This window comes from Pteronotus mesoamericanus, unplaced genomic scaffold (assembly GCF_021234165.1).
Source record: "Pteronotus mesoamericanus isolate MK-2021 breed Mesoamerican mustached bat unplaced genomic scaffold, CSHL_Meso_final contig_25, whole genome shotgun sequence".
NCBI lineage: Eukaryota > Metazoa > Chordata > Mammalia > Chiroptera > Mormoopidae > Pteronotus > Pteronotus mesoamericanus.
The window spans coordinates 14,900,366-15,044,544 of NW_026555105.1; the positions used below are offsets into that span (position 1 = coordinate 14,900,366).

General features: G+C 47.1%; 3 protein-coding genes and 1 pseudogene across 3 annotated transcripts in view; 1 reads left to right on the forward strand and 3 right to left on the reverse strand.

The window, feature by feature from the left end:
* Positions 1-6,148: 6,148 nt before the first annotated feature.
* FAM83D (family with sequence similarity 83 member D) lies at positions 6,149-26,996 on the reverse strand. Its single transcript, XM_054573756.1, has 4 exons — positions 26,511-26,996; positions 13,551-13,718; positions 9,554-9,678; positions 6,149-7,482 (listed from the first exon to the last, which is right to left on the reverse strand). The coding sequence occupies exons 1-4, from the start codon at positions 26,985-26,987 to the stop codon at positions 6,510-6,512; spliced, it is 1,743 nt and encodes a 580-aa protein (XP_054429731.1). The 5' UTR covers positions 26,988-26,996; the 3' UTR covers positions 6,149-6,509.
* Positions 26,997-32,351: 5,355 nt separating this feature from the next.
* Positions 32,352-118,389, reverse strand: PPP1R16B (protein phosphatase 1 regulatory subunit 16B). Its single transcript, XM_054573757.1, has 11 exons — positions 118,312-118,389; positions 91,119-91,469; positions 47,996-48,066; positions 43,969-44,114; positions 41,903-42,006; positions 40,211-40,335; positions 38,838-38,963; positions 38,219-38,294; positions 37,363-37,492; positions 37,102-37,270; positions 32,352-33,879 (listed from the first exon to the last, which is right to left on the reverse strand). Exons 2-11 carry the CDS (start codon positions 91,366-91,368, stop codon positions 33,370-33,372), a joined length of 1,707 nt encoding a protein of 568 aa, XP_054429732.1. The 5' UTR covers positions 91,369-91,469; positions 118,312-118,389; the 3' UTR covers positions 32,352-33,369.
* LOC129070913 (E3 ubiquitin-protein ligase TRIM4-like) lies at positions 96,824-99,277 on the forward strand (annotated as a pseudogene).
* An 18,844-nt stretch (positions 118,390-137,233) lies between the features above and the next one.
* Positions 137,234-144,179, reverse strand: part of ACTR5 (actin related protein 5) — a 16,389-nt gene continuing 9,443 nt past the window's right edge. The window contains exons 6-9 of the mRNA XM_054573408.1: positions 140,838-140,954; positions 139,983-140,122; positions 138,809-138,941; positions 137,234-137,960 (exon numbers count right to left, since the gene is read on the reverse strand). Coding sequence (XP_054429383.1) covers positions 137,703-137,960; positions 138,809-138,941; positions 139,983-140,122; positions 140,838-140,954 — 648 coding nt within the window. The 3' untranslated portion in view covers positions 137,234-137,702. The remainder of the gene's footprint in view (positions 137,961-138,808; positions 138,942-139,982; positions 140,123-140,837; positions 140,955-144,179) is intronic.

Consider the following 144,179-nt stretch of genomic DNA (forward strand, 5'->3'; position numbering starts at 1 on the left):
AGGTGGAGGCGAGAGTGAGTAGTAAATAAAATGCTCAGTAAACAGTAGTGTGTATTACTGTCAGTGAAGAAAACAATGGTAAACGCTGTGGAAGGAAGTCTTCAGGCGCCTTGACAGTAATGGTGAAAAACGGGGATAAAAATGGTTTGTACTAAGAGGCTTAGAAATGGGTAGACCCATTAGGCTAGGACACTAACCCAGTGTTTCCTACAAGTTGACTGCCCAAATGATTCAAATGCTTGTTAACATACAAGTACTAGTCCCTAGTCCATTTTTGAGTCAGAATCTCTGGGGGCGAGACCTGAGAACTTGCATTCTAAGAAGTCCCACAAATGATTCTTTTAATCAAACTGGAGAACGATTTCATTCATCCAAAGGAGAGGCTGGTAAGCTTAAGTAGAGGAACTATTTTATGGGTTGGCAACTAGTTGGGAGGAAGTGAGAGGCTTCAGGATCTATGCATTTTTAGAGCTGTTAAGAAAATGATGCACTCTTTCAGAGAAATGCCATAGTCGTGGAAAGATCAAAGGCTGGAGACAAGTAGACATGGTTTGGAATCTTTCTTTGCCACTTCCTACCTCCAGGCTGTCATCTAATATTTTTAAGAGTTGTATTAAATGAGATAATGTGTAAAGTTCCTAACACAGCGTAAGGCCTAGCAGGCATTCCATCCATGTTAGCTCTCCTTAAATCAAATAGACCAAATTCACCAGGAGTGAAAAAACCTAAAGTTAACATGCATACATTTATTTTCCAGTATCTTCTTTACTTCCATAATAATGAAAATAGGATTCAACACTTGATAATCCCTCTGCCTAGAATGCTCTGTCCATCCTTTAAAATATCCTCTTAACGGTCCGCTCTAAGAAGACTTCTCTAAACTATCTGGCTTAAGCATTCCGCTCTCTGTAGACCCAGAACCTGTGTGCTCAATTTATCGATGTGTGGTAAAGTTTACTTAGTTGAACTATAGTTAATCTCCACTATTACACTGCAAGCTTCTGAGGTCAAGAACCATGTCACGTTCATCTCTAGCCCAGTAACATAACAAAAGTGCCTAATGAGTAACGTATATGTGAACACCACACTTTATACTCTTTGCAAGTTCTTCCTAACATAGATTCTTCCTTGTCTTATTTTTGTCTTATTTCTCTAAAGGACCAAGTACAGAAAACAGAGTTCATACATGAATACAAGAAAAAAAGCAATAGATGCCACTTTTTACTCTGTATTTTATAAATTACTCATATGATTTATATAAAGAAATCTTCCTATTTACAAAAAAGACAGTAAAGCTGGAGGAGACTGTAGTCAATATCTGGTCTGGAAGAGCACTTGAAGTCTTGCTCCCCAGCAAATGTCGTCAGTTTGGCTCAAATAAAATCTTATTTTAAAATTTTTTAAAAAAAAAACACCTAGCTCTGGCTGGTGTGGCTCAGTGGATTGAGTGCCAGCCTGCGAACAAAAAGGTCGCCAGTTCCATTCCCAGTCAGGGCACATGCCTGGGTTGCGGGCCAGTTCCCTGGTGGGGGCAGCGCATGAGAGGCAACCACACATTCCTGTTCCTCTCCCTCCTGTCTAAAAATAAATAAAGTCTTTAAAAACAAACAAACAAACATCTAAATACTTTGTTTTATAGAATAAACCCTGAGGGCCATGGAGGTTAGTTAAAAGGACTTGGTCAGACTCAATGAGCTAATTTTGCATCAGAACTGAAACTAGAACTCAGGCTTTCTAATGCCCTGGATGGTTTTCTTTTCTTTTGTTTTTCAACTGCATGGACCATTTAAAACCATCAGAGCTTAACTCTTCTAGATAATAATTAGTTTATCTGTCCCAGAAAGTTCTCAAAGTCCATTTGTTCCTAATGGGTTGTTTTGCTTACAGGTGTCTATTGAAGAAATAACCTAAGTAATAACCTAGATGTTGATATTTTGGTTTTACTGTCAAAAACCGAGAATAGTCTCAGTAGACTATCTTATCCTCCCTAATTAACTATGTTCAGAAAGAATGGTCTAAAATAACAATTCTAAAATTAAAACCATTATGTCCTGAGATAGCATCCAGAATTGATTTAGTTCATTGCCAACAATTCCATCAAAGTTTAATCATTTTGTTACATAAGGATATATTTTGCAACTTATGAATGATAATAGGTTTCCCAGAAAGATGCTCCTCAAAATCACATTTCATGAGTACATGACAGAAGTTTTTCTGTGCCTATGGTAACTGGTACTTTCTGCTTTGAACTGTTTCCAGTCCTACCATCTTGGCCCTGTTCAGGAGGCAGATTTAGGAGTTTTTGTCTTTGTGCCAGTAAATGCTTTTATGTAACAAGTGATATTCTCACTTAAGCAAAAATGGCTCACATAAAGTCCAAGACTAGTTCTGACTTGAGGCACAGCTGCATTTGTGATCTTACCTTTCTATCCTCTAGTGACCCAGGTGTCATATGTCAACTGGATTACCATGTCAGCTTAGCCACCACATCATCTCAACATCAAGGCTTTTCCCAGAAATCATGGCAAATACATCTGGCCATGTATCTACCCCTGAATCAGTCACAAGGACCAATGGCTTACGCCTAGGTCACACTCCACCACAAGACAGGTGTGGTCCGCTTCACCAGAACCACGTGGACTAACAGCTGGGAACTAACAGAGGGACTCTGAGGGGGAAAGTATCGGAGTGTAAATGGATGCATCAAGTCAAAATAACGTATGTCCACTATACCATCCTTGTAGTCATGTGCTAGAACTCTTGGCTCCTAAGAAAAATCCTGACTTCCCTGGGGTCTACTTCATCAAGCCACATCCGAGAGCCACGTCCTAGCCTGAAAAGAGGTGGTCCTTTGTAGAAGTGCTTTTGCTGAATTGTACTATACTGGGATTTTCCACTGAGTCTAAGGTGCAGCCCGCTGAAAGCTTGTAACGTACATAAACCTGTCTGGTTTGTTGGCTTGCACACAAAGAATCAAGTTCACACATGTTAGCATAAGAGTTTACTTAGCACCAAGGATTTGGGTACAGAGGTGTGGAGAGATCCACTAGGAAGGAGACACAGCTACCAGGGGAGTCCGCCATGTTGGCCCGAGGAACGTGCGCAGCTGTGGAGCAGGATGAGTTGGGGAGGGCCTCCTGAGGTCAGTCTGGAGCTTTCTAGATGGGAAGACAGCCGCTTCATTGTTCAAACTGGGACACTTGGGAATGAAAGGGCGTGTTCACAGGCTTGAATTGCAACTCTGCCAGGCAAACTGTGGCATATTTCCCCAGTGTGTGGCACCAGTGAAACTAGTGTAATAATGCTCATCTGAACATATTCGACCTAAGGCACATGTTCCACACTCACACATGTGAGTACGTCCAAGTCAGTTTGTACAGCTACTCTTGGGGAGTTTAGTGTCTGGGCACACCCAGGATATCTGTCATTGTGTTTATTATCAGGATGCTTAACTACCATTTTGATAAGAGGATACCCGTGAGAAATTCTTACCCGGTTTTTAGTACTGAAGATTGTTCTTCCTGTACCTGGATTTACCTTAATTTTAGGCACATTGTGAATGGTGGACCCAACCAGGTTTCTCTTTCTACCCTGGCCACTGAGAACATAAATGTGTGGCCTACACAAAGTGTTCTGGTCACTGTGCCACACACCTGTAACCTCATTCCTGACTCATACTTCACCCTTGGATTTTCGTCATGTAAATTGTCATTTACATAATCTTGTATCTTTAAGTCCTGTAAGTAAAAAATAGATCTCCAGCCCAACTACCTACAAAAGTGGGGAGGCCATCTCTTCAGTTCCCTCCTTAAGTCTTTCAAGAGAATGTTGACCCTGCAGTCTGATTGGGTTGACCTTGAAATTGTACGGATGTCTAATTCAAACAAATAATCAGGGGGGGAAACAACTGAGACAACTGCATTTGAATACTATTTGATGATATTGAGGCATTTTTATCAAAGTTGTTTAGGTATGAGCATGGTAGTGTGGTTACATTTATTTTAAGTAAGCTTTTATCTTTTAGATATATACTGAAATATTTACAACCTTGTCAGCAATGGCCAAGTCCAACATTAGATAAATATAATTCTCTCCCAAGGAGTGGCAACAAATATTTTTGAATCCAATAGTTTCCCACACCCACCACCCCCTTCCCCTGGGAGTGAGACCAGTTATCAACATTTTAAACAAGGACCCTGCTAACTCTGGTGCATATGGTTCTCAGATCTCACCTTGAGAAGCTGCCCTGCAGGGATACTCTCCAGGCAAGTGCCAGAAAAGCTCTGCTTACTCTGAGAGATCCGGCCGTCTTCTTAGGATTCCATACACCTTCTGTTCTTATTTCTAATCACTTGTAACACTTTCAGAGAATGGATGAGAGTCCTGTACACAAAAGGAGGACTCTGTGGTCAGGTAAGCTTGTGATAGGCCTGCCCTCCTCTATGAAAGTCAACGCGCTCATTGCCTCATCCAAAAGTCTGAGCAGTCCTGCACTAAAGAATCCTATTTAAATTTATTTGAGCCACCATTTCCCAAAGTGAACATAGAACCTTTTTTATGACTGCCTATGAATAGTTCCATAGAAGACAAAGAGGTGAAATTCAGGCCCACCCACATTTGTTTATGAGGTTAAAATGTATGTTTTCAATTCACCATTGCATTAACTGCCATTTCTCAAGGCATGTCTCGAATGCCTCCACACTCGCTGGGAAGGCACAGCAGCATAACAGAGTACTGAACTTAGAATCTGAAAACCTGTGTTTGTGCCACCATTTACCAGCCATGTAACCTTGAATATGCTACTTAACCTCAGCTTCGGTTTCTTCACCTTAAAATTGGGAATAACGGCTGTCCAACCACTACAGTGTGGCGAGGCTCAAAGTTAACACGTAGGAAATGATCTAAATCTATAAATGGTTTCAAATAAAGTTATGTTTATCCGAGGCTTAGGCCACACATTTGTTCACAACCAGATGGGAACCAGTTGCTTGGTCTGCTTCACAGCCCAGGTTATAAAATGAACCCAGCAAATAACCTGGTGACCATAAGGGAGTCCTGGAGCACGCATGAAAACCTGCAGGTGCGTTCATGCTCAGCACGTCTATGTGGCAGACAACATTCTCCCCTATTATAGACCTCTTTTGCTCTACCAGATCAGGAGAAGGAGGGAGCCATTATTGAACCTCCTCCTTTTGTCTGTCCATGCAGATGAGACCAGACAAAAACAGGATTCCACAGCTGTACCAACCCTGATTAGCAGGGCGTAGAAACCAGTTGCATTGCCTGTCAGTGGACTAGGAATGTGGGATAAATAAATGTCAGTGTCCTCTTTACCCCTACTCCAGGACATTAGATTGCTAAATCACTATCAATACACCCATGTGATGAAATTAAGCCCATGGGGTCACTAGAGTTAATATCAGGGATGAACCTTTGCCTTTGGCAGAGAAGCACAGAACCAAAGAACCAATGTCACTGTCTAAATAGCTAGACCCTTTTCTTTGAAAAAATAACAAGCTAAAGGCACACAAAGATTTTGGAAAGTGTCCACATTCAAACTACAGAGATAGTAACATCAATATTCATATTGCTGAGAAAGGGGTAACCCTGAGACTGCTGCTTTTTTTTTTAAGATTTTATTTATTTACTTTTAGAGAGAGAAAGGGAGGGAGAAACAGACGAAGAGAAACATCGATGTGAGAGAGAGAAATCAATCGATTCCTTCTCACACGTGTCCTGACTGGGGACAGATTGTGCAACCCACAACCCAGGCACATGCCCGGGTCGGGAGTTGAATCGGCCACCTTTCACTTTGCGGGATGGTGCCCAACCAACTGAGCCACACCGGTCAGGGGACACTTGCTTTTTTATGTGCTCTAACTTTTAAGTAAATATTTTCTCTTTCACAATTTGGATCATCTACTTTTTCTCCACACAATGTTTTAAAAGTTACATAAATAGCTATTAGGTGCATTATTTGTGACGCACCCCCAGAGTTATAAAGGAAAATGCCTGAAAGCAAAAAAGAAAAACAAAAAAGGTACTCAAGGAATCACCAAATAAAAATTGTTTATATTTAGTTAATTCTAAGAACACAGAAATCCTAAAGAAGAGACAATTAAGAAACATTTTACTCTAAACAGGATTTTAATCATAAAAATTAGTGATTCAAAGCAGTGAAACAGAATACACAAATCCAGAAAAATGCAAAACATATTTCATCTCTCTTACCTGAGAACCCCTAAACAGTCTCTTTAAGAGATAGTAATATTAAAATTGTGCAAAGAAACTGTACCCATAGTGTTTAAACCATAAAACCAACAGCTGGTTTATACATGGAAAAAATAATATTAAAAGCATGGAAAATAATGAACAGTTTATAGAATTCAAAGAAAATCATAGTGACTACAGGTCGGGTGGAAGAACTGGGGACAGGAGACATTTGGTGAGGCTCAGACGCCGCCTGCCGCGAGCCTGGATGGACAGAGGCGGCTCCAGATGCCAGGCAGTCACTGACAGGAGGGGTAGAGTGCACTATCTCTAATAGCCAGCAAATTAACTGGTGCTCTGGTAAAATTTCCAGAATTAAAGCCAAGATAGTTTTCAGTAAGAACCGTTCTCCTTGAGAGCATAGCCAGCATGTGGTGGAGCCGGGACCTGATGCCAGAAAAGTGAAACTGCCGCTCTTTATTCAAGTTTCTAAACGAGTCAAAGTGGGGGGTGCCCCAGTACTTGTAATGGCCTGGAAGGACGAGGTCGGTGGCTCTGATGGAAGTCTGGGAGCCGATGGAGCTTGCCACAGAGCCTTGGGAAGACAGCGAGGAGTAAGACTTCAAACTGGAAGATCTCGAGACAGACATCTTTGATACAGGGGACCCCTCTTTAGACTGGGTTCCCTGAGGAAAGAGAACATTCTCGTCCACGTCAGTCTGGGTGGTGGCCGACATGAACCGGATCATGGTTTGGGAGCTTGCTGACCGGGTGGCCACAGTGGTTTGGGTCCCAGCACTGGTTATGGCAGTGCTGGTTTGTGTTCCCGAGTCACTCACGCTCACTACTGGCCTCTCCTCTCCCGGCTCCGTCTGAGTGGCGGCATCGGTCACCTTCCCACCCTCTGGTTCATCCTTGTGGCTGTTAAAGTAGTCTTCCTCATCGATGGTGGAGGACTCAGAGTCATGGCGCCTCGCCTCTGCCCTGGTCTTGGCGGACACCCCACACTCCAGCTCGGCCTTCCTGGGGGTGCTTGAGAGCCTGGCCAGCCGCTGCCGCAGCAGGTTGCCCAGCGTGAGCTCCTTGGATAGTGGTTGCCGGTCAATTAGGTGGTCAAACTTGCCGCTGATCCGGAAGCCAGACAGGAGTTTGGAGCTGATGGGCTTTGATTGTGCATATAGGATTCGGAACTCCAGGTCAAAGTGTTCGACCACTTGGCCGGACAGAATGACCAAGTTACTGCTATTTAATTTGCCATCTGTCCATGTAAAACTTAAGGATTAAAAAGAAACAAAGAGAAACTAAGAATAAGCAATTTTAACATACTTACTGTCAATCTGAGTAATAAAGCCCAGATATCCTGCTACATAAGAGTCATAACTCTAATGACAGCATACCTATCATGCAGTGTGAATTCAACCAGCCTTCACATAGACATATGACACATATAGGTTAACATAAAAGTAAAAAGGCCAACTGTTTAACTAACACACTAAAACCTACACATTCTCAGCCTCAGCTTTTGAAAACTAGAATGGGTTTCTAAAATATTCAGGCCAGCGCCCTCATTTTCGAAGTGAGGAAACGCTTGTGATTTCACAGCAGGAAGCTATGGTGGACGCTAGACCAGGTCCAGTGCTTAAGAATGGCCAGCGCAGCACTGTTGTAGGAAGCACATTTAGAGCTAATTAGGCCATGCGTCCCAGCCTGTCTGGCATCCCTCCTCCTTCCTCTGGTGACAGAACCCATGCCCACCCTAGACGAGAAGGCCTTTGTTTACATATCCTCTCCAATCACAAGATGGTTGGGCTTGTGACCTGGCTGGCCAGCCTTCCCTATCCCCTTGGATACAGGGAGCTACCCAGGGTGGGCATGTGACCCACCTCGGGCTGAGTAATTTTTCAAGGATTGATACCAGCACTGACAGAAATCAAGCCTCTCTCTTTGGGAGACAGCTACTAAAGGCCACCTAAGAAACCCTGGATCTTTGCCTTCAGTTGGAGAGCATGACTGAGAATAAAGACCAACTAGAGAAAACAGAATCGGGAGACGGTGTTCTGATAAATATTTGGCCTCTAGGTCAAGAAGAGCTGAAAACCTTTCTAAGTCACTTGAGTCAGTAAGTTCCATCTGCACAGTCTGAGTTAGCTTTCTGCCTCCCAATCACCCCGCTGATAGAGAAGGGAGATCCTTTTGAAAACCCTCAACAAGATTACATAAATAAGACATCTATCTAACATCAGGATTATAAAATGTCCCCAGCAAATGAGAGCTAACATCCTCCTCATCCTCAATGGTGGCACATTTCATTTATAGAGAGTACTTTTTATATTTTATATTTTAGAATAGCCAAAAACCAGTTGAGCTAAGTTTGGCTAATACAGAGAAACCCTTCTTTGGGTGGAAATCTAGTTTCCTCCCGCTATTTAAAAACTTCTTATGGAATAAGTCTCCGGGAAGGGTGCACATTTCCCCCCCAGTGCTGACGGTACTGCTAGCGAAGGCATCGAGGCTTACTTCGTCTTACTGCCTCATCACCCACAAATCTTTCCACGTCCACCTATACCCAGGGCTGACACATAATGATCACTCAGGAACGTGCGTTTCTTCAAAAATGAGTTTTTCATTTTTTAAACTCTGCAGACACACCTCATACACCCCATCAGACAATCTAACGCAGAGGTGGCCAAACATCGGAGCCACAGGAGAGAAAAATGGCATGTCTTCACTTCTGGAGATTAGAGTTAACCACTCATTACCTCTACCATCTATTCAACTTCCCTGTACTCTCCCTTAAGCTGCCATTGCCAAAGCGAGACTTCAAAGGTAGGGCCGGAACGTGGATCTGTGCCTTCTAGACTAAAGGACTAGATTACAAGGCTAGAAGCGAGGCGAAGGATTGCTGTAAGCTGACAGCTTCGGCTCTGCCCTCTACTCTGATACCCATGCCTGAGACTGCCCTTACCTTCAACTGGGCAGAAACAAGGGGTTCAAAGTGCCCGAGGAACGAGACTTGGGACTGTTCATGTCACTGTTAACCCCCAATTCATCCACTGTGAGCCTGGCTGAAGCTTGCATCTAGGGCTCACTCACTGTGGGGTCTCTAGGCAAATTTTAACCTCTGCACTTAGTTTTGTGGGCCAGGGCAGGGGAGGTGACCCCCACCGCAACTACCTCCTATAGGAGGAGGCTTTGATTAACCTGCTCACACACAGATGCACACATCTCAGAATGTCAGGCTATAAAGCCTTGCACTGAGAGGGGGGAAAAAGCTTTTGCCTCCATAGAGCATGCACCTTCTACAAAGTTTAGGTTACTAAGCACGGATGGGTGAGAAACTCACCTGTAGGAGCCTGTAGCCACTCGAACACCATCAATCAATGTGAACTTTTCATGAACCTTCCCAACAATTTTAGTTCCTGATCTCGCGTAGTAGATATTTCCTGTAATAGTCCGCACTGTCATCAGCTGTTGGCAGGAGAGGGGGGGGAAAAAGAAGTAACAGTCTAGTGAGCAGGCGATTAAGACTAGAGGGCTCAGTTTACAATTCCCAGAGAGACAAATTTATTGGCTGATGAGTGGTTCGCAGTCACCATTCAGTAACAACGCACCCAGCGTGCCAGCCAGGGGACTCTCAGCACTCAAGCAATGCTGCTTCACATTCTGTCCAGCTTCTCATATGCCCGTTTCTTATATTTCTTTTTGAGACCCTTAGTTCCTATGTACATGTGCTGTAAAAGAAGACTCACTTTTTGGCGATACTACACAACAGAATCTGAGAAGTGATTTTGGAAACAAAACATGGGGGATTAAACTATCAAAGGAAACAGGCTCAGAATAAACAACATCTTAACAAAGGCTTAAAGAAGCTACATTGATATTTCTCCTACTTTTTTTGTTCAGTAGGATCACCAATGAATAATAACACCTCCCACACCATAATGGATCTGGAGAACATAGGACGAGCCTTCTCTAACACAGAACTTGAAGCAGGAAACACTCGTCTCGCATATGTCTTAATCAGCAATGTCATATTTCCCACAAGTATGTATTTACCAGAAAGGTACTGCTAACACATTGGGGCTATATGCATGTGTACGTATAATCATCTTTGTAAAATGACACACGTAAATGTATACACAATGGTATGCAAAATACTAAGACAATCTGCATTCTTTGGAGATCAGTAGCTAAATATCTTTAGAAATCTTATACATTCAAATTAAATATTTAAGATTTTTGTTTGACTCTCTCATTCATTCCACAAAGAAAGTCCCTACTATGTACCAGGGTTTGAAACAAAAGAGACATAAGGCATATTTTTGCTATAAGGCATGCTCTTGACCTTCAAGGACTAGATAGGAGAGAGAAAAGTAATAAATGATTAAAAACTATAGCAAGACTAACATCCTCCAGAGAAGTGAAAATCTACATCCACACAAAAACCTGTACACAAATTTTCATTGTATCTTTATTCATAATAGTAAAAGAATGAAAACTATCCTAATGCCTTTTACTGGGTGAATGGCTAAACAAGCTATGATACAACCATACCATGATACTGCTCAGCAGTTAAAAGGAAAAAACTATTGATACACACAACAGTCTGGATGGATCCCAAGGGCTTTATGCAGAGGGAAAAAAGCCAATCTCAAAAGGTCACATCCTACACGGTTCCATTTATATAACAGTCTCTGACAAAATTACAGAGATGGGGGAGGGCACCGAGAGGGGAGTGGATGTGACTATAAACGTGTAGCACAAGGGTGATCTCGGTGGTACTGAATAGCTCTGTACCTTGATGGCGGTGGTAGTTACGCATGTGTACACGTGATAAAATGGCACATGAACTACAGACACACATTATACCTGGTCAATGTCCAGCTTTTGCTATTGTGCTGTAAGTTACAGATGTAACCATAGGGGAAAACTGGATAAAGGATCCATGGAAACCCCTTTGAATTATCTTTGCAATTTCTATGAATCTATAATTACTTCAAAAATAAAAACAAAAGGCACAACAGAAAAAAGTATGGCACAGTAACATTACTTCAGTGGCATTCTTACCAAAATGCACAATCTGAATTTAATCATGAGGAAACATCATACAAACCCAAATTCTATAGAAAACCAGCTAGAATTCTTCCAATTGACAAGACCCTAAAAGACAAAGAAGAAAGAATGGTTCTGGATGAGAGGAAGCTAAGGGGACACAATAGCTATGCCAGCTCTGGTCCTGGATTGACCCCTGGACAAGAAAAAGGGCTTTCACGGATGATCAGTGAAATGTATGCGATGTTTAGCTCAGATAATATAGTATTATATCAAGCTTCTTTCTTGATTTTCAAATTTGTACCGTGGTTTGTAAGGTGATAACATTTAGAGAATGTGGGCAAAGAGTTTTCATGAATTCCTTATATTGCTTATATTGTTTTTGTAACTCCTTTGTAAATCATAAATTACTTTAAAATGGAAATTAAGTTCAATTTGAAAAAGATATTAACTTCCACAAAGGAACACATGGAGCTGGCAGGGAAGGGCTCACTGGAGGAGGTGATGATTCCTAAGCAGAGCTTCAAAGGGTCAACATACAATAATGAGCATTAAAAAAATATCACTACGAGCAGATTTAGGCACGGTTTTGTGCATCTTACTCTTTGGCACTTATCTGACTGTTGTACATGCCTCCGTGGCTGTGGCCGAAGCGTTTCCAAGGCCTGCGCACAAATGTATGGCCAAGTTCCTACAGACAGGACAGCAGACACCTGAACCGGCCACAGAGCCAGGGCCTGGGGGAGGAAGTCGGCCCCCACCCGGTGAGGGCGCCTGTGCTCCCGCACAGACATGCCGGGGTGGGAAGCAGACAGGGAAGATTGCGCTTCCCCAGGGAGGAGTTAAGACACGATGAAAACCGGCGAGGCCAGAGGCGCAAGCCTCCCTTCAGCCCCTGCTGCAGAGGATCTGGACACCCATTCAGGCACCACCCAGCAGTGGGCAACTGAGCTGTCAGACAGTACTCCTGGGTTTCTGCTGAGTTAGATGAATGAATCACAGCCAATCTCTTGATCAAAGTTGTGGCTAGAACTGTTCTGTGATTTTCCTGCTGCTAACACACCGCTTTAATTACAGAAAGGGTGCCTTGAAATTAAACAAGGACGCCTTCAATTTCTTCACCTGGCTCTAGGTGAGCAGTCACGGGCTAACATGAGGCTAGAGGACAGCAAGCTTTTCCATGCCTGACTCGCATGCTCCTTGGGTCCACCTGATCTCAGTTTTTATCTGACCGTTGGGTCACATGGCTGCTTCATTTCCCTGGCTCTCCACGGTCCAATCCTACCTACATTGTGATTTGCTTTGTAGCACCAGCGACAACTTAGAAACTACCTAATTAAACCCAAGCCTCGGGGTTTCCTCTTTAGGGGAAACAACCAACAAGAACGCTGTGGGAGAAGTTAAATAGCTAAAATTTTGCAAAACCAAATTGCTTAATAACAAGGCAGTAACTTTATGCCCCCATGCAGTAACCTATAGTATTAAAGCCCAAATTCTTTGCTTATTTTGCTGACTGCTTTATTTCCAGTACCTAGAAGAGCTCATAGTAGGCGCTCACAGTTGATGAGCTAAATTGATCAGTTAAATTCTGAAACTCACATGTTGCTTAATTTTTTTAAAAAATGGCATAAGTATGACTATTTTTCTTGCTTCTCAGCACTAAAGAGACCAAGCTAGCTAAGTTGTACAACCTTTAAATTGTATTACATTTAAATACTTAAGTTCAAATTACTTTCATGCTCAGAGCAAAGGACATAAAAAAGTCTAATTTTATAACAATGAGACATGAGAGGCACCATGTGGCAGCGATGGCAGATGGGGAGTCAAACCCCGGTCCCAGTACTTTTCAGTGGGTCTCCGGGTCACCTCTTCCTGAACTAAAACATAGGTAGAATGCCACTTACTCAAACGGGCTTCTGTAAGGATTAAGTTGCGTAACATTTGTCAAGAGCCTCGGACAGCACCAAGGGAAGGGCAGGAGCTCCATAAATAGCAGTCATTAGGATTAAAATTGCAGCCTACCAGCGCTACAGTCAGAAGCAGCTGCTTCCAAGGCAGCCTCTGGACATCAACAGTCAGGCCCCTTGTTAGGAGGCAGCATGATGTGAGGGAGGGGCCAGGGTTTGAATCCCGACTCTGTCGTTTCTTTTCTGTGAGACTTCATGCACATAAGTCACTCTGCTCGCAGCCTCCGTTGCCTCCCTTGTAATGGGGATATCACTACCACCTGCCACGTAGATAGGTCCCAGTCTTGACCGTGGTGAAACCAGAAACAGTGTAACACCCACCTTTTCCTGCTCAGGATGAACTTTCAGATCCATGCACATATCCAAAAACTGAGAGAGCAGCGCCTGGTCCAGAAGGATGTATACAGCAACTCCATGTTTCCGACATATTTCCTGCAGGTCTCTGAAGATATCGATGTCTGTGAATACATCCATCACCACCGCGATCACCTGCAGGCCAGGGCGAGGCAGAGGGAGAGCAAGCCGTCAGCTCACAACAGCAGCACCTTACCGCTCCTTGTCCAGCCTCCGGACCCCATTTCAGAGCTGGGAAAGGATTCCCATCCTAGGGTATCATCCTTCCTCCGGCTGTAGTATCGATCCTCCCCTCACCATGAACTTCTCTCTGGCTCTGAAGACACTCAGGCCACTGCATGCTACAAACCTGGGCTTGGCCCAGCTAACCCTCCCAGCCGCCTCCTAGCCACACGCCTCTGCACTGGCAAACGCCTCAGAAGCACACAGCGGTCCACCGCGCCCTGCCCTCCCAGGGATCTATTCCACTCAGCTTCTCGCCTGTTACTAAGCCCCTGTCCACAGGCTCGGCTCAGACGAGCAAGCTGTCTAGGCTCTGTGGCTAACACACCGTTATCTTAGGCCTGTCGCTTCCACACTGGCTTCCATCTCCTATGTCTACAAAAGAAGTACATAAAACCTTAGACTCTCTCTGAGGCCCCTTCTGGGTATAACATTCTCTAAGTCGTAATTTTGATTATTGTCTGATTTTGGATCATAAGCTCTGATTTTTGTTACAATCAAGGGATCCCCCCCCCCCCGCCACTGCCCGCCCCACCAACTCAGGGCTTGAAACTGATCAAACGTGACAAGCAGGTCCTCCCACTTCTGCCTCTAGTACTAGTTAGGACCCAAACCTACGGCTCCCATAGCACCAGCCTCCCCTCTACGAAACGTGGTCTCTATAGTTCTTTAGTATCTATCTGTCCACACTACAAGCCCACAAGAACAGGAATACGGAAATATGCACATATCCTGAGGATTGTGTCCTGAAGCTTGTCCAGTCCTTTCTTCTCCCTCAAAACACGTCTCCAATCCTGGCTGGCATGGCTCATTTGGTTGGAGCATCATCCCATGGACCAAAATACTGCAAGTTTGATTCCTGGTCAGGACACATACCCCGGTTGTGGGTTCAATCCCCGGTCGGGGTGTGTACGAGAAAGCAGCCAATTGATGTTTCTTTCTCTCTTCCCCCTACCCCCGCTCCCCCACCAAAAAGCAATAAAAAAAAATGTCCTTGGGTAAGGATTAAAAGAAACCAAAAAATATGGCTACATTCCTGCCTCCTAATCCATTTTCCACACTTGGCATTAGACTACAGTTAACGGCTGTCCCACCCATGTGTTTTTGCGAAAATTACAGCAATTTCAAATGTCTGTTTCCTTAGCTGCAAAATACGTTTGTAGTGAGAAGTAAATGACTATGTTACCTGAAGTGCAAGGTACAAAAGATCCCTTAACTATCTGTTTATTGACTCGGTTTACTAGTCCAGAGTTTGATCCAGACAGTTTACCATGGCGGCACCACCAGCCCCCAGCTTTCCTTGCTGAAGAGAGGCCGCTCCAGCCACAAAGCCTCTAATCATGCTCTTTGCAGGTTTAAACGGTGGCCCTCAGCTAACTCCTGGCAGGGCCTTGAGGATGTCAAAACATCCAGGCTTAGAAACAAGTCCCTGCAACCCGAGTGAGAAGTGGGGGTGTTAGCTAGGGAAAGTGTGCCCTTCTGAAGCCAAGATTTAGGGTACAGTCTGCAGCTGTAAGGGTTGCTCTTTCCTCCTAACCTCAACAGTAAAACTCGTCTTTTAGAATCACGTTAACTTTTTTTTAACATTAAGGTAACTTATTTACAGGTGTCATGTTAATGGGAACAGAGGCATTTGAATGGGACTGATTCTACCTCTGACCCAAGAGAACTCAGGACGGGTACCTAACGATCATTATCCCTTAAGTATGTGGTGGCGGGGCGGGGGGCGGGGGCACAGGGGGTGCATTGCAGGGAAGTTAAAGAAGAAAGGCAGGGACAGAGAGGCAATCTTGCTCTTTCTCCAACACCCCAGAGTCTCATCTACCAGGAGGAGGGACTTTGAAATGCCTGCTCCTGGGAAGTCATTGCTATGAGAGGCTGGGAAGGTCCCTGGCTGCCTCTTCCTTGCCCTCCCCTCCCCCATCTTGAAGAAACCCCAGCGTTGAGCTGTTCCTGATAAAGGGTACCATGAAACCCACTGGACATAGCAATTGAAAAACTGAAAAGGGTTCTTTATGAATCGGTGGCATCTTTAGAAGTTTATATCCTCCGATGGGTTTTTATACGTCCTGTGTTGAGCTGTTATCTGTCCCATTCACACAGTGGTTAAAAGGCAGAAAGGCCTGGGCACACACATCCCAGCTCTGTGGTTTACTAGTTGTGTGGCCCCGGGCAAACTGCTTACCGCCTCTGAGCCTCCACTTCCTCCTCTGGAAGACACAGACACTCCTAGCAGCTCCTAGCGGCTCTGTCACAGGCCTGTTATGAGGATTAAATGAGTCGAAGCCTGGAAAGGGCTCAGGCTTGAAACTGGTGTTCACGTATGCGGCCAGCACCCCTTCCGAGTCTACCGTGGGCTGAACCCTTGTACTAGGCAGAAAGGTGACTGTAAAGAATTTGACCCAGACCCGACTTTTCTGCAAAGAGAGGACATGGGATGCAGGGAAGTAAAATGATACGTATTGTATGAGGCAATTAAACAAGGGGGCACTATGGGGAAGAGGGGGCAGCAGAGCATCTGCCTGCAGTGGTGGGTGCACTACAGGCACTCATTGTTTACCAGAGCAGAGCACAGAGGAGTCCTGGAGGAGAGGGCATTTGAGCTGAATCACAAAAAAGGCAAGATCTGGACAGGAGAGGAGTGAAGGGAAGGGCATGCTGGCAGGGAGCCATGTGATGGCAGAGGAAGGGGTAGGGAATGACGGGGAATGCACCAGTTTGGCTGGCACGTGGAGTATGCACGAAAGGGAGCAATAGGACGTGAGTGGCAGGCGGGTGAGCAAGATCAGAGAGGCCTTGGGTGCCAACCAAGGAATCAGTATCACACAGGCAGTGGAGGGAAGGAGTAATGAATTCAAAGTGAAGACCCCAACAGGACAGAAGAAGCTGATGCTGAGAGAGAGGCAGGGGTAGGCTGGAGTCCTGGCCCCACCTCCTCCAACACAGGTCCGTGTACCCAAGTGCCCGCAACACAGTGGCACTGAGATACTCCTTCGGTTCAGCAAGCATGTAGGAGGACTGAAGAGTGAAAGAAGAAAAATCAGTGATAGAGACTTTGTCCATGGAAGCAATGAGGGTTAAAGAGGGGGGTAAGGGGTAAGGGGTCATGGGAGAACTGAGCAATGGACTGCATGGGCTGGAGAGGAAAGAAGGGGGAAGGAACGGTGGGAAGAGGCAGAGGAAGATTCAGGTTTACAAAAACAGGAAACAGAAAAAAAGAGGCTTGGGAGAAGCTTCGAAACTGATTTTGAGGTGGCAGTAGGACTCTTCATAAAGGGGTTCTACATGCACAGGTTTAAGAATGAGAGTACAGCACCCTGGCCAGTGTGGCTCAGTGGGTTGAGTGTTGTAACCGCAAAGCCAAAGGTCGCTGGTTCGGTTCCCAGTCAGGACACATGCCTGGGCTGTATGCCTCATCCCTGGCTGGGGTGCCTGTGAGAGGCCACCGATTGATGTTTCTCTCCCTCTCTCCCTCGCTTCCCCTCTCTCTAAAACAACATTTTTTCATTTGGATTAGAGAGGGCTAGAGAACTGCTAGAGGCAGAGGCTCAGGAGCAAGGCCATTAGTATAAATCACCTGCCAAATGGAATTCAGATTCACCACTCCATAAAAACAATTGTACAAACAACAGCTTTGTTAGGCAGTACGTATCTAATTTGCTATTGGTTTCACTGTTTGGTTTTAAAGTTTCAACCTTTCCTACGTGTACTGAAAATAACTGGATTTGAACACGGGTCCCCAGCATGCGCAGGGTGTTTACAGGATGGATGGAGGCATTTCTTACCGGCTCCCCCTGTACCCAGCATCCCCCCCTCTCTTACTGGAGCAAGCCCCTTAGGCTTCTGCAGAAGGAACAGCCCTATCCATGGGAGCAATCAGTAGGAAATTCTTCCTCCCAGACCCAAGCCCTCTCCCCTAGACCCTCCTCCTCAGCCCCACCAGCCCCCATGCAACCAAGCTCTGCAAAGCTGAACTAGACCTAGGGCTTCTCAAACCTCTGAAGTAAGCTGAGCAATAACCTAGATTCACACACTAACTAGCCAGCCAAGTGCCTGCTTCCCAAGGCTGGACACATCGCCTAGGTGTTGGTGTTCACGCCGCAGGCTATGGCTCCCAGAAGCACACCTGGACTTGAAAGAGGCACAGAAACCAGTCACTGCTCCCTCCCTGAGCAATAACGTGCGATGGACAAAGGAGAGACACATCAGGAAGGCGAGCACCCCGTGGCCAGCAGGTGCCCGCACGGTCACGGGGGCACTGCCCTGTCCCGGCCAGGGCTGCACAGCGCCTGCCCACTTTCTTTCTGCTAGAAAGCTCTGTAAGTGGTGACTTTCGAGATTCTATTCCAGTGTCATCAACACCCATCTGAAATTCAGTGCAACTCAGTCATAATTCCTGGTACCTGAACCAGGAATCCCCAACACCCCCAAGGCTGTGGACCAGCTCTGGTCGGTGGCCTGTTAGGAACCTGGCCGCACAGCAGGAGGTAGGCATCAGGCAAATGAGTTGGCGACCCTTCGCTGGCACGACCACCTGAGCTCCGCCTCCTGTGTCCGCCCCCCACCACCGCACCCAGTCCACGGAAAAACTGTCTTCCACGAAACCAGTCCTTGTGACAAAAAGGCTGGGGGCCACTGCCCTCCAATGTTCCTCCACTTCTCCGGCCACTTCTGGAGCAGCCACACCTGTGTGTCAAGTCCCATGTCATCATTGCAGGTGACAAAATCCAAGCCTTACCCCACACTACCAACTCTCCTTTGCTGATTTATACCAAAGGGTTCAGCGGTCCACGTAGTTACAGAGGAGCCACCTCGGTGGTATTCTTGGTCTTTAGGAAGGGTACAAAGCTTGTTTATGCTACTTTTCACATAGAAGTGGAATCTTTTCTAAGTATCTTCTCACATAAAAGCTCTAAAGAGATAGCTTGAGATTTCAAAACCCCATTCGTTCTTATCCCCAGTTTACAGGTAAGAAAACACAGTTTGGAGTGGTTAGGTAGCTCGTACAAAGTGACAGGCACACTTGGGCAAATGCAGAGTTGGAATTTCGACCCAGGTCTATGTGACTCCAGGGCCATGCAGGAAAGTGTTAAACTAAGTATCACTTCACACTAGTCTAGTAATGTTCACTCTTCAAATGCCTGAGAGCTTGAACTAAATTCTGAAAGGATCAGTAGAGTATTTCATAAAGCACATGGGGTCAAGCCCACCACAGAGGATGATTACAAATGACACGCAATAATAATTCAGAGTGAACACGGAGGAAGCCTGGGACTCCCTAGGACGGCGGGCACCTTTCCTCTGCGAGGGGTACCGCTAATGCAGAATGGACTAGACCAGGGTATCTCCAGAAACAAAGATGTTCTGTGAACAAGCTATTATACCAAGACATGGATCCTGGCTCTTCCACTTTCAAGCACCACGTATGCTCTAGCAAGTTGCTTAAGTTCTGATAGCTTTTATAATGTGCAAATAACATTGCCTTTATCTTGTAGTGTCTGGGGGCTCAGTCAGTGAGAGAATCCATGTACACATTTGATAGCCTCTGGCATGAAGAAAGCCTTCGTAGGGCAGCTGGTCATATTTAGTCCCAATTCTGCTGCTGTTCCTGGGCAAGTCATTCCATCCAAGCTCAGTGTCCTCAAACAGGGCCCCTTCCAGCTCTGGAGTCTGATTCATGCGCCCTCGGTGGGCTGGTCTGGGCCCTGACCTACCACGTGAGCAGCCCCGAGGGGCCCCTCAGTCAGTCACTCCTGCTCGCATTCTGGTTCTTCCTCTGCGTGAAGCAGGATGTTCGTGTCAATCAGCCCTTCCTACTGATTCCCTCAGTTTCCCTCCCTTTCACCCATGGTAACAGAGCAAGGACACGTGTACAACATGCCTACAATTCTACCACAGTTCTGCGTACATCCAAAGATGTGTCAACCTGCCCAGTGGTCAACAGAGCCCGTCTGTTGAAGCCTCATGCTGACCACGTGACACCCAAAGTTGATTTCCTTCAACTCCTTAAGGCCCTTACTACTTCTTCTGAAGACTCCGTTGCTAAAAAAAGCTAAAGATATATTTTCTCCCAATTTTTTACATCTTTAATAGAACAGAAATTCTCTCTTTGGAATTTCTTTAAAAATCTTTAAACTTTCTTGAGATCATCTTCAGGGTTTAAAAACAAAACAAGGAAGAAAGTATTATTTCCACAGCAAAACCTAAATTTGCTTGTGTGTGTTCTCTCTAGATTCCATAGGCTGTTATTACACAATTAACAATTGAAGTATTATATTATAAAGTGCTGGTAGAACACTAGCTGGTGTGGCTCAGCGGATTGAGCGCGGACCTGCGAGCCAAAGGGTCACCTGTTCGATTCCCAGTCGGAGCACATGCCTGGGTTGCAGGCCGAGTTCCCAGTTGGGGGCACACAAGGGGTGACCACACATTGGTGTTTCTCTCCCTCCCTTCCCCTCTCTCTAAAAATAAAGAAATAAAATGTTTATTGCTGGTGGAGCCTCCATCTGAGGAGCGGCACAGCGCCTCTCCAGGAAGGCAGGGGTCGGGGGAGCCGGTTTTTCTCTGGCCCATAGAGGGACTGACCACACACACAGCTGCATTTCCTTTGTGCTGTTCCAGCCTAAAGCATGCAGGTGGGCTAGGCTTTTAGAAAGGGAAGGAAAAGCATCAAGAGGTGGGTTTTTTTGGGGGGGGGGCGTTAATAGTGGGAAAGGCAGGGGTTCTCCAGCCTATCATTCTATTTTTATTTTATAATTATGGAAAACATTTGCCCAGTTCCAAAATCCAATCTACAAGACAAGGTACATTCAGAGACCCCAGATTGCATCCTTGCTCCCTCCTTCCTTTTTCTTCTTCCCCTTTCTCCCTCCTCATTAAGATAATAATTTTAATTAGTTTTTGGTTCATTCTTCCATTTTTTAAAAAGATTTTATTTGTTTCGGAGAGAAGGGAAGTGAGGAGAAAAGAGGGAGAGAAACATCGATCAGTTGCCTCTCGTAGGTGCCTCGAACCAGGCACCAAACCCCCAACCCAGGCACGTGACCCGACCAGAATCAAACTGGCAACCCCTCTGTGGAACAATGTCCAACTGAGCCACACCAGTCAGGGTTATTCTTCCATTTTAAAAAATATAAATAAATATGGGTATGTATGTATGAACATAGTTATTTAATATAAGTAAATATATGTATCGTGTTCATACATGTGTAGATGTGTCCATACACATTGTTCTAGATTAGTGGTGCCCAGCAGAACCTGCTGATACCATAGATGTTCTATATCCATGATGTCCAACATGATAGCCACTAGCCACGAGTAACCATTAAATTCTTGGAATAGGGCTAATGCTATAGAGGAACGGAATTTTTAATTTTATTTCTTTTTAATGCATATAAATTTAAATTACCACGTGGTTAATGGCTACTGCACTGGTCACCGCAGTTCTAGACCCTTCATACCAGAAAACAGAGTTAGTCCTCCTTCCTGTTCAGAGCTGCAAGGTACTCCATGGTGTAGAAGAGTTGGTTTACTCACCAATCCTCTCCTGAAGTGTGTTTGAGCTCCTCCAGTCTTTTGCTATGAAACTAGTGCCACAAAAAATAACCTATTGGATATGTGTATTCATATTTTTGCCACCAAATTCCAGTCCAGAGGTTCTATTCTTGTGCATCAGGATGTTTAAAAAGCCAGTATATACCCACTACTTCTTCTTCCTGAGAACAATTATTCTATATTCATAAAGGAGTCACAAAATAATCCCACAGGTACTCGGTCAGATGGACGCAAGGTGAAAAAACAGAGAAATGAGCAGGCAGAAAACAGGATGGTGGTTGCCAGGGGCTGGGAAGAGGATGGAACAGGGACTTCAATAGGTACGGAAAAACAATAATGTGAACGCACTTAAGGTAAACTTTTTTTTTTTAAGGATTTTGTTTATTTACTTTTAGAGAGGGGGGAGGAAAGGAGAAAAACAGGGAGAGAAACATCAGTGTATGAAAGATACACAGATCGGCTGGCTCTCATTCACCCCAACTGGGGTCCCGGCCTGCAGCCCAGACATGTGCCCTGACTGGGAATCAAACGGGCAACCTCGTGGTTCACAGGCCAGCGCTCAGTCCACTGAGCCACACAAGCCAAGGCCTTAATGTAACTTTAAAAAATGGTAAATTTGTTATGATGTTTACCACAATTAAAAAGAAGAAATGCTGCTCAGCGCCCTATGCTGCTGCTCAGCGCCCGATGATTTTGTCCCAAGGGGCTGTCCTGTGCCCTAAGGCGAGAAGTGGTGAGGCTGAGAAGCCTGCCCTGGGTTGATACAAGCACCCAGAACACAAACTGATCACACCACACAGGTTCTATTGTAACTCAGAGGACAGCTGAGCAACGCCAGGAGAGCCTTAATTCAGATACGTCCACGTGCACACCTGGGGCCTCCCACAGATCCCTCAGCTGCCACTCCTCCCCGCAGGACTCCTGGTCAGTGCAATGACAGCTTCTACTAACGCTCAGATTACCGAATGGATGCCTAAAGGTGAGATCACAGCAAAAGAGCCTCTTTGGAACAAAAGCACACAGGGAACAGACAGCCAGTAAAATAATGACTTGAGGGAGTGAGGAACCTCCTGGTGGGATGAGCTTTGCCCATGAACTTGCACGTGGAAAGCAGGCACAGCCCCAAAGCCAAGCAGAAGCACGTGGCCAAAGGAAGGCAGGAGGCACTTCCAGCAAGGTCTCCGCTCCCACTTGCCTTGTGGGGGCCAGACTGGCACGAACAATGATTCACATGGCAACAGAGACAAAGAACCTAATGATTCATCAACAAACACAACTGTATAGGAATAGATTCTGGAGTAGGTGTGTAAGGGGAAAATCCTATGTAGTTCAAAATTACACTAAAAACTCCTTAGGTAGCAACCACCTCGGCTCTCAGAAAGTCCGAAGCGGTCCACATCTCCTCCAGCTTTGGTGAAACTCGACTGAGCATGAGGCCAGCAGTGAGCTCGCATGCAGAAGCCATGCTGTAAATAAATTGGGTGCTTTTTAAGCAGCATTCCTCACTCAGTATGGCAGAATGCCCACAATTTAAAAGGCACACAGGAACTGAGCCAACAGAGGGGCTGACAAGATACACTGCTCCAGTCACACCTACTATGGGACAAGTACTTGCTGCGTAGAAAGGCAGACAGAATCACCCGAACTATTTCATTATCTTTCTTGCTACTTCTCCCCATTCTCCCTCCAAGTGCATATAGCTGAATGAACAAAGGTGCCTATGGTAGGTCTTCACAGTATCTCCTGAGCACCTGTTCTGTGCCAGGTGCCCTAGGAGCCTAAACAGCTCAAAATGCAGCATGAGTCCTGGGTGAGGACAAAACCTATCCCAGAGCCGTCCATTCAGGCTACAAAGCCAGGACTAGACACTGCCATTTACTAAGTGACCTTGCTTTCTTGTGCCTGCACCCTGACCACTTCAGTCTTCTTCCTAAAAAGGACAGATTTGGTACTGTCATTGCCATTTTCTTATTCATAGGATATGTCATGTGGAAATTAAAAGTCCAAATCTTAAGAAACCGTGAAAAATCTCCAGCCTCCGAAAACTGCCAACATAGCAACCCTCCCTCACGGCAGGGAGACCACATGGAGCGCTAACTAAGGGCATGGGCTCAGGAGCCTGGCTGACTTGGGCTTGAGCCCAGCTCTGTCCCACATGGGCAGGTTACTTAACTTCTCTGAGCCTGTTCTGTTCTTAATTCTGGCTTCCTCCTAGGCCTGGGAGGGTTAAGTAAGAGAATCCAGGAAAAGAGCTTAGCACAGAAACTGACTCACTAACAGCGCTCGATCATACCCAGCAGGCGCTTGAGCAATCACACCATCACAGCACAGACATCGAGTGGCTTCTCATCTCATCCTCAAACCGCCTGAGACCTGCATCCTCACAGTCCTCAACCGTTGCAGGTACTGGGCCTCAAAGGATACAGCACGCAGTACACAGAAGCACTGGACCGGCTACCGCATTAGCTCTCCATTACCTGTCTCCCCCATAAGTCTCTGTCCATCTGAGAACAAAAATGGCTTCTTATCTCCACATGGCCTGAGGCAGTGCGGTGGCTGACGGTGGTGAACAAATGCTGTGCCTCAGTTTGAGTCCTGGCTCCGTCATTTACCGGCGGGGTGACCTCGGAGCAACTAAACTTTTCTCTGCTTCAATTCCATTAGCTGCCAAGTGGGATTACATGGAATAGTGCCTGGCAGAGAAAACATTGTTTTTTGTTTGCTTTTTAAATAAAAGAGATGATGTGAGACATCATTAGCAAGTCTCAAATCCAGCTCATCTCCCTAGTCCTACCCCCGGCCTTATTCTCCTTCTGTATTCTAATTTGGTAGCATCACTACCTACCCAAGCTAAAGAATGTCTATCCTCAAATCTTCCTACACCGTTCCACTCCTTGGCCTTGCCTATTCTCCTGCTCCCTCCCTCACTACCCTTCCAGGCCATCTAATGACCGAGTTCTTCAATTCCATCTAAAATTCTTTCCGTCCCCCACCCCCTGCCCCAGCATTGCCTTAGCAAAGACCCTCCTTTAACACACAGATCCCTACGGCCCCCTCCTTACAACCATCCTGGACACCTGTCTCATCCCTCTCTAACCCACCCTCCCACAGCTCAGGAACACCCATCTGATCATGTTCCTCTCCTTCCTCTAAACCTTCAAGGGCTCCCGCTGCTCCTTCAAGTAGTATGCAAAGTTCGGGACAGTCTGGCCCACGTTCCCCTCTGCCTCTTCTCTTACCACTAATCCTCAGAGACTCCGCTCCAGCCCTGAGAAATTTGGTTGCCTCCCAAACATGCCAGGCCCTTTCACACTTCTGAGCCAGCCTCTGTCCTCTGGCCGGGCTAGCCGCACCCATCCTCCTGAATGCAGCCACCCATCTTTTTTACTTCAGCCCCTCCCTTAGTGCCTGAAGCAACCTCCTCACTGCTTCCCACCAGCAGACTGTCAGCTCTCAAGTGCAGGCAAGGACCATGCTTTCCACCTGCGGTCCCAGCTCCCCGCACGGTGTCTGATACACAGTAGGCAATGAATGAGCAGGTATTAAGCATAAGGCAGAGATGCTAAAAATACTTATTGGATATAAAGGTGGTAATGTACCACCATTACAGTTAAAATCACCCAGGTTCCAAATACAGAACCTCAAAGACATGAGCGTGAGGCTGGACTAGGACAAAGAAGGGGACAGGAGGCTCTACTGCTTCCAGAATAGAATAAGGGGAGTCTGCACACCAGCCTCAAGTCCCTTCCAGAGTCAACCTAAAAGTTTATAGAGCTTGTCCTCTGGCATTAGCTCCAGTGCCCCTTCACTACCACTGAAAATTAGGGCTGGGCAGGAGGCTCGGGCAATCCCTCTTTCATGGAGACCCCACTCATTACTTTTCTCACTTTCCAAGTGCCCACATTCTCACTCTGGAGGTTCGTTTGGAAATGCACACCTACCCCACAATCGAGCCTTCTTTTTAGTCTGTCTTTGAAGCCACAAGTGTCTACAGCATCAAAAGAACCCTCAGCACAGCAGAAAACTGTGCTGGGCTGAAAACTGGCAAGTGGAGCCCACGTCTACTCCTCCTAAAGCAAGGCACTAGCCTATTGTATCCCCTACCTGCTACAAGCCCATCACCAGGCAAATAACAGCCAGCATGAGAAGCACTTGGGGGCTATTCCTGGACTTGGCTATTTCAAGTAGACTTGATATAACCCAGTCATACTCAAATACAATCCCTAACTACTCTTACTTACTGCTACCTCATGGCACAGACAGCCGGGAAGCGGAGCACCGCTGCCAGTCAGCAGGCAAGGCAGCAGCTGAGCATGGCTCTGGACTAAGGTGTCTACCCCCGCACTGTGTCTGCGCCATCCACCTTGTATGCTGCATTCTTCATCCCTGACCCCCAAGTACCCAGCACCCTGCTGCAATCTCATCCTGGCTGGCATCAAGACAAGACCTCCCATTGCACCCCAATACCATGTCACACTAAGAGACAACCGCACCAAAACCCACTGTGAAGAGTCCACCTAGAGCAGGGGATTTGCATTTGAGGAAACGGCTGCAAACTGGGGCACTACCCAGTTTGTGGAAAAACAACCCCCTGCCCCACCCATTCACCAAAGAATCAACTTTCCCCTCACTCTGTGTATGTACTGCCACTCTTGCATGTATTTTGCTTCGGACGATGTAAGACACGTGGAGGTGACTAGCAATAATAGATTCCCAATGCCCCAAAATTGTCTCTGGGGAGAATCTTTCAGGAACTTTCCCCTAGGAAATGAGCTTAAGCTGCTACTAGGAAGCCCCTGAAAGTGGGACCTAGCGTTGGCTCACAGCCAGGAAAACGGACAGTCTGGTTTAACTAAAATTTGAAACTGCAAGTATTTCTGGTCCCTTTTCCCACAGGCTATGCATGTTAGGGGTTGGAACTCCGATACAATTCGCATTCTCGGCGACCGAGATTCCTCCCACTCCTCCCACTCTCCACAAGCAGGGGCCAGGACATCAGGAACCCTAGGTGTGACACGCAGGGTGGGGCACATCGGGGACCATGGGGCCACAGTTCTGCGCTCCCAAAAGGCCTGTTCCCCATTCTTGAAGAGAGTCTCCCGTCCGATCAGGGACCCAGGCGTCCCGAGAGGCCGGGGCCGGGCCGCTCACCTCTCGCGCCGAGCGGAGCTGCTGGCGAAGCGCGTCCTTGCAGCCATAGGGGCCGCCAGCGCCCGCGCCGCGGGGCTGGAAGTGCGCCTCGACCCGTGTGGCACCGCGGTAGGCGCCCTGGTAGAAGGCCGGCCAGCCAAGCTCCAGTAGCGGCGGCTCCAGATCCGACTGCTCGGGGAAGTAGGTGCCGGACGAGCAGTCATGCGACGAGCCGAAGGAGTCCTCTGCCTCTGCTACCGCGCCCTCCTCGCGGGGCCGCTCGGCCGTACGCAGAATGGTGCGCACCTCGTCGGAGTTCAGAAAGTGGCCCAAGCGCTCGCGTCTCAGGAAGGCGGCGAAAGCGTCCGCGCCGCCCGCCACCAGCTCCTCGAGCGCTAGGCGCTGCGCTTCGCTGTACAGCTCGGCTGGGTTGGGCGGCCCGCATGGCGACAAGCAGGCAGCGGGCAGTTCGTCCAGCCCTTCCGTCAATAAAGCCATGGCGGTGTCCAAGCCCTACCAGGCTAGGAAGAATGCCTACCAGCAGGTCGCTTTATAGGCCCTTTGAATCAAACAGGCCCGCGCCATTGGCCACACCGCCCCGCCCCGGCTCTCTCATTGGCTGTTTTTCTCTAACGGTAGGGCTCAAACGCGGTGCATGCCTCTACGGCCCGCCCCTTGGCGCGCATTGGCCGGCCCGCGGCCCGGCCCCGCCCCGCGTGTTAGCACCGGCTGCGGCTTAGGTTCAGCCGTAGCTCCCGTTCCCGGGTTGCTCGTGGAATTTAAATCTGACGACTCTGTCCTGTTCCGACGTAGTCCTGCTCTAGCCCTGCGGGGCACTGATCTCTTCACAGTCAGCTAAAGGGGGTACGGCACAGGGTGGCGGTGCAGGCTGCGGAGTCCGAACTGAAGCCCGAGTCCAGCTCCGCCAGCATAGAGCGCCCCCTGCCGGCCCGCCCTCCTAGACCGGCGAAGGTCAGACCTAGACGCTGGGATTTAATCATTCATTCATTCCTTCAAAAATACCGGACCATCAGAACAGCCACTGCTTTGACTATACCCACAGGTAGCTTTCTCTTCTCTCGCTTCATCGTGTTTTTGCCTGGCAAAATCCCAACCCACTCTCTACCTACTTTGCCCCTCCCGCCCCCCCCCCGCCCCCGCAACCTGGGTACCCATTCAGTTCTGGGGGGGGGCGGGGAAACACAACCTGGCTGACTGGTTGTTCCTTGAATCGCCCGCTAGCCTACATTGCCCTGATTCATTCTACCCTTTCTTCTCTCTTATTCTTAGTTTGCTTCCTATTTCACTGAGTAAATAGAAGCAATCAGAGAAGACTTCCACATGCTCTCTCCACATCTGAATATCTATCCTCATCTCTGCCTCCATACTGGGTCTTCGGTTACTATTGATCAACTGTCCCTTCCATTTGGGCCCTAGCTGCCAGCCCCTGTACTACTAACCTGGGCTTCTTCAGAAATTCTCCCGGATCATCCATTCCCCTTATTTGCTGGTTCATTCCTATCAGCATTCAAACATGCTGAAATAGTTTTCATCCTAACTCTCTCTTGACCCTACATCCCTCTAGGCCTTCCTCATTTCTCTGTTCACTTGGATAGCATAAACCTCAAATGAGTTGTGTATACTTGCTATTTCCGGTTTTCCTACCATTCTCTCTTGAACCCTGTCCAATCAAGCTTATACCTTCTTTACCAAAACCTTGTCAAGGTCATCATGAGCTCCTCAATGCTAGATCCAATAGTTAATTTTCAGGCTTCATTTTCTGCATGTAAACGAGGAAGCATATGTACAACTGTAAAGTGCTTCCTAAATTTGAGGGGTTGGCATTATTAATTAGAAACCAATAAACTTTGTAAGTGGATGAATGTCCGCTGCTGCAATGATACCTCTTTTTTTCCATCCTCTCCCCAACCCCAGCCTGTTTATGAAGCTTTTCAGGCACAAGTGTGGGGCCTTCCATGTGCCCCGGCTCTGGCATCCAGTGTCCAGAATGGTCCAAGAAAGCACTCTTTCCATCTTCCTCTAAGATGCCAACAAATGTCAGCAAATGACAAAGACAAGGACCAAGGTCTGGGGCTACGCGTCCATGTAGCTTGTCAATGCCTCTATTGCCTGAGGGAAAAGTGAGAATACCCAGGGTCTCACCTGCCATGTTTTTGTAATAATGCGAAGTAGTATATAGTATTTTACCTCCTTACTATAAGCTATATGAGGCAAAGGATCAGGGTGGGATGAGGGGAAGAGGAAAGGACAGGTCAGGGCACTCCAAGAACAGAACAGAGTAGAGGGGCAGCCCTTTTACATAGAGTGTGTCATCAGACAAACCTTTGAAAGTATAAAATACATATTTATGGGCTATTATAGGACCCTCTGTTAATTTCAAAGGGAACATTGACAAAATGACGGTCATTCCCAACCATCCTGCTTTTCTTGAATTAACCAGGTTTCACCATCTCCCGATCTAGAAATACATCTGCTCCGTGTCTGAGACCTCAGACCTCCCTCTGCGTTAGGTCCTCCTGGGAGAATCTGCTGTGAGGGGGAGCAGGGATTCTCCACCTTCTACCCCAGGCATCACCTCTTTGTGAATTCATCTCAGCACCATTCAAGAGAGCTCACAGCAATGACCACAGCCACATCAAGAGGTGTTATTAAAAGGAATTTAATAATCTTAATTAAAAACTCAACAGCGAATTCCGTCACAGGCCTTGGCAGCTGGAAGCAACTCCAGGGTCATGCCCCTTTGGGACGTGGCTGGGCCGCGGTCTTGGACACAGGCCCACCACTGCTGCGTGGCAAAGAGCGACCTGAAAGTTATTTCAATACAATATCAAAGATCCGCGAGGATGTTTTTTTAAAAAAAGTTTTAAATATATTAGACTCTCTTGATTGCCATTTTTACACAAAGCTGCTGATACAGTATACAGAGTTTTAACTTTTTTTCACATAAAATACATTTTTCTGAAGTGTTCTCTGTACATCGGTGGCTTCTGGTCTGGTGAATTATTGCGGAGGGCTGGGGGTCTGCAGACCTTTCCTGGGTGCGCAGAGCCAGGCCCCGCACTATGGCACTTGCATGCCCATGGGAAGCAGGTCCACTGGCCAACTGGCCAGCAAGAGGCTCCTATGAAGGAGAGGGCTATCACTTCTGGCGAAAGGATCATTTCTGTGGAGTTATTCACTGACCACATGACCCTTTGCTCTTATGTGCCCTGGGGGAGGGGAGGCTGTCCCCAGGCTACAATATCAAGAGTTAAATACAGTCCTTCTGAGCATCTTGTCAGGGGCGCCTCCTGGAAAGTGCCCCGGTATCCTGCTCTGGGAAAGCAGGTGGAAGAGAGAGCTCAAGATCAAAAGGTATCTGATACCAATAGCTCAAATGGTCTTACATTACTACAAAGTCAGGAAACTGTGGCCGGATAGGACTGGGGACAGATGCTTGTTAACTTTCTAGGGTCATTTAAATTGATCAAACAGTGCAGAGCAGTTTCACTGATGTTGTGTATTTGATGGAGAACTATATCCTAAAGTCTTCAGTACGCCTGGGTTTAGATTCATTCAGCTTCCTTGAACCACTGTCCAGAAACTCACTATCTGGTGATAGCCACCAATTTTCAATTGTCTGGGGCATAAGGTGGGAGCAAGGGCCAGAGCTCACAGTGAGCCATGTGGCACCTGCTTTGGAAGTAGCCTCCTTCAGTCTGCCAGGAACTGCCACCAGATCTGGGGCTTGGCAGGAGCTGGGCATCTGGTCAACCTTACCAGCATTCTCCCAGCCCCTCGATTCACACCTGCCAGGAAGAGAGGCAGATTCATGAGGGAAGGCTTTGATGTTAAGGGAGAAGCTCTTTTTCCTCCCATTATCCTTTGGTGGGGAAGAAAGACTACATAATAGCAAAAATGAGCGAGAGACAATGAGTTTAAAAACCTGAGATGCATTTGGCAGCAATTCCAGACTCCTTATTCTTCTGGGCACTGACTTCAAACTGCTGTTATATAGTGCCTCAAAGATGCTGGCCTGAAGGCAGCTAGGAATTTAGAGTTCCCTAGAGACTCAGGATGGTGTCAGCCTGGAACCCAAGATCCAGCATCTGCATTTAATGGCAAATGTCATCTAGGGGTGGCCATCACAGCTGTTTCCTGGCTAAAGGGATTCCTCCTCTAGGGAGTCTAGGAGCTCAAAAGCACAGGGATGCTGGACCAGTATGCAGTCACCTATCTCAGACAAATTGAATGGGCTGCTGCTGACACCCATGCTCCTCAGGGGATGAAAACCACAAAGGGTGATCTCCTCACTCTATTTTGATCCTCCTTTATCCCCAGAACCTAACATAGTGCCTGGTATGTCACAGCTACTTAGTAAACTACAGGAGTGAATAAATGGATGACCTTGGCCCCAGCTTGTCCATCAACACTCAACAGACCTGCAGGAGAAGTACCCCAGGTACTAGAAGCCCTAAGAGGGAATGGTTTGTCCCTGACTGAAAATAGGAGCTTGTGCTCAAGAGTCTTCAGTTCCCAGCCTCCCCGGTGGAGAGGAATGGCCCAGGAAGCGAGGCGGGGGGAGGGGATGGCCAGAGGGCTCAGAGTGGGCAGTAAGTGCGTTCTGTCTCTGGGCCTGAGCAAACAGATCCAAAAACCTGCCCAGCTCTCTCCTGAGGAGTACATGGCTTCCCTGGGAGCCCCCAGCTTGCAGCTTAAGTTGGCTCAGGAGGAATTTCAGGGTTAGTCTGATCTGAACACTGTTTTAAAGCCAAAGGTATGTGTGTTTTAGGTCATCCCTGCCCTGCTCCAGCCATAGGCTGGGATGATGAAGAGCCCACCCTAGACCCCAGGGATGCAGAGGCGTCACACACACCTCTGCATTCTCCTGCCTTGCCCTGCCCTGCCCCCCCAGACAGGAACTGTCCTGCAGTTGGGGTGGGGGTGGCCTGGTGCTGTGACCCTCCCTGCACCCAAGAGCCACCAGGGGCACAGGGACTCTCCTGAGGCCCGTGCTCTCCTGCCCAGCTGCCCCACTCCTGGTGAGGCGTCAGCCAGGACCCCTGGGAGCCAGCTCCCTGTCTGGGTTCTGGGGCTGGGGGTGCGGGGGGCCACCGTGGGGGCTGGGACTGACACACAGCAGACCCACTACTAAGGCTGTGACACAAGGGGATCTTCTCCAGCCACCCCTGGCCCAGGTGGCCCCCAGGGAGAATTTTTCATAGGCTCAGAAAGAAGAGGATTAAAGGGAACCCAGATTTTTCCCCCTAGTCACAGAATCTGGATCTAGGGGACCCCTTCAGAGCTCTAAGGAGGTAGTTTTAGGACAAATAAAAGGCTCACAGAGCAGGGAACAAACCTGCTCATTAGTTACACCGATGAGTTTGGCTGAGCCAGTGGACAGCACCCAACTCATGGGCGACAGTTTCAATGGGGCTCTTGAGAGAATGCAGTGGAGAGGCTGCCCCTCGGGTGAATTGAATGGGTGGTCACACAGCCGGCTCCTGGCATGGGCAAGGCTGTGGGGATCAGGCCTGTGTCCGGCCTCCCCAGCACTGGGGAGATTGGGGCTATGAAACTAGGGCTCACCCAACTCCGGTCCCGCCACCACTCTCCTGAATGCAGTTTAGGGTGCTGGCCACGGGCACCTTGGATTTGCCGCCTGGGGTGTCACCACTCTAGCTGGAGCAGACAGGGAGCCCCTGGGCCAGGCAGGGTTTCACGAGGGCCAACTGGCAACTTGTTTCACTGAGCATTCCAGAAAAAGCAAAGCCGGGCCTGGGTCCTGAGCATTCACTCTGGGAGTGTGTGTGCGCGAGCGGAGGCGGGGGGGGGGGGGGGGGTGGCCGGCAGCCCCTCCCTGCTCACTCCGATGGCGCAGTCCGAGGAAGGACGGCTGAGGAATGACCAACATGAATTCACTCCTCTCCTTGGAAAAGCCCTTCCAAGTCAAGCTCCCCAAGCTCATTTTTTCAGCACAAGTCAGTAAAACCCAGGGAGCACAGCATTATCGGTGAAAACAGTCACATTCAGTTCCCTCCCGCCTAGAGTTGTATAGCCTTGAATTATTCCTGTTTCAAATGCACTTTTGGAAACACGAACTTTTCCCCCCACCTCCACTTTTTGATGCTTCCATCTAAGAACAGAATGTGATCTGGATCATCCCAGGAATGGAATAGCTTGGTTTCCCACCTCAGCCCCTGGGTAGTTACACAGCTGGCTCCTGGCCTGGGCAAGGCTGTGGGGAGCAGGCTGTGTCCATTTCATCTACCCTTGCGGGTTCAAGGCTCCCTCTGAACACAGAGAGGACTGCCTGCTCGTGTGAGATGTAAATGGTGGCCCAGACCTTGAAAGGACTCTGGGTAGGACTCTGGGTCTCAGCTTAGCAGGCCCCCTCCCCCACTAAAGCCACACTGGCAGTGGTGACGAACGCTCTCAGTCTTAACCTCGGTCCTCTTGGGAATAGCCCACAAATTCTCTGTCCCACCTGCTTCCCATGAGCCCAGCTGTCACTTGTACACAGGTTGACGAAATGTGTGTGTGCGCGTGTGTGTTATGTGACATGCTAGTACTGGTCCAGAGACGATTTTACCAACCACAGAACTGGAACGCAGCCCTCCCTCCCAAAATCAGACAGCAGGGTGAGTCAGGAAGCCGCGAGGGGCCTTGTTTCTGATGGCAGACAATGCAGCAGGAAGCACTGGTGACGCTGTGGGCGGCTGGCTGAGAGGTGGGCTCGGCGCTCCCCTGGAAAGCCCAGCCCATCTCCCTGCCAGCTGCCCTCTGAAGCTTCCCCAGCCAGCGCTGCTGGGCTGGCCTGGATTCCAGGGATCCTCCACCCCCACCCCACAGTGCATCTCTCTCCTCTGTCACATGGAGACTAGGAGATGCGGCAACAGCCATGGACCTTCTCTTCCATCTCCTCTATGGGGGCCTTGAACTTCAAGAGCGGGGGATCTCCGCTGGTGACTGTGTAATACACCGAGGTCCCATTGCTGCTGTATGGTGAAGTTCTGCCTCCGATCAAGGGGGCCTTGCCTTCGCTGCTGCTCTCGCCCGTCCTGGCCATGCTGCTGCCCAGGTGGGTGCTCAGGAAAGGGTGGCTGAGCAGCTTGGCTGCAGCCCGATGCCGCTTCAGCTCCAGAAGCGTCTGGGGGCTCTGTTCCTTGTAGCCACTCCAGGGCGGGGTGGCGTCGACCATAGCGGGGTTGCCATAGACCATGTTGTAGTCGGGCACCTCATGCACTTTCCAGACATCCCCATTGGACAGCGCATACTGGTAGGCGCTGACCGGAGCCCGGAGGCCATTCTCGACAGGCACGTCCATTTCGCTTCGTGGGATCTTGGTAGGAAACTCAGAGAGCAGCACGGGCTTCTCCAGCCGGGGGTTCTGAGGGTGAAAGGACAACATTACCAGCTGGCTGGAGGATCCCAACCCACTCCTCACTTGCGCCTCTGCTTAGGGCATCATTACTGTCCTCCATCCATGTTCCCTGACTGGGTAAAAGGACCTCCACTTTGCCTTGGGGAAGTCACCAATCAATGTGTTTTCCTAGGCTGGCCAAGCCCCATCCTCGCTCGAAGGGCTGGACCAGGACCCCAGGCCTGGCCAGGCAACACACTCACTACGGGAGCTGGTTCAGAGGTGGTTTCTTGACCAAAACTGCTTTGATGAAACTCAACCCTGGGACTTTTGTTAGAATGATTGGGAAAGAGAAGTTCTGTTTTTACAGGAATTGTGGGTGGTGACAATGATATAAGTTGGGGGCTGGGGAGACACCATGTCAAAGGGCCTGCTTGGCAGTGAGGCTGCCATGAAGGAAGAGTAAGGGAGAGAGAGAGAATGCATCCTGGTGATGTGTTTTGAGTCCCTGGATCCTGCTGGGCCCACATTTTCCAGCTACATGAGCCAATAAATTCCTCTTTTGGGTAATTTCAGTTGAGTATTTGGTCACGTGCAATCTTTCCTCTGTATCGCCACTCTAAACATTCTTACCCAAAGGCCCTTTACACCCAGAAACCCTTGGATAACTAGAGTTGCCTAGAAACTCTAAATGAAAAAGTTGATACATTTGACAATAACAAAAAATGTAAAGCCTAGCCCCCAAATCACCATATACAAGGTCAAAAGATGCATGACAAAACTGGTATAATATTTGCAACATATATGACAGAAAAAGCACTAACTTCCCAAATAAATAAAGAGCCCTTAAAAGTCCATTTTAAAAAGCCCAAAAGAAAAAACTGACAAAGGACACTAATATACAGCTCACAGGAAAATATAACATGTAAACATAGGAAAAATATTCAACCTTACAAATAATTAATGACGTAAAAATTAAAACAAAATTTAAATCTATCATACTGATGAGTGTTTTTTTAAATTAATTTTTAGAGAGAGAGAAACATTGATTTATTGTTCCACTTATTGGTCGATTCTTGTATGTGCCCTGACCAGGTATTGAACCCTCAATCTTGGTGCATTGGAACAGGTAGTCTAACCAACTGAGCTACCCAGCCACGGCCACTGACCGGTGTTTTCAATGTTTGTTATTACCAGTGCTGGCAAAGGAGTGGGAAAATAGCTAGGCATGTAAGCTGCCACAATCTCTTCGTTTTTAAAGGAGAATGAATACTTTGCACCAGCAGGCCCATCCCCACCACTTGGTGCCACAGATACACTCCCCAGGGGAAGAGCCTCAAAGTCATCATTAAGTAGGTGGGAAATTACGCCACATTCTTATACTGGGATATTCTGCAGCTAAGCAGGAAGGCAGCCTCTCTAGGCTGCCTTGGGGATTCCAGGGATCCCCAAGAAATATATAAATCAGAAAGAAAAATAAATAAAGCACAGCTGGAGGCATCTGAAATGTGATTTGGTTTCTGTCTCTATAACTCTTTTCTCTGCAACCCCCACGCTTGGCGACTAGACAGAACAAAGCCTCTGGGGTGCCCTCTCCATCCCAGCCAGCAGCTTTGATGGGGGTTCCCTTCCATCGGCATCATCACTCCTGCCAGTGAGACAAAAGCCACATGTGACCTCCCTGTTCACTGGGGAGGCAGGATCCCATCGAGATGTGTCGGCACCCTGGGCAGCTGATTGCTTTGCATCCCGCCAAAGCGATACTCTCTGGAAATGCTTTCAACTGCTCACTGTGTGCTGGTGGAACCGGAAGGCAGACCACTGCTGGTACAGTCAGCCTCTCCCTTCTCGTCCCCAGCACGTCTGCTCTGGCCTCCAACTTTTGCCCCACTCAGTAGACACAGCCAGGCATGGACCTCAGTGCGTCAGTACTGAGTGGAATAGGGTCTCCCCTAATTCACATCCACCCCACATCTCTGAACATGACCTTATTTGAATATAGGGTCTTGCTCTGCTGGTGTGGCTCAGTGGATGAGGGCCGGCCTGCGAACCAAAGGGCCGTTCATTGGATTCCAAGTCAGAGCACATGCCTTGGTCGTGGGCCAGGTCCCCAGTAGAGGGCACACAGGAGGCAACCACACATTGATGTTTCTCTCCCTCTCATTCTCCCCGCATTCCCCTCTCTCTAAAAAATAAATAAATAAAATCTTTAAAGGAAGGAAGGAAGGAAAGAGAAAGAAAGAAAGAAAGAAAGAAAGAAAGAAAGAAAGAAAGAAAGAAAGAAAGAAAGAAAGAGAAAGAAAGAAAGAAAGAAAGAAAGAAAGAAAGAAAGAAAGAAAGAAAGAAAGAAAGAAAAGAAGAAAGAAAGAATGATCTTTGCAGATGTAGTTAGATTAAGATGAAGTCGTACTGGGCTAGGCTGGGCCCCAATCCAATGACTGGTGTCTTTCTAATATGGGAAAACAGAGACACAGACACAGGCTCGAGCAAGAAGGCCATGTGAAGACTGAGGCAGAGTCATGCTGGCAAAAGCCAAGGAATGTCTGAGCCACCAGAAGCTGGGAGAGACTCATGGAGCAGATTCCCCTTCAGGGTTCCCCGAAGGAACCAACCCCCTTGATGCCTTGCTTTTAGACTTCTGGCCTGGAGAACTGTGAGAGAATCAATTTCTGCTGTTTTAAGCTCCCGGTTTGCAGTAGTCTGTTAGAGCAGGCCTCGGCCACCAGCAGAGAGAGCACCCTCTTGGGAAAGCAGTGTCAAGCCCAGCGCCAATGGCTGCTGCTGGGGCAGCTGCTTAGAGGTCCTACCAGCACCCTACTCAGCTTTTCAAAACATGTCTTCTAATCAAAGGTGTTCTGGAAACACAATTCTCAACATTTTGTTATCTCTCCCCATCACATCCTGGGACATTTAGTGTCCTTAGCTCCCGGGGTGGCTACCCTACTGAACCTCTTTTCTGGGAAGCCCAGAATTAGATCTAATGCATCACAAGCAGGCACACGGTGGCCACTCACCCCTTGTTGATTATGAGACCCTCCTGGGTGCCCAAGCTCCCAGCTCCGACTCACACACACCCCAGGCTCCCCTCATCAACCACAGTAGCCACCACCATCGGACTGGGTCCAGCTGGTTGAAGAGCTCTGCCCAGCTAACCTCCTTCTGGAGGCTCTCAGATGAAGAGGCCAGATCAGGCTGGGGCCCTGTCCCCCTCCCAAGGCAGTGGCTGACACTGGTCATGAGGACACTCACGGGGTCCTTATTCTCCTGGTCTGTCCTGGTCTCCCTGATGTCCCCGTTGTAGGTTGAGGTCCGCTGATCCTCAGCCGTGCTCCGCTGCTGCCACAGGATGGCCTCGCCCTCGTACTCCTTCCTGTACAAGTTGGTCCTGTCCGACAGGCTGGCTCGACGCACCACCTTCCTGAAGGAAGAGGGAGGGTGCTGGAGGCTGCATCCGGGCACCACCGGCAGGAGCACGCATGGGGACCCCTGGCTGCCCGGCCCCTGACTCACCCACGGCTGCCTGTGCTGGATGTTCTCCGGCTCAAGGATGATTTGTGCCTCAGCTGTGACTTCATGATGACATCATGCTTGTGTTTTAGCTCCAGCAGCAGGACCTTGAACTCCTCTTCTTCACACAGGTCTGAAAGGACAGAGGAGTCTATCGTGGGAAGCAGCGCAGGCACCAGTGGCCCCCCAAGAGCTGAGGAGCTGCCCTCCCAGCCAACTGAAAACTCCCAGCATCCTTTGGGGCATGCAGAGAGAGAAGAAAACAATGCCACCCTTATTTCCTGGGCTACAACTGAATTCTTAGAGGAGACTAAAAACAGGAAACCCAGGTTTCATGCATAGCCACAACACCTAAGGTCCCCAGCTATAACTGAAGAAGTCATATACCTTTGATAGTTTCCAGAACGACTCACCAACTTACCACTGACATAAGAAGTATCAACAGAAACAAGCAGGCCCCGTGTAGTCCAAGAAAGACATTATGCAAAGATGCTGAAATCATATCCCCACCCACTCAACCCACCTAATTCTTTCTTTCATCTATGTACCTCTTCAGCGACTCAGTCATCCATCCGTAGGTTCATCCTCTACCCACCCTCTTATCCCTCCAGCCATCCATATTTAATACTCTGTCCACACATTCATCCACTTATCCATACATTATCCATCCATCCATCTTGTCCATCATCTATCTGTTCACTTATCCATTAATCTATAGTCCATTAATTTATTCATTCCTCCATCTATCCATCTACACGCCAATTCCGCATCTATCCAACCATGTATTCATCCATTTATCCCTCTACCTATCAAAAATTGATGAGATCCTATCATGTACGAGGTGTTGTGCTGGACTTACCTATTGGCATTTCATCCATGGATGTCCTAGCACTGAGACTGGCCCCATGGGACACCAATAGCTCTGCCATTTGCATCTGAAACACAAGAAGAAGCCCACGTTTCCACTGCCCCAAGGCTCCGAAAGCCTAAGAGGTAGCGAGAGCTTCCAAGGCCTCTTAACACGTGACCCAAAGGATGGCGGGGAAAAGTTGATTCCCTGGGAAGGCTTTGAACCCTGGGGCCAGGAATCCTGGGATGCAATGGGCGGACACATCCTCCAGCAAGCCCAGACCAAGGGACAGAGGTAAAGGAGTCAGTTTTAACTCTAGAGCTGTCTTGTGTCTGTGGAAGGGCTGCAAAAGCTGCAATCAGGCTATTATATCTGGGAAACAAAGGGAGAAACTACACAAAGCAGAAATGCTGGAAGTTTTCTAATTTGGCAAATTTAATTATTATCCTGTTAAAATACAACTTGTCAAATGTTTTTGCAAACTCCCTAGGTCTTTTCATATCACATTTACTAGCTGTAGTCAACACCTTGAGGGGGGTCTTGTGTTCTTTTGAACCAACTGCCAGACCAAAGGACAGCAGGTTGGTCCTAGGCTGGCCTTTCCCACAGCCCTGTGGGTGGAAACTACCTGTCCCCAGAAGGCAGCCGCGTGCAGGGGCTCCCAGCCATCCCAGTCCTTCACATCCACGCGCACTCCGTGGTCCAGGAGGAGCTCAGCTGCTCGTAGGTATCCATTGGCTCCAGCTATGTGCAGCTGAAGGAGAGGAAAGAAGTGAGCATCCCCTAGGGGGCGCCAGTTCCACATTTGGAGGTGGGATAGCGCGCTCCCTAACCCCAGTCTCAGATCGTTCTGGGGCCAGTAGAATGGAACAGAATAAGGTGCAGATACCAGCCACATTGCAGAGAATGATTACATAGGCAATACAGACCGAGAAGTTAAAGCAAAGAGGTGAGCTCTTCTCCCCTGTGGTTGGTCTTAGAGCTCCTGTGGTTTGGGCAACAGCATTTAGAGTCCCTATATACACTGAGCCTTGTGGAAGAGGCTTCAGGGGTCCAATAGAGTGGTTTTAAAATACGTCTACAAATTCTTTGACACATCTCCACTTAAAGGATGGCGTTTAATTCCTCTCCCCTTGCATGTGGACCAGATTGAATAATTCATTTTTAACAAACAGGATATTGCGAAGGGGCAGTGTGTGATTTCTGAGGCTGGGTCATAAAAGGCATTGCTGTTTTGACCTTATGCTTTTTTGGATCAATCACTCTAGAGCAGGCAGACATCTTGTGAGGACCCTCAAGTAGCCCTAAAGAGAGGTAGGTCCCAAGGAGGTGAGAAACTGAGGCCTCCTGAGCCCTAATTTGCCCACCACCTTGGAAGTGGATCTTCCAACCTCAGTCAAGCCTTCAGATGACAGCAGCCCTGGCTGACATCTTCACTGCAACCTCATAAAAGACCCCAAGTCACAGCCTCCCAGCTAAACTGTTCCCAATTCCCTGACACACAGAAACTATGTGAGATGATAAATATTTCTTTCTTTTGAAGATGCTGAGTTTTGAGGTAGTTTGTTATGTAGCAATAGTAACCAATACATCTGATAAGGGAAAGCCTTGTGCTAAGGCCCCAGTTCTTCCACCTGGCACCATTCAAGGCCTCTGATGGTAGATAACACCTTGCAGACCTCAGTTGCCCCATTTATTCAATCTTCCAGAAGAAGCATTAAGTACTTAGCACATGATGAACGCTCAGGAAGTGATTAATATTCTTAGAAGGCCTTTAGTGATCACAAAGTGCACCATGGGAATGAATGAAGGACCGAGAAGGAAATGAGGTAGAGAGAAACCAACTGCCCAGCCAAGGTGGGAGACAGAGGTAAGAGTCCAAGGAAGCCAGCAGAAGACCTACTGGGAGGAGACAGGAGCCACCACTGGAGAGGCGTGGCCTCCACCATGTGCTGGCCCCCTTCCACTCTGGCTGGTCTTAGCGCTGGCCCATGTCCTCACCAGCGTGGCACCCTGGGCATCGATCCAGTCCAGGTCCTGGCCCGCGGCGATCATGCAGTGGATGTCCGCAATCATCTGCTGCTCGGGAGCCGCCCGCATCTCGTTGATTTTCTCTTGAGTGATGCCTGCAGGGGGGAGAGGGGTTTTGTCAGCACCCCAGGCCAGGTTTCAAGTGGGGAGGGAGGGGGCACAGATAGGGGAGGGCAGGGCTCCTTCTCCCCAGGGTCTGCCGGTCAAGGGAGTGGACAGACACGCCCACAGATCATTGGGTTCCAGGCCCAATGAACACCAACACCACGTGCTGGCCCACAGAACAAAGGCCGCTCTTGCCTGGCACTCAGGAGGCACTGTAATGATATCAGTTACTCTTACACATGCTGTTCTTCTACCTGAAAATCCCTACCATCCACATACCACCTCAAATCGCTCAAATGGCTGGCTCTGCCGTCTCATCCTCTAGGGCTGGCATGGCTCGCCTACCTCCCCAGCAGCCCTCTCCTGACCGCCCTCTTGGACCAGCGTCTCTTTGTTAGTATTCTTCATCTGGTGCACAATTGTGTTTATAGCACCTGGCACAAGGCTGAATGAATTTTTGGTACGAGGAATGACTGAATTAATGAATATACAGGGATGGGCAAATGCAAGTTTACAGTTGCTCTCAGGGAAAAGAATACATTAATAAATAATAATGTCAGAATAAACTCTATGTTTTACATACTCACAATTGTAAACCTACTTTTGCCTCCCCCTCCCCATATAACTTTCAAATGGAGAGCTGAATAAATTGAGGTGGTGGGCCCAAGAAAGACGCTTGAAGCCCACAGTAGAATTAGCTGTGCCTGTGACCCTCTCGCCAACAGAAACTAGGTATTTTCCTATCATATTATCTTACTGTTTCATGAATAGTTTGTATATAACACAATTAAAACTGTTTTGGTAGTTTTATTTTAATATAGTTGGTTTCCTTTATAATCCTATGATTCTGATAACCGTATTTAAAAAATATTGTTCTGAGAGGCAGCCCATAGTTTCACAAGATTGGCATAAAAGTTGTTAAAGGCCTTTGCAGAAGGTGAATAGTTAAAGTCTGGGTGCGGGGAATGGACAGCAAATTAGTGGCTTTTGCTGTGATCTGGGGAGAAACACGGGGCAGGGCCCAGGGCTGCAATGGGGAGTCTGGTTTTGGGATTTCTTTCTGAGGAGGAGCTGCAGTCAGTACCTAGGTGAGGAGGGCAGGGTGCAGGTCTCTCTGATTGCTGCATTTGTTTCCTTTCTGAAGCTCATTTGTGACTGAGAACAGCCCACATCTTGTTTATCCCGGCCCCTGGCAGCCAGCATGGTGCCTGGCAGGCACCTGCCAATGTTTCTGACTTTTTATTATTTTCCCAAATGGGAATGTATCTTTATTCTGAATGTTTATTGAATTGTCACAGCTGATGAAGAGGAGACAAGGCTGGCTGAGGCCGCCTGCATGTGTGTGTGACACAGAGAACAATACCTCCCTCCTGCACAGCATGTGTCCTCATCTTGTTAGTCACATGACAATAATAATAGGAACCCATCCCATTTCCTGTGCACTGAGCAGGAGGCAGGCAGGTATGTAGCTTACTAATATGTTCTCCTGCATTGATTTAAGAGCTGCAACTGCAATGCTGCCCCGAGCCCACTTTATGGCATGTGCCGCGCACTTACCCTGGTATGCCATGCACGTCTCGATGACATCCAGAGTGGGCTCATCCTCACAGAGATCATACGGCATATTCCCATCGGAGTTGACAGCAAGCAAGTCAGCTCCACTGCAGAGAAAGAGCAGGGTGAGGGATGGGTAGGTGTTGCTAGGGTTGGTCTGTCTCTGCCCTCCAAGTCTCTCATCCACAACCCCGTTGTGTACCCAGAACCCAAAATGCCACCAAAGCGTACCCTAGCAGGGACAGTGATTTCAGGATTCTTGGACTCTCAAGGACCTCAAAGAGCCAAAAACAAAAACAAAAAACAAAACAAAACCTTGAAAAAGAACAAATATGGAGAACTGACACTTCCCAATTTCAAAACTTACTACAAAGCTACAGTAATCAGAACAGTATGGCACTGACATAAAGGCCTATAGGCCAAAGGAATAGAACACAGAGCCCAGAAAGAATAGAGAGCCCATCACACACATGATGTAAGAATTTTGACAAGGAAAGTCTTTTCAATAAATGGTGCTGGAAAACTGGATGGTGCAAAAGAATGAAGTTGGACCCTAACACCATATAGAAAAATCAACTCAAAAGTGAATCAAAATCTTAATATAAGACATGAAACGATAAAACTCTTAGAAACATAGGGCAAAAGTTTCATGACATTGGATTTGGCAATAATTTCTTGGATATAACACAGGCGACAAAAGAAAAAAATAGATTAAATGGACTCCATGAAAATTTTAAAATGTTGTGTCTCAAAAGACACTATCAACAGAGTAAGAAGACAACCCACAGAATGGGAGGAAATATTTGCAAAATATATATATGATAAGGGATTAATATCCAGAATATATAGAGAAATAAAATTCAACAACAAAAAAGCCAAACAACCCAATTCGAAAATCAGCAAAGGACTCTACATTTCTCAAAAGAGACACAAATGGTCAATTAGCACATGAAAAGACGCTCAACATCACTAATCATTAGGGAAATGCAAATGAAAATTACAATAAGATACAAACTCACACCCATTAGGATGGCTATGATCAAAAAACAGAAAGCAGTGTTAGTGAGGATGTGAAGAAACTGGAATTCTTGTGCCCTTTTGGGGGGAATATAGAATGGTACAGTGACTGTATGAAACAGAATGGCAATTCCTAAAAAATCAAAAATAGAAATACCTATGATCTAGCAATTCTATTTCTGGGTATATACTCAAAAGAATTGAAAGCAGGGTCTTGAGACATGTTCAAAGCAGCATTATTCACCATAGCTAAAAACATAGAAACCACCCAAGCATCCATTGGCAGATGAACGGATAAGAAAAATGTGGTATATACATATTCAATGAAATACTATTCAGCCTTAAAAAGGAAAGAAATCCTGACATATGCTGCTAAACAAAGAACCTTGAGGACATTATGCTAAGTGAAATAAAATCAGTCACAGAAAGACAAATCCTATGTAATTTCACTTAGATGAGGCACCTAAAGTAGTCAAAACCGTAGAGACAGAAAGTACCATGGTGGTTGCCAGGGGAGAGGGGAGGGGTGAATGGAGAGTTATTGTTAATGGGAACAGAGTTTCAGTTTGGGAAGAGTTCTAGAAATAGATGGTGGTGATGGTTGCATAAGAATGGAAATGTACTTAGTATCACTGAACTGTACACTTAAAAATGGTTAAGATGATCAATTTTGTGTCAGGTTTACTTTAATGCAGGAAAAGTTGGTGGGGCGGGGGGAAGAGAATGAAGGGAGAGACTGAGTGAAGAGTACAGAGCGAGACCAAGAGTGAAGGGAAACAGAGATGGAGAGAAAAAGTTAAAGGCACACAGAGATGGAGAGAGGAGAAGGGAATTGAGGAAAGACAAGGAGAGAGAGAAAGACAAAAAGAGAAAGAGGCAGAGATGGAGAAAGGATGCAGGGAGAAAGAGAAAATGACAGGCACCAAGAGTCCGAGAAAGGGAGGGAAAGAGGGGAAAAAAGAGGAAGAAGAAAAGAGAGGGGAAAATAAGAGAACTTGGAAAAAAATGAAGGCAGAGAGGAGGCTGTTCTTGGGGAAGAGAGGGGTACGTACTACTGAACGAGGATTTTCACCAGGTTGATGTGGCCGCAGGTGGCCGCGGCATGCAGGGGCGTCCACAGCTCGTTGTCCTTGGCATTCACGTTCGCACCGTGGGAAAGGAGCAGCTTGACAATTTCCTCAAAGTTGTCGATGCAGCACTGTGAAGGGGACACAGGCAGGGTCAGCTCCAGGCAAGTCCCGGGGCCCAAATGGGGACACACCGAGTTCCCCTGGGGAGGCCACAAGAAGGACAGTAGAGCCTGAGATTGAATCCAGCTCCGTATTTATATGCTGTGTGATCTTGGGCAAGTCTCTTAACCTTTCTGAGCCTTCTTCCTTGTACAGGATAAAAATACTGATTTTGTAAAATCAGCTATAAAATGCTTTGAAAGCATTGCTGGAATTAGACAAAGTTTTGAATGAGGCTTTAAAACTTTTTCTTTTTAATTCCAGAAGGCTTACTTCCAATGAAATTGTATGGAGAACGCTAACTTAGATAACCAACAGATTTAAGTAGGGCAGCTCAGCGGAAGCAGGGGGACGGGGAAAGCTGGGGAATTACGGGGTTCCCCTTCCCAGGAATGGCCTCCGAAATGTAGCCCTAGATTGATCACAGTTTAGAACTTCTGACTGAGGAATTTCTGACTCAGGAGTTCAGTTCTTGGGGAAACCGCTAGTTACCAAACCTCCCCCTCAAGACCCCAGCTCTATGCGAAGGCTGCAAGTAGGAGTGGGGGCTGGAGTCCTGAGACAGTCCTTGCAAGGGGGCAGCCACGTCGGTGCCCCTGCTGGTCCACACGTGGGTCAGCTGCAGAGAGAGGGAAGGCCAGGAACCTGCAGCCCCTAGGTAGAATCAGGGGTCCAACAGCCACTGGAGCCCCTAACTCCAGGGACAGAGAATGAAAGATTCCAAGGGGACAGAGAGGCCGCAAGCCAGGGCGATGGGCAGGGAGAGGCGAGGACAGAGGACAGAGGAGGAGAGGTCAGGGGCACAGTGCTCAGCACTGCCCGTCCAGGCAAGGGCCTGGCCCTCAGGGCAGTGGGAGACGGTGTAGAGTTATATTTGGAAGTACAGCACAGCCAGACTTGTTTTGTAAAATCCTTCCTCTGGTTGCATGTGGAGAACAGATTGCAAGTGCAGCTTCTTTGGGATGAAAAGAGACTGGTTAGGAGCGATGTTGAAATCACCCAGTTAAGAGATGATGGTGGCCTGGCTTCCAGAAGGAACGGTAGGCACGCGGAGAAGCGGTTGGATGCCAGCAGAATGAGAGGGGCGCTTGTGGGCGCCCATGGCCCCAGGTGGGTGCGGGGATGAGGAAGGGGGTGGGGCCGCGCCACAGTCCCAGTGCCCACTTCCCCCACTGTCCCCCACCCCCGCCCCGTGGAGCCAGGGCTCAGCACCAGAACACGTGGGAAAGGAAAAGTCTTTGGCACAGATGGTGCCAGAGACCCAGGTTCTCTTTCTGCGCCAGCAGTCTGGGACTGGCTGTGTCTGAGGGCATCTCCCCCGACAGTGGGGTACAGGTGGCCCAATGAGGTGGGGGCGCTGCGTCAGGTTGCGCGGAGAAGCATGCAGCAGCGAGGCGCGGCCCACAGAGGGCGCCAGAGGGGCCCGAGTGAAGCAGAAGGGAAAGGCTGGAGCCCCAGGCTGTCAAGGGAGATGAGTCAGGGCAGCCCCGGTCCCTAGGAGGGTCAAGGAGTAGGAGGGCCAGAGATCTCATCCTTAGGGGCTGCAGAAAACATGAGGATGGGGAGAGGGAGCCTCGGGTTGAAGTGGGGGAAGGATGGTGCACCCAGAACTGCAGTCTTGTGATAGGCTGCGTCTGGGAGGCCCAGTCTCAGCAAGGGCTGGGCTGGGGGCTGGGGCAGGGGTGCGGCGTGGCGGGGTGAATGGCCGAGAGGGCAGGCCGTCCCTCCTGCAGGGAAATGGCGCCTGGGAGTTGGATGGCTCCTCCGCCCCTTCACTTCCCATGCCCAATCTGCCACCGGGTGTGGATCCCATCTCATTAATCCGCGCTGCCCTGGCTGGGGCCTGATCACTTCTTGCCACCTCCCTACCACTCCCCTTCCACACATCCTCTGGGACAGAGTTTCCTCCTTAATCAGACAGGTTGCTCTCAGTTGCCAAGTGAAGGCTCCCCTGTTGCCAAGTGAAGCAAATGCACCCTCCTTCGCAGGCACAGGAAGCTCTTCTTAATGTGCTCCTTAGTTGCCCTAGAGCAGTAGTGACAATAACAATGGCACCAGTAACGGACAGCCCCGGCAACAGCAGTAATAATAACATGCCACCTCATCCATCAGAAGAGCTGATGCTTCCTGAGGAGTTACTAGGGCCGTGCACCTTGCTAACCCTTGGCCCTGCCTTGCCTCGTTTCATCCTTGGAACAACATTTCAAGGGCTCGAGAGCCACGCTTGCTGCTGACTACCAGACTGGGCATTGCAGATGCACAGAACATTCCATCACGGAGCTGCACAGTGCTGTGCCTGAGCCTCAGTTTCCTGAGCTGTAACATGGGGTAATATTTCAGAGGGTGGTTGTAAGAATCAGCCCACACTTCACATAAGCGCAGTGCCTTTACAGAAGATGAACATGTAACAGATTTTAATAATATCTAGTATTTATCCAGTATCAGAAGATGCTCGCAGGGTTTTTATGTGAATTAATTTAATCCTCCTAACAACCCAGTGAGATAGGGAGTTATGATTCCTCTTCTACAGATGAGGAAAGTGAGGCACAGAGAGCTTCAGCAACTTGCCCAAGGTCACACAGCTGGAATTTGTGGACACCTGAAGGGACAGGAGAAGAGGCCGAGAGGACAGACACACAAGGAGCCAGTGAGCTGAAGGCTGAAATTGGGGACTTGCCCTTGGGGCCTATGGGCTGGGCAGTGACCAAGTACCTCTTCACCCCTTCCTGCCCTCTTGGGAGATGGAGTGGTTCTCACTGACCCAGGCTTCCAGCAGCCTGGCCTCCCACCTGCTCAGACACCTGGGCCGGGGCACAGAAGGGCTTCTGTGCGTTCATTCATTGGGTCAGCGTGCACATATCGAGCACCTACTGCATGCCTGCATGGGGAAAGATGCTGGGATATACCAATGAGCAAGAGACATGGGCCCTGCCCTTGTGCGGCTCAGAGTCTGGACGGGAGGACCAATATCAGACGATCACACTAATGGCTAAAATGACAAATAAAAGGGGTGCCCAGGAGAAAAGGACATGTGTGTAACAGCATAGCTCTCGGTTCTTGTTGCTGACTCTGGATAACCAGTGCACATGGGAGAGTGTGGTAGGGATCAGCAGTGTGTGCAAGGAACCAAAAAGCCGTTTGGCTGGAGCTCAGGGAACCAGGAAGCACGGAGGGCCCGTCAGGGGCCAGGCCTCACAGGGCCTAGTGGGAAGACACCAGAGCGCTTTGAGTAACACCAGAAGATTTTTGGCTTGAGCATTCCTGTGGTCGCTGCATGGAGAAGGAATCATGGCAGAGCCACCTAAGTGCTGGGGACCAGTTAGGAGGCCAATGCAGCATCCAGGCAAGAGGGGACAGCGAGCCAGGGGGGTCGAACCCATCCCACTTCCCTAGAAAAGGTTATCTGTTGTGATAGCACGTGGCTCATGGCTTGAGTTCATGACTGTGTGACCTTAAATGGCTCCCGTAACCCTTCTGCCAATCACCTTTGTCAGCAGGATGGATGGATGCCGTGGTGGGTGCGAACAAATGTGCTTCGTAAACTGTCAAGCTCCAAACAAACTTGCTTTGTTTGCCAAACCCCCTGCTGGGCGGCGAGGAGGCAGTGGACAAAGGCTCCCTGTCCTCAGAGGCTGTGTGTACGCCGTGTGAGCGTGCACGGGGGCTCTGTGGGTGTGTTTGTAACAGACACACACGTCTCCGAAGCAAACAAGAGCCTTTCAGATGGGGCAGCTGTGGCTCCCCTTCCCTCCACCCTCCCTGAGGGTTCTGGACAGGAAAAAGCAGGAAGATGGGGTACCTGCCCAGGTGGGGAGCATGGAGCCAGGGACTCCGGTCTGCCCGGCCTTACCTGGTGTAGGGCTGTGAGTCCATCCTCGTTGCACAAGTCAGGGCTGACCTTATTCTTCAGAAAGTAGCGTACTGCAACAGAGCGGATAGGAGTGAGCAGCTCGTCACACAACAGGTGCGCAGGTATGCCGGGTGGGGGGTCCAGGTAAGACCCACGCTCCCCAGGTCCTGACACTAAGGATGTCATGTGTTCATACTGCTTGGGGCCATTACACACGGACATAGGCCCATCACCGACTGCTAGAGCCCTTCTATGGCTCCCCATTGCTCTAGGAGCAAAGTCAAAACCCTTGCTGTGGGTTTATCCCTGCTTGCTGGCCCCGATCTTGCGTAATTCCAGTGGGCACCACTCACACCGTGGTCTGTAAGACTGGCACGCCTGGAGCAGGGCAGTGCACAGCCTGCTCAGCTGTGCACAGTGCTCCTACCTACCTATATACCTCTCCAGTCTCATTTCTTAAGCTCCAAACACCTTTTCCACAGTGGTCTTTTGTCAGCTACAGGATTGCCACACTTCCTCTGGCCTCTGAGCTTTTGCTTAGCCTGTTCCCACTGTCTGGAAGACTCAATCATCAATTGATTCACCCACCCATCTACCATCCACCCATCCACCCTCATCCATGCACCCATTTTTAGCACATGTGGCACCCATGCACTCACACACCCACACAGCTGCCTTGCTCCTCACGCTTTTGTTCTCAGCTCAGATTCCGCAGGTAGGGCACTCCCCCCGGTTAGGTAGACCCACCACTCCTGTGAGTCTCAGCAATAGCCTTATCACAACTGCAATCACATACCTGTTTGGGTAATTATGGGCTTTGGTTCTGTCTGCCATAGGACACTAAGCCCCAAGAGGGCAGGGTAGGGACAGTAGGTACTGCCCTTTCCTGAAGGCCTGGCACACAGCAAGTCCTCAACAACCCTTTTGGAACCCTGACCTAATCAGCTGCCCCCTCGCTCAGCCCAAGGACACAGTCTCTCCCTCTCTGAGCCAAGCAAGCCACCCTCTGGTGCTGACCCCAGATGGCTCATGTCTGTGGTGAGCAGTGCGGCCTGTGGGTCCCTCCTGCAGAGCCATGGGTGCCCTGGTAGCTGGTCCCAGCCTAAGCGCCATGAGAGATTATGGCAAAACCACTGATCACCAAGGCCCAGCCTGTCCGTGGGCCCATGAGGGTGCCCTGAGCCCGGCCGTGGCCTAGAGGGAGCAGGGGTGGCCGTTATGTTCCTATCCAGGAAGGTTCTATTCACATGAAGCAAGGATTCAAATCCCATGGGGCTGGGTGGTAGACCAGGTTCCCTGTCTGTACAGGAGACACTCTTTGAGGCAGAAATTAAGCTTCAGCTACCAAAAGCAGCCTGTGTGCACAGTAATTATTGGGGTGTCCTCCATGCTGTGTGGGAGACCAAGATATGTAATTACTCCAACGCCAGGCCGTTATTTTCAGCCCAAGAGGTGGAACAACTCACTCTATCTCTAAGGGGCCCTTACTACTCATGAGCCAAGGTCCCCACAGTGATACTACTTCTGCTCTGGCTCGGAGCCTGCCTCTGGACACAGCTTCCTGGAGCAAAGACCCCACCCCCCAGGCCACAACCAGGCTCTCCTGCCTCTGGGGTTTAGCAAGAACAACGATTCTTCTTTCAACAGTGTCTTCTCACTGAGCACTTCCTATGTACCCAGGTCAACGCAGAGCCTCTCTCTGCCATGGACTCTCGCCTGTAATTATTCCCCAACTGGAGAAGAGGAGACAGAGGGTCAGGAAAGTGTAGCTCATAGTCACACGTGGCCAAGGGGAGGAAATCAAACCCTCTGATTTCAAAACCCAGGCTGATGAGCACAGAGTGGCTCCACTCTGCCCGAGGCCACAAATAGGAGCAAGAATCGCTGGCGCCCCGCTGAGTGGCCAGACCTGTGCTGAGAGCTGGCGCAGGGACGGAGGTGACCGGAGAATGCATAGCAATTTCCCCTTCTTCTTAAGCATCAGAGGCCTTCGGGTCTCAGGCTAAGCCTCTACTTGCAGATAGAAGGGTTCAGAGAGCCAGAAACAAGGAAGAAGAAACCTTGCCTTGGGAGGGACAGGGCACAGTCAGAACTTTCAGGGCCATTTTAAGTATGAACCTGCTCCCTGCCTAAAACCCTCTCGTGGCTCCATGTTGCTCTTAGAATGAAGTTCAGAATCCTCCAGTGGCCATCATGGGGGTCGTCAATCTATGGCCCATGGGCCAAACCTGGCAGGCAGCCTGTTCTTGTAAATTAAGTTTTACTGGAACTCGTCTGCACGCATCCATTTACATGTTACCTATGACTGCTATCGCCCCCCAACAGCAGGGCTGCGTAGCTACAGTAGAGACCTGGGACCCACGTGGCCTAAAATATTTACTACTTGGCTCTTACAGACCAGGTTCGCAGACCCTGGTCTTCTAGGTCCTGCACAGCTCAGCCCTGCCTAAAGGGCTGCCACCCTGCAGAACTCCGGGGGAATGATGCCATTGTCGTGTGAACGGCTGGCTCTGGAGCTGTGCGTGCCCAGCCTGCTCAGCCATGCCCAGCAGTCCTGTCTCCCTGCCCCTCCGGGCTCACCTCTTGCTCTCTGAGCACCTTACACAGTGGAGAAAGCTGGCTTGCTAGGGTCTCAGGGGTCGACTGAGTCTCAGGGAGCACCAAGAGAGGGCATGCTCTCCCCTCTAGCCAGACTCAGTGACCACTTCGTCTACACTCAGGTCTGCTCCCTGCCCCCAAGTTTGTCCACCAGTTTGCCAGAGTGACCCATCTGTCCCCTGACCCCGCACACTTGTTTAGCTGTGGCTTCAGGCAAGTTCCTCCTCCTCCCTGTGCCTCGGTGTCCTCATCTGTAAAATGGGGTCACAACAGCGCCTCCTTTGTGGGGTTGCTATGAGGATTAGGGAAAACAACACCTGAGAGCTACTCCTCTCATTTCTTCTAGAAATAAACATAAAACACAACCACTGAGCTCCTGCCTGGTCCTGCTGTGCGCTGGGAGCTGGGAATATAACCACTGACATCTTGCATTTCTCAAGAGCTCTGCACGTGATCATAAAAGACAGATGCCATCTCTCTCCAGGGGGCTCTGAGCAGCTGCTGATTCGAGGACCGCAGGGAGGCCACAGTTAAGGTCTCCATGCAGGCAAGACCGCACGGTGATGGCAAAGACGTGGCTGCCGCCCTCCCCCTGTGTATTCCCGCTCCTGGTGCCAACCCCACCGCTCTGCCCACACCTCCCTGGCAATCTGGCTGGAATCCGGGCCAGGCAGGGCCATCTGCTCCCCTCTATCTCCAGCTGTAGCGAGTGAGCCTGAACAGGCCCATCTCGGCAGGAAGCTGATGGTGGCTGCCTTATTGGGCAGAAATCACCACTGACAACCTTGTGTTTTCTTTGCTACCCGACCCACTCTGCCCCCAGAGCAGACTTACCGACCTGGAGCTGGTCAGCGCAACCACAGGTGCGGTTCCTGCCCCCGCCTTGGGACACAGGGAACTGGGGACAGCCAGACAGAGGTGTCTGCCCCTGAAGGTGGACCTTGGGCAACCGGCATCTGCCGGGGCACTCGGGCGCTGAGTGGCTGTCACCTGTCCACGTGACCTACACAGTCGTGTCTGTGGGATACCCAGTCACCAAGATCTCCTCCCCCCTCCCATCTCGCTTCCCTTCCCATCCAGCTCCCAGCAATGTGGCCTCCAACGCACTGCAAGTCCCTGCCCCTGCTCACCTCCCACCTCGTCCCATCATCCCACCTCTCTCCCCAGTTACTCACTGATTCAGTTACGATGGCTTCTTTCATTTCCCAAAACAAAACAAGAACTGAGCTCCCCAAGGCCTTCTCTCTCTCTCCTCTCTCTCTCTCTCTCACACACACACACATTTTCTTCCCATTCTTAAGCCAACAATTTTCTCTTCATCCTTCAGATTCCAGCCAAAATGTCACCTCCTCTAAGAGGCCTTCCAGGATCACCTCAATCTTAATCAAGTCACCCCAGTTATTTTATCCCAAAGTACCCTGCATTTCTGCATTTTTGCATCATAGCACTGACTACCATAATTTGAAATGACAGGGTGATTACTTAGTAGTATATAAGAATTATATAGGTGTTTAGTTTTGGGGGTCTCCACAAGGGCAGGGACATGTCCATCTCATTGACTGCTGTCGCCAGTGCCTGCCATGAATCCCAGTCCATAGCAGAGATGCAAACAAACAAACAAACAAACAAACCCTATTGTGGTAAGGGCACCTGAAATTTACTCTTAGCAAATTTCTAGTACTCAATAATCATTATTATTAACTAACAGTCATCACACTGTACCTTAGATCTCTATACTTACTCATCCTGCATATTCACAACTTTGTACCCTTTGACCAACATCTCAAAAAAAGTAACTGTATGAGGCAAAGGATGTGTTCATTAGTCTGACTGTACAAATCATTTCGCTATGTATACAAACATCATGCTGTACAGCTTAAATATCTACATCTTATTAAAAAATAAACATTTGAAAACATTTTTAAAGAAGTATCTATTGTGTGAATGAACAAAGGAAGGAAGAGATAAAGGGAAGAATGGTCCATGGCCCACAGGGCCACTTGCTCCTGGGGCCATGGGACAGTGGGGACATGTCCTCCTCTTGGGGACATGTGTGTAGACCTGCGGATATGGGGCACTACAAAGAGTGTGGCTCAAGGACTGAAAAGCAACTAGAATGGATTTTGCACAGAAATGAAGTAGCAAAGAGCCCTCCCTGAGCCTTCCCTGTCCATGCAACCGGACCGGGCAGCTGACCGAGGGAGCCCTTCCGCCCCACTCCCAGGCCCTGCCGTGTTCCTCCTGCCCAGGGTCCTGGTCCTCACTTCCGCTGCCCTGTGTCCTCATTGTCCTTTCCACTGCCCAGCACTAACTGTGTGCCAGGCACAGTGTTAAGCGTTTTACATCCGTCAAATCCATTAGTCCTCCTGCTCTAGTTATGAGGGTTAATGACTTGCTATTATTAATTAACTGCCTGCTCTTCTTGTCCCAATTGAGGAAAAACGGAGGCTCATGTTTGACCATGTGAATGTCTTGTCCAGGGGTGAGTGGCTGAGAATGGCAAAGCTGGGATTCAAACCCAGGCCTGGCTGCCTCCAAAGGCTGACCACTTGACCAATGTGTTAATATCGTGCCAAACAATTTTAGCAAAGGAAGGAACGTGGGCAGCAAAGCGAAGTGCAGGATGAGATGCAAATGTCAGTGTGAAGAGAGCCACATAGGCGGCAAAAAACTAAAAGAAAGATCAAGAACATCACCCACAGTTCAGTGTTCTAGAACATGACAGGATCACAAAGACAACAATCGTTAATGGTCATTGCAACAACCTTGCCGGTGTCGTTTGTAGATGGGGATGCTGAGGTCAACACTCAGCCTGAGGTCCTATCGCAACTGAGAGGCAGCTCCGGGGCTGCCTCCAGAGCCTGAGCTCCGACGCTTCTTTGTGCGTCTTCCTGCTGCCTCTCCATTCTAATCAGATTGCATCCCACCCCAGATTCCAAGAACTCCGGTGGCCTGCCGCCAGCTGCCACACCCACCCACCAGGCTCCGCCTCCTCCGAGGAAAAGCCTGACCCCATTTCCTTCCCTTCCTCAGGCCCCAGGTCTGCGTTGCACAGCGTTTCATGGGGTCCAGCACCTGCAGCCTGGTCAGACCAGCTCTCTAGCCGTCCTTCGTGTGCTCTCCGGTTTCAGGAGGCCCAGCCTGCTGCTTGGACAATACCAGAAGGACCAACGCTCTCAAAACCTGCCCCTTTAGTCTCCTCTCAAGTCAAGGTTGTCCTGAGTCCTCAAATGCACTGCACTTCAAAATCACCCCACTGGGCAATTTCAAATTTTCCACCCACCACTGCTCCTCCCTGGAACAGAAATAGTCAGAAATAGCTGCTTCCAGGGAAGCTTAGCTGCCTGGGGCTGGGGGTGGGAACTCAGTCAAGTCTAATGGTGGCTTCTGCAGTGGCTGGTGCAGGCCAAGCAGTTCATCCCAGGATCCCAGGCGATGACTCACCCGTGGTGGAGGGTAGGCAAGGAAGACCTCAGCTTCCCTCAAAGTCACATGCCCAGACCAGGGAGATGGGCCTTGCTCCTCCCCAGAGTGCCTCTCCAGGGCCCATTCGAGAAGAAGAGGGGTCAGAGCCTAACGAGTGTTAGCAAAGACGTGGGGACACTGGAACCCTCATGCACTGCTGGTGGGAATGTAAAGTGGCACAGCTGCTTTGGAAAACAGTCTGGTGGTTCCTACAAAAATAACTGTGGAAGACCGTATGTATTATCCAGCAACTCCATTCCTAGGTATATACCCAAAAAGGACGAACACATATGCCCACACAAAAACTTGTAAATGTTAATAGCAGCATTATTCATAATATCCCCAAAGTGGAAACAAGCCAAATGTCCACCAATGAATGAATGAATCAACAAAATGTGTTATATTCATACAGTGGAATATTATTCAGCCATGAAAAGGAATGAAGCACAGGCTACAATATAAATGAACCTTAAAAACATTATGCCAATGGGGGAAAAATGGGGACAACAGCAACTGAACAACAATAAAAAAAATTTTTTTAAACATTATGCTAAGTGAAAGAAGCCACACATAAAAGGTCACATATTGTATGATTTCATTGATATGAAATGTCAAGAATAGATAAATCCATAAAGATAGAAAGTAGATTAGTGGTTGTCAAGAGCTGAGGGGAGGGGAATGGGAGAAACTGATAGTGTGTATAGGGTTTCCTTTGGGATTGACAAAAATTTTCTGGAATTAGATAGTAGTAATGGTTATACAACGCTGGGACTACACTGAAGACCACAAATTGTACTCTTTAAAAGGGTGAATTCTTTGATATGTGAATTGTATCTTAAGTTTAAAAGAAGAGGCAGGGGCTCCAAGATGAGCCTTGAGCACCTTGCTGGGAACTCATTCTTCTGCCAGCTTGGAAGTCTGTAAGGTCCGTGCAGCATCCATCTCATTCATTACTGTACACACAGTGCACAGGAAGTAGCCAGTACACAGTAGGTGCTCAATTGCTACTTAATGGAAGAGGAGGGAAGGAGGAAGACCACTGGCCACTTGGTCCCTTCGGGACCCTACATGATCTGGCCTCTGTTCCCCTGTCCTGCCATTATCCCTCTTAATCACCATGGACACTTTCGGGACTACCCATGTGTCACCTTCTCTCTTGTATCTCCAAATCTTGTTACATGCTGTCCTCTCTGCCTGTCCTTCTCTGCCTTCACTTCACTTGATTAATTCTTACCTAGCCTCTAGGACTTAGGTTAAATGTTATTCCCTCAGAGAAGCCTCCCCCAACACACCCAAGCTGGGCCAGGCACCCTCGTGCACATTCTGTTCCCTCCCTGAGATCATTCAACCCTGTACTGTGGTTGTGTCCCCACACTGTGGTTGTGTATGGATTTGTCTGTGTCTTTACTAGGCTGTAGGCTCTGGAGGGGTGGGAGACTTTTCAGCTACTGTGACATAGTTCAGGTTCCTGGTCAATAGCTGATGACTATATGAGCAAGTAGAGCCTGCCAGGCCTCCACCCAAGCCTGAGGACTGGCCAGGGCAACCTTTCTCAGGCTGTTCTAAGCTCTGTCCTCTGGCCAGCAGTGGTCCCAGACTGGGCCACTGACTTTCCCATCTCAGAGAGAATCTTCATCCCTTGCCTTATACACAGAAGCCAGTTTCCTTCTTACCATCTCCAATACCCTCAGGACGTGAGGATGAGATGGCCAAGGGAACACCAGGCATGTGGCTATAATCTTCTCCTCTCTGGAACTTCCACGCCCACGACACGTGGCTGTGCTGAAACAGGAGTCATTGACAGAGACTCACATCAGCTACCCAGATGCCTCTGCATTGTGTAGCTTAAATCTAGTATTAGGTACGTGCAGGAAAAGTGATTGCAGACCCTTTAGAATGCAAGCTCTCTATGGGCAAATCTTGTCTGTGTTCTTATTTAGGGAATCCAGCACTGAGAGTTAGAGCTCAACAGATATTTACTGAAAGAATGAACAAATAAAATAATTTTTCTCCTAAGAAAACAAAAATAAACATACCAGGGACATATAATAAAATAGGTATGAGATCTACATGAGAAAAATTACAAAACTCTGAGGGATGACATCATAGAAAAGTTTAAAAATGGAGGGATATTCCACGTTCATGGATAAGAAGACTCAACATTGTCAAGATGTCAGTTCTTCCCGACTTGAGGTATAGATCCCATGCAATCCCAATCAAAATCTCAGCAAGTTATTTTGTGAATATTGACAAACTGATGCTAAGGTTTCTATGAAGAGGTGAAAGACCCAGAATAGCCGACACAAAATTGAAGGAAAAGAACAAAGTCAGAGCACTGATGTTACCTGACTTCAAGACTTACTATCAAGTTACAGTCCTCAAGCCAGTGTGATATTGGCGAAAAAATAGACACATAGATCAATGGAACAGAATGGAGACCCCAGAAATAAACCTGCATAAATAAATATAGTCAACTCTCATCCATTGCCGGTAGGAATGCAAATGTTACAGCCACTTTTGGTGGCTCCTTACAAAACTAAACATAATTTTTTTATCATATAATCCAGCAACTGTACTCCTTGGTATTTAATCAAAGGAATTGAAAATTGTGTTCACACAAAAACCTGCACATGGATGTTTATAGCAGCTTTATTCATAATCATCAAAACCTGGAAGTAACCAAGATGTCCTTCAGTAGGTGAATGGAAGAACCATGGCACATCCAGACGATGAAATGCTATTCAATGCTAAAAAGAAAGGAGCTCTAAAGCTATGAAGAGACATGGGAGAAACTTAAATGCACATTAAGTGAAGGAAGCCAATGTGAAAAGACTACACAATGCATGATTCCAACTCTATGATATTCTGGAAAAGATACAGCTATGGAGACAGTAAATCACTGGTTGCCAAGAGTTGGGGAGGAGGGAACCAATGAATAGGTGGAGCACAGAGAATTTTAGGGCAGGGAAAATGCTCTGTATGATACCCTAATGATGGATCCATATCATCATACATTTGTCCAAGCCTATAGAATGTACAACACCAAGTGAACTGCAGTGTAAACTATGGACTTTGGGTGATTATGATGTGTCAACGTAGGTGGATAACTAGTAACAAATATCCCACTCTAGTGGGGGTTGTTGAAAACGGGGCAGGCTGTGCATATGGGAGACAAGGGGCTGTAGAGAAAACCTCAGTATCTTCCCTCAATTTTACTGTGAACCTACAGCTGTTCTGGAAAAAATAAAATCTAAACAAATACCCAAACAGAAAGAAACCAGGGAAGCCTATGTACAAAGGAAGCTTCAGATAGCCTTCCAGAGAACGGTGCAGTCTTCCCGAAACATGGGCATGATGAGGAGTCACTTCCTAATGTGGGAGCAAACACTGACGCACTCAATTTTCTCAAGGGGAGGGAGAACTGCATTTAACTTATCTAATGTGGAGAAGATGTGAGTCTGTCAGGTTTCTCCACCAAAGCTGCAAAGACAGTGTCTGTGTGCACTTCGCCCTCTCCCTCTGCTCCCCTCCCATTCTGTCAGGCTACCCCCACCAGGGGTGTCTTGCCTCTTCCCCCTCACCCTGCCCCCGGCACCCCCGCTTTGACCAGCAGCACTTTATCTCAGGGTCTGAAGGCAACGGTGCTGTTTGTCCAGAAATATGGCCCTCGAACGTCACCATTCCTTTTTGAATACTTCAGACCTCAGCTCTGCCAGGTCCCTGTTCTCCGCTAATTCTGCTTCCAGAATTCTCCCAGCCCTGTCCCTGCAGCTTCTGCAGGGACCCAGGAACCTGATCTCCCTTCTGCCCCACGGAGCCTGGCCGCCTGGGAACTCTCCCAGGTATCCGCGCTTATCCCCGTTCTTCTCTCCCCCCAAGCGCCCTGCACCCCTCTTCCCCAATTCCTGTGTTCCCCTAACCCCGTCTGTCTCACTTCATTTCTCTCGTTCTTTTTTTTTTTTTTTTTTTTTAAATAGCCCAGTTAGTTCAGGTCTTTGGGCGAACAACAGATAAAAATATTCCCAGCCCTCCAGGTAGGAGCCACATACACATCAACATGAAAATGGCTTCACAGCCATCGTCGCCATAGCTAACATCCACTGAGTGTTCTCCAAGTGTCGCGTCTCATCCCAAGTAACCCCCACAACAACCCTGTGACTTAGCTGCGATTACCAACCCATTCCACAGGGAACTTCTACAGTGGACTCAAGCTCGCTTAGCTACTAAGTGCTGAGACTCAGTTCTAGTCAGGCGGATTCTGGGCACAACCAGTATTTTAGGCATGATTAGTGACAAGAGATTCTCGCTCTAGTATAGCCAAGAATAAAATCTATTCTTATCACTATTTAAGCAGAGAAAACAAGTTGCCTGCAGGGTGGAAAATTCCTCCAGCTCTCACCTGCCCACTCTAAACTTCCCGTCTTGTTCCCCTGGTCCCGCTCTGCTGTTTCATAACCACCTCCCTCTCTCCCTTGCCTATCTGCCTAGTTCTCAATCTTCTCCGAAGACGCTGTGACTTGCTTCTCTCCCTCAACACTGTGCTACCTGGGACGAGGCAAATCCCACTCAGGGCTCTGCTTATCTAACCAAGGAAGTCAAACAAGATCTGTGAAAATTTTAAAGGTAATTATCCAAGAAATTGAAATCAGGATTTCTATCTTCTCTATCAATGGAAAAGGTAAGAGCAGATAAGCATAGAATTCATTAAAGTCACAAAATTTTAAAAAATAACAGAAACACCAATGTTGCAAAGCATGAAGTAAGATGACCAAAAACCAAACCTCTACTATAACAAAACATAACATCATGTATCCTCTCCTATAAGGCAGTAAAACTTTGGTTGCCAAAAGGCAAAAAAATTCAATTGTGTGCTGCTTACAAGAGATATATCCCAACAAAATAACAAGAGAGACAAAAAACAAAGGAATGCTCAGATAAAAAACAGGCAAATGCAAACACACGTGCGCATGCGCACACACACACAAACGAAGGTGGCAACATTATTAATAAGATGCAGAATGGAATTCAGGGAAGAAAGAGGAGATAATCAACATTAAGTTGATTTTTTAAAGATACTTCAAAATGAAATCATAAACAGAAAGCAGAGCTGTGGATACTTGGGGCTAGCAGTAAGCCCTTACCGGTCAGGAAATCTTACAAATTGCATCATCAGTAAAGCAAAATTCAGGAAAACAAAAAATGTCAGTATATAAGTCAGAACCACAAGTTTTCCTAGTAATATTTAGCTCGTGTACAATAAAAAAACAAGATCAGAGGGGAGACAAAGATTTATGGATAAGGATGTTCACAGCAGCATAGTTTATATACATTGTTTATCATCAAGGAATGCCAGAAGCAGGCCAAATGTCTAAACAATGGGGGACTGATTAGGGAAATGATGGAACATTCAAATAATGGAACATTCTGCAGATGGTATCTGAGGGGTTGTTAATGACACGGGGAAATGCTTGCTAGATAATGTAGAATGGAAAAAACAAGAGATCAAAACTATACGTTCAATGCACTCTCAACTGGAAAGAAAACATTCATTCCACACATACACACACTTTTCATTGGAAAAAATTAAGATATTAATTGTGGTTATCAGTGATTTTTATTTTATAGTTGCCAGAATTTTCCAAACATTTAAAAGTACGCATGTATTACTTTTAGAATCGCAATTCGCCAACTTCACTAAAAAACAAAAACCCTCCGCAGAATGGTAGTTCACACCCAAGAGGGTGAAAACTGTATGTCTGCTGAGATCCTAGTCAGAAGCGAGTGCTCAAGCCAGCTGAAACCACAAAGGAAATGCTGAGGCTGTGACTTCTATGATGGGCAGGTGGTTAAAAAACAGCAATAACCCCTTTGTTTGTATCGTGTAAGGGCTGGCAAACTATACAGTCCAATGGCCAAGTCTTGCAATTTTGAACTGCTTCCAAGGATGGTGTCTCTATATATTTTTTAATGGTTGGGGGAAGAAATCAGAAGAGAGTTAACATTTTATCCTGGCCAGGTGGCTCAGTTGGTTGGAGCATTGTCCCAAACACCAAAAGGTTAAGGGTTTGATTCCTGGTCATTTCTATCCCCAGTTGGGGTGCATATGGAAGGCAACCAATCCATGTTTCTCTCTTGCATTGATGCTTCTCTCTCTCAAATCAAAATCAATAAACACATCCTCAGGTGAGGATTAGAAAAAATAAAAGCATAATATTTCATGACACCTGAAAATTATATGAAAGCCAACTACCAGTGTCCATAAATGGAGTTTAATTGGAACACACACTCATTTGTTCCCATATTGCTCGTGGCTGCTTTCCTGTCATTACAGAGGCTGTATGGCCCCTACGGCCTACAGTTATTTCTTATCTGGCCCTTTATAGCAGCAGCTTGCGGATTCTGGCGCAGCACTTAGTGGCTAACAAAATATGTTAGAATCCACCATCATTTCACCCTCACAAAAAAAGTCTAAAGGTCTCAGGTAGCAGAGGAAGCAATACATGTATGTTCAAGGTGGACACTGAGGTTGTGGCCAGTAGGGGCAGGAGCAGATCAGACTCAATTTCTTCACCTGCTGAAGAAATTGAAGGGGACACACCCCCATCCCGAGAGCCTGCTATGCCTCCCTTTTCTCACCACCGTCCCCCGTCCCCCATCCCCACCCCAACTCAGCCACCTCTCCTTCCAAAAGCAGTCACATTTCCTGTCAAGAGCTCAACCTTCTGCAACCTGAATAGTGGAGGCTACAGCTGCACATAGGATGGTATTTTTATCTAGCTCCTGTTTCCTGTTTATTGGCTGGGGGGTAGTATTTGCTGGTATTTGGTTTTGTGATTTCTGATACAGACACGGCTTCCTTGTTGCATTAGAACAGAGACAATAATCTCAAAGCGTAGGTTGTCTGCCACCAGGTCACCTTCCCCAGGGCCCCTGTCCTTTGCAGCCTCCCCTCCTGCTGAACCACTTTGTGTGACATCAAGATACCCATGTTCTGCCTGCTCAGAAACAGAAACCACGGAGGCTGGGTGGGCAGAGAGGAAACGGAGCATTTCTTCTGCACGAAATGGAAAAATCCACTGGCTGGGCTGGGAGGGGGAGCAAGTTGCAGGCTTTGCAGAGCTTCTGGAACCCACTGTTCTTAGCAGGGCCTGGCTGGGAGGGACCAAGGAAGCTGCTGGGGACAGAGTTCAGTACAGGACTTGGGAGTCCTTTGCTGGAAACGTCCCCAGCCCTGGGACCTGAGCATCATCTGCCGAGGCTCCCAGCAATAGATGAAAATACACTGTCCTTAACCCTCTTGTCCCCAGGACTCAGCCCGATGTGGGAACAAGAGCAGTTACATCAGCGTCTAACAAGCCGGTGACAGAAAGAGCTCACATTTATGGAGCACTTAACTGCATGCCTAGCACTATGCAGGAATGTCTCAGACTCCCCACAACAGCCCGGAACGACAGGAGGGAGGCAGCCTCTTTGATAGCTCCTACTTTACAAATGGAGATAATGAGGCATGGCGAGTTTGATTAACTTGCCCCAATCTATGCTGGTAAGAGGCTCCAGTAACCCCGCAGCTGCACTCCACGCTTGCTCCGCCACGATGATTTCCATGCACGTCTCAGAGCTGAACCGGAGCCCAGGTGTGAGAGCCAAGGATCCACAGCCTGGAGACTTCCTGTGTCCTGTTCCACCAGCATGCCCAGTGCCAGGCTCTGAGCCAGCGGGATGAGAGGGCTACTCTGACCTTTGCTACAAACATTCCCATCCTGGAGAGAGGCCACCAAAACATACCACTGGGGGACAGGCAATCGACATGGCACCTGGCACGAAAACACAGGTGTGATGGCTAAGAATTCAGACCCCACTATTTCCCAGTGATCTGATCTCATCCCCTCTATCTGAGCCTCAGTTTCCCTTATCTGTAAAAGAGGAGTTAAAACTCCTAAGACTATCTGAGGTAGAGGATAAAAAGCCTCCCCACCACTCCAGTCAGCTGAATTTCCATTAACCAGAGAAATTCTTCGCTGAATCCTACAGCTGACTAAGGGTTTCTGTTTCCACCCACAGTGCTACAGACACATCCGTTATCACCCGGGTCTCTTTCTTGTTCTAGGGGCATTGCCTGGGCTTCTGCGTTGCGTGAGGATGGGACCAGGTCTTGAGGTACCCCCCTGAGTTAAGTGTCCCCCTGACCTGGCTGGAGAGAGGTGAGGGGGAATTGCAATCCCCTGTCCCCAGGAGCCACCTAGAGTTTTCTAAATCACAGACCTGAACGTGCTCCTCTCCTGCTCAAAAGCCTCTCGTGGCTCCCCATTGCCTTCACACTGTTCACAAGCTCACTCAGTGGTCCTCACAGTGTGGGCCCAGCAACAAACAGCAGCGTAACCTGGGAGCTGGTTGGAAACGCAAGTCCTATGGCTCTGCCCTGGACCTATTGAATTGGGAAGTCCGGGGCAGGGCCCAGGAATCTGCAGTTTAACAAGCTCTCCCGGTGATTCTGATGCTCGAGCCTCTACTTCCCTCACCATTCCTTCCTGAGTCTCCTGTGCACCCAACTTCTCCCTCTCCTTTCCCTCCTCCACAAGTACTTGCTAGGCACCAACTCCGGACCCAGTGTGGGCACGCAGCAGTGAACAAGACAGACACCGGCTCTGCCCTCCTAGAGCTTGCAATCTGCCCTCCCCCTCGGTCTGAAATATCCTTCCCTTGTTTCCAGCAGCGAAATCGCTGCCCAGCCCTCACACCCAGGCAGGAGACATCCCATAGACACAAGTTGAACATTAAAGGGGCAAATGGATAGATGACTGAATGCACCACCTCAGTGAAGTCTCCCTTGACCCTGAATTAAATTGCTGTCAGCAGGCAGTGGGTGCCTCACCAGAGCACCTGTCACCCTTCACAGTGGCCTTGAGCCCTGTGGGGCCCTGGAGGCCTTGAAATGTGCATAATCTGGCCTGAGATGTGCTGTGAGTGTACTTTGAAGATTTAGCACCAAAAAAATAAATAAATAACAAAAATGGTTCAATTTTCTATACAAATGACATGTTGCAAGGATATGTTGGGTTAAAGAAAATAGATTATACCAGTTAATTTCACCTGTTTCTTTTCTACTTTAATACAGCTACTACAAAAGTTTGAATTAAGTATGTGGTTTACATTATATTTCTACTGATCAACGCTGAGCTAGTTTGTAAATATTTAGTCACATGACTGGACACAGCTGTGAGCTCTGTGAGGGCATTTCAATCCATCTCCTTCCTTCCTTCCTTCCTCCCTCCCTTCCTTCCTTCCTCCCTTCCTCCCTTCCTCCCTTCCTTTCTTCCTTCCTTTCCTTCTTCCTGAATGTCTTCCCCTCTCCTCTCTCTTTCCCACAAACATTTACCGGATATCTGCTCTCATACACCGCCCCCACCCCCATGGGGCTTGGCCCAGTGTAGGTGTCAATACTGTTTGCTGAATGAACAAACCAACACTCGGAATGCAGGCTGACCCACAGGTGACCGGAGGCCGTTTCCCTCCCATTTAATCCCCCATACCTGTTTGTGTGGGTGTAGCTTTCCCATTTCATTTCAAAAGGAGCCAAATTCCAAAGATGTCCTTATGTAACTCAGGCCTGGGGTCAGTTTTCCTCATGCACACGGGGCTCAGGTGCACACAGGTCCTAGGGCCAGGACTCTGTGCAGGACAGCCTGTTCTCGATGCTCCAGGAAGCTGTCCAGAGCGTGGATCTGGACTTGGAGCTTTAGAGCCAAGTTCTCCAGTGAGGGGAGGGCACCAGGCCAAGCCTTGCGCTGTCCCCGCCTCAATCCCCCACGGACTCAGAGGGTGAGGGCGCACGTGGGTGAGACTCAGGCTTCCAAGCATGCGGGGCCTGGGTGAGGGTCACTGTGGGTATTGCAGGGCTGTGTCCTGGAATATCAGACTCAGCTGCTCCTGGTTGCATCCTCCCCAACCCAGCCCTTCAGTGTGAGAGGCTGCAAGACACTGGGACGAGCCACAGTATCTTGGATGAGCTGCCCCTTGGAGCTAGGAAGGCAGCAAGAAGGCTGGTACGGTGTGTGGCCTTTCTGATCCCAGGCCCATTCAAAGCTAACACAAGGTTGTGTCCTCTATACCACCTCCCATCAGCAGTATCCCTTATCCCTGTCCACTGATTTCACACCCTTCCCAAATTAGCACTGAACCCCTGGAGGCTTTCCCTGCCCCAGGGCCCTTGCTTATGCTGTTATTTCTGCCTGGAATGTTCTCCTCTAGCCCAGCCTCCTCCATCTTTCTGCATGCCTGGCTCCTTCTCATCCTTCAGGTCTCCTCAGGTCACCTTCTCAGAGAGAACTTCCCTGAATACAACATAGACCTTTTGTCCTCTATCAAAGCACCCTGATTGCTCCTTCTTAGCAAGGGATTTGGGGGTAGGGGTGAGGAAGCAAGCTCTCACTTTTACCTTAAAGACTCTTTTTTTTTCCCCAAATCCTCACCCAAGGGCTTCCCCCCCCCACACACACATTACTTTTAGATAAGGGGAAAGGGAGAGAGACATCGATTGGTTGCCTTCTCATATGCGTCCCAACTAGGGCATGCACCCTGACCTGCATCCTGGGTATGTGCCCTGACCAGAACTGAACCTGCAACCTTTTTGTCTACGGGATGACACTCCAACCAACTGACCCACACCAGCCAGGGCTGCCTTAAAGGATCTTATCGTCCCCTTTAATATACTCCATGGGCCAGAACACTATTTTTTAGGCAATCACACCACATACTTCAAATATCCTCACTTATAAGTTGAAGGAAAGAAGCCTCACACACACAAGAAGTCATGCTGTGTGTGATTTCCTAGAACAAGCAAAACTAATTGCATACTTCACACCCACTAGGGTGGCTATAATCAAAAAGCAGACAATAACAGGTGTTGGTGAGGATGTGGAGAAATTAGAACCCTCATACATTGAAAAATGGCACAGCTCCTGCAGAAAACAGTCTGGCAGTTCCCCAAAAAGTTACACACAGAATTACCATATGACCCAGCAGTTCCACTCCTAGGTATATCCCCAAAATAATTGGAAACAGGAGCTCAAACAAATATATGTACACTCGTCTTCATAACACTATAACAGCACGATGCACAACAGCTAAAAAATAGCCAAAGGGTGGAAACAATCCCAGTGTGCACATACGTTTGATCATAAAAAGGAAGGAAGTACTGATCTGTGGAAAACAGGGAGGAACCTTGAAAACATTACGCTAAGTGAAAGAAGCCAGAGTCAAAATATTACATGTTATAGGACTCTATTTACATAAAATGCCAAAAATAGGTAAGCCCATAGAGACAAAAAGCAGATTTGTGGTTGCCAGGGGCTGGAGGAAAGAGTGACAGCTAATGGGTACAGGGTTTCCTTTTAGGGTGATAAAAATCTTGTGGAACTAGACAGAGATGGCGGTTGTACCTAATGCCACCAACTTGTGTATTTTAAAGTGGTTAGTTTTATGTTAAGTGAATTTCACCTCAAAAAAAAAAAACAGAAAACAAAATACTCTAACCCTGTAGTGGTTAAAAAAAACAAGCACCAGAACAGTTCTTGCCTGGGAGGTCACAGAGGGCTGACTGGAAAGGGGCATGAGGGAACTTTCTAGAATGATGGTAATGTTCGACCCGCACTGTCCAATAGAAATATAAGGTGGGCCACATATGTAATTTTAAATTTTCTGGTAGCAAAATTAAAAAAGAAACAGGTGAAATTTTAATAATATATCTTATTTAACCTACTATATCCAAAATATCATCAGTTCAACATGTCATCAATACTTTTAAATTCTATATCTTGACGGTGGCAGTGGTCACATAAATCTACACCTGTGATAAAAATAAAATTGCTTAGCGTTAAATACACACACACACACACACACACACACAAGTGCATGAAAACAGGTAGCATCTCACTAGGGGTTGGTGAATTACTTCGTCAATTTCCTGGTTGTGAAATTATTGTATATTATAGTTTCATCACTGGGGTATACTGGGCTCAGAATAGATGGTATCCATTATTTTTTAATCTACTTTTTATTAGAGCTAAAAAAATTTTAATTTTTTTAATTTTAATTTTTAAATTATGTCAAAATAAAAAGGTATGAACTTCACTCACTGGGGCAGGGCCTCAGACGCCTGAGAAGGGGTGCGGATGGGCGGCCATATATACAGGCTGTGCCAGGCGGACATCCTGGGCTGAGCCTAACCCCACCCGCTCTTGCCTTGGTGGGGGTCACAGGGCTGCACAGGAAGAAGGTAACCACTCACATGGTTAAGACCATGTCCTGAGGAAACACCACAGGGACCCGGCCCAGTCAGGGGCTCAGCACGACCCCAAGGCTCGAACATTAGGGCTGAACACCAACTAAATAAGGATAGGAGATAGCTAACATGTTTTGGAACCTTCCTCTGTGCTTAAAAAAAGGCCTCATTTAGTCCTCAGTACAACCCTTTCAAGTAGGTGTTTTATATTTATTTAACCAAAAGAGAAACTGAGGCACAAAAAAGGTTGAGTGATTTGCCCAAGGTCACCTGGTAAGCAGTGGAGCCGGGACCTGAGCCCAGAGGTCTCGCTCCAGAGCCTCGGGTCTGACCCATGCACTCCCTGAGCCCGGGGCTGGACCGCACAGGAAGCTGGTCCTCTGTGCCTGGTGGATCTTTAACCGTCTCCACCCCCGGGACCACTCCCCGTTGTCCCCGTCAGCACCTAGTTGAATTTTGAGCATTAACATGCTGACGAGGCCAGAGGAGCCATGAGCACAGTGCCCTCTGACCACCACGGCAGGGGGTGAGCCTTAGGGTGAGCCCCAGCCGGTATGTACGTGGGGGTATGTCCCTCTCAGACCAGCCTTGTCCTCTTTCAAGTCCCTGTGAAAAACAGCAGTTTCTCCAACAGCTGATGAACATGTTGATCAACAAAAGGTAGTATATCCATTCAATGACTATTATCCTAACATAAAATACAGCCTACATGGATGAACTTGAACATATTATAGTAAGCAAATGAAGTCAAATGCAAAAGGCCACATATTATATGATTCTATTTACATGAAATGTCCGGAATAGGCTAATCCATACAGACAGGAAGCAGATTTGTGTTTCCCAGAGTCGGGGCAGGGAAGAAACTGGGGAATGACTGCTAATGGGTATTGGGGTTCCTTTGGGGGTGATGAAAATGCGCTGGCACTAGACAGAGGTGATGGTTACACAACATCATGAAGGTACAAAATGCCACTGAACTGTATACTTTAAAATGGTTGATTTTATGGTATGTGAATTTCACTTCAATTTTTTAAAACCCCAGTAGTTTCCAGACTGCAGGATGATTTAACTGCGTAACTTAGGCCCTGATTCCTGACAAACCCAGGTCAGGAGGTCCACCCCTGCCCCAGGCTGCCCCCTGCATGCCGAGCTGTGCCCTCTCTGGGAAAAGAACATGCTTTGCCTCCCACCCTAGATGTCCACAGAGTGAGGGGCAGCAAGCAGCTGTGCCAGGCTCTGCCCGAGAAGCTAGACGCATCAGGAGTAGTGGCGAAACACTGCCAGCACCTGTGGGACATTTGCTAAGTGCAAAGTGCTTTGCACGTCACACTGTTTCATCCTCAGCAGCCCTGGGATACATCCTGCAGAACCCGCAGTTTGCAGAAGAGAGAAAGAGGCTCAGAGAGATCAAGTTCACTGCTGAAGCTCACCTAGCAAGGAAGAGGCAGAACCCGCAGGCACTCCTCTTCCTGCTGCCAACAGAGGCCAGCACAGCCAGATCTGGGAGTTCCTCTGTTCCCAGGGGCCCGCAGCCTGTGTGACCACTCTCCCTCCAAAACCACGAGCAGGACTCAAAACACTCCACTCCCCAGGCTTTCGATACATAAGTGATATGTGCTTCCTTCAAAACAGGGCCCGGCTCTGCAGGGCTGACTGAAGATTGCACCAGAAGTGAGGAGACTGGAGATAAGAATCCAGACACCGCATTTTAGCTGTGTGAACTTTGGGCAAGTGGCAATCTCTCTGAGCCTCAGTGTCCTCAACTGTGAAGTCAAGCCCCCGTCGAGGGCTTCGGTACAGGGTGATGCACACAAAAGATGCAACAATGTGCAGGGCGTGAGGGAGGTGCCCTAGAGAAGCCGGAGGCCTGTGTCATGGCTCCCAGCTGGGACAGGGCAGGGCACAGGCTGAGGAACTCAGGGAGGCAGAGTGTGCTGCGGTGAGCCCTCGGCTTCCCCTCCTTCCTACCTCCTCACGCCCCAGGTCCTAGGGCCGTCTCATCCTTGCCATGTTCGAGCCACGTGTTTCCTGGGGTTTCGACAAGGGTAGGGCTTGTCTCACGCTCCAAATCAGAACCTCAGGCCATCCTGAAATCCAGCCTGGCTAAGGGGACAGAGCCCGAGGGACAGATAGCCCTGTGGGACAGGGGCTGAGGCCACCATCAGGATTTCAGGCCAACCCAGCCCATTTAATGGTGTTTTCCCAGCCAGAAGGAGGCCATGCTAATTAAACAGAATGTGCCTGTCTGCAAACTGATTTCTGCAGCTCCAAGTCTGAGAGGGGCCAGCAGCTCCCAAAGTAGGTCAGAGCTTCTTATCTTCTTCATCTCAGAGTTAGGCTCGATGCTGCTCCATCTAGGTCCACCCCCACCCCACCCCGATGCCAGGGTTTGGGTCACTGACCAAGGTCTTTCCCTTCCACTGCCCAGCCTGCCCCAGTAAGCATTGCACTCCTCTCTGAAGACACTGGTCCCCCGGCTATCCCAGGTAAGAGGTCCAGGTGAGCCTGAAGTCACACCTGGTGGGGGCGGCAAGTGAGGATACATGGCCACACATCGTAGCCTGGTTCAGGGTCAAGGCCTCTGGAGCTGGGGCCTTCATCATTGAGAAAAGAAGGAACCAGCCCAAAACAAGGTCCAAATAGAAGGCCAAAGTGACACCTTGGGAGCTAAAGATTCCCAGCTGGAAGGCCCAGGCTGAGGGCAGAGCTCAGACCATGAAAGCCGTCATCAGCCATGGCCCAGATGTATGCTGGAGATACCCTAGCAGTAGTAAGTTTCTGCTTAGTGGGGGTTTGCTGTGAGCCAGGAAATATGCCCATGCACCCTACATTCATTTCCTTATTTAAACCTGGCAGTCAGTGCCCCCATCTTACAGATGGTGAAACTCAAGGCTCACAGGGACGAAGTGGCTCGCCCAAGTCCACAGCAGAGCCAGGGTTCAGCCCCAAGCCTGGCTGACCCTGAGTCCTTGCTCTCCTCCCTTTGCTAATCCACCTCTTGACTCACGGGGAAATCGCACAGTGCACCCTCAGTGGCCAACGGACACCAGAGCCTTGGATTCTGACAGACTTCAAAGCGAGCGGACGCGGTGAGCTCTGTGGAGACACTCACGTGGTCACATTGCAGGAGCACCCAAGGCCCGTGGGGCTGCGGTGAGGGCGCGTCCAAAGAGAACAACAGAAGGAGGAGTCAGGCCCCCCAGGAGGGCTGAGAGGGCTCTTGAATAGAAGGAAAGCAGCTGAAGCTGGAGGGCAATCTGAGGCCCCCCGGGGGCAAGCGTGCATTTCGCTGAGGGGGATTTGCCAGCTGAGGATACAGTCTGGCTCTCTGTGGACAATCGGGGGACTTTAAGAGGCTGTAGGTGGCAGAGGTGAGAACAAGAGCTAGAGCTGCGAGAGAAGCTGGAGAGTGGGGAAGGGAAACCTGAGGTGTGTAATGGGGCGCTCTGATCAGGGGCTGCTGTTACAATCCTCTCCTCTGTCTCCCCATGAAACCGTCAGTGCGCTCTGCCTGTCATCCCACTGAAAAAGCACAATGGCAAAAAAACAAACAAACCGGGAACAATGAGAGCCGAGTGCCCCTGGCGCTGCTCAGGGGCCATAGCCCACCCGGCCCGGAAGGTGGGCGTGGGGGGTCCCTGGAGGGCTTTTCAGCTGGTGAGGTCCTGTGATCCCTCCCCTCTGTCATGCACGCAGGCTGACCTCTGATTGCTGCTAAAGGGGGCAATTAGGGCACAAGCCAGAATGTTTGAGTGCAGTTCCCAGGTCTGCCACTAACCAGCTGTGTGGCTTTGGGCAAGTTACTTTACCTCTCTGTGCCTCTGTTTCTACAATGGCAGAAGTGAGGTAATAACAGTACCTCTCACTGTATTGTTGTGAGGGTTCAATGGGGGAATATTTAGGAATTACTTTAGGTTTCTGAAACACAGCAAGTGCTATTTTTTCCTCCCCAATTTTTCATTTTTTAAAAAAGATTTTATTTATCTATTTTTAGAGAGAGGAGAAGGGAGGGAGAGAGGGATAGGAACATCTACGTGAGAGAGAAACATCAATCGGGTTGCCTCTCTTACATACCCTGACGGGAGACGGAACCCACAACCCAGGCATGTGCCCTGACCGGGAATTGAACCAGCAACCTTTTGCTTTGTGGGACAATGCTCAACCAACTGAGCCGCTTCAGTCATGGCCCCAACTTTTCATTTTTAAATAGCTTCATTGAGGTATAATTCATATCTCACATAACCCACCTATTCAAAAGGCACGAATCAATGAGCGTTTTTAAAAACTGTTTCTACAGAGTTGTACAGCCATCACCACAATTAATCTTAGGACATTTTGTCACCCCCCCCCCCGCAAATAACCCCCATATGCATTTGCAGCCACCTCCCTTTCCCTACTCCCACCCCAAGTCCTAGGTAACCACTAATTTACTTTCTTTCTCTATAGATTTGCCAATTATGGACATTTCACACGAATGGGATCATACCATATGTGACTTTTCGTGTCTGGCATCTTTCATTTAGCATATTTCCAAGGTTTGTCCATCCACATTGTAGCATGTCAGCACTTCATTCCTTTTTATGGCAGAATATTCCATTGTAGGCATGTGCCACATTTTGTTTATCCATTTGTCAGCTGATGGACATTTGGGTTGTTTCCACTTAGGGGCTAGTATAAATAATGCGGCTATGAACATTCATGCACAAGTATTTGTGTGGACATATGTTTTCATTTCTCTTGGGTAAATGCCTAGGAGTGAATTGCTGCTTCTTTATGAAAGTTTTTGTTAAATAAAACATCCTCCTCTCATCTGGTACCACCCAGCAGAAAAGATGGGAAATAACTTTCTTGAGCAACTTACTCTATGCTAATTACTGTTCTAGGTTTGCTTACATACACAACCTCATTTAATTCTCACAAGTTCATTGAGGTGGCTATTATTGTTACAGCTGTCATCTAAATGTAAAAACCAAGGTACCAACTAGAAAAGCAACTCACCCGGGGTCACACAGCTAATGTGCAGAGGAGTCAGAATGTGAACCTGGAAAGGGCCTGAGTCTTTCCATCATCTATGCTAGAGACAAAGGGGACGGGGGCCAAGGGCCAGGGGCCAGGGGAGGGGGAGGGGAACCAGCGTCCCTCACCCGCACCCAGTGCTGTGGGGCCATGCTTCTGCAGGAAGGTGAACGTGTCAACGGCGCCTCTGGGTCCAGGCAGATGGAAGCCAGCCAAGTTCATGCTTTACAGACGGGAGGGGAAGTAAGAGGTGTATCAGGTCTCTGTGGTCAGAACAGGGTTCTATCAACACCAGGAAGCTGTCTCTGGGAACTTCTCCATTTCCGCAGGTTTTGTATTCTATGCTGCAGCTTGTGAGGACAAGAGAGGCAACTCACATCCAAGAGACGCCTTGCGGGTGTGCCTCTCCGGGGTAGGAGGCTCAGTCCTCAACCGAGAGAGCCCAGAAATGCTCTCTGCTTCCTGACTCAGAGCCAAGGTCATCTCCAAGCCCCAGGGCACGGAAGACAGCCCACTGTATCTGTTGACACGGAATCCAGCTCCTTCCCAGCCACCAGACATTCACGCCCACCGCCTGCACACCCTCTTTTGAACATCAAAACATCTGGGAAGCTGAACTGGGGACAGGCAGGGGGCTGGATGAGCTAAGAAGTAGAGCAGACTCAGGCAGGCTCTGAAGGCTACATGTGATGGAACCTGGAGGAGGGGAAGGGGGATGGGAAGAGGGGCAGGAGACACAAAGAGCTCCCAGACCCTGTGCTCTGACGCTCCACTCTGTGGGTGGGCCCACTGGCCGCTCACACCCTCCGGAGCTGCTTCTCCATCAAACACATCCTCATTACACAAACCCTTGTTTCTTCCTGCCCTGACCCCGCCAGTCCTTCAGGGCCTCTCAGAGTCACCAGCCTCATCCTTTAGATTAACTAGGGAGTTTTCTGGACAAAGGCTCAGGCAGTGATTTTATTTCTGGGTCTCGGGGGCTCCTCACTTTACCTCTAGGTACCAGCTATAGTCTCCCTATACACATATTTCCCCAATAGACAAGGTTTAGTCCTTTCCTTTCCTGTCCTCCAGAAAGTTTTCAAAGATCAGGATTCTCTCCCCAAAAGCGATACGTCCTGAGTCTGCTAGGATCTGGGGACTCCAGAGCCCTTCCAATCATCAGTGAACTCTCCTTCACTGTGTCCAGCCCTCTGGAATAACGCCCTAGCCTTAGGCAGCCTTTGTATCCCCCCTTGGAGGACCCCTGCCGGCTGCTCCAGCACTGCAGAGAACCCCAGAAGCATCAAAGAGGCCACCGCCCTAGCCTGACAACAGCAAGTGCTTACTATGGACTGCATTATGGCCCCCTCAAATTTCTCTGTTGAAGCCCTACCCACCCCCAATGTAATGGCATTTAGAGATGATGCCTTTAGGAGATAATTAGGTTTAGATGAGTCACAAGGGTGGGGTCCTCATGATGGAATTAGTGTTCTTATAAGAAGAGAAACCAGAGAATTGGCTCTTGCTCTCATTTGTTCTCTCTTTCTCTCTCTCTCTCTCTCTGCCTCCCACGTAAGGATATAGCCAGAAGGCAGTCGGGAGGAGAGCTCTCACCAGAAACTGACCATGCTTACACCTTGATCTTTCTTATAGCCTCTAGAACTCTAAGAAAATAAATCCTTGTTGCTTAAGCCACCCAATCTATGGTATTTTTGCTCTGGTAGGCCAAGGTAAGTAAGACAATGCCCTCGTGACCTGGCTGAGGTCCCCAAGCCATGGCCACCAGAAAATACTTCTGGGCTTACTTGACTTGGGGGATTTTGGCCCCCATCAGCTATGCCCTAAATGACACCTGTGTCAATGCAATGACAGTCACTGAGTGCCATGAGTCAGAAGCTGTTTATTAGCCAGAGCACACCAAGACCCGAATACATTTGCCAGAAATGGAGTTTTAAGAAAGCTACAGAGTTATGTGGGCTTTGTGAATATATTTTCAATTGCAAAGACAAAGATGATGTATTTGACACGTCTCCAAAATCTATCTGTATAATAGCCAACCCCCTCCATTACTTAGAGTTTAACCTTAAGTTTCGTCAAGTGTGAAAAACAATTTCATTAACCATGATCCTCCTGGGGTGAGTGGCTTTTCTGGGATCCAGCAGCTTATGAAATAAGGTATCAAGTGATATATGACAACGTGATTGCGTTACTTTCATAAAATAAGAAGAGTCAGGTTCTACAGGACCCAAGTGTTAATTTTTTTTTGAATTGAAAAAAAAATTCCCAAAGCCTGAAATTGTTGCCATATAATGTTTTCCAAGCACCTAGGATCAGAAAATACTTTTGAAAATGTCAGCTGGGCATGACCCTTGACGTGGCATCCGGCCCATGCCTTGCTGAAAAGTACACAAGAGAGAAGGAAAAACTTTGCAAAGACAGAGATTTCTCTTGCTGTTTCATCCTATACAGATGATGGAAATTCACCATGGACTATAAATGTCTCAGTGCAATTGAGGTCTGATTGCCGGTGGAGGGTGCGCCTTGGGAAGCCTGGTTCTAAATTGTGACTTTATCTGACAGACCTCATTGGAAATGGGTTTGAAACACGGCTGCCAGACAGCTGCTCCCACCCACAGTTGGGGGCCGTGGGCACTTGGCTTGTTTCTTGGGCTCCTTCCTCAAGCAGGACACGCTACCTGAGCCCTCACTCCCGGCCCAGACCTCGCTAAATGCTGTTAAACTGTGAATGGGAGGATTGGGCTTATGAAAAAGGGAAAACGCTCCCCAGTAATCCATGACTGTGGCAGAAGGCTTAGAGTTACAGGCTCTGAAGTCAGCCAGTCTAGGCCCTATCTCTTACTCAGGAAAGTTACTAGAACTTTCTAAGCCTCAGTTTATCCACCTGTAAAATAGGGCTAACAATAGTACTTACTTCCTAGAGTTGTCAAAAGGAGGCAATGAGATAATACGTGGCAAGACTTTCAGCATGTTGTCTGGCATGTAAGTGTCCATGAAAACTGATAGAATGATGAAGGTGACGACGGTGCAGTGGGGGACTCAGAAGTGGGTTATGCTAGGACCTCTGGCAGAAACCTCACCCATCCTTTGAGGGACTAAGAAGAAAGAGCCCCTCCCTAAAAAGAAGAAACTCACCCAGCTACATTGCACCTACCCACTGCTACCACAACCTCAGCCTTAATCCCAGAGAGCTGTTTCCCTGCAGAGCTGGTTTACAACAGCCCAGGTTCCAGCTACCTGATACAGACCTAGACTGAGTTTGTTTCACACCAGCAGGACCCAAGAAAGTAACAAATGGACACGATGGGAGCAGAGCAGAATGGCCCCTACTCCAGATCTGGGACTTTTCTGTTGTCTTACTGTAGCAACGCCCACCTTGCGCTTTGCCTTCATTATTCAGTTATTTTTTCACTCCCCAGCTACTCCCTCATGGCCCAGCTACTCCCTCTCTCTCCAGTTACTTCTCCATTACCTTAGCTGCTCATTATCCAACTCCCTGTCACCCGTTTAGATGATCACTTGTCACCCAGCTATTTTGCCACTCCCCAGCTTCTCTCTCACCCTCATACTACCCAGAGGTATTATCTTCTAACTTAACACCAGTTTGGAACAATCAAAGGAGTCTTTGATTTAGTTAGGACAAATCTGTCCACACACACACACACACACATACACACATCTGCAAGAAACAATTTCCCGAACCAAGCAGCTGATGTTTAGAGATGGAAAGTTTCCTGCTAATTATCTCTGAGGCCTGCGGTCTGGGCTACAGGGAGTGGGAAGGCAGAGGCCCCATGGTACAAGGCAGGGAGCACTGCCAGGCAGAGCCAGGAGCCTCTGCCACATGGCGGGCCCGAGTGGGTCAGAGGAATGGCCCGGTAACAGCTCTCCAAGCTCCATGTATGGTGCTCAGACAACAGCCCCCTATCCTCGCCAGGGCCCCGCTCCTAACCATCCCTGCAGTTCAAGATGCTGTCTCCCAAGAGCTTCATTGTGGATCTAATTCAATATAAGGAATCTCATCCCAAGCTTGCCAAAAACAAGTTATTTTCAGCATCCGTGGGCAGCAAATGAAGAAGAAAGTCATGAGCTGGAAGGAATGACTATGTAGAAACCTAGCCCATTCAGAGGAAGGTTGGCCACCATGTCTCCTTGACAAAATGTTAGGTGCCAAGTAACTTGGGAGAAGTTTTGTGAAATAATCTAGGGTGTTGTTTTTTTTTGTTGTTGTTGTTTTAAATAACAAGGGAGCAGATCATATTAACTCTGAAAGGTTAGAGAAAGCAATTTATAGAAGCTAATTAGGGTCCCTCCAAAGAGCTTTTATAATTATAGATGGGTTTTAAACATTCAAATAGCTCAAGCCAAGCACAATGAGTATTTGTGACTACCCTAAGAAATGATAACAAGAAACCAGGAAATCCCAGGCACCTTGAGTTCTACAGTCTCAGTAACAGCCTGAAAGGGCTCTCTCATGCAAGCAGGCTATAAGCGCTGCATTATGTGGGGTGGCCAAAGCATTTCACTTCCCACTGACTAACAGTGAAAACTGCTGTGGAAAAAAAAAAGTTTTAACTCTTTCATACTAAAGTGCAAATGACTACGATCAGAATACTCTTATACAAATGACTGCTAGGAAGCTGATGCTGAGTAAACAAAGACAGAGGAGATGAGGGTAATTATGGCAATGGGGGTGAGCAGGATTAGAAAGGAAAAGGAAGAGATGTTAACCTTCCCTTAGGCCCATTGAAACAGAGGCTAGTGGTAGATGATAGGAACAGCTACTTGCCTATGCTCACTGTCCAGCCTTTATCTCTACGAATCTTCACAGTCACCAACAACCGCCCCCACCAACAGTCATTATTCTCCACACTTCACAGATAAGGAGTCTGGGCACAAAGCGATTAAGTAACTCACCTAAGGTCACGAAATGGCGATTAAAATTTAGGTGTTGTCTGGCTCGTGTTCCTAACTTCTAAGGTCTGTTACCTTTCTGTGAAGCTTCCCAACCTCTCCACTAAGGGCCCTTTCAATTCCATTTCTCCTATGCCACCCATATTTTGGGAGATTTTATCTATTGAGCACACTGCATTTATGAACTAATAATTTGTTCCATCTGGTAGATGATTATTTTTCTGTTCTTGTTTCTGTTTCAACATTGATCCAGACTTTAACACCAATTACTGAGGGTTCATCCTAATATTATGAAATCACATAAATCACTGTCATGGCTATGCAGCTAATAAGCAATAAAATTAAATAAGCACAAGCACCATTCCCTAATGCTAAATTCTGACTGCCATGGTTTTAGCATCAATGCCAGTCACATACTTGGCATGCTTGACCCAGAGTCCAGGGTTCCCGGACAGAGAACTCTGGTAGCGGTGGTTGGTCCACCCGGTTCATCCCAGACATTCCAGAATATCCACAGGTAATCGTAGCATTTGATCAACGTGGCATGCCCACGGTTATCACACTGGGTTGCTAGAATTCTGGTCTAGATCACAGTGTAGAATGTGTGGTAGATTGTAACAATAAATATTTGTGCACTGGAACTTGCTCTCTTGGAACCCTGAGACTGCCATGGTGGATGAAGCCCAAGCTGAAAGACCACATGGAGAGAGAATCCCAGCCATCCAGCTGAGACAAGACACTGGCTGACCCTGTAGCCAACTGCAGCCTCATGAATGAGCCCAGGCAAGACCAGAAGAACTGCCTAGTCAATTCAAAGAATCATTGAAGGTCTAGCTCAGTTGTTTAGAGCATCGCCCCAATGTGCCAGCATTGCAGGATTGTTCAATCCCCAGTCAGAGCTCTTATAGGAATCAACCAATAAATATTCTCTCTCTCTCCTCTCTTCCCTCTCTGTCTCTCTAAAATCAATAAAGTTTAAAAAAATCATTGAGAAATAAGTTGCTGGTTTAAGCCACTAAGTGTTTTAGAGTAGTTTGTTATGTAACAACAGGCAGCAGATACAGTACAGTTCTTGATGATGACGCACCTGGAGAACTGCCGTTGCTACCTTTGTGGTGTCCAGGTAATTGGAGTCCTTAAGCCAAAATGCCTGTGTCCCAGGGTTTCTCTTGCAGGACTGGGAACCACTGATTCCTCCGTCAAGATTTGGGCTTCGCGTAGCTTTTCCTATGTAAATGCCAAAGGTACTACTGCCCTCTCTCTGACCCAGCAGTTTCCTATTTTCCTTTCTTTGCCTTCACTTCTGCCCTGGACACATTTCCTCCTTCAAATATGGGAGGCAGCAGATGGGGCTGTGAGATCAGTTCTGCTTTCCTGGCACAAACATGGCATGGACGTGCTGGACAAGGCAATGCTCTGTGCAGATTCTGGAGCATTCTTCTATTTGTCAAGCCCCAGCCTTCCTCCACATGGTCATTTGATGGCTTCGGCTTTGGTGACTGTTGAAAGATATAGGTATGTATTCGAAGAGCCTCTGAGTTTCTTTAACAGAAATAATGACTATTTTCTCACTCCATTAGAAAGGAAACAGTGGTCCCTAGAAGCCAAGCAAGAATAAAGTGTGCTAGAAAAATCTCATCTATCTGAGAAATGTCACTAGACTGAGAAATGTCAAATACAGTGAATGCCTGGACTCCAGGGAGCATTTGACAAGTCTCTCCTGTATCTCCTTATCAATAACCCTGGGGAAATGCTGCTTGAGCATCATGGTGTTTTAGGGAGGTTCCAGGAGAGTTCCAATTGGCCAAGTCCCCCAGAATGGCATCGCTTAGGTAATGGGTCACGGTTTACAAGTCCACCAGGGATTTCTTCCCCCAAGAGGAGTCTCATATGATCCAAGCAACAGGAGGCTGCCAAGTAAAACCACAATGCAGTTTCAATGAGAAAGAGAATTGTCTGGCATGCCAGAAATTCGTTTAAGCATCGTTAACTCATTCTGTATCTGCAGGCAGACCTGGCTGGACTGTCATTCATAAATGTCATTATAATCAGAGAGTTACAAGAAGGTACATGATCATCGTAGTTAATGCCATTATGTCAAAATGGGTTTCCATAATCACATTGTCTTAGCAACAGAAGGGTAATTTTCAAAGCTGTTGGTCACGTTATCCTCTCCCCTGGACAGAATTTAGATACCATTGCTCCTAAATGATCGCCTAGCCTCCTTTTTCTAGGCATCTGTTCTTGACAAGGCTCTCTTCATAATAATATTATCCACCATTAAGGATGCTGATTCTGTGTTCTCATCAAAGCAACTTGGCTAGTGCCGGAGCTCCAGCTGGCCGAGCCCTGCCTCTCATTCACTACTGAGCTGGCCAGATGACCAGACGGGGTTCCGTGAAGGTCTGCACACAAATCTCTGCTACAATTTAATCCTCAGAGAGAATCTTCCAAATTTTTATAGGAGGGAAAGGATTTTTTTTTTTAATAGTAGAGATTCTTGCTATTGTTCCCATATACCAACTACAAATAACAGTATAGTTAAGTTCATTTCAGTTGAACAACTATTCCTAATGGGTAATGATAGACTCAGATACATATTTAAAAAGAAACAACAGACTGAAGTGGAGTCTCTTTTGCTAGGCCACATGACCAAACCAAAACTTAGTAACTAACTGTTTTTTAAGCCTCTTGAAGGAGTGACATTGTAAACCAATCAGACCAGAATTTCCTGACCAACACTAGCGAGGTGACCTGCCCGATAAAACCCCATGCCCTCCCCCCTAAGGACAGGTGTCTTGGCCTGAAATAATCCACTCTTTCAACTTTTTAGTCTCACCCTCTTTCTGCCTTTAAAACCTTCCATTTTGTATAAATCATCAGAGCCCCCTTCTGGTTTGCTAGTTGGATTTACTCCATTGAATTTTGTTCTTTAATATGCATTATAATATGGGTTGGGTCCCAGGCTCTGTCTTTGGCCATGACCTGTCCCACATTTTCATTAGGGATTTGAATAATGGTCTAGAATCCTGTTGTCCTCTACAGTAGCCTAACAGTTAGCCTGTAGCCTAACCACAGTTGGCTACTTAAGTTATTATTATATATTCATTAATTTGAGAGAGAGTGAGACAGAGAAAGAGAGAGAGAGAAAAACATTGATGTGAGAGACAAACATTGATTGGGACGACGCTCCAACCCACTGAGCCACCCAGCCAGAGTGCAAATGCAACTTTTAATTGTGGTGAAAAACCAAAAAATTCTGGTGACTACTTTATTATGGTGTTTTGGAACCAAATCCACAATATCCCTGAGGTATGCCTGTATGGTAGAAATTGCTGATTGATCTTTCATTTGAGGTAGACATTTATTTATGGCCTGGCTGGCATCCATCTTCCCTCCTTTCTAGTAATGGCATCCCCATTTTCCTTGGACATATCTCCAAGTGTCAGTCCATGTGTTTTAGGAGGAACTGATTCAGGCACATGACTCAGTTTGGACCAATCACAGGACTGCATCCCTGCTCTAACCACTGCGATGAGCCCAGAGGTGGGTATATAACCATTCATAGCTAAAGAGATTCAATTCTGGGAGTTGATCAACCTGGGACACTGTTGGAAAGAGAAACTATTCCTATTGGATTTACAGAAAGACAGGTTATACACGTCATGTCACTGACACTCATCCACTCAGAGATATTTTTTGGAAGCCCCCTATATCTACATACGTTAATTAGTCGGAGTTGGATTTCTGTTGCTGGTAATACGGAAGTCTTCATTTATCATTTATGAATCCAAAGGTATGTGAACCAGTGCATCATTGTCTCAGAACTCAACAAGATAAATTGAGGGCCTCTGCTTCAGTGCTGAAAATCACCTGTGCATCCAGGAAGGCATCTGGGTGAGCTGGTGATGTTCTGTTTCTTGATCTGAGGGAGCGCTGGTCATAGGGTGTGCTCAACATGACAAAATGCAACCAGCTTTTCCCTTGTGAGGATGAACAATATAGTTCAAAGAATAGTTTTTAAAACATCAATTGCACAAGGACAGGATGGGGAAGATGTAACTTTACTAAGGGGAAACCGACTTGGAGAATTTAGTTTCCTATATCCCCCAAAGGAGTCAATGGCGGCTGCCTGAAAAACCAACAGAAACTTGGGCGAAGCTAACGCTCAAATTCAACCAGAATGAAGAGAGTGGCAGTTGCATTCCCTGTAAAGTGAGCCTAGTCGGACTTTGGGAAAGATAGAGGCAAAGTAGAGCATGCTCACCCATCTCAAAGTCACAGCTCAAAAAAGTCAGCAGAAGGGACTGGAGCAGTTAGCCTGGAGGGAAGAGATGGGAGGATGGATATAGGCTGAGGGCATGGCAGGCTCAGTGAAGCACTGGAAGGAACAGACAACCTTATCATCTGCAAACAATGTTTTTTTTGGCACAGAAAGCCCCAAAGGAACCTAGGGGAAAACTGAGACTAAGGAGAATTCAGTAAAATGGCTTGCTACAAAATAAATGTATAAAACCTTCAAACCTTCCTTTCAAGAAATAGACAGGATTTATATGGTAAAAACAAAACAAAAACAAAAAACCTGTAGCTTTCCTAAAGGACCTAAATGAGTACTCACCCAATAGAGACATGAAGCATTTGCCTACTTAGAAAGCTCATTATGACAAAGATATCCATTTACCAAATTAATGTTTTTAATTGTGGTAAAATATAGGAAACATAAGATTTACCATTTTAACCATTTTCAGTGTACAGTTAACAGTGCTGTTAACACATTAACACTGTTACGCAACCATCCACCGTCCAGCTCCAGAACTTCTTCATCGTCTCAAACTGAGTGCTAGACTCATTAGACAGTCACTTGCCGTTTCCTCTCACTCCAGACCCTGGCTAAATGTTTTTTTGGGGGGGTTTAAAATTATTTTTATTGTAATAAAATACACATCACATAAACTACACCACCTGAATCATTTTTAAGTGTTCAGTGGTATTAAATATATTCATAACGTTATGCAACCATCACACCATCCGTCTCCAGAAAGCTTCCCATCCTTTAAAACTGAAACCGTATACCCATTCGTAACACGCACCAATTTTGGAGGAAAGTATTTTTGAAATTTGGAGGCAAAACCTGACCAAAAGATCTTAAATATTATGTGAACCGCTAAAAATAACCAAGAACATTTTGTAAAAGAAGAAGAATATAAGAAAGGACTTTTCCTATCTGTATCAGATAGGAAAAGCCACAATATAAAGCTAGAAGGATCAAAATAGTATGTGCCTAGCACAAAAACAGGTCGTCGGACGGAATAAACAGCTTACCCTTTAAAGAAGTTACCCTTCTTTGCAGGTGAGGCTGTAGGGTATGAAGGTGGCATTGCGAAGTCAAGGGGAAGGGAAAGATGCTGGGACAACTGACAACTCTTTGAGGGGAAAAGAGATCAGCAGGATCTGGCAGAAGCGACATCTGCTTGAGTGTGGCTGGTAGGGTACGTGAATGTCTCTCATGAGACGGACAGCAATTTGAACATTTCACCTAAAATGTCACATGGTATACCTGAGTGTGATATTGTTATGTTACAGAATTACATGCTTGTGATTTGGTAATAAAAAATTTTGTAATAAAAAAGGGGCATTATTTGTGCCAGATCCTGTATTTAATTTACTACTTTATACTGAAATGAGATTTTAAAGGATTATGTACTTAATTTATTTAAATAAGGCCGCAAAATCTAGAAGAACGTGTAGGTTAGTATACATAGCTCGATGAGAAGCACATTAAACCAAGAGTAACAAACTTTCTGTTAAGGGCTAGAGATTAAATATTTTCATCTTTGCAAGCTTGACAGTCTCTGTTGCAACTACCCAATCTGCTGCTGTAGTGTGAAAGCAACCATAGACAATATGGTTGTATTCCAATGGTTGTGTTCCAATAAATCTTTATTTATAAAGACAGATGGAGGGAACATTTGGCCTTCTAGCCATAGTTTCTGACCCTTGTTTCAGAGAGATAAAAGTAAAGAACAAAATAATGAGAAAAAGCAATATTACTTGGTTTGACTACATAAAGATTAAGAACTCCAGAGTATAAAAACACTACTATAATGTGAAAACACACATGCAATGCCAAAAATATTTGTACCATACATGACAGCAAGGGTTGACATCTTCTTCATTTTCATTCTCTCCCTTTCTCTCCTACTCCCAAAACTCCTCTTTCACACACAAACATACATAATCGTTAAAATTAATAAGAAAAAGAAACACACTAGTGAAAAACGGACAGAAAAAATAGGCAACTCAGGGAAAGAAAGAAATGACCAGTAAGTTCATAAACAGATATATATTCAACCTTGAACTTCTCAACTGTATGCAAATTAAAACAACAGGACTATTTCCCCCATTCAACTGTATGAGCAAAGATCCATTCTCAGGGGCCCTGTCGTGCTGATGAGGAAGGCAGTGGCGAAGCAGACCTGGGACTCACTGCTGGTGGGAGTACAACCTGACCCAGCCTTCCCGGCGACCAAAGGAGCTTTCAGATGTTTATATCTTCAAATCTATTGAACTTCTGGGAATCTACGCTGAGTAAATAATCAAAGTGGTGGCCAGCTACTTTTATACAAGGATAATCGCCATGGCATAATTTATAGTAGCAAAAATTGGTAACAACCTCAAAATCCATACCTTACACATGGCCTTCCACGCCAGTCCTTATTTATATTATCATTTTGTTTAGGTTCGTCAAAGCACAGAGTAGATGCCTAATTTTATTGAGTTGATAAATGAATGGTAGGGCAAAAAGTTCTATACACACTCACTCTGTGTTTGTGTGCAGATACAAACGGTTGAACACAACTGGGGTGGGTACGCCACTCTGCTTCATGGCTGGGGAAGCCCAGCCACCTGGACTACCCCAGGGGCTTCCTTGCATTCTGCTTTCTGATTGGGCTTGGTAATGGGGAACACGGAAAGAAGGCTGGAAGAAAGCTAGAAAAAGACGCGCTCCTGTTAGGCAGCCCTCTCTCTGCAGTGCCATCCTTAGGGCTGAGCAGGTTCCCCTTCCCACGGCCCCTTCAGGTTTGGGGATGGTAACAGCTACCCACTTTTGCTAGCCCCTGGGCACTGCACCATTCCATGCTGGTTCCTGTAAACCAGTGGTTCCCAAAGTGGTCCCCAAGGCTCTTTCAGAGCATGCAGGAGCTCAAAACCATTTTCATAATAACACTAAGATGGCATTTGCCCTTTTCCATTGTGTTGACGTTGGTACTGATGGTGCCAAAGCAATGGTGGAGAAAAATCACTGTTATTTTAGCACAGTCAGGCCAGTGGCACCAAACTGTACAAGTAATCACCACATCCCCTGCTTCATATGCACAGTAAAAAAAAAAAAAAAAAATCAAACCAAAGAAGAGACACAGATGGCAAACAAGCATATGAAAAGATGCTCCACATTATGTCATCAGGGAAATGCAAATTAAAGCAACAATGAGATACAGCTACACAACCACGAGAATAAGCAAAATACATAACACCAACACCACCAGCTGCTTGCTCTGAGGATGTGGAGCAACAGGAACTCTCGTCCATTGTTGGTGGGAACGCAAAATGGTACAGTCAATTGGAAAAGCGTTTGTGGTTTTTTTACCAAACTAAACATACTTTTACCATGCTATCCAACAATCACACTCCTTGGTATTTACTCAAAGAATGGAAAACTTATGTTTACATGAAAACCTGCAACTGGATGTTTATAACAGCTTCATTCAAAATTGCCAAAACTATGAATAATTTGCTTCTTAGGAGCAAACATGATGTCTTTCAGTAGGTGAATGGATAAACAGTGATATATCCAGACAATGGAATATTATTTAGTACTAAAAAGACATGAGTTATAAAGCCAAGAAAAGACATGGAAGAACTTTAAATGCATATGACTAAGTGAAAGAGGCCAATTTGAAAAGGCTACATACTGTGTGAGTCCAACCAAATGACATCCTGGAAAAGGCAAAACTATGGGGACAGTAAAAAGGTCAGTGGCTGCCGGGAGGTCGGGGGGGGAGATACATAGGCAGAGCACCAAGCATTTTTAGGGCAGTGAAACTACTCTGATACTCTATAAAATACCATGATAATGGATACCAATCATTATACCTTTGTTGTGATTAACATTGGGGTGCAGTTATCTCTACAAGGTAGTGATTTCATTTCCTTTGGATAAATACCCAAAAGTATGTAGTATATTGCCGGGTCATAGGGTGGCTCTAGTTTTAATTTTTCTAAGGAAGCTTCATACTGTTTTCCAGAGCGGCTGCACCAGTTTACATTCCCACCAAGAGTGCACAAGGGCTCCCCTCCCCCATATCCTCACCAACACTTGTTATCGCTTGTCTTTTCAATGGTAGCCGTTCTAACAGTGTGAGGTGGTATCTCATTATGGTTTTCACTTGAATTTCCTTGATGATTAGTGATGTGGAGCATCATTTCATGTGCCTGTTGGCCATTTGCGTGTCTTCTTTGGGGGAAAAAAAAAAAGTCTATTCAGGCCCCCTGTCTTTTTTTCAGTTGTATTTGTAAGAGTTCCTCATACGTTGTGGATTTTAACTCCTTATCTAATATGTGGACTTGTTTACCTTTGTTTTTGTTGCTTGTATTTTCAGTATCATATCCAAAAAAAAAAAAAAAGTGAACCAATATTTTCTAACAGACCAACATGTTATATTTATTTTTAAAAAGTATGCATGGGTAAAAGAGCTACTTTTCAAAAGGTAAGACAGACAAATGGATTTTAACCTAACAGTAAGAAAAGCTAAAAATTGATATGGTGTCAGATTCCACACTGCAATTAAATTTCAAGAAACTACAGCCTGTTGAGTTTGATTTTGGTGTCAAAGAATATCCACAATGATTTGGAAAGGCAATTAAAATATTTCCTCTCTTCTTCAACTACATATCTGTGTGAGGTAAGATTTTCTTCATTTACTTCAACCAAAATAACATATCACAACATATTGAAAGCACAAGCAAAGAAGAGAATCCAGCTGTCTTCTTTTAAGCCAGACCTTTAAAAGTTTTGCAAAAATATAAAACAAGACTACTCTTCTATTTTTTTTGTTTGTTTTAAAAAAAAATATCACTATTGAGGTTAACTTGTGTGGTGGTTTTAGAACATATTTGCACATCCTTCTCCCTTCGTGAGGGAGAGCCCAACTCCCTTCCACAGAGCAGGAATTAAATATGCAGAGGTGATGGCACGTGACTTCCAAGGTGAGGTCATAAAAGGCATTGTGGTTTCCTCCTTGTTCATAAGTGGGGCTCACTCACACTGACGGAAGTCCACTGCCATGTTGAGAGGATGCTCAAGCGGCCCTACAGAGAGACTCCCATGACCAGCAACTGAGGCCATCTGCCAAGAGCCATGTGAGTGAGCCATCTTGGAAGTAGTTCCTCCAGTCCCAGCTAAACCTGAGAGACCACAGCCTCTGAGAGATCCTGAGATAGAACCACCCCGCTAAGCAGCTCCTGGGTTCTTGACCCACAGAAACTGTGTGAGATATAAATGTTTATCATTTGAAGCTGCTAAACATGGAGCTCATCTGCTATGCAGAAATAGAAAATTAGTTACAAGAGATAGTAGATTTAATGGTATGTTTTCATTAATAATACATATTTAATTCCTCAGTTTTAATTTCTTTTTTTTAAAAGATTTTATTTATTTATTTCTAGACAGAGGGGAAGGGAGGGAGCGAGGGAGAGAAATCAGTGTGTGGTTGCCTCTCATGTGCCCCCAGCGGGGGATCTGGCTTGTAATCCAGCCATGTGCCCTGACTGGGAAACGAACCCATGACACTTTGGTTCACAGGCTGGCACTCCATCCACTGGGCCACCCGAGCCAGGGCAGTTTTAAATTCTAATATAGTAAATATCGATATATAGAAACCAATTAAACAAAAGCTATTAGGGGGTTCTCGGTTTTTAAGAACATAAAGGGGCCCTGAGACCAAAAACATTGAGGACTGTTGTCCTAAACTCTGCAAATTTCCACTTTATTAAACCTTTCTCAAATTACCCCCATGAGAGAACACCATTTGTTTCCTATCAGGATCCTGACTGATACAACAATACCAAAATATCATCAATGGTTGCTTCTGTTTAGCGAGAAGTTGGTTTGATTTTATTTTCATCTTTACGTTTCTTTTTTGTCTTCTCCTTTTAAGATTTTCTATAAGGATGCATATTTTTATGATTAGGAGAAAAGAAACTTCCCCTTTCCAAAGTATCAAAAGTGAAAGTCAGAGCAGCGTTTCCTTCAGATGAGTCAATGGTTTCAGGGTGCCTTGCAGAGCCCGGGTGTCTGCTGATGCACCCAAGGGTGAGGGAGAGGTTTGCAGGGGCGGCTGGGACAGGAGTGGGGGTGGACAAGGTTCCTGTCCCAACCAGAATAGCTCTTTCATCTGCTTTACATATTGGGGTTCTGCATAATATTTCATTTAAAGAAAAGTTTCCACTGCTTAAAAAAGTTTGAAAACCTTTACCATGAGAATAACAGTTGAAGAGCTAAATTTAGGCTATAGAAGAATCGCTCAAACTTTTGAGTGTGATAAGAGTTTCCATAAAGAAAACCCTACAGATTCTGAGAGAACAGACGCACTGACACGTTAACAAATGTTCGATCATTTCCAGGGCGCCTGGGCTCCTGTGGCCTTGGAAAGAAGCTTCAGATAGGAATGGCAAGCTTATGCAGGGACCCCCGATGCAAAGGACCGAATAGGCAGCAGAAACACCAGGGATCGTAAGGCCCAAAGAGACACAGACCAGAACCACAAGTGGGCGGTTCTCTTATTTCCTAGGGAAAACCAACTGCAGGAGGTGCGGGGGCCGCCTGGTTGTTAGAAGCAGGGGCAACCGATCTGCCTTCAGAGGCAACTGGTCCACCTCCACGTTCTGGGTCTGACATGGGAAACCTGAGAGGTCTCAGCAAATGACATAGTCTCTCAGATGAGAAGCTGTAAAATGGGGTTTGAAGACGTAAAAGGATGCACCCATTTTTGGAAACAGTTTGGCAGTTTTTAAAAAAGTTAAACATAGATTTCCCATATGATCCAGCCATGCCATTCTTAAGTAACTCCCCAAGAGACTTGAAAACATGCCCACCCAAAGAGTTGCACATAAATGTTCTCAGCAACATTGTTCATCATCATAATCCAAAATGGAAACCATCTAAATGTTCATCACCTGGTGACCGGAGAAACACAATGTGGTCCACCCATCCATCAGGATACTTTGGGACAATAAAAGGGAATGGCATCCTTCCTGATATACCCCACACCCCAGGTGCACCTTGAAAACATTATTCTACATGAAGAAGCCATCATGAAAGATCACATATTGTGTCAGTCCAGGTAGAGAATTGTCCAGAAAAGCAAATACATAGAAGCAGAGAATAGATCACTGGTTGCCCAGGGCTGGGGGTGGGGGTGGGAACCAGGAGCGACTACAGAAGGGCACAAAGTTTCTTTTGGGGGTGACGAAATGCTCTAAGACTGCATGGTGGTGATAGATGTACAACTCTGTAAATTTACTGAGTTATTGAATGATACACTATAAATGGGCATGTTTTATGATATATAAATTGAACCTCAATAAAGCCACTTAAAAAAGAATGGGCAGTGGGAACAGGAGGATGGGGCTCGGACAGGCCCCGGGCCCAGGAGGGTCCACGGTGCCTGACCTTAGCCTGAGAAGAGAGCTCGGAGTCCCCCAGCGTTGCCTTTCCCCGGAGTGATTCCCATCGCCCTGGCAGGTGGAGGAGGTTGACTCAGCCACTGCTGTGAGCTCAGGGGAGCGGGGGAGCTGCCACCCCACGTTCCCATCCCGCTGTGAGCTAACGCCCCAGCAGCCTCCCCAACACCGGCTCCCCAGCACACAGAAGCCATCCTGGCCAGCTGGGAGCAGCGGGCTCCGTCATGCTAGCAGGAAGCTGAGCAGAACCGGGAGAGATTACCTGCTGACAGATGGCAGCTTCACTTCCCTCCCCTAAAACCGAGCCACCTGTGGCCCCCCTGGGCACCTTGCACCCACCCCCACAGCCTGCCACAGTGCACAATGCACAGTGCTCTGGCCCTCCGCCCTCTCCTGGCTGTCCCCAGAGCCAGGGAGCCAGCCCGGGGGCATGGCAGTTTTCTCATTCAAATTTAATGCACATACCCCTGGGTTCAGCTCAGTTTTTCCACATCTGTCCTAGATAAACATTCGCAGGTGTGCACAAAATGTTTATTTTGGCAAAAGCAAAACCACTGAAACACTTCCATGCCCATCAATGAGGAACCAGTTCAAAAATCCTAGTGAATCCATACTATGGAATACTATGCAGCAGTTAAAAAATTACACAGATCTATTATTCCACTATAGATGTACTGGCATGAAAACCCCTCCAAGATATACTATTGGGTGAAAAAAAGGAAACTGTTGAATAATGTATCCTGGATGTTATCGCCGACATAAAAACGAAAACGAAAAATCCCGACCAGCTCTATTTCTCCAAGCCCACAGATACACAGGTAAAGGAGAAAAATGCCTGGGAGGAAACACATCAAACAGCAGTACTAATTACAGAAGGAAGGATGGGAGGGAGGCAGTGAGGGAGGAATTTTTGTTCTGTATACTTCTGTGTTTGATTTTCTTATGAGAAGAATGTTTGTATATATTTGGGTTCTTTAAAAACATTAGAGTCTGGTAAGGAAAGAAAAAAACTGTTAAAATGGTCACCATGCTGGTGCAAGCGTCAGGGTTACTTTCCAAAGAGCTGTCACATTCAGGATCTTGTCTAATTCTTGCCACACCCCCTTGAGGGCAAGGGTCAGACCCCCATTTTTCAAATTAAGAAACTGGAGCCAGAGAGGTGAAGGCAGCCACTCAAGGTCACACGCAGGCCTAAGGGGCAGGCCCTGGGTGCTCTTTCTGACCAGAACACCTCCGGAAGCCCCACAGCCAGCTCACAGAGCCTCTGCAAAGCCCCTTCAGGAAGGAGGAAATGGGACTTTGTCAGGGAAGAAGGAAGTAAAAGATGAAAGAGGAGATGATGAACTATATCGCCCACGGCAAAAATTAGACATCATCATGTGCCCCCCACTGAGTGGGATGGGCCTGCCACGTCACCCAGCACCTGGCAAATGACACGAGGGAAGAGGCCTCGCGGGGTCGTGTCCTCTGAGCCTGGGATTTCACGCCTCTCCCGAAGGGGCTGCTCGCCCCAGGCTCTTGGCTGAGTGCTCCCAGCAAGGCCTCTCTCCTTGTTTCCCAGAGCGCTCCATAACCGAAATGGAATTGTGCTTCTCAGGGGGTTCTAGAATCTGAGGAGCAGCCGGCACCGAACCCAGCACCCTCCAGTGCAACAAGTGCCACCATGTCTCATCTCAGTTCATTCCTTGATTGCTTTAGCACCGAATGTCTGGCGGGTGTGCGGAGGCAGGAGCCCAGAGGGACCCAGGAAACGTGGCTGGCCCCCCCAAGGGACAGCCAGAAAGGACTTGGATACAGAGAGGGACCAGAGGCTGCCAAGGACGAACACAGGACACAAGCACAAATCACAGCTGCACAACGATCGGGGGGACCTCTCGGGGTGTGCTCAGAGAAGAAGGCTCTGGCCAATTCATGGGTCCTCCATTCATCCCTGTCACAAGAAACAAACTAAGAAGCCATGAGGCCAGTGACAAGAGCTCGAATCCTGGGGGTTCTGAGCCTGCTCTGTCACCTTGGTCAAGGTTCTCAACCTCTTTGGGTCTCAGTTTACCCAACTGTAAAATGGGTGTTTTATAGCTGCTCTTGGGTAGTGTGATATCTGGATCATGGGACACATAATAATAATAAAATTAAATAAAATATAACCAGTACAGGGTATCCATAAGGTATAGAAACAGATAATAGGAGTGTGAATGTGTTTATATTTATTTATTCATTCACTTTGTAAAGTGAAAATGTCTTAGACCACATGGCACATATTCTTGTTTCCGGATTTTATAAACATAACTGTGATTATTTGTATACACATATAAATGCATTATAATTTTTATATATTTATAAAAATGTTTATCTTATATATCACTATATTATATAACTGCTGTGTGATTGTTTTATTATATTTTTATTATATTAATACTTTGTTATTTTGTTATATACATATAAGTAGATATGTATATAGTGAAATGTTCAAGAGCTTCACAGGCATTACTTAATTTAACGTTCACAGCAAGCCCTTTCGGTGGATACAATCATTATCTCCATTTTACAGAGGTGGAAACTGAGGTACAGGAAGCAAAATGCCTTGTCTACCTGCCAGGGTCACACAGGAAACAATTGACAAAGTCAGTTTTAGACCCACATCGTCTAAGCTGGGAGCCTATGCAGTTAACCACCCCCTACACCACCTGCCCCTGCAGCAAAGGCTAAATGAAAGACTAACTCCCAGCTGGTGGTCTGCACAGAGGAAGGGCCTAAGAAATGCAAGCTCCTATGAGTACTGAGCTCCTGGAGGAGGGAGACTGATCCAACCCAAGCTGTTTACCAGAAACGTAGAATAATAATGTACAAGAAGTAGGTTGTCAGTAAATATTTGTGGCAGGGAAGGAAAATTATGATGACGTTCATTAGCCGAAGACTGGGGTTCTTGATCCTCCCCCTCACCACAAAAAAAAAAAGCGTAAGACCTATTTGGAGCCTTCCCAAGATGTACGAGGCTGACAAACTCAGGAGGTGGCCAGATCCCCCATCCCCAGCCCGCACATCTACTGCACAGAACCTGGGGGGTGAAACCCTGAGGTGCCGCCAGCAAGCAAGATCAGAGTGGCCTACCTTCCTCAGTGTCGTTCCGCAGGGAGGCCTCCAGCAGGGCCACGCTGGCCTCGAAGGTCACCTTCTTCCTCCGGCCACCCGTGCTGCGCTTCCTCTCGTGCTTGCGCTTGCGGTGCTGCAGGTCCTGCTCATACTGCGCCCACTTCTTCAGCTGCTGCGCCCGGCGCTTCTGGGCAGCCCGCAGCCGCTCCAGCGTGGGCACCTTCTCCAGCAGCTGCAGCTCCGTCAGCAGGTCCACGTGGCTGGCCATGGCCACCGGGCCTCCCCACACCCCAGATAGGGGCTAGCACGGCGTGCCCGGGGCCCGGGGAGCGCGGGGGCTCTGGCGGGGCTGGGGCCTCATGGTGGGGCCTGTGGCAGGGAGAGAGACAAGGTGGACATGCTTGTCAAGCTCAACGCAGATTTGATTCTGTCACCTCGCCAATGTTCAAAACACTTTTTTTTCTATTTTATTGTTTTTTTCTTTATTAAGATATAATTGACCTGTAAATTGTGTAAATTTAAGGTGTTGATTTGATACACTTATAGATTGCTATATGATTACCAATGTAGTGTTAGCTAACATCTCCATCATATCTTACCATTTACTGTGGTTACATTGTTATAACATAGAAGGATTTATTGTTACATTGTTATAACATATAAGGGGTTTATTGGGGTTGTTTTGGTTTGTTTTTTTAGATTTTATTTATTTACCTTTAGAGAGAGGGGAAGGCAGGGAGAAAGAGGAGAGAAACATCGATGTGCGAGAGACACAGCAATTGGTTGCCTCTCTCATGCCTCCAACTGGGGACCCGGCCCACAGCCCAGGCATGTGCCCTGATCCAGAATCGAACCCGTAACTTTTCGGTTCGCAGGTCTGCACTCAATCCACTGAGCCACACCAGCCAAGGAAAGGGGTTTATTGTTAATTTTAAAAGAATTAGTACTATATTTTTAATTCCTCAGTACTAATTTGTATTTATGCTAAATGTTAACAAATATGACCCAAAGAAAAAAAGCTCTCTGGGATTCTTAATTTTAAGAGTATAACGGGGGTCTAAGACCAAAAAGTTTGATAATTGTGGAACTACTGAGACCTAGAAAATCTTAGTTGAATTGTTCCTCTTTGACTGATCTTTAAAATATATATATTTTTCTAAGTCACACTTCTTGCTCTCATTGATTCCTGGACAACATGAGGTCCAGAAAACTTCAGAGCCTAAGGCCCATTAGTCCCCATCTTCAGACCCCATGGGCTCTCGGATGAAGAGGGAAAGAGTCTTAAGACAACCTGAACCTCTCTAAGCCTGTTTTCCCACCTATAAAATGTTGTATCTACCTCCCAGAATTTATACAATGTTCAAGGAATAGAAAGAGTTGACCAAAAATGTTATACACCTAGTACAGCAGCAAAGAGAAACCAGCTTGGAGGAAGGGCAGGGATGTGTAAATGCGGTACATCTGGGAACCCACAGGCCAGGCTGGCGGAGAATTGGGGGTTGATGGGTGACAGAGACAGACCGGCACGGGTTATATTTGCATGATGTGGAAATTTCCGTTGTCACAAAGAGGATCAGGATGGCCCTGTGCTTTAGGAAGTGATTGTTATCTCCTGGTTTCTCTGTTTCATTCCCATCCGGCAGCGGCAGCAGGGCGGGGCTGGGGGGGTCGGCGGGCGGTTGCCTGTCTTCAAGAGGCTAAAGATCAGGGTTCAATCTTAGCCTGGACCCTCGAGTGCTCAGATTGGGCCAGAATGTTCTTCAGGCTCTCCTAGCTCTGAGACTGGAGGGTAGACAGGCAGAATGGGAAGGGGCTGGCTTGGCGAAACTCCCAGGGCAAAGGTCCAGGGGATCTGAGGACCTGACCTCAAGGGTAAACATAAGCCTATGGCAAGGCTCGGCAGGAAACAGCTAACTTGCTTTGTTGCCTTTTGTTTTCTGTTCTTTTGAAGACCTTACAATGCTTTTTTTTTTAAAAAAAAAGATTTTATTTTTACTTACTTTTACAGAGAGGGGAAGGGAAGGAGAAAGAGAGGGAGAAAAACATCAATGTGTGAGAGATACTTCAATCAGTTGCCTCCCACATGCCCCAAACAGGGACCTGGCCTGCAACCCAGGCATGTGCCCTGACCAGGAATCAAACCAGTGACACTTTGGATAGCAGGCCAATGCTCAATTCAAGGAGCCACACCAGCCAGGGCTGAATACCTTACAATGCTTTTTAAATTAATTAAACTTTTCTTTTTGAGATCATTGTAGATTCACATGCAGTTATGACTAGTAACACAGAAATGCCATGTACGTTTTATCCAATTTATCCCAGTGGTAACATCTTGCAAAATTGCCGTGCAGTATCACAACCAGGAACCTGACATTGATGCAATCTATCAGTCTTATTCAGATTTCCCCAGTTTGACATCTACTCAAGCCCATGTGTGTGCATGTTTGTATTTAGTTTTATGCAACTTCATTCCATAGGCAGGTTTGTGTATCCACCACCGTGGTCCCGGTATAAGCAATTCCATCACACAGGACCCCTAACCCCGCCTCCCCAACACACTCTTGTCCTTGCCCTTGTCAATCACCAATCTGTTGCCCATCTCTAGAATTTTTTCATTTCAAAAATGTTATATCACTATGATCAGACAGTAGGTAACTTTTGGGGATTGGCTTTTTCCACTCAGCACGATTCCTTTAAGAGTCATCCAAAATATTGCCTGTATCAATAGTTTGTAGCTCTTTTATAGCTGAGTAGTATTTCATTTTATGGGTGCGCCCTAGTCTGTTTAACCATTCACGCACTGAAGAACAGCTTTGTTGTTTCTAGTTTGGGGCTGTTACATTCATGTACAGATTTTTCTGTGAATGTAAGTTTTTACTTCTCTGGAGTAAACGTCCAGGAGTGCAACCGTTAGCTCATAGGGCAATCAGATGTCTAGTTTTATAAGAAACTGTCAAACTCTTTTTCCAGAGTGGCTGTATCATTTTTCATTCCCACCAGCAACATACGAGTAATCCCGTTTCTCTGCCAGCACTTGCTGTTGTCACTGGCTTTTATTTTAGCCATTTAGGTAGATATTTTGGTTGCCTTTTTAAAAGGAACTCAGAAGAGTTGACTTCAAAACCACGTCATATTGTTCTGATGGTCAGACCTCCTGGGAGCTGGTGAGTCACATGTTTACTAGCTGCCCTTCCTCAAGTAATCAAACATTCAGTGAAGACCTGCTCGGTGACAAGACTTGGTTCAGATGGGTTAGAGACCAGCTCTGCCTTCTAGGAAATCCCAATCTGTCTGCCTATCTACCTATAAATTCTTTTAATCCTCCTGACAAGCTAATGAGGTAGGTACTATTATCACCCCCATTTCATAGATAAGGAAGGTGAGGCACAGAGAGATTAGGTAACTTCCCTACATCACACAGGTAGAAAAATGAAAGGACGAACCTGCCCAGGGTTATCAGACAAGGTCCTCCATAGTAAAGGACAACTGATAATCCCAAAGGATGAGTAGAAAGGAGTAGAGACACGGGCTGAGAGGGAGCTTGGCAATGTTCAAATGCATGGAGCTTGTCTTAGGCAGAAGTCTACAAATATCAAGGTCCAATCTGCACAAGAAAGCAAAGATAGTCTCTGAGCCTCCTCAGTGCAGACAAGGACCAAGGTACAGGGGAGCCATTGTGCATATCCACAGAATAGACTCCGGCCTCTGGAGCTGTTCAACAAGCAATTCAACAAACTGCTTGTGGTCCAGTGGCCTTGGACAAGCGATTGTATCCAGGATAGAATAAAATGACATTGTTTGCATTTTCTGTGGATTTTTCAGTTACTGTTTTTTTTAAGGTAGTGATATGAAATTTCCTTTTTGAATAAATCTACTCCAGTGGAAAGCTAGCAAGGTGGGAGCAAAGAAAAGAGTAAATAATGATGGCAGTTCGGTTTGGCAAAAATTGTATGTGATTGACATGTGGAAAATCCACCTGGCCACTGACCTTCAGGGATGACAATCTTCAGAAACTGAGCAGTACCTTGAAGGCTGGGCCTGACTCCCAGTGCCATGCTCACCCCCGGGTCCTACGATGGTGGCCCCCAGGCAGACGGAACACACTCTGGTTTGGGCAGTTTGCTTGGGGTGAAGGAATTAAGGGCAGTTGCCCAGCCCCCTGGAGAAAAGTGAGGACGTTGCCTCCCAAGGGCCATTAAAAGGGGCCAGAGCACATTTTCTCCGACTTTGCTCTCCCTGCCGGCCCCTCCCACCTCACCCCTCTGGGTTCCCTGGAGCTGAGGCTCCAGGACAGCTCCCTCTTGACTACTGGTTTTCAGGTGACCTAGTTTCCCCCAATAGACCCACACACCTCCTCCCACCCCCGGCCGAGAAAACCCTGCTTGGTCTAATTAAAGAATTGCCACCCTGCCGCCAACACAACAGCTGGGCGGCTCCCAAGACAGGGTGCTGGCCTGGGCGCTGGGATAGCCCACAGAAGCCCTGGCTCCAAAGGGCTGGCGACTGGCCTCCTCCAGACACCAGTGCACACCTGTCTTATATTTCCAGAGATAGCCCTGGACGGTGGTGGGGACACAGCCCAAGCTGCCAGGACTTGGGACAGCAACGGCATCATCCACACTTAAAGGAGATCCCCAAAGACCGCATTTGGAGGACAACCAGCTCCACAAGACACGCAGCCTAGTGTGTCTTGGGAATATCCAGATGGACCATCCTGCAGAGAACTGGGCACGCGGGGCCAAACGTCAGCAGAGTGGCAGGACTGGCAAGATCGGTGTGGGAGGGGTCTGAAGAGGCAAGATTGGGGGGTGAGGATTATCCAGGAAGTGTGTGTGATATAAGAGAAATCAGAAGCAAGGTAGAATAGGGTGTAGAACTTAAGTTTTCCAACAAATGGCTGTGTGAGGTCTGGCCAGAGGAACTACAAGAGCCTGCTGGTGGGCAGCAGGAAACCCAAGGCCAAGGCACTTGACCCTCAGTGAGGCAGGGCCAGGCTGTTGGGTGAGCCTGATTCAATGCCTATTGCTCTGTGGCACAATCTGAACTTGATTCCTCTTGCTGCGTCCAGTAACCCTCACTGCCTGCCAGGGGAGAAACTGAGTCAGAGAACATCCGCAGTAAGCTGGGCTGTGTTCCAGAAAGCTGAGCCTGAGAGGAGAGGGCAAGGAAGGTGCTGGGGCTTGGGGGCTGGTGGATGGGGGATGGGCAGGATGCGCTACAGGACAAAAAGAAGACTATGGTAAGAGTATTGTTTGGGGAATGAATATGCTTCCCAGAAAATAAGAAGAGGAAGAAAGGCATAGGTCCTTTGAAAGACAGTTTGGTGGTGTGGTCCTTGTAGTTCCATTATCATTCCATGCTGGGCCCTGGTTGGCCACAGCCTGTCGGCAAGGGCGTAAGTCCATGCACAGTGATTGGCTGGGGATAGACAAATGACCTAAACGGGCCCAATGAGAAGCTTTTTCATCCCACTGCCGGGAAACCATAAGCATGGACCCCAATTGCTGCTGGACATGAACTTGGTGCCGGCCATGCAAGAAGCTGGCCTTTACATGACGCCAATACTCAGGAGCCAGAGGAAAGAAACAGGGTCCTTTAACATAGGGGCCTCTGGACTTCAGCTATCCAAGCCAACAAAATACCTTTTGTCATTTAAAACAGTTGGATTGAATTTTGTTACCTGTAGCCAAAAGCCCCCTAATGCCGTCTTTCGCAATGCAGGAATGGGGACCGCAGAAGGAACAGCGGGCAAGATAAGCAGCCTCTCGCTGTGGCATACTACCAGATACCCCCACTTCCCCTTCCAGGGGCCACTTAAAGAGCGGCAGGCCAAAGGTGAGGGCCAGCCTTGAGGAAGGGTGGGGAAGCCCAAACCGGGCCGCTGCCCCCTGAGATGGGAGAAGAGGGCCCAGGCCCTGTGACTGCTCAGGTCCCAGGGGAGCAGCTGGTTGACACATCTTTGGACTCAAGCCTAGTGCCTTAAGAAAAACAATACAAAGGAAGGTGAATTCAAATGAAGGAGGCTTTAAAGCATGAGTCAGACAGTGTCTCAAAGTTCACACTGCTAAAAGAAAATGTTAAAAAAATTTTTTTTTTCCTGAGCAACCCACATCCCATCATGCCAGGTGCCCAGGCCTGGGGAGCCACGCACAGAAACCCAGCTGGGCCCTGGCCCCTGTGAGAGAGAAGATGCGGTGCCCCAGCAGGGCCCCCGTCCCCCTGCCTGTGAGGCCGCCACCAGGACCCGCTGTGGCTCTTCTGCAAGGATGACCAGTGGCCCATGTGCCTGCTGTGTATGGAGATCCAGGAGTACCAGGCCCACATCATGGCGCCCATTGACCAGGCCTTGGAGAGTTACCGGGAAAGACTTAAGACCCAACATTGTCTGACGGCCAAGATGAAGAAAGCCATGCATTTACAGGACATGGAAGTGAAGAATGCTGCAGTGGAAGAACAAGATGAAGAACCAGCGAACGAGATTCAGTGCAGAGTTTGCAAAGCTGTGCTGCTTCCTGGCATCTGAACAAGAGTAACTGTTTCTTCAGAGTTTGAGCCAAAAAGAAGAGACAAAGAAGAAACAGACTGAGAACACATTAAGGCTTCATCAAATAATCACTTCCTTGAAGAAGCTCATCTTAGAGGTCGGGGAGAAGAGCCAGAGCTCCATCCTGGAGTTGCTTCAGAATCCAAAAGATCTTTGGACCTTGAAGTTCTGTGTGCCATACACCAGTGATGAAGGCAATGCTGACATGATTCCAAGGGGCTATCAGTTTAGCTGAAAATGCAGCCCATCCCAACCTTGTCTTCTCCCAGGAAGGAAGGGACATGAAAAATGGAACATCGGCCAGTTCTCGGCCCTTATATTCTACAGCATGGGACTACTTCACTGGATGGAGGAAGCCTCGGCAGACCACCCGTGTTGTGGGAAGATTTCAACACTTACCCTGTGTGGTGGGGTGTGGGGAGTTTTCACTTCAGGGACGTGAGAGCCGAGAGGGTCTAGAGATTGCTGTGGGGCTGTGTCGGAGGACATCATGGGGATCGTTGGTGGTTCAGGAGTGTCCCCCAAGGTGGGCATCTGGGCTATTTTTTGGACCCCCACTGGCTATGGGCCCTCACAAGCTTCCCTGTAAGTCCCTCCAGGCCAGAGCCGGCTCTTCGCCTGCCAGGAGAGTTCCTAGATTATGAGGGTGGAGGTATCACATTCTACAGTGCACCCGCACGCCTTTTCTTGTCTTTCATCTTTTGTCTCTGGCTGGTTGTTGTTGTTGTGGTTGTTGTTGTTGTTGTTTGGGTGAGCCCATTAGCATCTTTAGCGTCCCAGCAGTGCCTGGTGGGAAACAAGGCTGTTCTTCCCCTGCCCACGAATCCCGACCTAGATCCCAGCCCAGGGGCATCCATTTCTTGGCCTCCTCTTTCATTTCATACATATTGATCCTTGGTAGTACATCAGTACTATCCATTCAGACTCCAGTTTCATGTTTTGTTCAACTCCCTGTGCATCCTGTGCGCACAGAGATAGGGCAGACCCCGTGAGCTGCCCTTCCAGAAGCCACAGGACTCACTTCTCTGCTTCTCCTCTGGTTCTTTCTAATTGAGCTGTTTGATATGTGTCCTCCCTGTGTTTCAGGAGAAGCAGCCCCATGTGAGGCAATTCTGGCCAATGATAGGATGGGAAATTTCCCAAGATGGGGGAAGTTTTTGTAGCTTCTAAAAAGAGGTACTTGGTTAGACACAGCCCCTTTTCTGAGGTTAGTAGCTATATGAGAACTGAGGAAAGTAACGTAACAGTGAAAAGGAAGAGGAAATATGGTCTTTGTCAGCATCCTCCAACTGTTGGATAAACCTAATCCCAAACTTCTCGTTACCTGAGATTATTGCTCCCTTTTTGTATCAGGCCATTTTAGTTGCATTTTGGTTACTTGCAGCCTCAAGTATCCTAATTGATGCTATAGGCGCATAGTATCAACATCCCACGGTTTAGGCTTCTCTCACTTTTTTCTGAAACTTGACACATTTATAGAATCCAAATTCAATTCAGTCGCCTAATTCCTCTTGCCAGTAAGTACTGCTATCCCTCACTTCTGTGGGTCAGAAAACGGATGCAGTCTTCCCTTGCTCCGCCCACAGTTACTCCTTTTCACCTGACCAGGTACGCGCCTCCAAGCATTCGTTAAGCTATCCATTCATCGCCTCTGTATATTGTATACACAAGTGCATTAATAGACTGAAAAAGTTGAAAAGCACGCATTTATACCATGCTAGCCTCTTCACATACTGCCTTCATATGACTCTGGTAACAGCTCAGTGAGATGGAAATTCAATTCCTATTTTTGCAAGTGAGAAAACAAACTTTTAAAGTAACTCATTCCTGACTGCTTCGCTGGCAAACAGGAGCATTGGGGTTAAATTCATATCTGTTTGAGATGGCAGCCTTCACTTTTTTCCTACTCTGTATTTATTTGTAAGCATTTATTGAATGCAGATTGTGGGTCAGCATGATCTTTGCTTCTTATTTTCTTACATGTTTTTATCCTATCTGTGTGTTTTTCTCGCTTTATCTTTCTACTCTCTGACTGCACGCAATCAAGAGGATTGTGAAAATTACGGGATAGTTATTGTAAAAATAATGGTTGTTTCTGTCATTATAAAAGTTGTGTACTTACTGTAGAAAATTTGGAAGGTACAAAAAGTGTAAAAAAAAATTAGTCATCAATGAGCCAAAAAAAGATTTTTTTTTTTTCTTGCTCTTAAGCTATTCTTCTTCACACAATATTGGCAGCAGCCTGGAGGAAGGCAGTCGCGGCCTTCTCCCTGAGCTTCCTGTAGCATTGAACACAAGGGGAAAAGGGAAACAAAACACAGCCCTGGCTCCCCTGCCCACCCCCAGTTGCCGCTCCCCCTCCCCCTCGGGTCTCACGTGGGACCCACTTTCTCTCCTAAAGGATGCACACCCTTGCCCCCCCCACAACACACTTATTTGAATGAACAACAGCCTCAGTCCCCACCACCCCCCAGTATAAAGATGCTTTACTCAGGAGCAAGGAGACTTCTGGGGCCCTTGCTGCTCCAAACATCTGAATTAGAACTTAGCCTTATCTTCCCCTCCACCATTCTCACAGGATTTTATGGACTGACTCTTCTAACCCTCCTGGACTTTAGGCACAATCATCCTAGACAGACATCTGGTCTTGAATACGTTGAGAGATGTGGGTCCCCTAGGGTCTGCTTCTTAAATAAATCCATCTCTTCCTGCTGTGCTCCTTCATTCAGAACTATAAGCAGTGGCCCTAGCTTGGCCCTGACTTGTCACTGTCCCCTGAAGGCCATTTACTATGCCTTAATTTGGCAAGACTTGAGGGTAGGGGCTCACGAGAGGGCAGCGGGACGCAAAATCCACGAGTTTACCAAGAACAAAAAGTGATCGAGCAACTAATGCACCATGAGCTGTCAGGAAAAGGATCGTGCCCAGAGGCAGATGATAGCCCAGTTGGCCTCTCTCTGAACTGATAGGGCCATGTTGGGAATATAGGATCAGGCCTTAACAAAAGCCAGGAGGGAAAGGGTTAACTTTGTTCCAAGTCTCTGGAGAGCAGAGTTGGGATCACAGACAGGCAAAAGGAAGCTGTAGGGTCAGCCTGGCATGAGGAAAAACTGTCAAATGTTGACAATTCAACAAAGGCCAGCCATGACACGATGCTGGGGTCCCCACCACCAAGAACCCACAGCCACTCATGACACTGCCCAGAGACAAGGTCCCGGTAGGGCTGTAGGTGGGGTTGGCCCCAATGCTGGCCTGGCAAACAGATCATCTGTATGTATTAGCAGCAAGCACTCTAACATGCATATCTGCAGCCAGCACTTGGTATCCAGCAGGTCAGGCATCTTCTCAGGACCATTCTAAGGAGGTACTGATGGATGATGTCTTGGATTCGTTCTGCCTGTGAAGGTGAGACAGCTTTCTCAGGCTCAGTTCCAAGAAAACTTCAAAGGAAGCCATAGCTCAAACAGGTGAAGGAAAACCTATGAACACACCAGTCTTCTACATTGAACTTCTCCCCGTTAACCTAAACCCACGGAGAGGCCCACACGCTTGTGGGTGAGAATGCCAGTGTGGGGGAGGCTGCAGGGGACAGAATGAAGGTGCTAAGGATGGGGCGCACATACGAATACATTAGTCAGTCACAGTGATGGTGCTAAACCAAACCCCCAATCCTCTAAAGAAGCTTATGTAATAGCTAAGCACAGGGAAATGGGAGTCAAATTACACATGCTGTTGCTCCAGGCTTGGGGGAGTGTGCTCCACCCCCTCCCTTTGCAGGGAGACAAATGCTTCCTTTGCAGCTGGAGGGATCGTTTTCCAAAGGACAGCCACCTGTGGCCGCAGAACGCCCTCCCGGGTTACACATTTATTAAACAGAGGACAGCCACTCACATTGGCTAAGGCTGGAGTGGCCTCTGCGTCTTCTGCCTCCCTCTCTCAGCATGACATCCTTGGCCAGATTTCACGCTCCTGGGCCAGCTCTTAGGCTGTTGTGGCTTCTTGGAGCACTGTGAGGCCAGGGGCTATGAGGCCACGTGTGGTAACAGGAGGAATGAGTGTCCTGAATGATTAGCAGCGCCTGCCACCGAGACGAAGGAGTGCGAAGTGGCTGCACGCACGCTGGCCTGCAACTCTGTTCTCTGTCATGTTTCCCTAAACCTGGATTTCTACACTTGCCTTCACCCCATTGTTCAAAATCCTCTAGTCTTAAACACAAACATCTAGAAAGTTATCAGAGTGAGTGGAAGGGCCCCTAAAATCCCAGGATGTCAGCCAAACAACAGCCCCAGATCACCGTGGCCTCAATAGTAGATAAGAATCAGGAATATCTTAGGTTCTCTTGTAATAGGAATATCTCTAATAACTGGCACGAGGGGGTAGAATGAAGAACTGTACTCCACCTCCCCCAGGTTCTAGGAAACCGGCATCCTTTCCTCGAGCCAACTCAAACAAGGGGTGGCAGCCCCGCTGCTGACTGCCACCTCTCCCCACTCTGTCCCTGGAGTGTAGGGAGATAAGCATTCCGCTGGCAACTGGACGGTGTCCCGTCCTGAGGGGGGAGGGGCAAAGGCACCACTACTGGCCAGGGATCCCTGTCTTGTCCTTTCCGAGCATGTTGGACCCCACACCATTACCAACATAAGTGAGAAAGGGGACTGTGGTCGGCTTCCTAACAAGATCCTTCTCTCCACTTCAGAAACTCCAAAGGTATCCCTAGCAAGTGATCTTTTCCCCTTTAGCCAGGGGTGTTCTTATACAGTTAGGAAGTAGTGGGGATGGGAATTTTAAAGAGCTTTTCATATTGTTTGTTCACTGAGGTTTAGAGAAAAGTTACAAAGGAACAAAGGACAATAAAAAGCACAGAGGTGGACTCAAAAGAGAAGGTCCTGTGCCAGAGAAAAAAAGAACGAGGAGGGGAAGAATTAGAGCAATGTGGCAAATGGATACCAATTAACCGAGCAGCCAGTAAGTGGTGGAGCTGGGATTTGAACCCAGGTCTACTTAATTCCAAAGTCTATGTACATAAAAGGAGAAGAAGGCACTAAGAACAACTCTTTTTTTTTTTAAAGTGTTTTTAAAAGATCTTCCTCATGAAATGCAACAAGATTTCAGACAATCTACAGTATTTATGACCAGGGAGCTAAGAGGACATTTTGGCTAAGAAACCAGACAGATCAACTTGTGACAGGACAAATAATTGTTGAAGTCAGTATAGAGTAAAACATGTGCTTAATTAAATTAACGATAAGCATCATAAAACCCACAAAGCATGTAAAAGAAATGAACCCAGAAATAAAGAAGGCAGGGGAGTAACGGCAGCTTCTGGGCATGGCACACCTTCCATGGGCCCAGCTCTTCACAGGTGACATCTCTTGAGATCATTGCACCAACTCTGCACTGCAGGTACTGTCTCCATTTCAAGAGGAGAAAGCTATTGCTCAAAGAGGTTAAGGAAATTTGTAAGTTGGGCTGACATTCCAGCCTCTCTTCTGATTGATCTGTGCCTATGGAGCGATGGTTAAGTCTTCTGAATACCTCCCCTGCTTGAAAATAAACAAACAAACAAAAAAAAATGCCAGGCAGGGAAGACGGCCCACAGAGGCATGACTGAGAGCAAGAAGAAGGGTCCTCAAAGGAGAATAAAAGAAATCTATGCAGAGTAAGGACAGATGAGCAAAGCCATAACTTCCCCTACTATTGGAGCTGTCATCACCCTTGGAGGCTTAGCAGGAAATAGCTGTATCTCATCCTAAATTTCATAAAATCTGCCTTCCAAATCCCTGTGGGCTCAGCCCCCTTGTCACCAGTATCCCCTTTCTTGGTGTGCACTTTCTCATTTTTCTCCTTCACCCAGCAGCTCCCAAACCAGATTTGTAACAGCAACTGTCCTCTGTCCTCTACTCCCTGTGATGAAACTGTCAGTGGACTAAATTAGGAAGTCCCCAGATGCTCTGCATTTTGGTGTGAAGTTTCCATCCAATGCACAGTCTTTGAAGTCTCTGAGTGCAGGGCCGGTGACCTTCCAGGTCACCACACAGAGACAAGCAAGCTGTAGTAGACTGCCTTTACATTGCTTCAGTTCCTCCCCTCTTTGATCTCCAGCCAAAGTTCCTTCCCTTTGATTCCCTCCTCTTGGCTCCTCTTGGATGTACAGAACTCCAAGCATACCTCTGCTTCCCCTTTGACCAGCTTGATTTCCTTCGACCATGGTAAATTCTCTGTAAGCCACAGATTTAATCCCTTGAAAGTGCGATTACCATCACAACTGAATTGACCTCCTCGTGTTGAAATCTCAGGTTCACTTTGTCAGCCACTTTGGTCTACACTCAGATATCTGGGGACCTAATATTATTTCAATTACATGACTCAGCATTTTCTCCAGCAAATTACGGAAGACGTTTTCTATTTTATATCTGAGGTTACCAATTTACTAGTTTCAGGAAATGTTCGCCCCTGATTCACTTTCGTTTTTAATTTCAAGCTACATTCATTTAATCAATACATATTTATTGCTATCTACTATGTGCTAAGCAATAAAATGGGGCACGGGAGAGTAGCTCTGAGTGTCCCTTAGTGAGCAAAACGATTGACGACAAAGGTTCTGTTTCTAGTAATGGCAGAGTAGCTCTTATCGGCCCACCCCTCTCACATGCAACTATTATAAACCCTACCCACACACACAGATAACCTATTGAAAGGCACTAGAGCTGTTCAATAACAAGCATACAGAAACTGGAGGGGAGTCAACACTTCAAAGAAAGAAATGACAATAGGTGATGGCCATATTTTTACAGCTTTTGACCGGAGTGCAAGTCCAAGTCAATGTTGTACATGGTGGCTACAGTTTGGATAGAAATCTTCACTCTGACTGAGGAATTAGAGGACAGAGTTCAGGTAACTGCAGTTGGAAAGTAAGGAGAGACATCCTAGAAAAGAGGCACAAAACAGTAGCCCCAAATCCTGAGTATAAATTCTGCCCAAATCTCCCTGAATGATGCATGTATGGGACAGGTTCCAAGCAGCTCATGGGAGGCTAACAGAACTCAAGGAAGATTTCAGCTATTTCCCGCTCAAGGGACACTGAATTCAGAGTTTGAGTGTAGCCAACTTAACTGCCTTAAAAAAAATCATTACTGTTTTGAGAAATATCTATATCTTGAAATAGAATCAAGAGTCTCTTCAAGTCTCATTCATAATATTCAAGATGTAATACAAAATTACTAGAAAAAAATTTTAAATATAAACATGTGGCCCAAACTCAAAATGAAAGACAATCAATAGAGATCTACCCCAGGAGGACCCAGGTGTTGGAGTTAATCGAGAAGAATTGTAAAGTTGCTATTATAATAACTTTGCTCGAGGGTGTAAAGGAAAATATGCTTGTAATAAATGAACAAATAAGAAATATCACCCACAGCACAGAAGCTACAAAGCAAACAAAAACTATTAATCAGACCAGTTAAATCCCCACCAACACCATCCTCTGTACTGAGTTGTACTTTTCTCTAGGGACAGTTACACAGTTCTAATACTGACTTCAATGACCAGTTTTTTAGCACTTTACAAGTGCAAGGTACTGGGCAAGCTTTTTGGAGCAAATATACAACACAAAATCTTAAACTTTGATAGCAAAAAACAGATTTTTTTCATCTGACAGCATCTATCTACTAGTTATAGGAGACTACATATACCTTTATATATAGGACACTTCTCATGTCCTCCCTTCTCTTTCAGGTCTTAAATCAGAAGAAATTGAAGCCCTGCCGTGGCCTCTTTCCAGCTCCCAGATCAGTCCTGATGGAGCCATTTGCCCCACATAAAGCTCAGAGGAATGAGGGTGCGGGGCGGGCTGCCAGGTTTGATATACCTCCGCATTTCTGCTTCCACAGCAAAAGTATCCTCCACAAGGTGGTTAGACAGATCAGTTCTATTGAATATAAAAAACTCTGGTTGTTGTGGCCCAGTGGGTTGAGTGCCGGTCTGACAACTGAAAGGTCGCTGGTTCGATCCCCAGTCAGGACACATGTCTGGGCTGTGGGCCAGGTCCTCAGTTGGGGGTGCGCGAGAGACAACTGATCAATGTGTCTCTCACACATCAATGTTTCTCTCCCTCTCTTTCTCCCTCCCTCCCCCTCCTTCTAAAAATAAATAAAATATTTTTTTAAAAAAGCTCTGGGTACAGAAATCAAAGGGAGTTACTGATCATTGTAACCTCTCTTTATCCAGTTTCATTGATAGGTGTTTTGCTTTTTCAAAACCTGGTATGAAAGAGGTTCTTAAATTTGGCTACATGTTGGAAATACCTGGAGATGCTGGGAACATATAATAAGATCACAGAGCAAGACCACTATTTAGCCACTGAAATGGCCAAAGGAACATTTTTTAAGACAGAAAATAGCAACTGTTGGCAAGAATTCTAATACACTGGAAATATAAATTGACAAAACCACTTTTAGAACTCGGCAATATCTTCCAAAGCTGAGCATACGCACACCCTATAACCCAGCAATTTCATTCCTCGGAATATACCCAACAGAAATTTCTATATACACTCACCAAAAAGCATTTACAAGAATTGAATAGCACTATTTATAATAGTCCCAAGGTATAAACTGTCCAAAATGCCCAACAGTAGTCTAGAAAAGAATTATGGTGTATTCACACAAGGGAACATTGTACAGCAATGAGAATGAGCAATGCACAATTGGATTCGCACAAGGCGACCCAGAATAAGCCAAGCGCACACACACACAAATACATACTATATGATCCCATTTGTTTAAAATTCAGTAACAGGCAAAACTGACCTATGTAATCCATCAGGATAGTGACCTGGGGGTGAGGGTGACTGGAAAAGGGGTGCTTCTAAAGTACTGGTAATATTCTGGTTGTGCTTTTTTTTTAAAGCAGGATATGGGTTACACAGGCATGTTCAGTTTGTGAAAAATTCATTCACTTTGGGTGTGTGTATTTTTCTATATTTGTTTTACCTTAATTCATTGAAATTTTTAAAAATACTGGTGCCTGGGTCCCACCTCAAGAGATTCTAGTTTAACTGATCTGAGGTGTAGCCAGGCATTACAAATCTTAAATGCTCCCCTGGTAAGTCTAACATGCATCCAAGAACCACTGTGTTAGACAGAACTTGGCAACCCTCCTTACTATTTCTTGGAGCAGAACGTGCCGCTGCTTCTCTAGAAAGTATAAAGCAGATGGGTTTTGTTTGTTTTTGGGTTTTTTTTTTTTTTTGTAGAACATTGGTAGCTCCAGGGGAGGTTAATAGGCGTTACATGGAAAAAAGGATCCATCGTCAAAAACGTCATGTTTAAAATTCTAATTATCAATGGCATTTCCAGAGCTAAGTGCTTTATCTACACTATCTCATCTAATCCTCACAACAAGCCTATGATAAAGGTATTATTAATACAGAAGGGTAAACTAAAACTCAGCAGGGTAATAATTGTCAAGGTCACACAGCCCATAAGCAACAGGGCTATGATTCGAACCCCTACCGGCCTTGACGCTGAAGCCCATGCTCTTCGCCGCTGTCCTGATCTGCCTCCACAGGCAGTGCTCGGCTGCGGGACTTGACAGGTAATGTGGGCGGCAGGTTCCACGGCATTTCCCGAAGTGGTTTCTTTGCCTCCATCCCTTACCTTCCAACCCACCATCCACATGACTGGCAGATTTTTCATTCTGAAACCAAATCTGGTTCCGTTATTTCCCTTGTAGGAAAGCGTTTAGTACCTCTCCATTGCCTATAGAGTCAAGTCTAAACTCCTCAGCCTAATGGTTCAGCCATCCAGTACGTGGCCTTGACATTTTAACTTTATCTTTGACCATCCTAATGCCCCAAACCCATCAAACACAATTTCCCAGCTACACTGAACAGGTTTGATGGGTTCATACCTCCACCATTTGTTGGGACCATGCTATGTGCCAGGTGCTACGTATAAATAAATTAATCCCCACAATGAGCCACTTAAAACAGGTATCATAGTACCCAATACATAGATAAGAAAGTGGAGACTCCTCTTGACATGCCCACTCTTACAACTCAAAAGTGGCAGAACGAGGACTTGAACCCAATTTAGATTTCTCTGCTACAAAGTGCCTGTGTAGTTTTCACTACAACACACCCACTCTCTCACCTTCATTCATGCTGTTCCACCGAGGGGCAATACCCTTCTTTCTCTCCACCTGGCAAACTCCTCTTTGTTCTTTGAGAGCTAGTACAAGGGCTATAACAATCATATCTATCATCTCTTAAGTGCTTTCCAGGCACCGCGCTCAACACTTGCCTTGCCTTGTCTCATTTCCACGATGTCTCAATGCTCTTTTTATTCCCTCTGAATTGTTCTTTATCTGCCCTGTGCCAAATGGATTTCTTTCTCCTCTCTGGTTCTCTATTGTGGCACTAAACATTCTTCAGGAATTGTTAGTTTCAGATCTGCATCTTCCACTGGACTAGATGCTCTTGAAAGACAAGGCATATGTGTCACTCACCTGTACATGCTGCTATAAAGCTACCCAGCACGTGGCAGGTGTTTCAAAAATGAGAGCGAGTAGACAGGAAGGTGGGAGACCAAAAGACTGACAATTTCACTGAGATTGTTCCATCGGTTCCATCACAGGGGGTGGTCCTTTGGCTTGGAACCAGAACTGTAGCATCGAACAGAGGAAATAGACCTGGCTGCTGGGGGAAGAGGTCACACAGAAGGCTAAATCCAGGACACATCTCACCTGGCCACCACCTTGCCTTCCATGAAGGGACAGGTTAGGATCGTCCCTGGCTTCACAGTCTCTTTAACTCTGCAAGTTTTGCAGTCGACTCCATACATCCCCACTCAGCTGATTTGTTGGAAAACAACGGTTCGGTTCATTCCACAGCACTGTTTCAGATATTTTCAAGTGCTCTTTGCCTTGTGTTGTTCTGAAGATAACCCCAGTGCATGAAGATCTCCAGGGCATGCACCCCAGAGAAAATGTGGAGCCAAGGTGTGGCTCCCCACAGGTGAGAAGATTAGCTGATCATACCCCTTTCTACATAGATTTATTCTTTTTGAGTAGGTGGACCCGTTTACAAGACAGAGACATCTTTGACCCCCACTCATTCATTGAACACCCATTTGGCGTATTCAGTGCACAATGGGCGCTATTCAGAGCACACCTCCTTGTAACACTTGGGGTAACTGCCTATTGTTACCACCCACATCCAAACACTATGAGCTCCAAGACTGTGGTCTTTTAAAGCCAGCCCCTGCTCCTTTGCTCTCACTCTTGCTGAACTCACATACATCTGCCCAGGTACGGGTGATCAGGAAGCAGTACCAGCTGCAAACTCCGCTGGGTTTTGGCACAGCCTCCCTCCACCAAACCCTGTTAGTAAACGTGGAAGCCACCAAAGAGACTATTTCAAAATTATGTTTCCCTTCCTTACTGCCCACCCATTCTGCTGCCCCCACTAGAGGTAAGCTGCATGATTTTTCTGCTCCTAATCAAGTCACTTTCTTTTGAGGATTTTAAGCCCGCCCCACCCCCACCATAGTGCATACTGTCTTTTATTAACTCATTTGTGATATTCATGAAGATTGAGGTTATCAAATAAAAGTTAGCGTAGTTTATTCATTCCTCTAGCACAATTGAACCACACTGTTCTTTCTCCTATTTTATTTGCCCACACATCTTCTTCCTCCAGGAAACGGGTATCAGTCTGAGGACAGAAGCTAGTTTAATCTAATTTTATGTCCTTCATTCCAAGCATAAAGCTAGGTAAAATGTAGTTCTTAAATATGTAACAATCTTTATGTAGGCACAGTTTAAAGGGTCAAAATTTGAATTACTGTGTAAGATCATTCAGAAACATCTTTTCTATTTTATTCTATCATACTGGCAAAAATTAGTTACTTAATAGTGTTGGAAAAGGGGATAGGGAAAGGTATTCCCACACACTGTTGATAGAATAGAAATTGATTTGGCCTCTTGAGAGGATAATTTGACAATGTCATAGCTCAAGTTGCAGGAAATTTTCCTTATAGATAAAATCATACCTGTGTACAAAGATATAAGCTGTACAAGCAAGGATGTTGCAGCTTCATACATTTAGAGCAGGAAAAAGCTGGAAACAATCTCAACTGTCAACAAGGAAGTAGAAATAAATTATGGTCAATTTTTATTACTGGAATATCATGTAGCCTTACAAACCAAGGTATATCTCTATGTGTTGACATGTGCCAAGATAAATTAGCTAAAAGAAGGAAGTTTCGGAAGAGTGTTCTATATATGTGTTAAAAAGGATAAGCATGTCAATGAATATGGATTTGTATACGTATAAGAAATTTATGGAAAGACACATAAAATATTCAGGAATTTCTTCTGGTGAAAAGAATGAGTGGTTGGTAATGTTTGGGAAAATATCACTCTCCGTTTTCCACATTTCCATGCTGTTTAAATTTTAATAATGACTTTGTATTCTTTTATTATTAAAAAGCATAAAATACAGCAATAAGAAAACAAAAGCTGGATTTTATATGTTTAAAAAAAAGAAGGAAAATTTGGAGGAAGTTGTCCCTATATCTTTAAAAGGCACTAGGCAATGTCTATAGGGCAACCTTTGCTCTCTGCCCAGTCCGTGGGATTGACTACAGAGTTCCAGAAGGGACGTGGAGACAGCAAGAGTCACGGAGAAGGGCCGAGAGCCCTGAAGGGAGTAAGTGTGAGAATGCGTGCCTTTTGTTTGCTCTGGGATCACAGGAAATGAAGCCAGTGCTGACTGAGACTCTGAACCATTCTAGGAGCCAAGAAATTCTGAGAATTCACCAGGTGACCCAAACACTAGGGCCTCTAACCAGTGCCAAGAAGCAAAGGCTAGGGATGCCTAGGTAAGTAAGGTGGTTTGCTCACACATGACCTGGGTGAGCAAACCAGCTGAACCAGCCACCAGGGACATCCATGGCACAGGGCTCTGCTCACCTATTCCCTCTGCTCTGAAGCCATCTGTGACTCCCTGGCGCTGACTTTGCTGATACTAATGTAATATCAATAGTTGAGATGTATCGAGTACATCCCATGTGCCAAGCAGAGGCTAAATGGTGAGTCATATCATCTCATACTGTTATTCCTATTTTACATAGGGGAAAATTGAGGCTTAGTGAAGGTAAGCAAGTAACTTGCTCAAGGTTGCAGTAAGTGGTGGAGGTGGGAGTTAAACCCAGGTCTGACTCCAGAGCCAGCCAAGGTCACTGCTAGCCTTCCGTCCATTTAGGGACGAACTAGAAGAAGCCACTCCCTCAGCGTAGGGACAGCCTTATGGAGCATCATAGCATTTTCAACCAAAGAAAAGCCAAAGAAGATAGTAATCAAGTGCAAGGGCTTTGAAGCCAGATGTTCTGGGTTCAAGTCCTTGCTCTGCCACCTACTCGCTGTGTGACCAGTGGAAAGTCACTGAACCTCTCTGCACCTCAGTTTCCTCAGCAGTAAAATCAGTAATAATGCCACCTCTTAGAGTTGCTAGGAGGACTAAAAGAGTTAAAGAGACAGCTATGGGCTCATAAAAAGTACCAAATGGTAACGATGGTTATTCATATTAAGAAAAAGACACCCTTTCTTCCAAGCACATGCAATTCCGCAGGGTGCAGACTTTGGCAAGCAGAGTGGGCTAGGTTCAACCCCTCCCTCAGCCAGGTTCCATCCAGCAGTACGCAACTCTACAACTTCACACTGGTCCTGCTGAGCCACTAATTCCCATGCACTGCCAGTTCTTCCTCCTAGCTACCCCTTCGCCTGCCTGGCTGTGAATCAGGATCACCTGGCACACTTTTTAAAAATACAGATTCCCAGGGCCCCGCTTTGGCCAGTGCTGATGCAGGCAAGCTGGGCTAGGGCCCAGGGATCTGGGTATTTAACAAGCCCCAGGTGAGTCGGAAAGAGTGTGTTCCCGGACCCACTTTTCTGGAAGCACCAGAAGCCCCTCAGCCCTTGCTCTGGCTGTTCCAGTGGTCCCTTGAGAGCAGACGGCCCTCCTTCCACACCTGGTCACAGGTCTGGGCCCAGAAAGAAGGCGCGCAGTAAATATGTGAGTCCGCAAGCCAGCCAGCAGAGCAGGTGGCTGTGTGAACAGGCACGACAGGCTGACTTTGTTTTCGTGTTTGAGTGGATTGTATCAGGTACCCCTCACCTTTAGGCTTGGGGGTTCCCCAGACCCTTGCTACTCAAAGTGCAGTGGACAGGCCAGCAGAATGGCTTCCCCTGGGAGCTTGTTAGAAATGCAGACACTCAGGCCCCCGATCCTACTGAATCACAGTCTGCTTTTTGCAGGAACCCCAAGATGAGCAAGACTGAGGCCAGTACCTCAGATCCCTTCCCCAGTGAGAATAAATTCTAACCAATGTGCACCTCTCACCCGTCCAAGTGCCTTTTGAGGCCAACGCCCAGCATTGAAGTTCCTTCAAACGCCCGGTGATCCCCCAGAACCACAGCATGAGCTTCTCACTAGCCCAGACCCAGGCTCAGCAGCTACCCTAGGGCTCACAGAGAACCTTTGCTTTAATAAGTTATTTATTTCAAAGTCCACATTAAAACACACCTTCTTAATACACTGAAAAGGAGACAATGCTCCAGCCTTTACAATCCTGGGGCATAGAACATTCCTTTCTTTTGTACAGAGTCACGACCCCTGCTTCCCTGGCCAAAGCCATCCAAAGACATCGGATGGCCCAAAGAAAACAAGCAATGTCTTCCTGTTGGCCAAGCTTCAAGTGATTGGGCAGATTTCACACTGGAGCTTAACCTCATTAATCCAAGGCCTATCGCATTGCTGTAAATGTCAGTGGAAAATAGCCATTCAGTGGGTTTCCTTCATTCCACCAGAAAGGGAAAAAACAGGAAGCTGACAGCAGCTGCGCCCCAGCCTGGCAGATCCCAAGAGCCCAGCTGACAGGGCGTTCCTTGTCAGCACCTCTGTTCCCGTGCCCCGGCCTGCTTGTCCAGATAAAGGTGGGTCCTGTGTCTACACGAGCAAAACGCAGTGGTGATTGCTATTCAGATCATTCAGGCCCCAAAGCACCTGCTTGGGAAAGGAAACAGTGTGGTCTGGATTTCTTTGGCCTGAATTACCAATTGGCCGATCGTCATTCAGATTCATCTAAATCCCTTCTTCCCATTCAAAATGTCCTACAAGCCAAAGCTCTGGGACTCCAGGGGACATAAGGCGTTCCAAGACCTCATTCATCTCTTTAATGCATATTGATTGTCTCCTGTGTGCCTGGCATCATGCTGGGCAACTGGGGACACAGAGCTGAATGAATTAGATACAGTCGCTGGCCTTATGGGGTTTCTAGGCCAGTCTAAGCTCTCTCAGCCTGGGCACTATGGACATTTAGGATTGTATAATTCTCTGCTGTGGGGGCTGTCCTGTGCACTGTAGGGTATTAGCAACATTCCTGCCCTCAACCCACTAGATGACATAGCACCCCTCCCCAGCTGTGACAACCAAAAATGTCTCCATTGTCAAATGCCCTCTAGGGAGCCAAACTGCCCCCAGTTGAGAACCACTGGCCTATTAGGTGAGACAGACTAGAAGAGTAATGACCACAAACAACCGTCTAATCAGAATTTTGATAAGTACCATGTAGGAAAATATTGTGGATACTACATCAATATTATCTACAACTTGGAAACCAGGCATTTTTGTGTGTGTGTAATTATAAATCCTTATGACAACTCTGATATATGTGTGTGTGTGTGTGTGTGTGTGTGTGTGTATATATATATATATGTATGTATATATATAATTATCTGTATTCCAGATAAAGAAATTGAGGCTCAAGGAAATGGAAATTGTCCAAGGCCAAAAAGCCAGTGGAAGACAGAGTCAGAATTTGAACCCTGGCCTTAAATAACTCTGCCTCCCACGGAAAAGGAAATCTGAGCCTTTGTCTTCTGTAAACAGGTAGGGTTTGTGGTCATGAGATGCTCTGACCAGCCATCCTCAAAGACCCGTATTCCTTCCTGGGGTCATTGTGGAACTCAGCCACCACCTGCTAAATCAATCAAGCTGCAAACTGACTACATCAAGGCAACTTGGTGGGACACTAGCGAGCGGAAGAATGCAACCTGAACTCAGGCGGCCAAGAACACCTCCCCCTCGCCAAGTGCCTGCACACAGGGCCTTCTCAAAATTCAGGGCTGGGAGAGAATGGGGAAGTACCCAGATAACCAGAGCATGCCCCGTTGTGACTCATCTCCAAAGTGCCTACTGTCCAGCATCCAAGGGAACACCGTGAAAAAAGCCAGACATTCTGCAGTCAGCTTTAGGTATTTACAAGAAGCGTAAGTGAGGTGGTATAGGCTAGCACGTAACAACTTTGGAAACCCCCAGACATGAATTGCCACCACATGTAAGCTGCATGCCTTTTGCAAATCACCTCATCCCTCGTGCCTTGGTTTACCCCTCTGTGCAATGGGGATAAATACATCCACTTCCATGAGTTGGTGTGAGGATTCAATAGCAATGCAAGCAAAGACTTTGGACAATACCCACCGCCCAGAAAAACACTTGGTACAATATTAAAGGGGCCAGATCACGACACTTTCTCTGCCTCCATCCTCTTCCTTCAAATTTGAGAAACTGAGTCCCAGGAAGAAAGAAACTGGTACAGAAGTATCTCATCTCAGAGAGCATCTCAGGAAGCATCTCAGGTAGGAGGGGACCTCTCTGCTTCCCAGGTAGAAAGACGAGGAAGGGACAGTTAATGTATTGGCAATTAGCACAGCCCAGCCTTTCCTCCCAGGCAGAAGTCAAACCTAGACTTTCTCAGGTGCTACAACCAGACAACTCTCCACAGCCTGCAGGGCACCTCCTTCGCGTCAGCGAGTGTTCAGTAATTCAGGATCCCTTGGCAGGATGGCCTCTGCCTGCCTCCCTGGCTTTGCCTGCTGCCCCTGCCTCCATATACCCTGTGGTGACGGCGCTCCAGCTGCACTCCCCACGGCTCTCAGAGGCACCAAGCCTCCGTGCCTTTGCACAAGCTGTTCTCTCTGCTCAGGCTGCCTACCCCTCTATTACCCACCACCTGGAAAATTGTCTTTGAAGGGCTCTGATGGGTTCCCACAGCAAAATTTGCCCACCTGTTATTGGTCATCACAGACTAATAATAACAGCAACTAACATTTGCAATCATGGATGAATATCTAGAGGGCCCTGAGCTAAATTTCTCACCCACATGGTCTCACTTGTCTCCTCACATCAACACCCTACGTAGGTAGCTAATATGCTTGAGAGGTAAGGCATCTGTCCATCGCCACCCAGCCACAAGGTAGCATAGTCTGGAATGAAACCTGTTGGCTGGCCTGAGCCCACCTGTTCATACATCACTTTATTCTTCACTCCTTTTCCTGCCAGTGAAACTGGTATCCCTTGCTATCTGTTGGGGACAGTAGCCTCACAATCTGTTTCCAGGCCTGCCTCTCCCTCTCCCCTGTAGAAAAAGAACCCTTAGAATTATCTTCTTCATCTTGAAATCCCTTGCTAAGCATAAGGTCTAAAATAAAATAAACACCTATTGGATAAATCAATGAATCCTGGAAAACAATTGCAGCCAAGGGAGAAAGGCTTAGTCACAGACATCCTAGGGACAGGCCCATGCTAGACTCAAACTCCCAAGAGGCAGGCCCCCAGGCTGAGAGGCTTCACCTGTCCTGGTAGCTAGAGGCAGAAGAGGTCTGACTCCACCAGACCAGAGGTGGTGGGAGCTCACTGCAAGGGAGGAAATGGTGGTGACAGTGACAAGTATCGCTTCCTGTGTTCCTGCCCATGCCAGGTGCTGTACTAAGCGCTTTCTGTGCTTTAGGGTCTCACGGAATCTTCAAAATCCCATGAAGTCAGCATTACTATCACTCCCACTTTACAGATGAGAAAGCCAGGACTCAGAGAGAGTAAATAATTTACCCAGGGTCACAGAGCTGTTAAGCACAAAGCTATAATTGGAACTAGACCTGTCAGGTCACTTGCTCTTCATATTTTCTAGCTTTCTGTAGGAGTCAGGCTCATCCGGGCCCTGCTTGAAGCCCAGTCTCTAAGATGAGCTGGGGATAAAGAAGGTCTCCTGGTCTCTACTGGAAGGATGCCAGTTGGGACCCACTACACACCAAATGCTCCAAGTCCTCCGTGTGGGGTGGCAGGGGGAGGGGGAGGGGATGGTGGCTAAGTTGCGGGAGGAGGGCAAGGTTGGGTGGGGATCCTGAGGATCCAAACACAGCACATGAATCCACGCATGTGCCTTCTTCGACCGGCAAACCCAGGCTGGCTCCTGCCTCTGGGGGTCAGAGAAAGCTCACTCTGGATGATGGGGCATGTTTTGAGAGGAACCTGGGGCTCTAGTTCCCCAAGCATCCTAATGAGCTCCGCAGAAAGGTCTGGCCTTGGGGAGAAACCCACCTTCCTACATCGACAACCTCTTAGCCCTGTGGCTTAGGCTCCCAAACAGACTTAGCTAGGTTAGAATTTAACCCCTACTCCAGCGTCAATCACCCGAGAGATGGAGTCTGAGTATGCATTGGCCTTGCCTGCCTGCCCTTCCCTGCCGGGGCAGATCCAGAGGGCACCAGGATGCAGGAGCCCGACCCATGAGCCACAGAAGATGGATGTCACAGTGGGGGAAATCGAAAGAGAGTAGGAAGGATCAAGTGGTCTTCCTGTAGGAAGATATTCCAGAGGCTGGAAAGAGTTGGGACCAGGAGAGGAGTCAGGAAGGTTCCAGGGTGGAGGGCACTGTTGGGTGGACTCCAGCGGACAGCAAGTGCAAAGTTGAACATCCAGAGTGGCCTGGCTGACCTCTCACTGGGGATTTGTGGGGGAAGGCCCTGAGCAGGTTGCCAGCTGAAAGGATTCACCAGCGCCCACCAGCCGACTGCAAGCTGGCTCTTTATGACACAGCCAGGGAAGGAGGTGTGGGAACTCCCCCCGCCCCTGCAGAACCACCCACCAGGGCTCCACTTCTGCTCCTGCCCTAAAGAAGAGAAAAGGCCCCACTCAAAACCAGCATGAAAGGCACCAGCATTTACTGAGGAGCACTCATCCTGCCACGCTCTGCTGCACCAAGCTCTCCTCGGGTCCTCTCACCCATCCCCCAGACGGGGCTGCTTCTTAGCCCCATTTCCTAGACGCAACTGAGGCTCCCGGAGGCCAAGTGCCTAGTCCTGGGGCAGATGGAGCTAGTCACCGACGGAGCTAAAAAGCTTTATAACCAGCCTAGGAGGAGTCCTCCCAGATGGAGGGGTGTTCTCGGTACTGCGCCAGCCGCAGGAAATGGCAGGGCACAAGGGCAAGTACCCCCTCGGGCTCAGGCGGCGAACGACAGGGCCCTTCCCGAGAGAGCCCTGGGGGAACGGGCGCCTGGTACCGCAGGGCCCCGGTCCTCCACAGAGGGCGATTCAGAAGCAGCACCTGGTGCCCGCGGCCGCGGGGAGCTGGTGGGCTTTTCTGACAGCGAGAACAGGGGCCCATTATGTGGAATTTAATCACATGGGCGCGCAAGCAGCTCGGCTTTCGGTTTTGAGAAGCGCTTTTCAGCCGCGTCTCTCCCTTGGCGCCCGAGGTGCCCGGGAGCGCCTGGTCCCAGGCTCCCGGGAGGGCCAGATTCAAAGCTCGCCGAGGCTCAGTTATACACCCGGGGCTGGGAGCTGCATCATCAGCATCTCCAGGGCAGCCGGGCCCGGGCTGGTGGAGGAGGAGGAGAGAAGGAAGGAGTCTGCATCAGGGAAGGAGGCGGCAGCGAGCGCCTCCCCCTCCTTGCTCTCCACTTAGGGCAGTCGGGCAGCTCAGCCTGGGCGCTCCGGGTGACCTTGGGGAGACCCCCGGAGCGACCTCTCTGGGGCGGGCTGCAGTGTCAACCCATCCTAGGCGCTCGGGGGCGCTAATCCGGCCGGAGTCGAAGCGCGGGACTCGGGAAGAGAGGAGCGCTCCGGGCTCGGGGGACCCAGCAGCTGGCGCACGGCAGCCCTTTGGAGAGGCCGGGCGCACCTCTCCCTGGGCACAACCACGCGCGGCGTCTCCCCGGGGCCGGCGATCTATGTCAGTGGGATCCCGCGGCTGGATGGGTCGGCACTTGCGGTCACCTGCCCCTGGGGACCTTTCCCGCCAGAGCAGGAGCGCTCCCTGAGCCTGGCCGCTGCCTGCGGACACCAAACGCCGCCACGCGAGGGGGCGGCACCCCCATTCCTGGCCCCGAGGTTGGGCGCCGGGGCTCTTTGGTGCACGCTGTAGCTCCCGATTCCCGTTATGGAGCCCCCCAGCAGACAGCGACCCGAGAGTCCAGAACCAACCGAAATCTCCCTGCCTGACCCAAGACTGGGTCACGGCGACCCCAGCCAACAACCTGCCAATGCGCCCCCCGCCCCCACCTCCGGCCTCGTTGTTGGCGCGCAAGCCCGGGGAGAACGCCCAACCCCAGTCCGCCTTCCCGGACGGACCTACGCTACCCGTACCTGCCTTTCCACTGTCCCCTCCCTCCAATTATCTTAAGCAGACGGCCCGTGGCCAAAGCGCCCCACACACCCCCAGCCAGGCTGTCAGAGGCCAGGACCACCTCCCCGGCCCCGTCCTCATCCCCCGCCCGCCCGGTCAAGCCGCAGAGCGCAGCAGGGAGGCGGCGCCGCCGCGGAACTCACCCTCTCTCCCGAGCCCTGCCCGGGCGGCTCCCGGCCCCGGCTCTGTCCGTCTGCCCCCGAGCCGCGGCTGCTGTTGAGGCGACTGAAGCGGGCGCTCCTCGGCCCCGAGCCTCCGCACCGCCCCTTGGCTCCTCCCCCAAGGCGGGGCCTGAGCTCCGGGGATGCGGGTGGGCGCGCTCGGCCGGTCCCCCTGGCGGGGGAGCGCGCTAAGGGTCTCAGCGCTCTAAGGATGGGGCTCCTCCTTTGAGCAGCTGGAAATTGAAGAAAGGTGGGACGCGTCCAGGCTTCGGAATAGTTTTCCTTATAGTCGTCCCTCTTTCCCGCCACCACCACCACCGTGCAAAAGGAAGCCCAGGACGGTATCCTGGCTCCCTTTCGACAGAAGGACACCACCAGGAAGCCCAGAGAGGGGCACTAACCTGCCCAAGGCCACACAGAATTAATACCGCGCCAGGAATTCACGTCTCCTTCCTTGAGGGCCTGAGCAGCTCGAATCTGAAGGCTTCATAGGCCGACAATGAGACCGGCCAGCTCTTGCCCTGGGACAGGTCTGTCGGGGCAGGTGCCCCAGCTGCAGGGCAGAGAGCAGAAGCGAGGCAGGGGTACGCGGGGGCTGTGGCCTGCGACGTGGACTCGCATTATTTCCCCTTTCTGGGAAGAAAGGAGGTGAAGCGAAGGAGGAAGGAAGTGGTCATACCTCCGCTGACGTCTGCCACGATCTAGAAAGGGGCTGCCTCCCTGAGATTTAAGGCTAAAAATGCGGGGGGGGGATGTTTTTTTAAAAAGGCGAGCGCCGGTGTCTTCTCTCATCGAATTTAAGCCTCTTTCCTGGGCTGAGAGCTCTGAGCACCATCTTTTCTTTGCAAGACCAGCGATTTAACTACCTAAAGGCTGATGTTGAGAGGGCCCTACTTCCCTCCCTCCCCCCATAGGAAGAGGAGAGAAAGTTAACAAAGGGGGAAAATCCAGCGCAAAACATTCTCTGGAATCTACACTCCCTGAACACTGGCTGTCGAACAATGGAGTTCTCTTCTCCACAAAGGGCCTTGTTTCCTGAGCTTTCTCAGCCTCCAGATCAGAGCTCTAGGGCCAGCCAGCCGGGTGCAGACAAGGTTTGAGTTTGGTGGGCTTGGGGGTGGGACCCAGTTAATTCGATTTCCAGCAGACTTGTGTGAAGAAATCCTCGAGGTCATTACTCACCAGCAGTGTTCTCCTAGGGCTGACAGCATAACCTGAGTTCAGTGATGTTCTGCTTGCTAAGGAAACTCAGTAACATTTCAGGGGGAAGGGAAAACCTCTGCCCCTACCAAGGCCTCCGAAAGACACCCCCCACCACCACCACTCAACTCCTGGCTCATTCCCAGTTCATTAATAATCCAGCTGTGAATGCCACTGCTTCAATAAGAGCAATTAGAGAGCAGAGCCAGTGGGGAGGAAATAGAATGATGTTGACTGTAATTCGAGGGGACCATGGTTCTCCACAGAATATTTCCATTGATTTGTCATGAAGAGCCGTGGGCTGAGCGGGTGGGAATTCATCTGTCTGAGGCAGAAGGACTTGGAGTCTGCGTTCCCAAAATGAAGCCTTGAGGATGCGCCCAGGTGCCCGTGCTGTGCTGGCCATTGACACCATTCACAAGGTTTGACACCAGAAGTTCAAGTACGTTCAGAAAAAGGTGGAAGATTCACACTTCCTGGTTTCCAAACTTACGATGATAACCAAGACCGTGGGATGCACTTATAAAGATAGACATACGGATCAATGGAATAAAACTGAGAGTCCAGACACAAACTCTTACATTTACAACCAATTGATTTTCAATAAGAATGACAAAACAATTTAATGGAAAAAGAATAGTCTTTTCAACAAATGGTGCTGGCTGAAACAACTAGATTCCCACATGCAAAAGAATGAAGTTGGACCCCTTACCTCACACCATATACAAAAAATAAACTCAAAATGGATCAGACTGAAATGTAAGAACTGAAACTGCAGAACTCTCAGAAGAAAACATAGGCTTACCTAATGACCTTGGAGGAAGTAATGGTTTCTTAGCTATAGCACCTGAATCACAAGCAACAAAGGAAAAACTATATAAGTAGGGCTTCATTAAAATAAAAAACTTTTGTGCTTTAAGGGACGCCATCAATAAAAGTGAAAAGATAACTTTTGAGCTGAATTGCGTGTCCTCCAAAATTCACATCTTGATGTCCCAGTACCTCAGAATGTAACTGTATTGAAAGGTCTTTAAAGAGGTGACTAAATTAAGATAAGGCCCTTGAGATGGGACCCTAATCCAATATGACTAGTGTCCATATAAGCAGAAAGAGACATCAGGGATGCACACACAGAGAAAAGACCTGGTGGAAACACAGGGAAAATGTGGCCATCTGCAAGCTGGAGGAGAAAGGCCTCAGGAGAAACCAAATCTGCAGACACCTTGATCTTGGACTTCTAGCCTCCAGAACTGCGAGAAATAAATTTCTGTTGTTTAAGGCACCCCATCTGTGGTACTTGCTTACAGCAGTCTTTGCAAGCAAATACAATGACCTACAGAATGGGAGGATATGTTTGCAAATCATGTAGCTGATAATGGACTTGTATCTAGAATATATAAGAAACTCTTATAATGCAATAATAAAATGTCAAATAACTTGATTAAAATGGACAGAGAATCTGAATAGACATTTCTCCAAAGTAAATATACAGCCCAGGCCAGGTAGCTTAGTTGGTTAGAGCACCATCCCGATACACCAAGGCTGTGGGTTGGATCTCCAGTCAGGGCACATACAAGAAGCAACCAAGGAATGCATTAACAAGTGAAACAACAAATCAATGCTTCCTCCCTGCCCCTTCCACTCTCTCTCTCTCTAAAATCAATATAAATAAATAAATAAATAAGAAGAAAATGTACAAATGGCCAACAAGTACATGAGAAGATACTCAATATCATCAACCATCAAGGAAATGCAAATCAAAACCACAGTGTACTTTCAAACTCATTTGGATGGCTATAATCAAAAAGACAAGAAAAGGTGAAAACTCATGCACTGCTGGTGGGAATGTAAAATGCATCACTGCTTTCAAAAACAGTCTGAAAGTTCCTCAAAGTGTTAAACATAGGGTTACCAGAGGACCCAGAAATTCCACCGCTAGGTATATACCCAAGAGAAATAAAAGCATACATCTTCATGAACTTGTACACAAATGTTCATTGTAGCATTAATGATAATGGCCAAAAAGTGGAAAAACCCAAATGTCTAGCAAATGATAAATGGGTAAATAAAATGTGGTATACCTATGCAATGCAAATTGTTTGGTAATCAAAAGGATTGAAGTCCTCATACACGCCACAGCATGGATGAGTCTTGAAAACATGTGTTAAGTGAAAGAAGCCAGACACAAAGCCACATATTGTATGATTCCATTGATATGAAATGTCCAGTATAGGCAAATCTATAGAGAGAGAAAGTAAATTAGTGGCTGTCTAGAGTTGGGAGGGGGTTGGAGGGGCAAGTGGAGACTGGCAGATACAGGCACCAGTTTCTTTTTGGAGTGATGAAAATGTTCTAAAATTGATTGTGGTAATGGTTGCACAACTATGAATAAACCAAAAACCATTGAATTGTTCAGTTTAAATGGGTGAATTGTACAGGTGTGAATGACATCTCAATAAAGTTTTTACCCCCCAAAAGTTAAATTAGTCTCTGGTCCCTGAAAACAACCATGTTTTTCCAAATCTCCTCGACCATGTCCTCCAAATCTCTTTCTCTTGTCCCCAGGTGATCAATGAAAAGCAAATCCCTTTATGTTAAGGTCATTTGTGATCTGTTAGACATTAGGAGACATGCCACAGCTAGTGAACATTCTAATAGGCTATAGAAAATATTTGAGAACCTGAAAATAAATGGATTGGCTCCAACAAATAAAATCTATAAACATTGATGTTTACAAATATAAAATTAAATATCTATATAACTTTAGGTCAACCAGTCAACTGCAATTCAAGTACTCAGAGTTACATATAAATTATATGGAAAATAGAATTTGAGTGAATTATGTGGTTACTATGAGGCAAGGCAAGGACTCTACAATAAGGGAGACCTAGAGACTCCTGAGACTGTTAAAAAAAAAAAAAAAGAACTACTCCAGATCTAAAGAATTTATTTTCAAAGTTATTTAATTCCCTGGTTTTAATGCTGGTCAGCGGACAAGTGCTGGGCTGGCTGCCTTCAGTCATTCAACAAATAGCCCAAGGCCTGGCCCAGTGTTGGCCTTGAAAGGTGGCTGCTGCTGCTGGTGAAGATGGTTGGCTCCAGGCCCAGGCCCAACCAACAGATGTGCAGGAAGTGCAGAGGGTGCCCCGAGGCCCACGAAAAAATGAGCCAAGTCGGGGAAAAACATTCTGGGTAAGAGTCCTGGCTCTGCTATGAACCCACTGGGCAGTCATTTCCCCTTCCAGAGTGTCTGTTTCCTGGTCTATAAAACTCCGATTGTACAAAACTTGCATGTGTTCTTGTGTGCATTTTCCCCCCCCGTGTCTCCATGCTTTTAAGGGAAGTGACCTCTCTTCAACCTCTGTTGTACGCTCCCCAAAGGGCACAGGTCAAGCTGCTTGCACTGATGGGGCCCCCATCAGTGGTGTGGAGGGAACACCAGATGTTTGTGGCTAGCAGGTGAGCTCAGTCCTCTGAGGCTGTGAGTTTAATGGTAACTACGTGGGGGCTGATGGATTTCCATTTTTATATTCAGTTTAGAGAGAACCCTCCTAGCCCTGGGACTCTCAATCTTGACAGGATATTGGAATCACAAAGGGATCTTTTAGAAATGTTGATGCCCAGGCCCTACCCCCAACTGTGTGAATCAGATTCTGCAAGTGGAGCCTGTACTTTTAAACATACACGCATACACACAGATCCAAAAAACTCCCCAGGTGAGTTAAAAACACAATGTACAGCCAGGCTGAGGATCACCAGCTAAGTGTGTGTTTCTCAGACTTCAGGAGCATGGAATCACCTGCAGGAAGGTAAGAAAAAAAGTGTGAAAAGGCTGCTTCCTAGGCCTGTCCTTTGTACTCCTTTCTCATTCCTTGATGTGGTATGGGGCTCAGGGATATGCATTTTGACTGATCCAAAGAGCCGTATGTCTGAGCTAATGACTCCACCTGCCCTGAGAACAACACCTCACTGCCTTGAACTTACACAGGCTTTCCCTCATTCCCTGAGTGGAAGAGTCACCTGGGGCCCTTATTAAAACATGCAAATTCCATTTTACGATCACCAGTATAATAATCAACTGAAGAAGCAACGGTCCTCAACAGATGTTAAAGCCATTGAGTGAGAGGTTTGGAGTAACAGAAGAATCACGTGGTTCAAAATATCAAACCGCAGATTATTTACTAGTGAAAAAGGGGGAAAGGTGCCTACAATAGAGAGACCCAGCAGGTTCTGCCAGAATCAAGTGATCAAGCCCACAGCAGCAGCGGCGGGACAAGCGGACACCGCGGGCCTCCAATGGGATGCAGTGTGATGGATTCGACATCTTCTCTGTTGTACTCTTGCCAAAAATACTTAACCTCATTTTAATCAGGAGGAAAATTTAGACAGATCTAGAATGTGGGGCATTCCACAAGGCTAGGCTCTCTTTTAAAAAGTTAATATCAGTTGGGTTTTTTTCAAAGCGGGGAGTTATTCTAGATTAGAAGGGTTAAAGGGATATAAAATATGTGCGTGTGTGCACCTCGATTGAATCAAGAATTGAAAAAGTAAATAGCTATAAAAGAAAGGTTGCAGGCCATTAAGAATTTAAATATTGCTCATATACTGGATAACATTATTGAATTAATGTTAGTATTCTGAGATATGATGATGGGAATGTAGTTATGGAAGAGAAGGTCCTTTTCTTATTCTTAGGGGATGCATGCTAAATAGAGGGCAAAGGAGGGAGAAGGAAAGGCAGAAACGTGCCAAAAGGCTACCAACCAGTGAATCTGGGTGAAGGGTATCCAAGTGTTCCTTGTACCTTTATTTCACTTTCTCTAGAGGTCTGATATTTTTCAAAATAAAAATGTGCCCTGGCTGGTATGGCTCAGAGAATGGAGTGCTGGCCTGCGAACCAAAGTGTCACCGATTCTATTCCCAGTCTAGGGCACGTGCCTGGGTTGCAGGCCAGGTTCCTTGGTAGGAGGCACGAGAGAAAACCACACATTGATATTTCTCTCCCTCTCTTTCTCCTTCCCTCCTCCTCTCTAAAAATAAATAAATTCTTTTTTAAAAAAATGTTTGGGGAGGGAGAATGCAGCTTCCCAAGCCCCACCTCTTGGAGGTTCTGATTTAGTAGAGCCAGAGTGAGGCCTGGGATCTGTATTTTTAAAGGAGCGCCCAGGTGGTTTTTATCTGGTTCAAGGCTTCACCATCCCCAGAGGTCCCCCTAGCAAACTGCGCTCCTGGCTGCCTTTCAGTTTCTCAGATGTCCACCAGGTACCACCATCTCTTAGCACATCCTGTTCCCTCTGCCTGGCCTGCTGTTCCCTCTATCTGCTTAAATCCCACCCTTCTTGCAGCCCAAATGTCACTACCTCAGGGAAGGCTTCCGACAAGCCTCTCAGTCAACCTCCCTGGTAGTGGTTCTCATGGCCCCAGAGACCACGGGTGTAATTTTACACATAGTCATGACTTTTGGATTAATGTCTGCTTCTCCTATTACATAGTGTTAGGTTCCGAACTGTGCCCTCCCCTACCCCAATTCATATGTTGAAATCCTAACCCCAGTGCCTTAGAATGTGACTGCATTTAGAGATAGGGTCTCTAGAGAGGGGACTCAGGTCACAAGAGTTCAGATAGGATGGGTGGGCTCTCATCCAATATGAATGATGTCCTTATAAGAAAAGGAGATTTGACGCCCTGGCCAGTGTAGCTCAGTTGGTTGGAGCGTTGTCCTGTAACCAAAGAGTTGTGGGTTTGATTGCCAGTCAGGGCCTATACTTAGGTTGCAGGTTCGGTACCCAGTCCGGGTGCATACAACCCCCTCTCCAGGAGCATATGGCAGGCAATCGCTCAGTACTCCTCTCTCGCATCAATGTTTTTCTCTGTCCCTTCCTCTTCTCCCTTTATCTCCCTCTAAAAAAAGCAATGAAAAAGTGTCCTTGAGTGAGGATTAAAAATTAAAAAATAAAAAGAAGAGGAGATCCGAGATGGAGAAAAGACCATGTGAAGACACTGGAGAAAGACGTCCATCTATCTACAAGCCAAGAAGAAAACACTCCTGTTGACACCTTGGTCTCAGACTTCTACCCTCCAGAACTGTGAGAAAACAAGTTTCTATTGTTTAAGCTACCCAGTCTGTGGTCTTCGGTTATGGCGGCCCTAACAAACTATGTAGATAGCAAGTGACGCTGATCAGGGGCCAGATGTGTTCTGTTTACGTCCAAATTTGCAGGGCCCAGCCAAGCCTGGCACACAGGAGGAGCACAGGCAGGCTCTGCTGAATGAATGAAGTGGGAGAACACATGACCGGCCCAGGCACATGGTAGGGCTTCAGTAAACAGCGCTTGAAAATGCTACAAAATAGTATTTGGGAAATTACAAACTGAGGCTTAGGCTTGCTTCCTCTCATTGTTTGTTTTGCTGGTGCTGGCGCCTTTGCCTTCAGCCCTGCACCCATCTAGCTATTGTCACCCCTTGTCCCTGGGGGAACACAGATGCCACCTGCAACAAACACAAATGGTTTCTCAATCCTGAGGTGTAAAATAGAGCCTCAAACCTCCAGTCCGAGTAAGAGCCAGGGAGCCAAAGCACTTTTCATGTGTTGCCCTCAGACAAGAAAGGAAAGTTCTCCTGGAATTCTAGGAATCTAGGCTTGGAAGATAGAGAGGCAAAGCTTGAAGTAAAAAGACAAAATGTTTATTCCCAAACAACAGATTGGTTGAAGAAAGGCTCAATTCCAGAATGTTTAGGGAAACGCAAATTAAAAATCCAGGCGGCAGGTTTGATCCCAAGTCAGGGCACAGGCCTGGGTTGCATGAGAGGCAACCACACATTGATGCTTTTCTCCGAGTCTTTCTCCCTCCTTTCCCCTCTAAAAATAAATAAAATCTTTAAAAAAAATTTTTTTTTAATCCAGGAGGTAAAAGTTGACAGCTATCAGGAAGAGGGAAAAAACCCCACAGGCCTGTCAATACTGGGACAGGCCGAGACAATGGATCAGGAGCCCGCTGGGGTGGGGGTGCCCAGACACTGGTACTACCACTTGGGAGGGAAGTTCGACATTATTTAGGAACATTGGATGTGTGTGTCCTGTGACTCAGCAACTCCACTGTGAGGAAAACCTGGCCGGAAGAAATCCTTCCCCCTGTTCAGGAAAAGACATGTATTCTAAATGCTTACCAATAGGAAAACGGATACTCATGAATTAGGAGGTATTTTAATATGATGGAATTTTTTATTATTAATTATTCCCTTTCTCCATTCCTACAAGGAACTCTGTCCCCCTGCCCCTTTTAACATGAAAATCTCATGGCACCCTGACTGGCGTGGCTCAGTGGGTTGGGCGTCGTCCCACAAAGCGAAGGGTCACCAGTTTGATTACAGTGGGGGCACAGGCCTGGGTTGCAGGCCATGTGAGAGGCAACTGATCGATGTTTCTCTAGCACATCGATGTTTCTCTCCCTCTCTTTTCCCCTCCCTTTCCCTCTCTCTAAAAATAAATAATTTTAAAAAATCTTATGTCTTCCCATAATGTTACTTGAAATTTCAAAAGAGAGGCCTGCAAGAAATCCTTTCTCTGGAACCGGGGTAGGGGATGGGTAATGTTTTGGAATTCAGGGCTTTAGAATTTCATAAATATAATGTGGTACATGCACTCTATATTAGTGATTCTTATACTTGAGCATGAATCAGATCACCAGGAGGGTCTGCTAAAGCGCAGATGGCAGGACCTCATCCCAGAGTGTTTTGATTGAATAGGTATGGGATGGGGCCTGAGAATTTCCATTTCTCACAAGTTCCCCGGTGATGCTGACGCTGCTGGTCTGAGGACCACTCTTTCAGAATCACTGCTCTCTATTACATAACACCCCTAGATGGGTCAAGAACAGCATCCCATAATCAAACATTAATAGTCCCACTGTGAAATAAATATATGTTATAAAGAAATAAATGTGTTACAACAAATACATAAGTAGCCTTATGTCAGTTCAGATTAGGTTTTGCTATGGAGTCATCTTCTGTAAACTGATGAAAAATCTCTGTTTTCAGAGAATTTTGACTTTTGGAAGAAAGTAAAAAGGATTGTGGATTTCTAAGTGATATATAATGGCCAAGGAGGAAAGCACACAAAAAATGGTTAAGTACAATTGACCCCTCCACCGCTGGGCATTGTGAGTGTTTGTGGAAGGGATGGATGGATGAGAATAAGCTCCTAACAGAGAACAGTGGGTCTTACATTGTGTCTATTGGCCGCCAGGTGGCAGCAACAAAACTGCCCATAACAGTCACATCAGAAGAACAGGAGGGATGGGGGATATTCCCAAGGCCATCTTGAGAAAATGCAATCTGTGCATGTCTGTAGCAAGTATAATCCAGGATCCATGTGGTCCAGTCAATTATTGTAATAGAATAAATTTGGAAATAGATTTATTCAAATGCCATTCAAAAGTGGAATGATTAAATAAGCCATGGCAGGAAACATAATGGAATACTATTCAAATGTTAAATGAATGAGTTAACTTCACCAAAAAATGTGCAGGAAATATATGAATAAAATTTTGAAGTTAATTATGTTCCATGAGGACCAAGTTAAAGGGAAAAGACGTATTTCCACTTTTGGCTAGAAGATTCAATAAAGAAAAGATACCATCTCTCATCCTTTAATCTATCATTTCAACAGGATGCAAATAAATATTCCAACCAAATTATTTTGGAACTGAACAAACTGGCTACAAGAAAAATCCTGGAAAAAAAAAGAGAGAAACCTGGGTAAACAAACTCTGCCATATCTTAAAGTGTATTATAAAGTGAGATTAATAATTCATTGTGAATTCAGGAATAGACAGAGGGATGAACAGAGCAGATGAAGGAGTCTGGAAGTAAACCAAAATATACAAGGTCATTTAATAAATAATACAGGTGACATTGAAATCAGTGGAGAACAGGCGGAAAACTCAATAAATATTGTTAGCACAATTGGCTAGTCATCTGAAGAGCAACACAGCTGGAGGCCTACCACAAACCTGTGGCAGGAAACTGCCAGCTGGACAAGGGAATCACAGTGCACACATACGCACAATAAAACACTAGGTACCTGAGAATGGATGAACCATGCTGCATGCAACATGGGTGAATATTAAAGACCATGCTTAGGGATGCATAATTAGGTGGTAAAACCATAAAAAGCACAGAGAATACTATTGAAGTCCATACAGTTCCTACAAGGGGAAAAGAGCAAATTCCAATCAGGAAAGTCCATCCTGGGGGCTTCTGCGGGGGGTGGTGATTTTCTGTTTCTTGACCACTGTGATTACACGGGTGCTTATTTCACTGGTTGTTAAGTTGTAGCTTTATATTATATGCCATTATGTATGTTATGTTTTACATAAGAAGGTTTAAATTAACTAAATATGTGGGAAGAAAACATAGGGTGTTTTTTTTTTCATTATCTCAGAGTGAGTAAGACTTTCCTAAATATGACATACAACGCAGAAGCACTTTTAAAGATTGCTTGATTTGAGTCGATAAAAAAATTCTGCATGGAAAAACACCTCAATAAAGTCAAATGACAAACACCCATTACAGGAAACCATTTGCGATTCTTATCACATTTCTTAGTATAAAAGAGCAAAAGGTTAGAGAGTGGTTTTTCAGAATCTCATGAATGCATTATCCACTAAACATAAAAAATAAAGGAAAGAAGACTGTGGAAGCTGCCCCTGTATAAATGTGGTGCAATCTCCAAGACATATTGCTATACTATGTAGAGTATGCTACTACACATATAAAAGAGTATGTGTGAGGCATATGCTGCTTGCATCCTCGCGGTGGTGTTTAGCGTGTTTATGACTGAGATACACGCACATTTATTTTTAAAAGATGAGTAAGAAGCAGCTTCAAATGCAGTGGTATTGAATGATATCCAACTCGTATTGCCATATGACAAACAAAATAAGGCTAGGTAAGAGTACTACTGATACTTTCCAATTTTTGTAATGGCAAACTTCAAACACACCCAAAAGTAGGATAATGTATCTCTAGGTAGCTATCCCCCCATATTCATGATAATGAACACAAGGCCAATCTCGTTTTATCTATGCCTCCCTCCCATCCCCCTCCACCCCAGTTGATTATTTTGGAGCAAATCCCAGACATTTCAATATGTATCTCTGTAAGCATTTTCATTTATTCTCTCTCTCCCCCACCATAAGCACAATCACATCTAAAAATAAAAACTCATCAATAATTCTTTCATATAATCAAATACCCAAATCGTGTTCAAATTTCCCTGATTTTTCAGGAGTTTATTTTTTTTTCATGATGATTTATTAGAATCAGGATGCAAACAATGACTACACTTATGTTTCAAATGTCTTTTGATTTATACGCCTCCCTTCTTTTTATCCCTTTTGCAGTTTATTTGTTAGGGAGGAAAAAAAGATTAATTTATAGGTTCCCTCACCCTGACTCTTTTTTCTCCCTTGGCAATTTATTTGATGGGAGGGAGGAAAAAACAAGGTTGTTCGTCCTGGAGAGTTTCTGCATTTTGGATTTTGCTGATGGCATCCCCATGGCATTATTTGTCATATTTGTGACAGATTTTACTCACTTGACCCATTCAGGTCCCTTCCACCCTTCTCCACCCTGGTGTTTGCCCCAGGAGACTGTATCGGCCAGGCTCTCCTGCCCTCTGGCTTTAGTTTGGTTTGGCCAATAGGGAGCCCTGGTAGGCATGGGAGGGAGGGAGGAGAATGGGGTCAGAGCATTTATTTCCCTGCAAGGCCACTTCAGTCGTCTATGCTTCTATGCTTCGTGACTGAAGGTGACTATTTCTCTCAAGACCGCTGCTCTCCACAACTCCCTCCCCTCCCAGGCTCTGGCAATCTCTCCCTCCTGCTGGTAGGGGCTTCTCTGCTGCTCCTCCCAGGACCCTGCTCTGCCCTTCACACTCTGCCTTCACTTTTGTAAATACAGCCTCTTCTCATTTTCCTAATCTGAGTTCGCCATCTGCTTCCTGGCAGAACGCTAACATACAATGTTTCTCTGTCCCAGTATTTCCAGTGAACTTGCAGTTAAATCTGGAGGCTTGATCAGATTCACGTCAATTTTTTTTTTTTTTTTTTTGTAAAAATACATCATGGTCAATCTTTGACATGTTATATTGCAGCACATTAGTAGGCACATGATATCCACCCATTATAAACCTCTCCATTGGCTTTTCCCCACGTGGTGTTTAGATGTGGATGATCATTGCCTCTTGCTGTTATCAGGAGTTAGAAAATGATGGGATTCTGTCACTCCTTCTTCATGCGTTAGCTGGAAATTCTCTACAAAGAGAAATTTCCTTATCATCTATTTGGTTACCACGGGGTACAGTTGGTACAGGAAAGGCAAGTTCAATGCCTGCTTCTTCGCCTTTATCAGTTTTCAAAACTATGACCTGGTTCCTCCGGAGGTAGCCAATGATGAAGTTATGGATTTTAAGATTTGATATGTTTTAACCCTTTAATTCTTTCTGATGCTCAAATTGTCCCATTCTTTGGCCAGTGGGAGCCACTACAAGCTGGCTCTGGAGGTTTTTTTGGTGTGGTCCCAGGAGTATTTGATCATTTCCTTGCTTTCCGAGGTAACAAGCTATTCCAGGCTGATCCTGAGTATCTCCTGCCCTGGGGCTGGAATCAGCCCTGTCCGCAGGGAGCCCTGGTGCCTTTTAATGAGGAGTGATGTTCGAGAAGCCACACTAGGCATGTCCCTTGATAACTGGGCTGTTCATTATCTCTAGGTTGTATTTCAGCTAAGAAATTAATACTTCCAGAAAGAAAATACATCATGTGCTCACACTGATATTTATGATTCAAATTTAGAGCCACCGGACTTTTAATATTTGGATTTTATATTTTTATATCTTGCATCTTATGCTGAAAATCTTGGTTCCTAACATTAACATAATTATTTTCATATTTATAATATATATATATTTTAGAGTTACCATACCAATGTTATTAAAAATAGTAAGATTTCTTTGCAGCTTTTTTGTTCTTAGACCATCTTTTTGTTTTTGTTTTTACACTGAAGATTTACACTCAACCACCATTTTTTCCTACTATAAAAAAGTCACTTAAAATAAAGTCACCTCCTTAAAGACTTAAAATAAGACCTCTCTGTGTAAGCTATATACATATAATATATATTTAATTAGGTTTATTTGTTTCACTTTGCTTTTGATTTTTAAGGATTTTGCTCTTCTATGGATTAAAATGTTTTATAATTGTTTATAACATATATACCAGTTCAAAGCCAAATTTACAAAACACATATTATTCATTTCAAATCATAATCATAGGAAAAAGAAGAAGAAAACTACAAAGCTCTTCTGGCTAATACAGACAACTTACAAACAGCTGTACCTTCATGTTTAAAATCAGTGACGTCAAATAAACTGTTATTACTAGGGCAACACATAATAAAGCAAGGCTACCAGGTTTTTTTAAAGGTGTCAATTATTTTTAAGATTTTTTAATAAAAGATTTTATCTATTTATTTTCAGAGAGAGGGGAAGGCAGGCAGAAAGAGGAACATCAACATGTGAGAGAAACACAGATTGTTGCCTCTTGCACGCCCCCCTACTGGGGACCTGGCCCACGACCCAGGCATGTGCCCTGAATGGGAATCAAACCAGCGACCCTTCCATTCAAAGGCCAGTGCTCAATCCACTGAACCACACCAGCCAGGGCTAGGATTTTATTTTTAAGCATTAAAACTGAGTCCTTTGTTGCCTATAACATTTGCAACCAAAATCAGAACAGGATGAGAGCCCCACACTTTATCAGCAGAGTCTCTTTGAACCTGCTGTCTGCTGCTCCCAGGAGACTCTTTTCCAAACTTGCAGGGGAAGAAGGAACATCTTTTCCTTCTGAGATTCTCTTCACTAGGAGCTGTCAATCAGGAGGAGCTCCTTTCTCAAGGCCTACCCTGAAACTCCATTAATCAGCTGGGAGCAAAAAGAGCAGGCCTCGGAGCTCAAAGTCAGAACACTGGAACAAAATGGCAATGAGAAATTTTGCAACTCGTCTTCCAGCGTTTACAAAGCACCAAAGTCAAAGTTCTTCACATTGCCAAGACACACCTCTGCTCTTAACTTCTTCACCCAACCAGGCTTCTCGGGAAGATCTTTCAAACTGGGTCCTTCTCCAAAATCAGCCCTGAATGTAGTAAAGAGCCTCTGGGAGATTTGTATCCCTGTCATCTTTGGTGCTCCCCAGAGAGCCGGGGAAGGGTGCGTTGGCTCCCCGCCGCCCCCCCCGCCACCCCATTCTCAGAACCTGCTTCCAATTTGCAAATCCTAAGACCCTTGAATAAAATTTTGTCACTTTCAAGTTTGGCAAAGCCTTCTGATTCCTTTACACTCAGTGGACACCATCACCCTGACTCCCAGGCCATCCCCGATGGTTACCCAGGCTCCCTAAGGGCTGGCAGGATGAGACAGCCCACTCCCAGCCAAGGGTTTTACCAAAATGTCATGCTGGCCAAGTGTTATAGGAAAGTGCCAAGCAGCTGAATTCATCTCTAGGGTGTCCAGGTTGAGGGATGGCTATTGAAAGAATCCCACTTCATTTGCTCTGGAACATTCCTAAGAGGTTATCTAGGTAGGCCCGGACCAGAAGGGGAGCCCCCCGCCCCGATCCTGTTCAGCGTTCCTGAGAATGCGCAAGCTGGGGTTAAAGCCAAGGAAACGTTCTCCCACCCTACTTTCTTGTACCAGGAAGTGAACATATAGGTAAATATAAGAGTATCTTCTTACATTTCTCCAGAAGACTGTTAACTAAGTAAAAAACGTTATCAATGAATTATGGGGTTTATAAACTAAAAGACATGACAACAATAACAAATTCCCCAAGTGGGAAACGGAGTTATGTATGGTAACATACTTGCATTGCATGTGAAGTGTAAGAATTAATTCAAGGCAGACCGTAATAAGTTAAGGATCCCTATTGTAATCTGTAGAGCAACCACCAATACAGAGAGACACAATTACAGGGGCTAAAATAGAATGCTGAGAAGCTACACGTGGCTGCATGATTTGCTTTGGCCAGTGAAGCCTGAGTAGGTGTGGCATGTGTCACTTCTGGGTGAAAGCATTTCCGAGCCAGGACTTGACTCCTGCTGCTCTGTTTCCTTGCTTTGTGCTGAGATGGCGGGATCGTAAGATGGTGTGCAGTGATTGTGTGGAACGATACATTCCCCACACCCACGCACGCACTGACATTCGCTGGGCAAGCAGCATGAGAAACAAACTTTTTGTTAAGCCTCTGAGAGCTTTGGGATTTGACGGATACGCTTGCATTCCTGGAATAAAATCCATTTAGTCACCATGTATTATTTTTTTAATGGGCTGGTACATTGTAAATAATTTACTTGTTTACTTCATTATTTTTAAGCAAGATTCGTTTATGGTTTTGTGTGGGTGCCATCTATCAGATTTTGGTAACAACGTTATACTCTGTGATGTCTCATTGCATCTGCTTGTCTAATCATTTTCAATTCATGTTGCAATGTTGCATTACATTTTTCTTCTACCTATAATGGCTTTTTTTAAGAAGTATGTTTCATCTGCTAAAATGTTTAAATTTGAATGTTCTGGTTTTGGTCTCTTCCTACGACGTCCCTGTAAAGATGCAGTAGTCATTTAGTTCATGTGCACACATGAGGATGCCGGGCTCACCTAAACAGCTGTTAGCAGTAGGGTACAGACAAGGAGCCGGGCAGAGAGAATGTGGGTGGCTTGCCACATTTTGCATGGACTCCCCCTCCTGGTGCTAGTGGGAGATTTTTTAAATATTTGGCACCTTTTTGCAGACAGGCTTCCTCCAGTGCTGTTGCTTTAGTAAGTCTGTCGCCGGCCCCTTCTGTGTTTCCATTTACACAGCCTCTGGCTCCCAAGGTGCCTCGCTCACCCCCAGGAGAGGAGCCTCCCCAAGACCCTCCGCTCTGGTCCCGCACACTTTGCAAGCCCCTGCCCCTCTACTCCTTCGCTGTCGGAGCCAGCGCACCTGGGGGTGAACCTTTGTTGCCACCCATGTGCTGATACTGCTAGGACTCCTCTAAATTATTGGCAAGTTGTTCGCTCCTTTATGACTTAACTTCCCGCCCGCACTCACATTCGTTCCCAGGCCTGGACACCGGTGTCAGTTTCCTGGGGCAGCAGTAAATTGCCATAAACTCGGCACCTAAAGCAACGGAAATTGATTCTCTCAGTCCTGGAGACCAAAGCAAGGCGTCCTCTGGGCCACCCTCCCCATGGCGGCTTGTGGCAGGAGGCAACACCACAGGGCAGGGAGGGTCTGTCTTGTGGGTCTTCAGGCCTCTTGGGCCTTCGACTGCTCTCCATTCAGCCAGTGGATAGGGAAAGAGAAGAGAGGTGCTCTTATGGGAGGGTACAGAAGCCAGTCCTGGATGTGGGGCACATCTCTTCTGCCCCGATTCACTAGCCAGAATGCAAATGGCCACATGCAAGGGAGGCTGGCAAATGCAGTGCAGCCAAGAGGAAGGGAGAATGTATTCAGTACACAGCCAGTCTCTCTGCATACGTCTCTTAATCCTGTCATTTTCTGGTTATCCTGTAACGATTTAATCATAAAGTTCTGTAATGACAGACTTCATCTTATTCACTTAGCCCCTTACATAGGCACAAAGTAATCTTTGCCGACTGTATTTCTATGAATTTGGTTTCTCCTTTTCTTGGTTTAGCCTTTTCTGCCCATATTTTAACACATTTCGTTTTTAACTTCCACCTTCATACCTTTTCACCTTGCTTATTCCTTTGGCAAAACTATTGATTTCCAGAGGCAACATGGGAGCTGCAGGGGAGGCACCCCTCCCACATCTTAGCCAAAGGAGGCGCCCTGAGCACCCTCGGCAGCCCCCCAACCTTCAGAGCTGCCCTGACTCAAACCCCGACCTAGCTGGTCCTGAAGACCCGCAAGCCCGACTCTCCTCCCGTGCCCTCCCCTCCTGCCACCCACTGCGCATCTGACCCTTACGCTGGGCCTGAGTCCACTCCTTCGCAGCTTCCCCCAGAGCACTCAGCCACAGTCACACCCACCTTCTCTCCGGCAGCCGTCACGGCTGGGTCAGAGTGGGGTCGGGGTGCCTCGGTGAGTAGGGCGCCCTGGCCGAAGAAGAGCCATTGGCGGCATGGACTCCTGATTTGTTCCTCTCAACACAGTAAACAATCGCACTGTTCTCAGACTTCCCTTGTTCACAGATGTAGTCATTCCTTTACCTACCAAGCACTGTGGCTCATCCCTCACAAACCCTGGGGGCCCTCGGTACCCTCCCGGCCCAGGACTGCACTGCGGACGCCGCGCTGAATGAAACATGTATCCTGCTCGTGGGGCAGGCTTTACAGTTTAGGAGAGGCCGTCCTTGGGCAGAGATAAAACTCATGATGCTGTGGCGAGCGCTCTGCAGGTGCCTGTGTGAGGGGCAAGGGAACCCTGCCTCGTGTGCTGGGATTAGATTCCTCACGGAGACCGGAACACACCAAGGTGCATGAGAGGACATGCATGTTTAAGGTGGCATGTTAGAGATGAAATCAGAGCTCAAGGCCCAGCCCTGTGGCCTGTCCCTCAGCACAGCCCCAAACCACCTCGGCAGGCCCGAGTCTACACGAACTGAGTAGTGCAAACTGAACGCCTGGCTGACTATGGCGTGTCCTGGTCACCTGTCCATCCAGGTCCTTCCCCATCAGGGCCAGACCCCCGTGGCTGTCTGGGCCTCCCCGCTGCTGTTCAGGCAGTTTAAACTGCTGACTATGGGAAAAAGACTCCCAGGCCTAAGAGCAGTTAACATGGCCCCTCTCCCTGGAATGTGACATGGACCGTCTCCACATGGAGCTTGCTCCTGCCTCCTTCACAACCCTCCTTTCTTTGTAGCTCATGCTGATCACCGTGTCGTGGGTGCTTGGACCCAGCCAGGGACGGCCGGCGGCTCACGAGCAACGCTCCGGGAGCTCCTGGGGCAGCTTGGGCCTTCTGCCTTCTGCCCGACCACCACCGCCCCTCCTGGCCTTCAGTTTCTGGGCCCCTGAGAGCTGGAGTACAGGCACCCGCCTTGGTAAATCACCTGAGCAAACAGGTTCTGAAGTGGCCTCGTCAGAGGCATCAGAGCTAGAGGCTCCCTGAGACTGAAATGTGTGGGTGCCGTGATGGGACACTAGCACCTCAGGGGCCTTCTGGGCTCAATTATCGGGTGTTTGAGAGTTAAAATTCTCACCAAGCAACTTGCGTAAAAGAGAGGGGTCCTTTGTCCACTTCAGATGAAGCTTCAAAGGTGCATGGAAGGTGAGGTTATGGCAAAACTGAAAAGGTGACTGGAGTAACCTTCCCCAGTCCATTTCTTTCTTTAGAAAGGCCAGAAGACATTAAGCAACCAACAAACACATGGACCAAAAAAACCCAAAAAAACAAAAACAAACAACAACAACAAAAAAAAACTGTAGGCAGGCCTCAAATGGTGGAAAAGTTTCCAGCAAACAAAGTTTGAACAAAGGTTGGACCAAGGCCCCGTTTCTGCCCATTCCGAAGTGGGCACCAAGCAGGCCCCTACCAGATGGACAATGTACAGCCTGATTACCTCTTTGGGCCCTTTTTCCTCACTTGAAAGAGGATGTCTAGGAAGACGGAGATATTTGCAGTGGATATTTGCAGCACCTGAGGTTTTGTGGGGCACTGGTCTTATTACAGAATCATTACCTTTTTATATGTGTGTGAAAGACCTCCACCTGCTGGGTGTTCACACAATTTCTGAGTAAATGTAGAAGATCTACACTGACAATATAAATTTTAAACAGTTTTTTTAAAAAACAAAAAGGGTTTTAAAATGCAGTGAGAAATAAGGACACTGCTGTCCTCCACTCTGTCTCCATTAACTGCGGTAGAAAGCAGACACCACAGCTCACCTTGGTCCAACAAAGACACCGGAAGGTCACAGAAAGTTTCCTCACCGCAGAAGCCCCATATGAAGGGTAAGTTTTACAGGGTAACTCCCCGTGTCCCGTAACTGTTCTCCCCAGGAGAAATCCATCTTGCAGCCCAAAGTTACCACAGACTTGGGCCACACATCTGGCACAGCCCCTGTCCTGTCACACTGGCCGACGTGGCCCAGATCCGAGAGGGGCCCCTCTGTTACGCCTGCTCGCCAGCACCCCCTCCACCGGCCCCTGAGCCTTTGCCCGCCGCCTGGGCTTCTGAGGAGCGTGACGCCTGCTTTGGCAGGTGGATGGGGACGTAGATGTTGGAGGCACTGTGCTCCTTGAGGTACTCTCCTCCCTTCTCTTCATATTCTTTCCTGGTGATCCAGACGTCATCGTCTTCAAGGTGGTCCAAGGCCCAGTCACGAGCACCATACCAGGCGTCCAGCACGGGGTTAGAGGCAAGCTGAACCTGAAACACAGAGAGAACATTCATCAGAAGGCCGTCTCCTGTTAGGATTCGAGGAATTGAATGTTCAGCAGGCCCAGCCACGGCCCCCTACCTTTTACCCCCAGAAATACACAAAATGAATTCCAGGACAGTGCAGGACTACCGCTGCACCCTCCAAACAAAGCTGAGTCGAAATGCCCCCCACTCTCCAAGAGACAGAAGAATGCAAACCCCAGCAGACTCGACCTCACAGAATAAGCAGCCGTGGGCTACCTATGAACACAAGACCCGCCACTCTGGGTCAGAGAGGGACCAGCTGCCTCTCCTCCTGTTCCAGAGACGTCGATCACAAGCTGTCAGATGGAGAAGGAAGCGGAGCTGGCACTCGACCTAGAGGAAAGGCCTTCCTGGCCCTGATCCCCCTCTGCAAGCAGAGGGGGCAGAGGATACAGAGGATGCAGAGGCTGATACAGGGCAGCTCCAGCCACGGTAGCCAATGAGCCTCAGGAGAAATGAGAGCAGAGGACGATGCTGCCAGTGCCCAGTCTCCACGGCTCATCATGGCAGCAAGGTGAGAGGAGAGACATGCTCCATGTACACTCTTTTGTATCCTCTGCATCTCGTTCTATGCATGTCTTGCTTTTTTAATTTAAAATATATATATAAAACATGATTCTGATTTCACTTTGAAAACTAAACACAGATTAAAGATCAGAAGGGAAGTCACAAAAATGTTAACAGTACATATCTCTGACTGATGAAATTGTAAAATAATTTTCCTCATTTACACTTTACTTTTGACTTCTGCAATCAGAAAACAAATAATTAATGCTAGTTTCAAAACAGCTGGCAACATGAACAATCAGTACCTGAAAAGATGACTGAAAGGGTCTCATCGCCAACAGTTCCTTCTCGATTCTAACTTTCATCCCCGGATACATCACGTTCCCACCGGTGAGGAAAACGTTCTGAACCAGCATCTCCTGAACGTCCTTTGGGTACCTAGGAGAGGAACGATCCCTTCTGGTATAGTCCCTCAAACTTGAATATCAGGAGAGAATGTAGCTGTGGAAATGTAAGCTCTCAGTACGAAAGAGAAAACATCTGCACAAAAAGTTGTATTAAAAACTTTCAATTTTCATTTGTATCTTTACAGAATGCCAAATATCTAGTCAGAACCTTACTTTGGTCAATTCATCTCCTTAGCATGATCAGTGTGTCTAACATGTGGTTTTTAAAAACTGACTTCACTGAGGTTAGGTTTACACACATTTGGATGGAAGTCTGACAAATTCATACACTGCGGTTACCATCATCAATCACCATGCCCTTCAAGTAGAACATTTCTATCACCCCAAGAAGTCCTGCCTCCCTTCTGAGGGGCCATCTCTCTACTTCTGCTTGCTCTCTTTAATAAGTTTTATCGTATACACATTTGACCGCTTTCCCGCCCACTGTCAGACAAAGCTGACAGCCACTGAAAGTAGCTGCAACAGCTTTCCTTCCCTGCCAGGAGTAAGCCTCCATCCTGTTTATGCACGAGTAGCCACAGCACGAAGAGTTACGTCCCTTACTTGTCCAACCTGACTTATGAAAACTCATTCTGCAGGGAAATGAAAACTCACACTGCCTGTGTAAACCAGAGGGGAAGGTGCGCTCTCACAGAAATGCGAACGCCTAAAGAAATGTCTACTAGGAAGGGAAAAAACTTACATCTACAAATTTTTAGAGTGATTTACAACCACCAGTCTTAAATAATGTGAAAGTTCATATGACAGCCAATGCATAGACATCATCGTGTTACTCAAAAGAAATTCTTAAGCTCCTCAAATCAAAAAAACTCTTTTCTGAGCATTTACATGTTTGGGAAAGAATTGCAGAGCCCCACTACGTGCCGGGCCTGCTGAGAGATGAATACTACCTGAGCTCAGCAAGTCAGTGAGAAGGAGGGAGCGAGGGGATTCCCAACTCCTGACCATCGAATCGACCATTCAAAGCCAAGGAGCTGGTTTGGGAAAAAAGGAAAAGAAGTTTCAGTCTCACCTGTCCAGAATGTACTGAAGGGTCTCTGCTATCCCAGCCTGCTCTTCGCCTAGGAGAGACGGCTGGAAGATAATTTCTGGAGCTCGAATTCTTTCTGTCCCAACAAACAGCTGATGATAGGCTGCCAAGTTAAACACGGGCTTTAAAAACCCAAGGTTTAGAAGATATTTTTAGGCCGTATGACAAACATCCCAGTTGCCAGTTTCCTCAAACTGCATTGTTTATTCCAACATAGCTTCTATCCTTCGTTCATGCCAGAGTAACTCTCCCCAACACTCCTGATTTGATCATTCAATTTTTCTACCTTTTTGCCACCTACAAATCCTCATCATGGAATGGTTCCCAAAGAGCAGAGGAAAGAGGCTTCATGAGGAGCAACAGCAGGGAGACTGGAAGGCCAGGTCTCCTGCCCCGGGCCTCGCTCAGCACCCTGGTCCCTGCACAGCAGAGCCAGCTTTCTCCTGCGTGTGCCTCAGCTCGGGTCAGTCTCTCTGGCTGCCATTATGATGGCAGAGAAGTAGACCCAAATGAGAATGAAGCATAATGACACTGGCTTAAATTTGAATTAAACCACTAAAGCTAGCCTTCAAGTCTAAAGTCTCCAATTACTTGCCCAAATGTTTCCATCAGACAGACTATTATGATTCACAGATCTCGGTGCTGGAAGCCCAATCGATATCAGGGAAAAAACCCAGACTGTGGACGTTTTAAGTATTGGCAGCCCCCGCCCCCTTTCTAGAAACTACAACTGGGATTTTTAAAAAATAATATCCCTAGAGAAGCAGACTAGACTAGCCGGATCATTTATGTCACAGCCTCAAAGCGTGAGCATGGTCCAGGCCGCAGGGGTCCAACCTGGACAGTGGGGACCGGCTTCTCCACTTCGGGTGTCTCCTCCGAAAACAGGGGTTCAAAATCATTGATGCTTTCCACGTCCTCCAGAGACGGGTCTAGGGGCTCCGCGTCCGGGGTCTGCAAACAGAATAAACGAAACAGAACAGGTCCTATAGCTGTAGTAAGCCTTAGTTCCACCAGTTCACTGTCACAAAAGAGTCGGAATCCTCCCAATGGCCTAAGAAGTTCACGAAAACTATGAAAAATTTTCTAAACTGTTTAAAAAAAAAAAAAGAACATGCATGACCACAAGGATTAAAAGACTGAAAGGCCAGGAATGGGCTTCGCTCTGGTCCCCTACGTCTCCTCCTTATACAAAGCCCCACCTCCCACCTTTCTCTGAAGTCTTCTGATGGGCCCACTGGTGCCTTACGGAGTGCTTAGACCACCAGCAAAATTAAACTAATCTCTTTATAATTAATAAATATATGTGCCAACACTAATGGGCCTAACAAACCATTAGTCTCTTAAGGGCAGGTCCATTGAGCAGGCGATGTGACTGAAAGTCCCCAAGGTGGCAGAGCGCTTCCCATCTATGGAGCCCTGCAGGACAGGCATTCCTCCTCGGCTACGGTGAGCCTGGCTGCGGCCTGACACGCTGGCAACATCCCCAGTAAAGGGCTTAGCACACCTTTTAATTTTGGCCTGGACAAAAGAAGTTAGGTGGGAGTCGGGGGTGGTTGTGGATGACACCTTCGGCCATCTGAGGTGCTGCCACATGAAAGGCAGGTGAGTTTTACCTTCTAGACTAGAGAACAGGATGAGTGGAACTGGTGTAGAAATAGGTAATTTAAGGAGGAAAGAAAGTGGACTAGGAGTAAAGAATCTAAGGACCTTGACCTTGGTGAAGGAGGTGAGAACTTCGCCACCAAAACTGAATGCAGTTCAGCGGCAGGGACACCTGCTACTGGCACAGGCGTGTGTGCAGGAGGAAACCGAGGCTCAGGTTTGACAACTTGCCTAAGGCCACATTACACTAGTAAAGTGGTGGAAACCTGGCCTAAAACAGAACTTCTTAGCTCCGAAGTCTTTGCTCTGCCTTTAGCTGAAATTCTGTAAATCATGATGTCCCACAAAGACTTTAAGATATGGTCGAAGGCCCTACCTTCAACCACTGCCTTTCCATATGGCCTCAGTGTGACCGGAGTGAGCCTGCGGCCGGACGGCCGCGTCTGAGTCTCAGCGGCACTACCTCCCGCGGCGCAACCTCGGGCGGGCTTCTTCGCTCCCCTGCGTCTCACTTGCCTCATTCATAAAACGGGAGTGATGACAGTACTTACTCAAGGTGACAGCTGTAGAAGGGCTCAGCACCAGGTCTGGCACATGTCATGTGTTCTGTTATCGCCAGTCATTGTCACCTCTGCCCCTACCTGGCACCAAGATCTTCGGACCCTATATTTGAAGTGTGTCTTCCTCCATCCTCTACCCCCAAGACAAGCTTCAGGTCAAACTGCAACACATTTTTATCCTCTCTTCCCACCTCCAGCCTTGCCTCTCCCTAAACCCACCATCCTAGCCACCACCAGTTATCTTCCTATATTAAAATCTCATCAGATTACCTGCTTGCTCAACATACTTTGAAGGCTTTGTCTATATGAGGGATACTATCCAGGCTGATTGATAAAGACCTTAATAGCCCTGGCAGGTACGGCTCAGTTGGTTGGAGCACTGCCCTGCAACTGAAGGGCTGTAGGTTGATTCCTGGTCAGGGCACATAGCTGGGTTGCAGGTTTGAACCCCACTCCAGATGCATACAGGAAGCAACTCTCTCTCTCTCTCTCTCAAAACAATGAAGAATGTCTTTGGGTGAGGATTTAAAAAAAAAAAAGACCTTTATAGCCTGGCCCACTTCCCTTCCTCACTTCATCTCCACATTCTACATGCCAGACTAGCCATGCTCCCTGCCTATGTGGTTCTTTCTGTCTAAAATGTCCTTCTCTCTTCATTGGCTACTTACGGAAATCAAATAACCTTTCGGGACCCAAATTAAATATCCCAATCTTTTCTTAACACTCCATCTGTATTCCCCACAGACCTACCATACCTGACAAGCTTTATTACAGCCTCCCAAGTATGATTCTACAGTCCTATTTTTTTTTGAGGCACCAAGAAGGGCAGGAACAATAGCTTAGTCTCCTCTACACCCTTAGTCCCTGGCTTACCACGCCTAGCTCTGAGTGGGAGACACCTGCGATACACCCTCCCATATCCCTGGAATAGAGAAGATTATAAAATGTTGGGGTTTCAAAAGGCTTCCTGAGCCCTGGCCAGAGTGGCTCAGTTGGTGGGAGGGTCATCCTGTAAACCAAAAGGTCACAGGTTCGATTCCTGGTCAGAGCACATGCCTGCGTTGTAGGTTTGGTCCCCGGTCAGGGAGTGTATGAGAGGCAACTAATCGATCTTTCTCTCTCACAGCGATGTTTCTCTCCCTGTTTCTCCCTCCTTTTCCCTCTCTCTAAAAATAAATCAATAAAATCTCTAACCAAAAAAGCAGCTCTGGAGACAGATCAAATAATCAAACTTGTTGTATATAGAGAAATCTTTTAAAGAACAAAAGAAAAGATACAGCGCAGCTGCCTAGAAAAGCACAAGGACAGGCAGAGGCCAGCTCGGAGCCTGGCTGTCAGGCAAGGGGCCTTTCCATGTCGAGCCCATTGTGTGTTCAACAAATGACGGTGCTCTAAGCCTGTGAGAGGGGCATCTTCTGGTTTCAGTACCTCACTAGGAATGCTAGCAGAGCCTACTCCTTTACCACATCCTCCTCGGGACAGTTGCGGACTAGCAAGGCCGGAATGGACTGGTCGGTAGGAAAAAGATGGATTTTCGAAAATACTAAGTTAAAACATCTAGCTGTATTAATCCAATTCATTCATTACTGCTTAGATGGCATTTCAATATGACCTTGGGTCCACCTAAATCTATTCCCTCCATTCTAAATGAATAGTTAGAAAATACTACAAATATTTTCTGAAAGGTAGAACTGGCCAGCCACAGTCATGGTCAAATTCCTCCCTAGAAGATTACTGTAATGTACTCTGGTCACTAACAATCACCCTTAAATAACGCTTATTAATAAAGCTCTGGGGACAGATCAATTAATCAGATCTGTTGTATATAGAGAAATCTTAAAGTCTGATGTTTCAAAATCTCCCTAAGCCCAGAGAGATGTGAATATGTACCCCTGAGCACAGAGCAAAGTAGAGACTTAAGAAGTATCTGTTGAATGAATGAAGGAGTGGTTGAATCACAGAATGTAACAAACGCAGAAAAATGAACAAAGAAGAATCACATCTTCAAAGTTGT

What these genes read in the sequence shown, in the direction of transcription:
- FAM83D (XM_054573756.1), bottom strand. Translation starts at nt 26,987, where the DNA reads ATGGCTTTATTGACGGAAGGGCTGGACGAACTGCCCGCTGCCTGCTTG. An exon ending in TTCATCCTGAGCAGGAAAAG is followed by an intron (nt 9,679 to 13,550) that starts GTGGGTGTTACA and finishes TCCTGCCAACAG; the next exon opens with CTGATGACAGTGCGGACTAT. An exon ending in GTGGCTACAGGCTCCTACAG is followed by an intron (nt 7,483 to 9,553) that starts GTGAGTTTCTCA and finishes TTAATCCTTAAG; the next exon opens with TTTTACATGGACAGATGGCA.
- PPP1R16B (XM_054573757.1), bottom strand. Translation starts at nt 91,368, where the DNA reads ATGGCCAGCCACGTGGACCTGCTGACGGAGCTGCAGCTGCTGGAGAAG. An exon ending in GACTCACAGCCCTACACCAG is followed by an intron (nt 44,115 to 47,995) that starts GTAAGGCCGGGC and finishes TCCCCTTCACAG; the next exon opens with TGCTGCATCGACAACTTTGA. An exon ending in ACCAGGAGAATAAGGACCCC is followed by an intron (nt 33,880 to 37,101) that starts GTGAGTGTCCTC and finishes TTTCACCCTCAG; the next exon opens with AACCCCCGGCTGGAGAAGCC.